The sequence below is a fragment of the Crocodylus siamensis genome, chromosome 5 (genome assembly GCF_052110815.1).
Source record: "Crocodylus siamensis isolate JL-2025a chromosome 5, ASM5211081v1, whole genome shotgun sequence".
NCBI lineage: Eukaryota > Metazoa > Chordata > Crocodylia > Crocodylidae > Crocodylus > Crocodylus siamensis.
In genome coordinates, this window is record NC_143399.1 from 149,366,082 (window position 1) to 149,503,001 (window position 136,920).

At 44.1% G+C, this 136,920-nt stretch overlaps 3 protein-coding genes and 1 pseudogene across 3 annotated transcripts in view; all 4 read left to right on the forward strand.

Annotated features, from left to right (window-relative positions):
• The first annotated feature begins 3,551 nt into the window (after nucleotides 1-3,551).
• On the forward strand, nucleotides 3,552-108,993 carry CPVL (carboxypeptidase vitellogenic like). Its single transcript, XM_090049800.1, is given in 14 exon segments — nucleotides 3,552-3,741; nucleotides 9,852-9,970; nucleotides 14,379-14,493; nucleotides 16,018-16,076; nucleotides 16,765-16,841; nucleotides 19,492-19,558; nucleotides 34,348-34,470; nucleotides 34,779-34,914; nucleotides 36,994-37,001; nucleotides 38,302-38,337; nucleotides 42,002-42,056; nucleotides 43,835-44,007; nucleotides 85,289-85,471; nucleotides 108,883-108,993. Coding segments are annotated over 14 exon segments (1,452 nt in total).
• LOC149864733 (mortality factor 4-like protein 1 pseudogene) lies at nucleotides 57,086-58,231 on the forward strand (annotated as a pseudogene).
• On the forward strand, nucleotides 58,441-62,087 carry LOC149864734 (uncharacterized). Its single transcript, XM_090049309.1, has one exon. The coding sequence runs from the start codon at nucleotides 59,479-59,481 to the stop codon at nucleotides 61,060-61,062; it is 1,584 nt and encodes a 527-aa protein (XP_089905435.1). The 5' UTR covers nucleotides 58,441-59,478; the 3' UTR covers nucleotides 61,063-62,087.
• A 27,679-nt stretch (nucleotides 108,994-136,672) lies between the features above and the next one.
• TRIL (TLR4 interactor with leucine rich repeats) overlaps nucleotides 136,673-136,920 on the forward strand; it is a 2,574-nt gene continuing 2,326 nt past the window's right edge. The window contains exon 1 of the mRNA XM_090046652.1: nucleotides 136,673-136,920. This exon is cut by the window's right edge and continues 2,326 nt beyond it. Within this exon, the coding sequence (XP_089902778.1) occupies nucleotides 136,716-136,920 (205 nt within the window). The 5' untranslated portion in view covers nucleotides 136,673-136,715.

Here is a 136,920-nt window from a genome sequence, read left to right on the forward strand (position 1 = left end):
AAGGGAGTTCCCCAGCCTGTAGGTCTGCTGCTGGTTCTTCTTCCCTAGGTGCAGCATCTTGCATTTGTCAGTATTGAAACCCATCCTATTCTCATCCACCCACCCTTGTAACCTGTCCGGGTCTAGTTGTAGTCTGTCCCTCCTTTCTAACGTGCCCACTTCTCCCCACATCTTAGTGTCATCCAACTACTTGAACAAGGTGCTTTTAACCCCTTGTCCAAGCCACTGATGAAGATGTTGAACAGTGCCGGCCCGAGGACCAAGCTCTGGGGAACCCCACTGCCCACATCCCCCTGGGTCGAAAACGACCCATCCACCACCACTCTCTGGGTATGGCCCAGTCAATTTGCAACCCATTTGACTGTGTAGGCATTGATGCCACAGTTGCCTAAATTTTTGATGGGAATGGGGTGTGAGACAGTGTTGAAGGCCTTCCTAAAGTCCAGAAAGACTACATCCACCGCGACACCTCTGTCTACGGATTTTGTGACTTGGTTGAAGAAGGCCACCAGGTTGGTCTGACAGGATCTGCCTCTAATGAACCCATGTTGGTTGCCCCTAAGCATAATTTCCCCTGCTGGTCCCTCACAGAAGTGCTCCTGGATAATTTTCTCAAAGAGCTTCCCCAGGACCCAGGTAAGACTAATGGGCCTATAGTTTCCTGGGTCCCCCTTCCTCCCTTTTTTGAAAATGGGGACCACATTGGCCCTTTCCCAATCCTCTGGCACCTTGCCAGAGCACCACAAGTGCTCATAGAGCTGTGCCAGGGGTCCCGCAATGTCCTCTGCCAATTCCCTCAGCACCCTTGGGTGGAGATCACCTGGACCTGCCGATTTGAAGACTTCCAGTCCCACCAGAAGTTTCCTGACCAGAGCCTAACTGTGCCTCTCCTGAGTTCATCCTGGATTCTGGTGGGGGGGATGTCCCGGTCCCTGCTCAAAAATATGGAGGCCAATCATTTGTTAATGAGGTCAGCTTTATCACCTGGTGCAACCACCAGATTGCCAAGCGTGTCCTGCAGGGGCCCCACATTACTCCCTATGTATTTAAAAAAGGACTTCTTGTTATATTTGATCTGGGTCACTAATCCTAGTTCTGTCTCCATCTTAGCCTACCTTACAGCCCCCTGCAGTCTCGAGCAATGGAGGTATAATCCTCCTTGGTGATCATCCCTCCCTTCCATTGGGTGTACACCTCCTTTTTAGCTTTCAGATGATCCTGAATGCCTTTGGTGAGCCATGGGGCTTTTGAGCACTCTTTCTCCCTTTGACTCGCATTGGGGTTGTTGCCCTTTGGGTTCAGAGGATTATCTCCTTATGGAACGACCACTCATCTTGGACTCCCATCCGGGACCTCAGTACCTCACCAATTAATCTCCTTAATTCATTGAAATCAGCCTCCTGAAGTCCAGGGCAGCTGCCTTGCTGCAGGCCTTTGACACCTTGCGCTGGATGGTGAATTCCACTATTGCCCAGGTGGTCAAGAACCTGCAGCCCCCTCACCAGGTCATCATCTGTGGCCAGGTCCTGGTCCAGCAAGGCATTCCCCCTGGTGGGACTGTGCATCTCCTGCATTAGGTGAAGGTCCTGTATCTTAGCTAGGAACCTACATGAGTGGTCAGACCTAGCTGACTGCTCCTCCCAGCAGATGTCTGGGTAGTTTAGGTCACTTATGATGACTGTGTCCCTTGACTTAACTGCCTCTGCGAGCTGACCTGAGAATTCCCAGTCCAGCTCTTCCCCCTGGTTGGGTGGCCTGTAGTAGACCCCCACCGTTAAGTCTCTTTCACCCCGAGCCGCTTGTATTCTGACCCAGAGCACTTCAGTTTGCCCCTCCTCTGACCCAGTGCTGTTTGTTGAGGATGTGTATTGCTCTTTGACATAGAGTGCCACACCCTCATCTTTCCTCCCTGTTCTGTCCCACCTGTATAGTCTATAGCCCTTGATGTTTACCGCCCAGTCATGGATTGAATCCCACTACATTTCAGTGAGCCCCACTATGTCCGGGTTTGTGTTAGCTAGCAGAAGGGCAAGTTCCTCCTGCTTGTTCCTGATACTATGTGCGTTAATGTAGAGGCATTTAAGGCATTCCTCCTGTGGGTGTATGCTCCACCCCCCTAAACCCAGGACTGTCTGGACCCCTGCCACTTACCTGGGTACTTTTTGTGCTTGTCACCTGTTGTGGCTGGGAAGCATCATCATTTCCCCCTGTGGTCCCATCCCTGGGGTGGGTGGGCCGAAGTTGAGACCCTGCTCCAGGCATGCCCTTGTCACACCATGACTGGAGTAAGGGTTCCTCCTGCCCTGAGTAGCCAGTAGCCTGATGCCTAGAGCATCAGGAGATGTTCTTAAGGTTGGCTTGAATCTGCTTGGACAGAGGAAGGAATTGAGCTGAGTTCTCAGTCCACTGGGTTACTTCATAAAAGGGCACCACTTCTAGTGCCAACAATCTTATGACTATAGCAGCTTTTCATTTTGTTTCTGTCATTTTGGGCTTTTCCCCCCCCTTTTTTTAGAGTAACCAGGTATCGTATACAAAATAAAATATAATTTAAAAAACTTTTCATTTTTTATTGTATCAAGAAAAATAAAGTTCACTCGGAGTCTATTACCATTTTTTTTATTTTGTTCAGTAACCAGATTGGTTTGCTAGCAGTTATGAAAAGTTGCAAAAATATTACAGGCTGGAACAAGACACTTTGTTAAGACTTAGAATATTTTTTAGCATTAGAAAATGTCAAAACAAGTTTGCTGTTTAAGGTGAACAATTTGGTGAAACTAGTGTGAATTTGCAAAGTGTTTTGGTGTTACCAAATTAGCATGTTTTGCTTAGGAGAAAACATGTGTTGCCTAAAAATAAAATTGCTCTGAATTCATCTGGAGGCCCCATTTTGGACTTTTCTAGGCATTGTATAAGCATAAGAAAAATATTCTATTTCTACAAAACAGCTTGCAGTCTAAGTACTCTTTCTTGTATGAAAATACTCTTTTCTGTATTTTAAAAAAATACGCTTATTTATCTTTGAAAGGGAGAGTACATATTGAAACATAGCAAACACATTTAAGATATGTTTTTTGAATGAAAAATTAATTTTTAAATGTAATATGAATGTGACCTTGAACCGTGTGAGGTGTTTAAGATCTGGATTTGAACTGTTTGGCTTTGGGCCCCCTGAAGTTTAATGTACTGTTATTCATCTTGTGTTTTAAAAAACGTGTTTAAAGAAACATTCTATTTCTCCTTCATTAATACCAATAGAATAGACTGTCCACCTCCTGATGTTAAATAGTAGGAATTTTCTTTGCCTCTACTATATTGTTGTGGAAGCAAGAACAACTTAGGAGAGTAAAACTGATTTGTTCTGAAGTAAGTACAAGATAATGGGTGCCAGGATAATTTGTTGCCTGGAAGATTCTTCTGTCATGTTAAGATGGCAATAAAACAGAATAACTTGATAAATGATTAAGAAAACAAAGCAACTGTGGCAGATGATTCCTTTTTGTTTCAGACTTTTGGTATCTTTTCCTTTTCTAGCGGTATTAAATACCAGAATGTCTAAGGCAACTGTTTTGCTGGCTTTGCTGAGCCTGAGCATAACCTTAGAACTGGGTAGTGCCCATAAACAAAGGAGTGCTGTCCGTGGGATGGTTGAAAGGATCAAGTATGCTACACCATCAAAAGGAGACCCAGGGCAGCCACTTTTCCTTACTCCTTATATTGAAAGTGGAAGAACTGAGGAAGGTAGGAACAACTTTATAAACTACCTGCCTAGAAATATTACATCTTTCTAAGTTTTTAGTATCACTTCTTAACTTGTACCGATGACTAAGTGTCCACTACCAGTTATGGAAATGTCAAGCTATAAAGAAAGAGATTAGAGAATAAGGCAACAATACAAGTGTAATGAATTGGTCATTTGACAAGTGTAGGTATCATTAGCTGTGATGCTACATAAAACGCTAGTAAAATACTGTAGAATAGTTTTCTTGAAAGTAATGAATTCTCAGAAAATTAAGGGTCTACTATAGTCTCTGTTATTAAAGTGTTCTGTAAAGTAGCAAAACGGAAGAATAAGACTTAAGGCATACATTTAGCAAGAAAGCTTTTATCCTCTCTCATTTTAGCAATTCAAAAACTGTTTACCCTGTTTACACTAGTGCACAGATGTTTAATCTTACTAAACTGCTTCACCTTACAAGAAGAGGTACCACTCTGAGAGAAGGCCAACTTTATAAAACAAACTTCTATATTTTTAACCTTTTCCTATCTCTCTTTATTGCTTTTTAAGTATGGAATGAGCCTTCTTTTCCCTAAAAGCTGTGATTGCTCTACATATGATCTGGTAGGCTTACAGTAAATTCAGAGATGAGGTGAGAACTTGAGCAGAAGTTTTATAATTTTCTTATGGCTAGAGATGGTCCAGAATATGAAATGTCCTTGAAGCTTTTCACAAAGCTTCAGTGCGAAACCCTAAGAGCCTAAAATTTAGGGAGAGCACTTTTCACTTCTCACACCTTGAATCAAGAATCAAAAGAGCTCATGATGCTTGCTCTCATTTTCCATGGTATCTTCCATGTCCACATAGACACGTTTGGGGTGGATACAGGATTTGTTCCACTGGTGTGGACAGACTGCATTGTGGAAGACTCTGGGGACTTCTTAAAGTCCCCAGAATAGGTAAGAATCTCCTCTCCCTTCCCCTTCCTGCTCAGAGTCATGTCCTCTCCTCTCCCCTTTCCCTTGTTCGCAACTGTTCTCTGCTGTCCTTGGGGTGGAGGTGAAACTTCAGAGTCTCTCCTACCCACTCCAGCCAAGCTAAATAGGGGCTGGGCTCAGCTGGGGCAGAAGTGCTGGGGGGGGGGGGGGTTCCCTACCCTGCCTGTTCCCTGCAGGAGGAGGGGGAGGGAACTCCTCACCATGCATTGCTGCTGCCACTATCCCAGCAGAGCCTGGCTGCTATGCTGCCTGGCTGGAGTGGGAAGGAGCAGCTCCAAAGCTGCCCATGCCCTGGGACAGCAGGGAGAGCAGTTGTGTCAGGTGGGAGGGGTGGGGGGAAGGGAGAGTACATATAGGTATGGTCCCAAGGTATGGTCCAGCCCAAAAAGGAGGTGCAGCTGTGTCACTGCATCCCCTCTGGATCCATCTCTGGTTTTCACCACACTTCCATTCAGGGCCAGTTCTGGGAGGTTTGGGGGGCTATTGCCACCCCAAAATTCACCTTAGCCCCCTTGTAGCCACCCGTTCCAGAGCTGCACCTGTCTAAGCCCCCTGCCTCTGCCTTGGACCACCACCATCTGCCCAGCGCACCCCGTTCTGGCCCACAGCCCACAGCCTGTGGGGCCTGTGTCCTGCCTTTGCTCAGCCCCCCGAATTTTCTGTCTAGCCCTCCTTAGTCCCTGCACTGGGAAGAGGCTGGTGCCACGCATTTCCATTCTAGAGGGCTGGAGAAAGAGTGGGCTTCATCATAATTTCATAGTTTCTGGGGTCGGAAGGGACCGGAGCAGATCATCGAGTCTGACCCCCTGCCATGGCAGGAAAGGGTACTGAGGCCAAACGACCCCAGCAAGGTGTACATCTAGCTTCCTCTTAAAGACCCCCAGGGTAGGAGCCAGCACCACTTCTCTTGGAAGTTGGTTTCAGATCTGAGCCACCCTGACTGTGAAGTAGTGCCTCCTGATATCTAGCCTAAATCTACCCTGTGCCAGCTTGTGACCGTTATTCCTGCTCACTCCTGGTAGTGCTCGGGGGAACAGGGACTCCCCCAGTGCCTGCTGGTCCCCTCTGACTAGTTTGTAACAGGCCACTAGATCCCCTCTCAGCCTTCTCTTGTGGAGGCTGAACAGGTTCAGGTCCTGTAGCCTCTCCTCATAAGGCCTGCCCTGCTGCCCCCGATCATGCAAGTGGCCCTCTTCTGGACCCTCTCCATGTTGTCCACATCCCTCTTGAAGTGCGGCACCCAGAACTGGAAGCAGTACTCCAGCTCTGACCTGACCAGTGCCACATAGAGGGGGAGTATCACCTCCTTGGACCTGCTTGAGATGCATCTGTGGATGCATGACCAGGTAAGGTTGGCCTTCCTGACTGCCTCCCCACACTGCCGGCCCATGTTCATCTTGGAGTCAATGATGACTCCAAGATCCTCTTCTGCCTCTGTACTGACAAGAAGGGAGATCCCCAACCTGTAGGTATGGTGCCGGTTGTTCCTTCCCAGGTGCATCACTTTGCACTTGTCGGTGTTGAATCCCATCCTATTCTCATCCGCCCACCCCTGTAACCTGTCTAGGTCCGATTGCAGCCTATTCCTCCCTTCTAGCGTGCCCACATCTCCCCACATCTTACTGTCATCAGCAAATTTGAACAGGGTGCTTTTTACCCCCTCATCCAAGTCACCGATGAAGATGTTGAACAGTGCAGGCCTGAGGACCGAGCCCTGCGGAACCCCGCTGCCCACATCCCTCCAAGTCGAAAATGGCCCTTCCACCACCACAGTCTGGGTGCGGCCCTCCAGCCAGTTGGCTGCCTAATTGACTGTGTGGGTGTTGACACCACAGTCCCCCAGTTTCTTAATGAGAACGGGGTGAGAGACAGTGTTGAAGACCTTCTGAAAGTCCAGGAAGACTAAGTCCACTGGTACCCCTGCATCTAAGGATTTGGTGATCTGGTCATGGAAGGCCACCAGGTTGGTCTGACAGGACCTGCCACTAATGAACCTGTGTTGGTTGCCCCTAAGCATAATCCCCCCTGCTGGCCCCTCATGGATATGCACCAGAATAATTTTCTCAAAAAGCTTGCCTAGGACCGAGGTAAGACTAACTGGCCTATAGTTTCCCAGGTCCTCCTTCCTCCCCTTTTTGAAGATGGGAACCACATTGGCCCTCTTCCAGTCCTCTGTCACTACACCAGAGCACCACGAGTGCTCGTAAAGCCGTGCCTGGGGTCCCGCAATGATCTCAGCCAAGTCCTTCAGTACTCTAGGGTGGTGATTGTCTGAACCAGCTGATATGAATACATCCAGTCCTTCCAGCAGTTCTCTAACTAGTTCCTCACTAACCCTTGGCTTAGATGTGCCTCCCCTGGGATCTAAGGGGGGCCCAGAGTGGGGAGTGACTATTCTGGTCCCTGCTTAGGAAAATGGAGAAAAAGAAATCGTTAAATATGTTGGCTTTATCATCTGGTGTGATGACCAGATTTCCTAGTGTGTCCTGCAGGTGCCCCACATTAACTGGAACCTTCTTTTTGCCCCCTATGTATTTAAGAAAGGACTTCTTGTTGTCCTTGATCTGGGAAGCTAGTCCCAGTTCCATCTTCGCCTTGGCCTTCCTGACTGCCCCCCTGCACTTCCTGAGCAACTGCAGTATAGTCCTCCCTGGTGATGGCCCCTCCCTTCCATTGGGTGTACACCTCCCTTTTAGCTATAAGACGTTCCTGGATGCTTTTGGTGAGCCATGGGGGCTTATGTGCCCTCCTTCTCCCTTTGATCCTTGTTGGGATTACCTCCCTTTGGGCTTGGAGGATCATCTCCTTAAGAAGCAACCACTCTTCATGGACACCTGGCTCTCCTCCCCTCCCCTCTGGGACCTCAGTGCTTACCCAACTATTTTCCTTAGCTCACTGAAGTCTGCCCTCCTGAAATCTAGGGCTGCTGCCTTGCTGTAGGCCTTTGCCACCTTGCGCTGGATGGTGAATTCCAGCAGGCGATGATCACTGTCGCCCAGGTGGTCGAGCACCCGCAGCCCCCTCACCAGGTCATCACCCATGGCCAGCACCAGGTCCAACAAGACCTCTCCCCTGGTGGGGCTGTGCACCTCCTGGGTTAGATGGAGGTTCTGCATTCTGGCTAGGAACTTATGTGCGCAGTCAGACCTGGCTGACTGTTCTTCCCAGCAGATGTCTGGAAAGTTCAGGTCCCCCACGACGACCACATCCTTTGAATTCACTACCTCCGTGAGCTGACTTAAGAATTCCTGGTCTAGCTCTTCCCCTTGGTTGGGAGGTCTGTAGTAGACCCCCACCGTTAAGTCTCTTTCCCCTCGACCCCCTTGTATTCTAACCCAAAGCACTTCAGATTGCCCCTCCTCTGATTCTTTGCTAATTGATGAGGATGTGTATTCCTCCTTAATATAGAGTGCCATGCCCCCACCTTTCCTTCCTATCCTGTCCCTCCTGTACAGCCTATAGCCCTTGACATTCACTGCCCAGTCATGCGTTGGGTCCCACCACATTTCAGTGATCCCCACAATGTCCGGGTTGGTGTCAGCTAGCAGGAGGGTAAGTTCCTCTTGCTTGTTTCCCATACTACGCATGTTTGTGTAGAGGCATTTGAGGCTTCCTGTGGATGTGTGCACTGGCCCCCTACTTTCAGCATTACCCTGGCCCCTGTTGCTTACCTGTGTATATGTTCTGCTTATCTGTGTATATGTTCTGCTAGGCTGGGCTGTACTTGTGGGTGTTGCTTAGTCTGGCAGTCTGATGATTCCTCCACCCTCGTCTTCCCCTTCCCCAATGAGCCTAGTTTAAGGCCCACCAGAGGAGATCTGCCAACCTAGAAAACACACGCTTACCTTTAGGGGAAAGGTGAAGCCCATCCCATCCGAGTATGTCTCCTGTTGTGATGTGCCAGTCATTGTTGAAGAAGCCAAAGCCTGCCTTGAGACTGCCTTGAAAGGGTCCAGAGGAGGGCCACCTGCATGATCCGGGGACTACAGGGTAGACCCTATATTGAATGACTGAGGGACCTAAACCTGTTCAGCCTTCACAAGAGAAGGCTGAGGGGGGACCTGGTGACTGTCTATAAACTCACTAGGGGGGACCAGAAGGGTTTAGGGGAGACACTGTTTCCCCTAGCGCCCCCAGGCATGACAAGGAACAATGGACATAAATTATTAGAGAGTAGATTTAGATTAGACATCTGCAAGAACTATTTCACAGTTAGGCTGGCTAGGAGCTGGAACCAACTTCCTAGGGAAGTGGTGCTGGCTCCTACCCTGGGAATCTTTAAGAAGAGGCTTGATGACTACCTGGCTGGACTCATTTGAGTCCAGTCTTTTCTCCCGCCCAGGCGGGGGGTTGGACTTGAAGATCTACAAGGTCCCTTCCGACCCTACTTCTATGATTCTATGATTCTATGAGACACCATTCCTGAAGCCACCAGTTGGTCTCCGCGATGCACGTTGCATGCCATCTTCCAGGTCTGCTCACTGGTAGGATAGAAGAGAAAACCACCTATGCACCTATCTCCTTTAGCACGCACCCCAGAGCATGGTAGTCCGCCATCAGGCAATCAGGGCTTCTCCTGGCCACATCATTAGTACCCACATGGATTAGGACCATGGGGTAGTAATTGGTGGGCTGGATCATGGCTTGGATCATCCCCTTCATGTCCTGAATCTTTGCTCCAGGTAGGCAGTAGTCCTCGCATGTTGAGGGGTCCTGGTGACAGATGTGGCTCTCTGTACCTCTCAGGATGGAGATCCTGATGATCAGTCAATGCTTTTTCCTCCTGGCCTGCTTATCTCCTTCAGCCTGCTCAGAATGTGGAGAGCGTGGAGTTGTCTCCTCTCCAGTTTCTTCCTCTCCTTCCTTCTCCTCCAGAGTTGCCAGGGCCTCGTACCTGTTCTCCAGCTGGACTGGAGGAACTGGTACTGCTATGTTACAAGCAGCCTTGGTTCTGGAGGTGACCATCATCAAACAAAGAAGCTTGCTGGTGGTGTTTGCTGTAGGAGGGAGGGTTCTGAACTTACCTTCCTTGATCACCTCTTTTGTGAGGAAAGGACCAGCAAGTTCCAGTGACTTATGAAACTGGATAGTATATATCTTTCTTAATGCTTATTTGAATTCTGTATCATTCTTAGGAAGGCAGTTAAGTTTGATAGGTCCTCTTCCAGGAGCAAGTATGAAGAGTTACTTTAGCAATCTCACAGTGAACAAGACTCTTAACAGCAATCTCTTCTTCTGGTTCTTCCCTGCTCAGGTAAAGTTACTCTGTGATATGCCATGAGAGATGTTCCTTCCTGTACAGCCTAAAAAAACACCAGACAAATAACTCCCTCCTTGATGGCTTTGCTCTTTGCTTTCATAAAAGAAAGCTGACATTTTAGAATAACACCACTGTACATTAGATATTAGGCATAGTGCAAGCTACACCAACGGTACTGAGGGTTAGTGTCTATTCAACTGTGTCCAAACTACACAATATCTTCCTCTTTAGAGGTTTGCTTCCCCGCACATTCAAACTGGTTGTGGGTTGGCTTGAAATTTCTGCAGGTTGGCTTATAAAGTTGAAAAAGATCCCAGATCAGCTTGTGCATGTATATCAAACTTGTGCAATGTGGAGAAACTATGCCCTACGGGCTTTTTCTAATTTAAGCAGCTTTCTAGAAAACAGGTGATTGCAGGAATGAAAAGGTTATCAGGACTTCACTTTCCTTGTTCCAAATTTCCCTTGGCTAATTATGTATTCTCAGTGTTATTCTCTTCTTTACCATTGGTCTCACTAATGTCCTTTATAATTTGTCATCTTCTGTCTCATACTCTTTCTGTCCTCTTCTGAGCCTTGTTGAGAATTGTCCTACTAGGGTTTAATTATAACTATTAGGTCATATATAAAATGAAAAGCTTGTCATTATTTTCCAAAAACTGACAGACCATTTTTTAAAGGAAAAGTCCTCTTCTAACTTTTAACCTGAGTATTTATTCACACCTTGCTTTGTTCTGCTCCAAGTGTTTATTAGGGTGCAGAATCATTTAATGTTTTGAGATTGCAGCTTCTCCCTATATCCTGAGGACGGAAGTACCATGGAGAGCCAATTATCAAAACTAATTGGGACTAATTGATAAACTAAAATCAAATGCTTTACACTTTTTCAGTTTGTTGATCATTTCAAGTCATTCTTCAATTGTTAAAGCACTGCTCTTTGTTTTAGTCATCTTGTACTTTTGTATCACACAGTTTGGCAGCACATTCTGTGTTCATATAACTATCGGATAGTTTGGATAATTGGCAATCTACTGTATGTTGTTTAACCACTGGCATTTTTCAGACTATTAGCAAGACAAGTCTCTTGTGAGGATGTAAAATGTGCGGCATCCAAAGTGTGTAAAAAAACCCCAACAAAACAAAATGGAAAAAACCTCAAAAACAAACAACCCCCCCAAACTTTAGCCATCTTTAGCACTCTTTTTCTTTTTGTCTGAAAGCATAGGCAACAAGTAGAAGCACGGGGGGGGGGGGGGGGGGGCGTGTGCCCCCCCCCGTGAAATTGGCTGCTGCCAGTTTCTGTGGGTAGTTGTCACTTGCCCCCTGCCCCCCACCTCACCACTGCCACCAGTGTCTGTGGCCAGTCCCTCTTCGCCACCCCCTCCCCCCGCTAGCACTGCCGCCGCCGTCTGCAGGTGGTTCCGCTTGCTGCCAATGCTGCTGCCTACAAATGGTCCCACCGCAGTGTCGGGAGGCACCAGTCATTCATGTCTGAAAGGCTATTATTGTGCTGCACTAGTTTAATTCAGGATTACATCTTCATGTGGAAATGCAAAGTCATGTTACCAGGATTAGAATTGCTCAGTTTCCCAGAGCAAAAGCCTTTGCAATATAGTTAATAGAATGATATTAAGTAGTGAATTGGACTAATGTCAGGAGACTTGCTTATCCAGACCTGAACAACTACCGACAAAAGGTTAACATGTCTGCAAACACTTGATGTTTTACATTTTACAACTATTTACTAAACTAATTATGAAGCTATTGGAACTGGGGTAGCTACTTACTTTCATTTATATACTATAAACTTGTCAAGGCTGACTCATGTTTGGCCTTACGTATTACTTTGCTGTTTGGCTCTAGCTGTCCTTGTTGTGCTGTATAGTTAGGTTACCACAAAATAATCTAGAACAGTTTTGATTGTTTTAATCCAGACTGTTTTGAAATGGTTGGCTATATGTTTTCTTGTTTATATATTTTCTTGAGGAAAACCATTTAAAATAGGCTATGATTCTTAATAGTATAGATATTGCAAGTGTTTTAGCTAAAGATTATTTCCTCTCTTCCAAGAAAGCATTGCTAGCAGGCAGGGCCAGATTAACACACAGTGGGTTAGTCTGTGGGGAAGGGAAGAGGTGGGGGGGCAGATCAAGGCCTCCATGGTGTGAAGCAGAGGCAGAGGCAGGGGCAGGTGTGAGTGGGGCCCCAGTTGGGCTAGGTGGTGGAAGGATCCGAGCCTGGGTGGCTCATCCAGGTGTATGGTGGGGCTGCTGCTGCTGCACACACCCTGGTGGAGGCCCAGGGGGCATGTGCCCCCCCAATCTGTGCATGGGGTGGAGGTGGCTGCCACTGGGCACTGGGGGCTTCACACCCCAAGCCCTGCTGCAGCTGCCTCTGCCTCATGATGGCATGATCATGGCCCAATGCCATGTGCATCCTGCTGCCGGGCAGAGCTGCGCCCCTACCCAGGGGTGGGATGCATGTGGTGTCACATTGGTCCAAGGGCAGCTGCAGCAAGGCTCAGGGTGCAGAGCCCAGCACACAGTGGCAACTGCCTCCACCCTGTGCACAGATTGGGAGGGTGCATATGCCCCACAAGCCTCCACCAGGCTGTGTGCACCTGTGGGGGGTCCCCCCCACCCACACACACCTGGACGAGCCTCCCAGGCTCCAATCCTCCCACCACCCAGCCTGGATGGGGCCCCATTCACCTGGCAACAGAGGGCATGGCAGGGCATGAACGGGGATCATCCCACTCACCTGACCTGGCTGCAGTGGCAGAGGGCATGGCTTACCCCAGTGGTGGGATGCACATGGCATTGCGCCGCTTTTGAAGCAGCTGCTGCTCTGTATCTCTGTCTCGGGGCCTAAGTGTGTGCACATATGTGTGTGTGTTCAGCCCCGCCAGACTGCAATCGACTATGAGAGGCGCTGCAATCAACCAGTTAATTGCGATCAACTGGTTGGTGACTACTGATATAGACCATCTTTCCATTAAATATTTTGGGAACTCATAGGATTATTTATTTAGCAGTATTTATTGGCCAGGATTACTTACACAAAATGGCCTGCAGAAGAAACCAGCTAACCAGAAAGAGCTTTTGCTCTGGGCAATGGTGGTGAACAGGGCAGTGCTGGCTGTTATGCTGATGGCAGTGTGAGCACAGCCAGCTGCCAGCCAGGGTCAGTGGCTATTTTTGAACCCTCTCTTGCCTCTAAGGTGGTTTATGGGGCTGCTGCCCTGGTCACCCCCTTCAGTTATGCTACTGTCCTAACACAGTGTCACTATTTAAAGTTGATGAGAGTCAAATTTTGTTGCGAAATACCTAATTAACAGCTCTTACTATGTATTTTCAAAAAATATTTTTTTTATTAGACAGCAAAAGTCAAATATAGTAAGATATATTTTTCTTTACTCTCTTAGTTTTAACTGCTTTAACTTAAAAAAAATTAAATTGCTATGCAAATTGGCCTGCAGGTGGCACCAGAAGAACTCAGTGGATAGAACATGAACCCTTGAATGTAGACCTATACATGCAGTTGCCCTTAAATAATTTTTTTAGGGTAGAAGGCACTTTATTGAAAGACCAGTAATCTATTAAGTAAAAAGAGGAAAAGCATGTGACTCTGTGAAGTACTTTTTATTTTGCAAGATTTATTTTTTCCTTTCCATAAAGGAATTTTTTTTTAATAAATATCAATGAAAATAGCTTAAAAATGTACCTGTGGTTCTTAGAACCCAGTGTGCTTCCATAAATAAAATGGAATTGGCTAGAAACTATTATATGAAATAGTACATCAAATGTAATTGGCTAGAAACAGCCAGGAAATTTCACATTCCCTCCTCTGCTTTTTTCAGTTATTGCAGCATTTTCTTAATGTACTTCCCACATCAGTCTGTATTCACCTGTAGTGTCTCATCTCATACTGAGATTTTAGGCTGTTTGTGGCATAGTCTGTTTTCTCTGTGTTCAGTATAGTATCTAGTAGAATGGGGCCTGATCTATGACTGAAGTCATTAGGAGGGGGGGTCTCATGTGAATCATAAGTAAATATAATGCTTCTCAATTCTTTCCCTGAACTTTTCTGGAGTCAATTATGTAGGAGCTGCCACCAACATAAATCACAATTATTCTTTGCACCTGGAGTGGGAATCCTTATTCCATAGTCTTCCTTTGCCATCCGCCTATTCTGAATCCCATGTAGATAGAAGTTATCTGGCCTGTTTTAGCAGCAACAGTTTTTTTGGATAAGCATCGCATTATAAGTGAATTAGACATACCACGTGTGAATTTCATAAGGATTTATAAGACACTTAGCTTATTCAGATAAATTGAGGTAGTAATGAACACCACTTCTTTTCACATACTATAACAGTGTGCTCCATTATCTTTCCATATAGATGCAGCCAGAGAATGCTCCTGTTTTACTTTGGCTCCAAGAAGGACCAGGAGGTACCTCCATGTTTGGAATTTTTGTTGAACACGGACCATATGTTGTTGACCAGAATCTCAGATGTAAGCATTGCTTGTATCTGTGAATTCTGAAAGAGTTTATTTTTCTGTAACAATGCTCTTTATTGCATACTGCTGGTCATGGAATTGTTTCTCTCTCTTCTGCACTTTCAGTGTCACACATGTAATTTGGTGTATAGCATGTACACATGCAGTCTGGTCAGCATTAGGTGCTAAGAAAAGTTAGAGCATTCTTGGCAAGAATAGAAACTTCAGAGAGATTTATTTGCTGTATTATATGAAGTTTCTGCTGCCCATATGCAAACTTTGGATTTTTCAAAGGGTTATAATTGTGGCCAGACTGGAGGAGGTTTCTACATCTACATATTCATTAATGCACCATAAATAAAGCACATTAAGTTTAGTACCTGTAATAACAGATACTAAACTTATTGCTATGTAATCAGTGCTATTGTGCATTAGCACAGATTAATACTTTTTAAGTGATGTTAATGCACATTAGATTACTGTGCATTAGCCCGGTTTTCACCAGCTGTCCTAACCTGTAGTAGAAATACTCTTCTGGGCTTGGGACAAAAATTACGCATAAAGCCACTTAAGTAATCAGAAACTGGTTTAAACCTGTAGCAAAACAGCAGTTCAGTGCACATAAACCAGTTTTAAAATGGTTGAAACTGGTTTAAGATAAACCTAATTGGATGTAGTATCAGACTTAACTAATTTAGGTCAAACCAGTGTATGAAACTTCTGTTACAGACCCCTTCCTGCTTCAAGTTAAATCACAGCCCCATTGCATGCCAGCATGCTTTCCAGCCCTGGGCTGGGCTGTACTGTGTTGTCTGCTCTAGCAGAGAAGGCAAACCCTAGCTGGGGTCAGGGAGGGGGGTTAAACCCACCTTCCCCTAAGTACAGAGCTGCCCGGCTGCTAAACTTATTGAAACTTACTGCTGGCTGCAACTGTGGACTACAAATCCCAGAGGCACCTGGAAGCAGGAGGAGGAAGTGATGAGTGACTCTGCAGAGTTCTGATGCTGTGATTCTGGACTACAAATCCTAGAGGCCTCAGGCACAGCAGGAAGAGGAATTGAACACACAGCCCATACTGGCTACATGCCAGAGCGCCGTGCTCTAGTGTACCCCAGCTTCTGGCCTGAACCACTGCAGGTATGTGGCTGAATTTCCTGAATCAAAAGTAAATGTTTGTCCAGTTGTTTCTCAGTTTAATTTCTGCAGTTTAGATTAACCTGCGAAGACTGAATTGATTCAGCCTCGGGCTTTTTGTCTGTACTTAGTCCTATGCATTAAGTATCTCATATTGATATGTCCACTGGCCAGGTTTGGTAGCTGCCACATTTCTTTTTTAACTTCTTTTCATAAACAGATTGATGGTATTAATGTTACTTTCAACACATTGTCCAAATGAGTTATGGACATATTTAACTTTTGATTTAGGATGGAGATAAGTGGTAGAAACTTTTACTAGTGGGTTTTTTCATAGTGAAACTTGTTGATTAAAATATTTTAAAAAGCAGTAATGGCTAACTGTAATACTTTATCTGTTAACAGTGTCTGAACGAAAGTTTCCTTGGACATCCAAGTTTTCCATGCTTTATATTGACAATCCAGTAAGTACAAAAAATAAATATTGATTTCTTGTTTTGTATGTTTAAGTAATTATGTTTATACAACACTGCTTCTTTCAATATCTTTTTAAAAACACTTTTGTGGTAATCAGTTCTTTAGACATAAGTGAGTTTCTGAATCATATGTATTGTGTATTTGCATGTGCATATAAAACTGCATATGTATGCCTTATTCCAATTTCAGATACTAATTAGACATACATTTTGCATTCACAGATTCATGCCTCTAGTTCTAAAAATCTGGCTTTTTTCTGACTCTTTACTTCTGTGGCTTAATAGAGTAGCTTTGTTTTAACTCATGTTTTTTTTCCTGGGTAGTGAAAGGGAGAAAGGACTACATGTGACAAATGCAAGTCGCATCGCTTTGGTTCTGAAAGATTTTCTTCACGCTGTCTTGTGATGAATGTAGTATAATCCTTTAATTCATTGTCTAAAATTCACAAATTATTTTACAAGATATGCTTTAAAAACTGTATTATTGTAAAAGGATTGAAATTATTTCACTCTTATTTAAATTCCTTTGACTCTTTCTAGTTTAAAGGCTTGTACTAGTTTTAGAGAAAACACATGCTTGGCAGAACCTTATTTTGCTATGTGATAACAAGTGCGTTATAGAACTAGAACCAGACATTTACCTCTTCAATTTCATGCATTTTTGTGTCTTTATTAGCTTGGGACTGGCTTTAGTTTTACTGATGGTACAGGATATGCAGTTAACCAAGATGATGTAGGAAGAGATTTTAAGTTGTGCTCCATGAGTTCATGTTTTCCCTGCTCCTCTAAAATTCCTAAGAGTTAGGACTGTTGATATCTCCTAGACAATGCTGAAATCTTTAGTTGCCAGCAGCTTTCTCCTGTAAAATGCTCTTCCTCTTATTACAAAAATCTTCACTTGATTTTTTTTAATCATGACTTGTGAGTACACTTTAAAGTTTATTTAGTTTACCAGGGTTATCAGTTTAAGCAAATAGTATGAATATTGCAGTATTCAGGAATGTTTGTAGAGAACCTAACTTTTTGTTATATCTATTGGTTACTGCAATGGTCAGCAGCCTTTCAAGCCTGTGAGCCAGATTGCCCCAGTTTGGTGCAGAGGTGGAAGGACACTAAGACCCAGCCATCACTGATGCTTTTCTCTGCTGTGGCATGAGGAAGTGATTGCTGCTGAAGTCCCATGTCTGTGGACCAGACCAAATGTTCTGCAGCCTGGATCTGGCCTGTGGGCCATAGGTTGCTGAATCATGGGTTACTGAAACAAAATAAAACAGAAATCAAAACTGAAAACTTGTGGTCAAAGGGGATGGTGGTCTTACAAGCTGTGAAAAAATGAAGGGTGGGTATATTTCTATTTCTAATTCTGATCTTGTAATTGGTACCAGAAATACGGTCTATAACAGAATTTCTTTAGCATGTTTTGAAGCTTTCCATAAGGTCTGCCTGATGTTTAAATCTCTGCCCCTGCCCATTCTACTGCTATTTTTGGTTAAGTGCTTATTTCTATTCATGCTCTTTAATCAAAATGACCATTTCTCTTACCATTTTTCAGTTGTTTATCTCCAAACATTGCCTTTTTTCCTTCTTAAAATGGTTGCTAGGGATTACCAGAGTAAGTAGGATTTTAGGTCTTGATTCTGCACAGTGAAGTTTGGGATCTTCAATAGGACACTGTGTCAGCTTGAATGCTTTTAATTTCAAGACAGGATTTTATCGGATGGGTAACTTGTTCAAAATAGATACCCTGCTCCTATACAGAAGGATATAGTGATTTTGTTGTATTTCCTGAGTAGAGCAGAAATTGAAGCATTCCCTTCCAGTGGTGCTTTTGCAGAATGGGATCAGTAGCAGGGGGATCTAAATTACTTACATTAGGAATATTTGCTTTTCATCAAAATGAATTGTCTCAGTAAGTGAGATTTGACCCTACAGGCTACTGAGCAGTCAGGTTGCTATATTCTGTTGGGTTAGGCCACAGTGCTTTTCTCCTGGCATGATGGAGCCCCAGCTCACACCCTTCACCATATGTTCAAACATGCTTAGACATTGGCGACCACCTGAGTGCGGCAGTGCACCTCCTGTGAAAAGGTGCCACTGCCACTCACCACCCCCTTGCTGCCAACACTGCTGGCAGCATCTGCAGGTGGTCCACCATCACTGCTGGCTGCTGCTGATGCTGCCAGCGGTGTCTGCGGGTGGTTGCCGACCATTGGTCGGCACCTGCCACTCCTCCCCCTACCCTGCCAACAGCACTGTGGCTACCTATGGAAGCTCTCCACTTGCCTCTGCCATGCTCCTGCCACCGCCGGCACCACCACTGCCTGCAGAAGCTCGCTGTGCCCCTCCCAACCTCTGGGGGCATGTGGCATTCATGTGCTTAGATACTTTTTTTGCTCAATTAGCAGATATCTTGACTTTAATATGGAATTCAAGATGTAATTTCCTGACAGTTTTGGAGCTGTTTTTAGTTACTAGCTTTCTTTCTAGGAAAGAATTACAAATTCCAGCTGACCCTCTATGTGGCTAGTTACTGCTGACATGTGACACATCTCTTTTTGCATGACACATAAAGAGAAGCTAATTCAAAGCGTCCATTGTTTATGGCTGGTTTTTAGTTCTTTATAGCTTCAGGCTGTCAGAGCTGGGGAACAGCTAATCAAAGGGTAGTGCAGAAAACTGATTTCAGCTGTCCCTTTATAAGTTTTACATTTTTCATGCATCCCACTCCCCTTCCATACAATCTAGAGGGAGGGCAAAGAAGGAAAGACAAGTTTAAAATGTTCAGATATTTGGGTCTAGCTACAGGAAACTGAGAAATAGTAGTAGTTTTTAGCCTCCTGTGCTCACCCTCTGCTTATTTTTTGTAGTTGCTGCTGATTTCTCTCTTATGCTAACAAACTTTACTGCTGCTAGGATCTTAGGAGTGGATCCTTGAACTTTCAAGACATTTGATGCTTGCTTCAGAGAGAGAGAACAGCCTCCTTCCCAGCATGGGCATAAGTCAAACACTTGCAGTTTCCCCTCTCTGCCTTTTTTGAAAGGACAAATCTGTTTTCTTTGACAGTATCACTTAGAGCTTTCCTGGATGAAACTGTCAAAATCCATTTCCACTGAGATCAAATGATACCTACTGGTTGGATACAGAATTAAGAAAACAGAACACTGAAAATTTCCCTTAAATGATTTGCTGTTCTCTGATATTGGCTACATTTCCCAGAAAATATGTGAACACTGGGAAAGAAGTCTGCACTATATACAGCCTAGGTCTATGTATTTGACAGTAAATAGAAGGAAGAGTATGGGATCCTGCTATATTTTTTGAGTAAATCAACTTTAAAATGCATTTCTTTCTTGGAGTGAGAGATATTTCTGTGCACCTTTTATACTTTTACTTATATTTTAGTGCACTCATCCAGTTTTTCCAGCTATTTCCTGATTATCAGAAAAATGACTTCTATGCTACAGGAGAAGTAAGTTCACATAATACTTTTTCACTCAAAAAGAACCGTTTCCCTTTATAATTATTTGTGAGCATGAAGAATAGGTCTACATTGTTCTATGCTTAGTGACAGCACAGCATTTAGAGACTGGTAAAAGAATGATGAAAAAGAAGATTCTGATTTTTCTTAGGAGAGGAGTGAAGTGAAAGAAGTTATTGTCTACTTTCTTATGTGAACCCTGTTTTCTCTTTTATGATGAGAGTATGAACTATAAAAAGTAATTCTTTATATAGGCCACTCTCTGCCTCTTGAAATTTCTATTGGCACATTTAATTCCTAAATATACACTGTTCATGTTCTGTCCTTTATGATGCAGGATGCGTGAATGATCAACTAGATAACTTTAAAAAGATTGGGTTACACATTTTAATCACATCCTGGGAACATCCATTAGTCCTGTGTATTTTTTTTCTTATTTAAGTCTCTTTTGTAGGCATTGTTCTGAAATGCAGTTGTTAAGTGAGACTCAAGAATGAGTCTCTCAAATGTAGATGGCAACACACTGAAACTTCTGGATGGAGAAAGTTTTGGTGTATTGTTTGGATGCATCTTGAATTAAGTTGTAGATTAGAGCCCTGGCAGCATCTGATTTTTTTTGTATTTCAGCTCTTTCGCAAAACACATTTTTGTAATAATTCAGAAACCTTCACTGTCAACTTTCATTTTGCCAACCCAGTAAAAGCCAACTGTTGTTTCCTTGTTTTGTGCATAATCCATAAAACTAAGAATTGCTGCATTTACTTGAATATAAAATGAGCCCCCCCATTCAACACGTGGAATATCAAGCCTTATCTTATGATTGCATACAGTTTATCTGAAACCAGAAAATGCATGTGGCCAGCCACCAGAAGGTGCCCAAGCTCCCCTCAGTGTGAAGGGTTCCTGGCCAGCTGCTGCCTGCCAACATGTGCTGAGTTGCTTTGGCACCCTGTGGTTGGAAACCCCATGAATGCAGCTCAAAATCAGCTGGCAGGTGCTGGCCAGGCACTTTCCCCACAGCGTGTGGGGTTTGACTAGCACGTGCTGAGTTGCTCTGAGCTGCTGCCCCAGCAGCAGGTGCTAGAGCAACCTGTTGCATGCTGGAAGCCTAGCCAAGTCCCTTTCTGTGTGCTGGGTTGGTCCAGCATCTGCTGCTTGAGGAGCAGCTTGGAGTAACTTGGCACGTGCTGTCTAGAAACCCTGCATGCTGAAGGGGATGGTACCTGGTCTTGGCCTGCTGGGTCATTTTGAGCTGTGTGCAAGTAGCTTGGCCAATGTATGCTGAGTTGCCTCAGTACCTGTCAGGCAGGCAGCAGCTGGAAGCAACCTGATCATCTGCCTGTCAGGCACCCAGCATGCCGTGGGGAGAGGCTGGCCAGCCCTGCCCCCCGCAGGGGCCAGCCAACACATAGTAAGGAGGGAGCCCACAAGGGCTTGGCAGTAGGGCTGTGCGAAGCTTTGGTAGCCAATTTGATTCAAAGGAGATTTGGCCCAATTCAGCGGCCAAATCTCCAAATTCGAATTGGGAGACCCATTAAAAGATCTGAATCAATTTGGAAGCCTCCAAATCAATTTGGAGAGATTCAGCACTGATTTGGCCATAAACTAAGCAGGCAGCAATGCTCAACCATACTGGACACAGCTGCCTCTAGCTGGTAAGTATGTTGTGGAGGGGGGAGGGAAGGGACATGGAGGGGGCAGATCAGTGCCCCCACAGCAAGGGAGGGATTGGGGCTGGGACAAGTTGTCCAGCCAGGGTGGGGGGGTGCAGGATTTGAGGAGCAGGGCTCCCACCACTGTGTGCATCCGGTCTGGGAGCTGCTCTTTCAGGGGCTCCTCCAGTGGCTCTCGCCACCAGTCCAGGAGGGCATGGGAGTGGGCATGTGCCCCTGGATCTGTGCAGGCTGAGCTGGGCTGGACTGCACTCTGGGAGTTTAGACCCAGCCACCTGCTGCCGGGCTGCACTCCATGGGGTGAGTGGAGCCAGGGCTGCACTCCGGGTAGCTAGCCTCAGCCTGGAGTACAGCCCTGGCTACACCCGCCCCACAGAGCGCAGTGAAGCAGGGGCTATGGGGGGTGCTACAGACACCCTAAAATTTCCCATAGCCCCTGCCACAGGCACTGCCCCGATCCAGGTGCATGCACCTGCCCCCATGCCCTGCCACTGCTTGTCCAGCCAGGGTGGGTGGAGTGCATGCACTGGACTGGTGGCAAGAGCGGTTGGAGGAGCCACCAGAAGAGCAGCTCCCGGACCAGCAGCGCACAATGCCAGAAGTCCCCCTCCCTAAGTCCCGTGTCCCCCGTGCCCCGGCTGGGCAGCTTGCCCCAGCCCCAGCCCCAGCCCCAATCCCTCTCTTGTTGTGTGGGCATTGATTTGCCCCCCCCACCACGCCTCTTTCCTTCCCTGTCCACCCACCGCAATAGACTTACCAGCTGGAGACAGCTTTGTCCAGTGTGGTCAAGGACTGCTGCCTGTTTAGTCTATGGCTGAATCTCTGAATTGGCACCAAATCTCCAGATCAAAATCATCTGAATAGAATCAGGACAGTGATTCAAATCACTGAATTAAATCACTGTCCCTCTAAATCAGCCAAATCTGAATCTGAAGCAAATAATTGCTGCTTCGCACAGGCCTATTGGCCAGCACTCTGGGGGGAAAGACCCCCAGGGGTCAGCCAGGTACCCTGCATGCTGCAGGGAGAGACCTGACTGTAGTGACAAGGGACCCAGCATGCAGTGAGGGACCCAATGCATAAAGAGGCTCTTGGCAGCAATAAGGAGGGATCCAGCATGCAGTGAAACTCCTAGCAGTGGCAGAAAGGGATCCAGTACATGGCAAGGCACACAGCATGCAGTGGCAAGGGACCTGGCAGCAGTGAGAAGTAACCCGAAATGAGAATGCTGATGAGGGATCCAGCACGTTACAAGCCGGAAACAGTGATGAGGGACCCAGCATGAGAATGCAGTGTGCTAGATCCCTCACTGGCCAGGCTCCAGTCAGCAGTACCTGACAGCAGTGAAGCAAGTGGCAGCAAGGACCTTGGCGGAGGCACAGGTGGCAGGGAGGAGCACCTGGTACCAGGGAAAGCAAATGATTACAGGTCCTGATCACCACTAACTGGCCAAAATTTAAAACCAGAGAAACCCATGGCAAATTCTGCGGGGTAAGGGGTGGCAGGGAAACCACCCCCCCCATGTAAAAAAAAAAAAAAAGAGGAAGTATCTGTACAAATGTAAAGTTAACAAAAGGAATGGAGGTGCAGCTATGATACAAACTTTAAAATGAAGTTTATAAATTATGCTGAAAAAACAAATAATTATGAGGCAGGAAGGAAGTATAATGTTACTAAAACAAATGTGTATTGATGGAGACAATTACAAGGAAAACTCAAGAATGCTAAGTCCACATGGAAAACATTTGGGAGTCCAAAAAAAGGTCAATTTCCTGAAACTGATAAGCAAGTTCTTATGTATGTTCAAGAAAAGAAAAGATGGGAATGCCAGTTACCCATGAAGTGCTTCGACTCAAGGCATTAGAAATAATGAAGGAATTGAACATTCCCTTTCAAAAATTCAAAGCAAGTAGTGGGCGATATATCTAAATGATGTGACATAGTGGCTTTGCCCTGGGAATAAGAACTTGGACAAAAGTTACTGTCAGACTGCAGTGAATTTCAGCAGTACATTATTTGGCTATGCAAAACTCATGATTACTTGCTGGGCCAGATAGGCAATGCTGACGAGACTCCACTCTATTTTGGTGTGCCAAGCAATGTTATTATCCATAAGAAAGGCACAAAAGACATAATTATAAGAAATACAGGAAATGAAAAGTCATGAATTACAGTGATGTTAGCAGTATTGGCAGATGGGAGAAAATTGCCACCCTAAGTGATTTTTAAATGCAAAACTCTGCAACAATAAAAGTTACCACCAAGATTAGTAGTTAGATGCCAGGAACAAGGGTGAATGCCAAGTGAACTGATGAATGGCTGGTTAGATGTTATGTGGAAACGGAGACCTGGGGCATTGCTAAAGAAAAGAGGAATGTTAGTGTTAGATTGATTCAGAGGGCATTTAGGAACAGATGTGAAAGCAAAAATTTGGTTAATGAATCATGATCTTATAGTCATACCTGCTGGTTTGACATTTCAGTTCCAAGTACTGGATGTCATAGTGAATAAGCCCTTTAAAGACCATTTACAACATCAGTACTCAGACTGGTTTTTGGCAGGGATCCTTGCACTTACACCTGGTTGGAAGATCAAGAAGCCAACCATAGCACTGCTTTGCCATATCGATTCCAACACTTTGGGGGAGGATCTTCAAAATCGATTATTAAAGGCTTCAGGAACTGCTGTTTATCCAGTGCCATGGATGAAACTGAAGATGATGTTTTGTGGGAAGATGAGGGAGAAGACGAGAACAGTGAAGAGTGTGAGTGTGAGGATGCATGTGTAAGTGACCAATCCTAAGTTGTAGGGTCTAAGAAAGGAGTTGCACTCACTAGGTTCTAGAGAGAGCCTAATATGGATGAAATTAAGTTAATGTTTGAATTGAATTGAAGCTAATGTGAAATTTATGGCTTACTGATATTACTATAGTTTTTGTCAGTAGGGCTGTTTATAAAAAATAATCCCACTGACTCATCCTCAATATGGCTAGGTGCCGTAGAATTTAGTAGAGGTAACTTTGTCATTTTAATCAGTGAAATGTGCATGATGAATGCTTAGCCTGAATGCTTTTACACTTCACTCTGACACAATTATGTGCCAAAAGAAGGCATGTCTATACTGCAGAACTACTGTGGGGCAGCAGCACCCTTAAAAATGCAGCACTACTGGATGACTGTTGCATAGGTGGTGGAAGGGAGAGGCTAACCAGGCTCAGCCCATGGAAATGCAGGGTAGCAGGTAGGATTGTAGGGCACCCTGGCTGCAGGCTGCTGCAGTGGGGCGGGGGGAAGGGTATACTGAGATACCCTGCACACTTGTAGCCAGTGCAGCTACAGACAGGTAAGTTTTTTTTCAATTATTTTTATGACTGCCTGGGCTTGTGGGGAGCAGATGGAGACCTCCACAGTGCAGGAGAGAGTTGGGTAGGGGCAGGGAGAATCATTCACCCTTGCCCTGCCCTGCTCCCTCCTGCACTGTGGGGATTGTCCCATGACCTGGCCGGGCCAGGACTCCATTCACAGTGAATGGGGCCCTGGCCAGGCCAGGTCATGGGACAATCAGACATCGGCAGCTCATGCAGACCCAGCACAGTGCTGGGAAGCCAAGGGGGAGGGACACGTGGCCCCCCTGATCTTTGCACGGGGCAAGGGCGAGCTGCAGCTGTGAGCTGGGCTCAGCCTCTGCTCCCTGCCTCTGTGTCTCACTGCTGCCGCTGCTTTGAAAGCGGCATGGTGCAGCGTCATGTGCCTTGCTGCCTAGGCCACCCAGGCAGGAGACACCAGGTGACCACGTTCACTGTGAATGGGGCCCTGGCCAGGCCAGGTCGTGGGACAATCAAAGCCCAGCGGCTTGTCCAGGGGTGTGGCACATGGGAGCCAAGGAGGGAAACTTCCAGTTTGCGGGGCCTGTCAGCACCAAGCAATGACCCTGGGTGCGGGGGAAGGGGCAGCTACATGGGCGCAGCAGGCCCTGGCTCTGCTCCCTCCTGATCCCAGCCCCATTTCCCCCCACCAGCCCTTTCCCCTCCCTCTGCAGACTTTCCTGCGGAGACGGGGGGCATGCACACACATGCTCAGTCCACCCAAATTTTCTTTTCTTGCTCTGCCTATGCTTTGTTGAATAGCCTTCCTGCAGCACCAAATGAATATGGTTGCACCCCTTCTAAATCAGGAAGTAGCCTGTGTGGATCAGCACGATTGTAAAGAAGGTCCCACTGCCTAGTGTGGTAAGTTTTCAGCAGTGCCAGATTTAGGCTTAAGCTACTTAAACTACAGTTTAGGGCCTCATAAAATGAGGGGTCTCTAAATAAGAAAAAAAAACAACTGACTTAATATCAAGTTTTATAACAGTCAGTTGGTAAATAAAAGAGATAAAGGAGATACAGGAAAATGACTCTTTAAATATGGACATTTTTCGTTTTAATATGACAAAAATATACACACATTGGATTATTTTTATCTTATGGGTCCTCTTAAACTGGACGTAGTTTAGGGCCTTAGCATGTCATAAACCAGCATTGGTTTTCAGTGTAGACATATTCCAATTTGTCCAAAGCACACCTAGAGGACCAGATAGTTAGAGGACCAGATGGCACCCTTTTTACTGTGGTATTTCAAAAGGAGACAAAAAATTATCAACTGCAGGTTTCATTGCTATTCAGCTCAGATAGCTCCATCAAATAGCTGTGGAGCTCCATTAGTCTGTTAAGGACAGTTTTGTAAGGACACAAAATGTGTGTGCTTTGTGAAAGGTCAGACCTGTGCATATTAGACATGGTACTGGGGAAGTTGCCATCAGAGCTCCCATTGTGACTCAGTTTATTTGCCCTTAAGTTATTTTAAATAAACTTTATTTTTGTCTTTACCGTGGTTTAAATTATGGCTAGTTTAGTTTAGAAGAGAATGGTGTGTATGTAACAGAGGTTTTTTTGGTAGTTGGGGGTATATTTGCTGTTACTCATTTAAACTAAAACTATGTTGTGTTTCAATTTTTTCTACATTTCATGTATGATCCATGAAAATACATGTACCAGAACTTTAATGAGTGTGTGCTTCTAATAAGTATGAGTAAATCTATTTTTTACTGATTTTTTTTTTTCTATTTCTGTGCCTTCAGAACACCGGCTAGTTTTAATATCACTAAAGTAGCTGTCTAAATTGAATTAAAAAAATCTACTTAGAAAAAGATCAATATGCATTTAATAACAACATTCAGTAATTGTTACTTTTATGTATGGTTGCAATTACTGTCTCCTCATGACTGAGACTCTTGGAGGCATTGTATATGGAATACAATAAAATGCCTACTGGAGAACAGAAAATCACATGTATAACATTTAAATTTACTAAGATCTGACAGGCAGGTGACCTGTTGCAAGAAAAAAGGGCAGGAAAGGCAATAATATGGTTGTGAAATATTCATCATAGTGGAAAAAAGGTCCAAACCTTTTATTTGTAAAAACCTGAAAAGTTGATGCATGCGCCTAGTGTCAAGAGCCAAACACAAATGAATCAGGGTATCCTTTAGTGAAAGGTGAAGACAAAACTGTAAGCAAATCCAAAACATAGCTCATTTGTGCCAGTTCCTAGACTGAAGGAGTCAACTAGTCAACCTTGTTTCCTTACCCTGATAATTTTAGCCCAAGCCATTTTCTGGCAGAGCCTTTCTGATTCTTGCTGCCAGATCCTATGCTGAGCTCTTTACAACACATCTTTGTTTGACATGTTGATAGACACTCAGTTTGTTTATTCTCTTGACTCTGTAGGCCCCTACAATTTAGAATAAGGAACTGGTCTGCCATGCTGATTTGTTCACAGTACAGAACCCATGTGATGTTAAACTGAAAAGTACTGTAAGAAAACTATGAAGGCCTCACTTAAAAGCAGAAGAAAATTGCCTTCAGGTACAGTCCAAACTGCTTATACTTTTCAAAATTGTAATTAAAATACAGTGATCCACTGGCAGAAGAAACTTTCAGAAGCCAGTAAGCAGGTATTCTCCCCTGTCTGACCTGATGGACGCTCTGCTTGGGAACAAAGTTCAGATATGCCTCAGTACGTGGGGAATCCCTTGAACCAGTATATTTTTTCTTGTAATTTTTGTTCTTCTGCAGTACATACTCTACCATTTTGTTAACTTCATGTTTAGATACAATTACTGGTGGGTATTCAATGGGTTGGTTAGGCTTCTGTTCAGTTTTGACATTGGTAGTGGTGGACATGGAGTACAGCAGGCGTCAGCAACTTTTTAAGGCCATGAGCTGGATTGATCCAATCAGAGGAAGGCAGGTGCTAAGACCCAGCCATCACCACTACTTTTCCTAGTGGCAGCCCACCACCATGCCTTCTCCCCGCAGCAGCACAGGGAGAGTACCCACAGCTGGTGCTTCCCCCAAGTGGCAAGGGATAGCACCTGCTGCCAAAACTCCCTGCTGCTGAATGCCACAAAAGCCCCACGACTGCAGGATGGATCAAATGGCTCCAGGGGCCAGATTTGTCCCATGGGATGTAATTTGCTGATTGCTGGTATATGGAGATGGAATTGTAGTTCAGTGGCTTGTGACCGTCTACCAGATATTTGAATTGAAATGTATTATTTGTCTGCTTTTCAGAAACTTTCAAATTTGTGTTCTGAACTTTAGAAGTGTTTGATACCAGTCTATTAACTGATAACTGACTGAGCCACTGATGTTCCCATTAACCTTAAGAGGAGTTGCAGGTGTTCAGTTCCTCTGGACATGATACTAGTCTATTATTTTTCTCCCAGTTATGGGTTTTTAGGTGCTTGTAATTATCTCGGCATTTCCCTGGCACAGGAAGATCCAATAGACTTTGAGTGTTCTCTTTTTCTCTCTTTCCTGGTTAAAGAAGCTCTGTGGTATATCCATGGGTGTTGTTTTCCAGGTAACCACACTTTACATTTTTGAAAATTTCAGTCTTGTTACTCTTGGTCCAGTTACATGCCTAAGGGCTGTGGACTAGCCTTTGTGAAATGAGCAATTTGCCTCTGTCCTGCTTATTAGTTAGACATCACAAAAAGATGAGCACAGTTTGCACTCCTTCTGACAGCTTTGACTAGAATTAAAAAATCTAGATGGACAGCTAATGACAGCCAACACCTCTTGCCCTTGACATTCCTAGATTAGAGCTGAGCCAAGGTAATGTGGAGTCCTGTGCTTCCATTGCCTCTGCAGTTCTTGTGAGCAGAACACATGCTCCTGTCTTCCATGCTGCGATGCTGACATTTTTATCAACAATTGCTCAGTTCACTTCTAATATTGTATTGTTCCTCTATACTGATTGTCCTTGGCCTTTGTTCTCTTTAGTCATAAAGCTTGAGGCATGTAGGGAGTATCTAAAACTACTTAGGAACGCTGAATTTTTTCAACAGTTTCTTTATCCAGCTACTTAAAGACCTAACTTTTGAAATAAATAAAATCAGAAAGCTGTCGACTCATCAGCCTATGACAAATTGCCGCGTTCTGTTAAATTTGGTTGCACTTGTCAACTTTTGTTAACTATTAGTAAGCTCTGAATTTAAAATTCTGTGCCAAGCTAGCTTTTAATCTCAAAACTAAACAATTCTTTTTTATATTATGAATTATGTCTCTGCATTAGATATGAAATAGATTTAAACTGAGTGAAGAAAGTGTGTTGGTAGTAGATTAGTCTTTTTTTGACAAAATGCTTGGGCCAGTTTTTCAGACTGCCGAGGATAATCTTACCTATCAAATTATTGTATAATTTATCATGCTTTGTTTACAATTTTATTTTTACACTACTGTTCTTTAAAATCTACTTGTAAAACTGCTATATAGGCTACCAATAACTTCTAAACGTCCATTCCTGACATGTTATATCATATTAAAAATAAAAATGCTGAAGTTGCACTCTAATTTCACAAGAAACTGATAGAAGAGAGTACATTTATTACACTGTACTTAATCTTTCTTAAAAAAAATAAGAGGGGAGAGTGACTTAATACTAACAGCTAGAGGAAATACTTAAATAAAATGAAGATGCTTCCCTGTTGTTTTCCTGAGTGGGATGGGAAAGAGATATAAGAAACTAAACCAAGTCAAATATTTTGCTCTAACAAGAAAATCTTGAAATGAACCACAGCCAGATGGAGGAGGAGCATTCTGCTGCTTGCCTCGTATCTACTTGTAAATTTACACAGGACTCATCAAGCTATTAGATATTTCTGCAAATCTGTGAGCATGTTCTTAGTCACGCACCTTTTTTACTGAAAAGGAAATGTTTAGAGAGATTCTGTAGGGGGAAAACACTTAAATGAACACTTATATTTTCCTCTTAGCTTTAAGACCTACTGATGAAAAGCACTCTGTTAACAGCTAGGTAGTGTTTCCTGTATGTCTATTGTAAGTTCTTTAGGTAGAGACAGTTTTAATGTGTGTATATCTGCCTAGGGATAGGACTACAAAATCTTCTGGTGACTTGTGGTATTGCTGTACTGACAGAAGTTGATTAATATACTATATATTCTATACAAATATAACATACATATACACGCACACACATACTACTGTCAATATCTATCTAGTTATCTAAAAGATACAGATATTCTTTGTCATGTCTACAATCCAACCTTTCTATGTGGTCTGTTCCCAATATTCTGCACAGGCCACTGCTTCTGGTATTGGTGCTGCCAGATTGTGGTGCTACAGGAAGTCTCAGCAGATGATCCATGGTTGGCTTCTCCTGACAAACACACTGGTCGGTTGCATAGAGGCCCCATGATTTCATGAGAAAGTTGTGTGGATATAGATGTATAATAGAAAATCCATTGGCTATTTTGTTCAGTGCTACTCTTTTTTGACTTGTATTGCTCATACAGATACATTGGCATATTGTACTACACAGTATTTACATTTCAACTTTAGCAAAGCCCTGGGAAGTATTTATTAGTTGACCAGCAGAGGGAGCATACACCATGGAGCTTTTCCGGACTAGGCACAATGGTGTCTTTCTGGAAGTAAGCAATATGGTATCTATTATATGTGGCTCACTAAACTTTTCAGGTCAGGGGCCTATCACAGCACACGGCCTGGGCCAAAACTCGTGTGATGGTGTGGCTTATATATCCTTATATTTATCATTTTCTCTGTCTAGAATGTAACTATTTTTAATTGCAGCTTTTTTCTCTCTTCCTTTCCATATCTCTTCATTGTTTGTTGGGTCCTGAACATCCAGTGTGATATTTTGAAGTTAATGGCAAAACACCCATTTACTCAAGCAGAGGCAGGCTTTCACCCTTGGCTTAAATGCAAAGCTGTACCAATATGATTAAACCATTTTAAAATAACAATTTTACTTTGCAACTTTGTAAGTAGATCAGCGTGTCTTTGTTATAGGGGCAGTCTAAAGAGATATAATTTGATGAGTGTCTGCACTAGGATCTGCACTGGTTTAATTAAATCAGTTCAAGTTTAAGTGTAGAAAATCCCTTGGGGGTGGCTTTTAAAGAACACCATTATGTAAATAGGGAATGCTGAGACAGAGACAGTTCTTTTTGTCTGGTAAATATAAATAGAAAGCACAGCCCCTAACTGTACCTAAGAACTGAGACACAGTAAATCATCTAGCAAGAGTAACTGCTAACATATGTGAAATACTGGTCAAAAGACATAGTTTTGTTCTCAGGAACCACTTTGTCTCTGAAGGGGCAGATTCCAGCTTCAGTTCTTAGTTGGGAAAGCCATTTCTTTACTAATAATGTTTGGCAGGGGCACAATAAATCTGCAGTAGTTTTTGCAAAAAAAAGTAAAGGATACTGTGGGTGAGACAGTATCTGGTATCCTCAGGAAAGCTACTTTCATCATGCTTTGTACTTCTGGAAAACAGCCCAACCTGTTTTCACCAGATAGGTTCATGGATACAGCCTAAGCCACTGAAGACACTTAAAACAAGGGTATTTTTCATTTTAAAAAAAATAAATATAATTTGCAGTTGCTCTTCTGCAGAAACTAAGATTCCACTTTATCTCACTGCCCATTATAGTCGGTATCTTTTTGGGATTTAAAATTAATTAATTTCCATTACTCAAGGAGTAGACATTTTCCCCCCCTCCCAGCACCCTTAAAACACTAAACAATAGCTTCTATCATAACTTCTATTTGTATTTATTATCCACAATGAATTATCTACATTATAAGCTACCTGAAATTATTTCTGAAAAATATGCTTATAGAATTAAGTTTTACATAATCTTATTTTGGGTTCATGTGAGTAAGCAAACCTCAAACTTCCTTTCCTTCCTCAGAATGTAAGGTGAAACTTACATTTTTCTTTGCACTTCATAACAGCTGTGCTCTGTTCCTTCCCTGGTTAAATCATTGTGGTATAAAGTATATCCAGATAATATTGGACAGGGAAATCTTTACTCAAGAAGAGGTCATAAAGCCTTCCTTAAATATTGCTAGATTCCATTTTAGCTTCTCCTTAGAAGCTTTTTCCACAGCTAAATTCCCCTGACAAAGAGAATATTTTATATGGATTTTGCATGCTTGATTCTGGGAGTCTGTAGGTTTTGACACTTCAAGAAGAGGAAGTTATGAGACGGTGTGTGTGTCTACATGTGTACTTTAATGTGCAGTAGCCTATTGTATTGCTCATTAACGCGTCATGCCAAAAACGGTGCTAATACGCAGTAGAATTAGTCTACTGTGTATTAAATGTCACTAAAAAGGGCATTCATTTTGCTACTGCGTGTTAGGGCAGCTTAATGAGCCTTTATGTAGTACCTCATATTAGAGGTACAAAACTTAATGCTTAGTAGCAAAAGCACATTAATGAATGTGTAGATGCACCCAAAGAAACCTAGGAATGGGATGTTTGCATTGGCCTGAAGAGGCAGAATCTGGTATTGTAGAGGCTCTAGCCTTCATTGTTTCTAATTTCTGGTCCAGGTACAGTGAACTGTAGTTTGCTCTCAGACTGTTGTCAGAAAGATGGGGTAAATTTTCCTAGCAAGCTGAAGGCAGAAAGTGTTTTTGTCACTGGTTCTAATGGTTGTCTAAGCTTAATGATGAGCATCACATGATTTAGAGTCTCCATACTAATTTGAAAAGTAGATATAGAAAACTGGGAGAAGGTAAGGGGGAGGACAGGGACAAGATTGGCCAACATACCAGATAATTTTTCTGAAGCCTCTCCTTCTCCCTCTCCCTCCTCTCTTTCTGGGTATCAGTTCATTCTTGCAAGGGCTAGTCTGAGCTGTCTTCTTTTTGTTCAGCTTTTGGTTTCCTGAAAGTATTGTGATTTTGAGTTGCTGGATGGAAAAAGAAAATTTGTAATAGAGCATGGGAAACTGGTGCCACCTCAGTCAGGGGGGGCATGTGCCCCCCCACACAGTGACCACTTAGCAACTTGGGGGAGGGTCCCCCCATGGCCAATCTCACCAAAGGAGGGGGGCAGTCCCTCCTGCAGCCAGTTGTGCTGAGCAGGAAGCAGCCACGGTGCTCCTGGAAGTGGCTGTGGTGCTTCCCACTCCCAGGCTGGTGCTCACAGGGAGGAGTACCAGTGCTCCTGCCTGCCCCCACTACCCATCACCTGAGCAGGGAGCATGGTCTGTCTGGGGGTGCACCAGCGCTCTCAGGGAGTGCATGTGCACCCCTGTGCACCCCATATGCGTCACCACTGTAATAGAGACAAATCTCACTACAGTAAAATCCCTGTCATCTGGCATGAGTGGGGAACGGGGGGTGCTGGGTATCTAAAAATCCCAGTTACCTGAGGCTGGTGGTTTCTGGCTGGACATGGAGTAGGGGAGAGGTGAGGGTGGTGGCGGCCTCTTGCAGAGCAGCGGGTGGCAGCAGCCACATGTGAAGCAGCTGCAGCACAAGGTGGTGGGTGGCAGTGGCGGTGGCCATGTGCGAACTCCCCCCCCGGCTGGCCAGAAATTCTGGTTAATAGAGTCTTCCGGTCACTCAAATGCTGGATAACAGGCATTTTACTGTATATTGTTTTCTGTCTGCCTGAATTTCACTATGAATAAGCCTGTTGGCAAAGCTTTCCTGCCATGGTAAAAGTTGGAGGAGGGATTTGCCCATGTAAGCCTCCAAAATGACATGCACTCACAGTAGATTGTGCACACACTGAGCATGAGAGCTCCAAAAGCTTGGCTCTTCCCTCAGTGGGGCTTGCTTTAATACCATGGGTTTTCTTTACCTTGTTCCAGAGGAAGAGTCAGTCTCCTAAATGTCACCTGTTTGTACCACCAAATGAGACATCTCTCATAGTAAACTGATAATCCATGATAGCGTGGATGCAGTCATTTTGGTATAAAATGCTTTAGCCAGCATAGTTTATATGGGTTAAAGTTTAGTTATAGTCTTACAATGGGACTTTCACTAGGTTCATTACCTACATACAGAGTGAATTTGTTTGTTTTTAAAACCACTCTGCCTATGTGATGCAGCTATGTCTGTACAACTTTTAAGGATAGACTGGATTTACCTGAGCACGGTATTTAAATAGATGTCAACACTGTCATTACTGGCCTTCTGAGTTAACATCTCCCTGATTATAGAGGGAGCAGGGCTCATCACTTAGTGCTGTTCTGTGCATCTATTACTCTAATCAAATTGTTGAGATTTTCTTTGCAGCCATAACAGCTAGGACCATATTTACAAAACTATAGTGTCTCAAGGACACCATGCAAGTTTAAGAGAAGTTCTGGTGCACTTTACACTGTGTACCTGCCTAATCCAACCTCAGGAAAAACCTGAATGGTGGTTGATATTAAATCATTAACCAGGAATGAAGTTAGAGTTGGATTTCTATGGGATGGGGATGCTCAATTTCTATGATAATTAAAGAGAAATGCTTATTCCCTCGAATCTTGGTGACTCTAACAATGTCACTTTTAATATTTTAAAGTGCTTTGATAATGAATTTACTTAAAGGTTTTGTTCCTCAGGAATTGGTTAGCTGCATAATTTTCAGTGGTAGAAAATAAAAGATGGAAAGCTACAGTAATTACATTAAAGCAAAACATTACTTATCTGATGCAGAAATCCTCAAGGTGTAATACACGGTAAATCAATGTAATTTCAAATTATGCTTACCATTTCATTCTCTCTAGTCTTATGCAGGGAAATATGTGCCTGCTATTCGGTACTATATTCATATCCACAATCCCACAGCCAAGGTTAAGATCAGCTTCAAGGGAGTTGCTATTGGAGATGGTTTCTGTGACCCTGAAATGGTAGGTTCTTTACATATTTTTTTCCGTTGTCTTCATACTTAATTAAGTGGAGTGCTTTTCTCAGATTACAGTCCTATCTTGATAAAAGGTGGTATTTTCCCTCAATTACTTCCTAATGGCTTTAAAACTTTAATTTTTGCCAAATGTTTCCAAACTTCAAGTTACCAGATCATTTATTTTTAAAATGAAAAAGGGTTTTGCTCAGTTGAGTTCAGTGACAGATTTAAAATTTTAAAAAAGGTTATCTCCAAAAAGCAAAATATACTTTCCCCACATGTCAGCTTCATTTTTGTGTGCCTGTTTGGCAGATGTTGGGTGGCTATGTGCAATTCCTGTACCAAATTGGCTTGGTGGATGAGAAGCAGAGAGACTATGTCCAGCAGCAAACCGATCTGGGAGTAATCTATATCCAGCAGAAGAAATGGACTGAAGCCTTTGAAGTACGTATCAGAGGCCCGCACACTGGCCTTTAGCAATTAAAACCATCTGTACTGAGTAAGGGGTCAGAAAGAAGCATAATGAAGGTCAGAAGTTTGCTGGAGAAGTTGCCCATTATAATGTGGCAGAGGGGGAGGAGGAGAAAGGAACCAAAGAAAAGAAAAGAACTGTCCATAGAATTTGTTTTGGCCTCATTTCAAACAGAGTGCCTTTAGAATATGTTTATACAGTCCTGTCTTTCATGAACTGTTTTAGTTTCTTTAACTAAATGCTTGTATGCCCTGAAGGTTTAACTTATCCCATGGAAATCAGAAGAAATGCAGTCTAGGGAGCTGATGCATATACTCGAATATGCACTTTAAAAACCTTTATATAAAAGTAAAGAGTGGCTGCATTTCAAACATACTCAGTTAATTAGTATCTGCAATAAAATATTACTCTTTCTGATAGATATCCATGTTGCAGCATCCAGCAAGGCTATGCAACACACAATTTCTGTGCGGAAAGTAATACACTTCCAGTAATTTATAATCTATTGTACATTTATAATTTCAACATTGTATCTTTGCTACATAGCTTTTCTTTGCTACAACTTAACTATCATCATGGGAGAATATACATCATAGTTAATGTGGGGCTATTAGTTTTCCTGCTTCATTGGGCTAGAGTTTTAATATGCAGATGGCAAACATTTTATAGAAAATGCTAAGTAGGATTAAAATTGGAGGATGATTTCAATATTAGGGGAAAGCTGAGCTTTATAGAAGACTCCCTAGGGTATAGGGAAAGGGGTTGGTTGATAGAGCATTACTCTCTTTGGGACTGGCATTTGTTAATCTGGTACCACTGGGAGTCTGAAATTAATTCATTGTTGTGATAAAATGAATGTGACCCTGTGACTAGGGCTGTTACTGTATGAGTACAAAGTACAGATTTGCCAATATAGCTGTCCACACTAGAAGCACTTTGCCTGCATAATATACTTTGTATTCCAATACCAGTAAAGAACTCCTAGCAGAGTCAGAATCTTAGTCTCTCTGTTACTTATTTCCCCATATGTAGGCAACTACCTAAATCATGGTGGAAGTTTGTGATGCAGTGATGCCTTTAATCTTGGTTTTGTTGCTGCACATGCCCCCTGCCACTGACTGGCCAAGTAATGAATGCTGTGGGGTTTTTGCCTCTCAACTACTCAGCAGCAGGGGGGAGAAAAAAAAGCAAGATTAAAGGCACCACTGCGCCATGAACTTCCACCACAATTTAGGTAGGTCCTTATTCATATGCTGAATAGGGTTAAGAATACTGAATTATTTCATGGAGGTATTAGGAAGATAAATACATTTATCTGAAAGGTCTATCAATATATTGAGGGTGCAGAGGAGGGCTACTCATAGAGTTAGGGGCCTGCAAGTAAGGCCCTATGAGGAGAGACTGAGGGACCTGGATCTCTTCAGCCTCCAAGAGAAGGCTGAGCAGAGATCTTGTGGCAGTCTACAAATTCAGTGGGGGCCGGGGGCGGGGGCAGCAAGGACTAGGAGATACTCTGTTTACCAGGCCACCCCTTGAGGTAACTAGAAATAATCATAGAATCATAGAAGTCGGGTCGGAAGGGACCTTGTAGATCTTCAAGTCCGAACCCCTGCCTGGGCAGGAGAAAAAACTGGGCTCAAATGACTCCAGCCAGGTAGGCATCAAGCCTCCTCTTAAAGACCCCCAGGGTAGGAGCCAGCACCACTTCCCTTGGAAGTTGGTTCCAGATCCTAGCCGCCCTGACTGTGAAGTAGTTCTTACGGATGTCTAATCTAAACCTACTCTCCAACAACTTGTGGCCGTTATTCCTTGTTATGCCAGGGGGCGCTAGGGGAAACACCGTCTCTCCCAAACCCTTCTGGTCCCCCCTAGTGAGTTTGAGAGACGGTCACCAGGTCCCCCCTCAGCCTTCGCTTGTGAAGGCTGAACAGGTTCAGGTCCCGCAGTCTCTCATTGTATGGTCTGCCCTGTTGTCCCCGGATCATGCGGGTGGCCATTTGTAATGGCCACAAACTGACAGAGAGCAGATTTATATTGGGCATCATAGTTTCATAGTTGATAGGGTCGGAAGGGACCTGAGTATATCATCAAGTCCAACCCCCTGCCATTGCAGGAAAGAGTACTGGGGTCAAATGACCCCAGCAAGGTGTTTATCTAGCCTCCTCTTAAAGACCCCCAGGGTAGGAGCCTGCACCACTTCACTTGGAAGTTGGTTCCAGATCCTAGCTTCCCTGACAGTGAAGTAGCGCCTCCTATATCTAGTCTGAATCTACCCTCTGCCAGCTTGTGACCGTTATTTCTAGTCACTCCTGGTAGTGCTTGGGGGAACAGGGACTCCCACAATGCCTGCTGGTCCCCTCTGACTAGTTTGTAACAGGCCACTAGATCCCCCCCCAGCCTTCTCTTGTGAAGGCTGAACAGATTCAGGTCCCTTGGCCTGTCCTCATAGGGCCTACCCTGCTGCCCCCGATCATGCGAGTGGCCCTCCTCTGGACCCTCTCCATGTTGGCCACATCCCTCCTGGAAGTGCGTTGCCCAGAACTGGACACAGTACTCCAACTGTGGCCTGACCAGTGTCACATAGAGGGGAGTACTGCCTCCTTGGACCTGGTTGAGATGCATCTGTGGATGCATGACAAGGTATGGTTGGCCTTCCTGACTGTATCCCCACACTGCCTGCCCATGTTCATTTTGGCATGAATAGTGACTCCAAGATCCTTTTCTGCCTCTGCACTGATGAGAAGGGAGTTCCCCAGCCTGTAGGTATGCTGCTGGTTCTTCCCCCCCAGGTGCATTAACTTGCACTTGTCAGTGTTGAACCCCATCCTGTTCTCATCTGCCCACCCCTGTAACCTGTTTAGGTCCAATTGCAGCCTATTCCCCCCTTCTAGTGTGCCCACTTCCTCCAACGTCTTAGTGTCATCTGCGAATTTGAACAGAGTGATTTTTACCCCCTCGTCCAAGTCACTGATGAAGGTGTTGGACAGTGCAGGCCCGAGGACCAAGCCCTGGGGGACCCCACTGCCTACATCCCTTCAGGTCGAAAATGACCTGTCCACCACCACTCTCTGGGTGCAACCCTGCAGCCAGTTAGTGACCCATTTGACTGTGTAGGTGTTGATGCCAGTCCCCTAGTTTTTTAATGAGAATAGGGTGAGAGACAGTGCCGAAAGCCTTCTGAAAGTCCAGAAAGACTACGTCCACTGCTACACCTGCATCTAAGGATTTTGTGACCTGGTCATAGAAGGCCACCAGGTTTGTCTGACAGGACCTGCCTCTAATGAACCTGTGTTGGTTGCCCCTAAGCATAATCTCCCCTGCTGGCCCCTCGTGGACATGCGCCAGGATAATTCTCTCAAAAAGCTTGCCCAAGATGGAGATAAGACTAACTGGCCTATCGTTTCCTGGGTCCTCCTTCCTCCCTTTTTTGAAAATGGGAACATTGGCCCTTTTCCAGTCCTCTGCCACCACACCAGACCACTACGAGTGCTCGTAAAGTCATGCCAGAGGTCCTGCAACGACCTCTGCTCATTCCCTCAGCACTCTGGGGTGGAGATCGTCTGGAAGAACTTTATGGTAAGGTTACCAGAATCTGAAATGGGCTTCCAAGGGAAGTGGACCTCCCTACCGTGAAGGTCTTTAGGAGGAGACTGGACAAGCACCTGGCTGGGGTCATCTGACCCCAGTGCTCTTTCCTGCCCAGGGCAGGGGGTCAGACTCAATGATCTCCCAAGGTCCCTTATGACCCTAAAAATCTAAGCAATCTATACTGTAGTAATTGGGGAATGTTTTGGGGGTGGGGAGGGGAAGGGGATGGTAAGTTCTTAAGAGAGTTAAGCACATAACATCTGTATTTAAGCATATAACTGCCCTGGCATTTTCAAAGGTGATGGACACTTGTAGTTTCTATTTACTTTAGTAGGAAGGGTTGCTATATGCTTCTGAAACAAGGTCACTTCTATTTAAATATTAAGTAACCTTAGGTACCTAATTGGGTATTTACTAGAGGTTTACATTTTTACCCTCCTTTGTTTGGAAGATGCCAATTCCAAACACTAAAGGAAGTTTCCTGTACTGCTATGCAGAATCTTTCATAATTGACTACCTTTACTTAATATATGTAACAGATCATGAAAGAAGATCAGTTTAGGGCAGTGATTCTCAACCAGGGTGGTTTGAGATCCTTTTAAGGCTGCTGTGTCATATTAACACTGTTAGGCATGCAAACAACTAAATGTTTTATAAGATACTCTCAGAGACTTAAAACAGGAATGCGTAGGGTCAACAACACTTTGGCTGGAAGAATCTTTCTGAGTATTTTGCAACAGAAGAATTCTATTATTTTTCTGTAGTCTAAAATGAATTAAATCAGTTTTTGAAATGAGATGCTTCTAAGTTCAGAAAAGTAATGAGGGGTACCTTAAGTCTAAAAAAGGCTGAGAACCACTGGTTGAAGGGAAATATGCGCAGTGTAATCCAATTGTGCCTGCTTTTGCTGTCAACATCGCTGAAAATGTACTCAATGTAAAATTGTTCAATCCTCACAAAGAAAAAGTATTTGAATAACATGAGAAGATGTGGAGGATAAGGTTGCCTCACAACTTGTAAGGTCTGGATGTACCCTTCAACCCAATCAACTAGTATCTTTGCAGGGATTAGTTCAAGGGTAAAATCATTTTCCCACTGAAGTCAATGGGTGTTCTGCCACTGATTTTCATGGGGCCAGGATTATATTACCTGGCTATAAAGACTGGGTCATGTGAGGTCCTTAATGCCAATTAGGATCACAATCCATAAGCATTTTATTCTAATAAAATAATATGTTGACACTAACAAGGTGTCAAGTAAATAAATAAATAAATCTTTAAAGATAACTTTTGTAACCCTGTAATAAAATGTCATTGGGCCATGAAGCTGATTTACACAAGCTGAGTGTCTGGTTCATAAATCTGTCTCCATGGAAATAAAGTAATGGAAGATTTTTGGCTTCTCTATCGTTCTACGTTCTACCTGCTGAATTTGTACAAGAAGATGCTATAATCACATTAGGAGTAGCAATATGTTTGTTTATACCAGAAATTTGATAGTCGTTAATATAGTCTTATTAATGTATTTTTGAGCCTATTGCCATCTGAAGTGACCTAGTTTATCATCTTAGTATGGGTGAGTGACCCAGATATTGTAAATCAGTTCTGAACCTGTCCTTATGACTGCCAAAAAAAAAAAAAATCAACTTGGATTTTTAAAAATTAGTAAGCATTAAAACGGCTGAGGGAGCCAAAATGAAGATATGAACAATTTCATAACAGATTGAATGTGCCTAACAGATCTATGGTATATTTCTCCTTACTAAGCCTCCTGACCAAAAATATAAACATTAAATGACAAAGTAGTAGACTTCAAAGAATATATTTCATATCGTTTCATAAGTCAAGTTCAAAGTTGAAAATCATTCTGCTTCTGTAGTAAGGTCTTAGGTAGGTCAAAAAAATCAGAAATTACTGGTGAACTGTTCTGTAATTGAATAAATTACATTAGAATGACTTTGAATGAGACGCTTCTAATGATTTACCATTATAGGATACAGCTGAGCTAATATGAGGATACCAATGTAGCTTTTAAAATATAGCCCAAGAGACTCTGGTTTTGCCATGTTAGTACCATGTCTAGCTCCATGGCTAGCGCTCTTGGGAGTAAAATAATAAATAATTATTTTCTGTTGAAGTGGGGCCAGAGCTCTTTATCCTTATGGTTCTTTACAGTCTCTATGAACCTTTTCAGTAACTTTTTGCATTGATATTTCCATTGCTGAGGTAGGTGGTAAAATCTAAGGTTTGAGAAAGGTGTCTATTTTTAACTGGTTTCAGTTTCAGCAGACTTTGATTTCACAGGCTATAGTGCACTGTAGAGGCACCCAAAGTAGCTCAACTATAGGAAACTGTATAGCCACAGCAGGCTATACTGTTTTTCCTCACTACTTGGCTGTGGCACAGTGTGGGTGAAGTATCCTACTACTGAACACCACCAAAGCCCTCTGGTTCTGAGTCAGATCCAGTGGCTCTGTGGATCTTAGGTTGATGACCTCTCCATTAGCCCATAAAGTTCTCCATGTTCTGGTATGCAGAAAGCAGGCTCAGGTATTTTTTTACTGCGTTGCAATGTGCAGTTGTAGACATACCTGAAAATCCGTCCCCATTAAACTACCACCTCAGGAAAAGTAATAGACCAGATTTTAAAGGCATTTTGAAATGAATGGGATTTCATTTAGATGCTTTTTAAAAATCTGTTAGTGACTGGAAGGGTTTTGCTACATTTATGCTAAAGAGCATCACATTCAATCTGTGGAACCATGGTGGGAGGCAAATTTCAAATCAGAAGGCTGGTTTAAGAACATCCTGACTTCAGGCATACAAATCAAGGACTGTTGGTTTGTGGGTTCTAACTGACAGAGGTGGTTAAGGAGTAATTAGCTTTACATTACAAAGAAAAAGCTTTGAATTGTATGCAGAGTCCATCTGGAAGGCAGTGCAGTCTGTTGAGGACAAAAAACTGACTTATAAAACCACACTGAGAGAGGGCAGAATATACTTATCCATACTGATTTCTGAATGGTCTTCAGGTGTAGCCTATATTCCAGTCTGAAAAGTCCATACACTACAATAAAAATGCATTAGTATTTATTGTAGCTAATCTTCGATTCCTCCTTACAGTACACATAAGCAAAAGGATAGAGTGTAAAGCTATTTAGTTTAATTTTATTTCATAATGAAGCATGGGAGAATACTTTCGGAAAATGATTAAAAAGAACTCTGTTCTCTTATTGTGATTTTTGGAATAAGAAATGTAAATGGATTTTATACTAATATGTGGAACAAGAGATGACTTTAAACTTTTTAAAGAAACTGGTATGAAAATCAAGCTTAAAGGACACACAATTTTTGTTTTCCGTTTTGTACTTCAAATGTATGTGTTAATCTTGCTTTCCATGGTTCTCCCTTCAAATATCTGAAATTCTAATTAATGGTGATGCAAAAGGTGTTCTGTCCTACAGTCAGAACTACAGTTCCGTCCTACAGTTACAGGTTGTAGTAACTTCTTTAACATGCTACAATGCCAGCTAAGCTTTCATTATAATTCTGAAAACAGTATTAAAAAATGCACAGTTTAACTTAAGCAGATGTTTGGGTCTTTATGTCAGGAGTAGGAAATTGTCTGAATGTAGGAAAGGTATGAAGCTTAAATTTACCCAAGCAGGTAAGTGCATGCTTAACTATGCCTATACACATTGGCAACATGCATAGAGCACATGCAGGTGCACGTACACCCCCTGAGACTGGCCATGCACCCCCTGGAAGTGCCAGTCACGAAACCGGAAGTGCCAACAGAAGTGCATTTCTGGTTTTACTGCTGGTGGTTCTGGGCTCGGCGATCAGCTGCTGGGGGACCCCTGTCAGCAATCTGGTTCCCCTCAAGACTCGGGAGGAACCAGTTGCCCATGCCTATACATGTTGTACTATAGGTATACACTAGGCCTGTGCGAATAGGGAAGTATTCGATTAAGATTTGGCTGATTCAGAGGACAGTGATTCTATCCAGAGATTCGGATCACTGTCCTGAATTGATTCGGCTGAATTGGCTTTGGAAAATTTGGTGCTGATTTGGAGAGATTTGATGATGTGGACTGGCTAGAGAGAAGCAGGCACAGCTGGGCAGCTGCAGTTCTCCCATGGCCCCTCTGGCTGTACCTGTCTCTCCCTCAGTGGGATGAGCCACTGGAGGGGCTCACCAACAAACTTACCATCTGGAGCAGCTGTGTCACCTGCTTGTTTAATCTATGGCCGAATCTCTGAAGTGGCCAATTATTTTCCGAAGCTTTTCCAAATTGATTTGGATGTTTCAAATCTGTTCAGTGTTTAATTGATCTCCCAATTTGATTCAGGTTTGGAGATTCGGTCCCCAAACTGGGCTGAATCTCCTTGAGATTAAATCAGCTACTGAAGCTTCACAGCCTTACTATACACGTGCTCCAGCATTTTACTTAGAGCAGCTCTCAGGAGATGGCAGGGAGCAATTGGTACTCTGACTGGAGCTTTCAAAAAGGAGAAAACTACAACCTAAACAATTCTTTCTTGTATATACTATTTGTGGTACAGTATCAGATGCTTGTATGTGAAAGCTTTTTTTATATGGAAATAATGAATTTGGGGCATAATAGGCACTTTTATATGAGCTCCAGGAGTGGATGAGGGACGCTTTAATTGAAGAACTGCTCTAACTAAACTGCTGCTGAGTCTTATGTATCAGTGTGCTCCCACTTCAAAATGGTAGCAGGGGCACTTGACAAACTTTAATTCAAGCACCTCCACCACCATTTTGAAGCACAGGGATGGCAATACATGAGACACAGGAGGTTGCTGGAGCATGGTAATTATCACCCTCCAGCACACTTGATTAATCTGTAATTACAGACATTGTAATTACAGCACATTGGAGCAGCCTCCTAGCATGTCTTCAGGCACTGAGTTTTGGATTATGTATGTTTTATCATGTATGTGTATTGTGTTTAATAGCTTTTCATTGAAGCCCATGAAAAAGAGGTTTGGTTTTCTTTTTTTTTAAAATTAAGTTACTTCTATCTTTCAGATAGTTTGGAATATTTCAAAACTTATTATCACAGTATGTAGGCTTGCATATACAACAGCACAAGATGAAGACTTGACATTTTAAATCAGAGATCTAAAGCTAATACTGAGTTTAGACTCTCCTAACTGCTTGCTAATTCTCCATTCCATAATCACACCACCATCTCATAACTTAATTGTGACTTAAGAAATGGATGCATAACATTTTCTTTTGTTCAGTACAATTTTTCCTACCTAAACTTCTTTGCTACAGTGGCCTGATGACCAGGAATATTTTGGAGAGTCTTTATTGCTCCCAGAAGTAAGGAAATCTATCCATGTGGGTAATCTTACCTTCCATGATGGGTCTACAGTTGAGAAGCATTTGCTTGAAGATGTAATGAAAACAATAAAGCCATGGTTAGCTATATTAATGGATAATTATAGGGTAAGAAGATTTCAGCTGGCTACTCTAGGCACCTTGCTTTAGTGCAAAATTAACCTGTGCTCTTATTTAAATGTTGTGTCTAAGTCAACTAATATCTACACAGAAACCTCTGACCCAAATGGTGTGGTGTTTTCAACCCACATTTTCCAGCTATTCATTGTATTGACTCCTATCCTCTAGTCCAATAACAGAAAATAAACTTGAAAGCTACTCTGAATGATGCACTGGCTGCCAGCAGCATCCACTAAGGATCACTGTAGAATGGGATGGTAGATACACTTCCTATGGTGGAAGCAAGCATATACGATCACTGAAAAGCAAAGGCAATACATGGCATCTCAGGCTCTGAGCCAAAATTCTTAAATGAAATTATGTCATTGGATTTCCCTGATTTTTTTTTTTTAAGTGCAGATTTCTTACAATGAAAACACTATATCCTTTATGCTACTTGGGTGCTGGGAGGTAGGAAGCTCTCATGAAGACTAAAATGACAAAGACATGGATTCAGTAAAAACATTTTTTAATTGAATTGAGCATTCTTCAGATAGCTCCTGGAGTTCGCCATCCCTCTTTTTCTTTTTTTTTACTGCTTGTCTGCATTGAGTGCCCTGCAGAGTCTCCGACTTATTTTAATTGAACACAAGAAACTAATTTTAATTTTTTTTAAACATAATTAGTTTGACTTCCTCTAGTGGGAGTCTTGTAATTGATACCATGAATAAATTATGGAAAGCAATTTTAAGGGTTCTTAATTACAAAGCTGCTTAGCTTCAGAACTTTTACGCTGACAAGTAAAATGGTTTTGTACTGTACCATTAAATATAAACTATGTCTAAAAATATACCCAGGTCCCAAGATCTAAGAAGAAAGGACTGGGGTATGCTGGTACATGGAAATAGTGCACAAATACCAAACATTTTCAAGGGAAGTATTATTTGGCTTAAGGGTGTAGAAATGCAAATACTGGGTGAATTAACTGAAACTAGTTCAGTGTCCAGTGGCCAGTGCCAGATGCTTTAGAGAAAGATGAAAGAGAACAGCCACAAAATTGTGTAATACTTTTGAAATTTTGTAAAGCTCTTGTTTCACTGAGTTGTGTGTGTGGTTCAGGCTCTATGTGAAGTATTTTTCTGTTACTCTTAAGTTTGTTGCCTTTGCTGTTTGATAGTGTTGGTTATCCCCTTTGTTCCTGGTTTATGAGAAGGGACAATTGCTTTCTCTATACGAGTTACAATTTTGTGGAACTTGGTCATAACTTCTCTCTGTCTCTCATCTGAAAGTCTTTGGTGCTTGATATATACTTTGCTTGGGTCTAGCTCTAGTTTTTCTGTCTCTTAAGAATTTAACACAGTATTCCAGTTGCATGATTGATAATATAATGTTTAAAATATCTTCTTATTCTATACACATCCTAAAACATTTTATATGTTTGATAATTGCTGTACATATAGAAAATATTTTCACTGACTGTATCTATGACAACCAGAAATGTAAACTTAGAGGTATGGTTAATTTAAGATCTAGCACAAAATGCTTTATTTCCCTTTTGTCAAAACAGAATCTCATTTGTTGCCATGTTGTGTGTATTTTCTATGATCTTCCTCTATTTTTCTCTAGCGTTGACTAAAAAATAATTTTGTCTTTTAAGCAGATATTGCCACCTCATTCTTCATCTCCCTTCCAAATAATTAATCAGTGCATTCAGCAATTGTTAGTTTATCTCTGGGGCATTTCTGTATGATCTTTTTCAAAATGAACATTCATTATTCATCCTTGTTCTTTTCTTTGGCCTCAGCCTGTTTTAATACATTCTGCATGCATCTACATGTGCAATTAATGAGACACAAACTCCAGTGCATACTGCCCTGGAGTTTATTGTCCCGAGTGCTGCGTTTATACATGCACCTGGGACCACAACACATTAAACCAGGTCAGAGTAGCCACGGCTGGCAGCGGGCTTGCGGGGGTCAGCATGCCAGTCCAGGGTTGCTTTGACCCAGGTCAACATGGTGCAGAAGGGCTGGCTGGGGCGCAAGAGTGCTCTAGTTCAGGGCTAGCCGGCAGGAAGTCCCTGCACTGGAGCACTCTCATGCCCCAGTTAGCCCCATCAGCATCTACATGTGTGTTGCTGGACACTAGAGAACACTGCCATAGAATAGTACTTCTGTTTACAAGTACTAACCTATGTAGAGTTAATTAGTTTACTGTGGACTAATAGGGCTGCACATGCACATGCTGAGACTTGACTGTGGAGCTAATTAGTCAACTCCACAGTAAACATCTTGTGTAGATGCACCCTTTTATCTTACAGCTGAATGGTATATTGTGACTAATATTTGTCAGAATTTTTATGAAAGTCTTAATAAACTATATTGGCCATTTTTCCATTATCAACTATTTGTTGCTTGGAGAAGCAGATGTCATTGAAAGATGCTTTATTGGCTTGCACTTTTCACATCATGATAATCTGAGTTGTCTTAGATTTGTTTTTTCAATAATTTCACCCAGTACTGTAGAAAGGCTTTATTGGAATCTTTTAAGTAAATATTTGCTGATTTTTTTTCATGAGATTTCTTTTGTTTTTTGGCTAGCAACTCAATCATTAAACTCTTAAGTTCCTTCAGAAACTCTTATCAGCACATGCTTTTATTACTGGTGACTACTGCTATTTAATCAGTTTGTTCCAGAAACTCTACTTTTGACAGCACCTTTTTGATGGTACCTCACTTTTATTATCCCTCAACATTCTCTATAGCGGTGATGGAAGCAACAAAAGAAAAGAATTACTTTCTGTGGTGTCCTTATTCTCAATTGATCACTTATTTTTTCTGGAGGGCCAGTGAACCAAGTGATTTTTCTTGCAGGATTCCCATTGGATATACTTCTATTTCTATATATTTGGTACTTGGATTTCCATGTTATTTTTCATATCTATCTTATAGTTTGTTGCTTTCAGGTGGGTCGAATCTTTGTTTTCTGAAGGATATTTATATGTCTCAACAAATCTCCTGCTATCTCATTATTAAACTAAACTGAATTTTCCTGTTTCCATTTTTATTATGCGCTTCCATTCTGCAATTTTATGTAAGTCGTATCTATGACTATCTAAAGGTGAGTTGAGAGTTGCACTTAAGGTATGGATTCAAACACTTTTATATAAGGAGGACATAACAACCTCTTTGAATGTATGCAGGGCGCAAGCCAGGTTGCGACGCCCCGGTGGGTTCTATCCCCTGATGTTAGTTTGCGAGAGGGAGAGGTAGACTCGTAATGGTTCCAGAACAATTTTTATTTAATCTCTTACTTACGCACCACTGGTGTAGATGTGGCTGTGCAGGCAGTTACACTTGGATCCGTCCTGGTTCGAATAAGGGACAGATGAACAAAAAAACAAAACGATGGATCTGAGAACGACAACTTATGCACCACCAGTGTTGATGTGGCTGCGCGTTCTGTCCCGGTTGGGATAAGGGACGAACGAATGAAAAACAACAAAATGATGGATCCGAGATAACAAAAAACAAAACGAGATTGAGAACGAGAATGAACAAACTGGTACGATTGAGTGCACAAATGATTGCTTATGGCTCCGGAGGCAGGAGAAGCCGTGGGAAGCTGGCCAGGCCTACCCACTGAGCGGTGGAAGCTCTGGCTTCTCTCCACTGAGTGGTGTTTGCTCTGGGTTCTCGGTGCTTCTTCTTGGGCGGAAGCTCAACCCTAACTTTTATAGGCCAGATGACAAGCCCAATTTCAAGTCCCCGATTGGTCACATTTTCCCTCCAAAATGTTCGCGGGGTTTTTTTCCACAGGGGACGGGGTTTCCATAGCACATGGCCAGGGCCATGTAGCAAGCCAAATAGGGGCTTTCCAGATTATGAGGAGAGTGCTTGGCGGCATCTGTTGCTGGGCAGAGCTGGCAGAGTCCAGCTTGAGCATGACAAAATGATAGGAGCACATTTTAAAATACAAATTTTCAGAAAATTTGCTAATTAATTTGAGATGAAACAAATCTTTGAATACATTGAGTACTGTACATAGGAGGTTTTGCCTGTTTGTTTGCCCAAATAACAATGCAAGCCCTGCAAACTTACTACTAATAAATACTGAACTTTCATCTGTTGGCTACATATAAATAATTGGAATGATCAATTTTACCATTATTTATCAAAACTAAAAGTGTTTCCTTCAACAGGTAAAGAGGGGTTGTCCTTAAATATTTCTTGATGCAGAACAGAGCATAACCCACTGCATAAGATCTGTTCAACAGGAGCAGCAAGAGTGAGGGAAAAAGACTGTGTGGATGGAGAAGCTAAAAAAACCTGGCTAGTATTTGTCTTGGCAGAGGGGGCTTCCCCCAGGCACACAGTGGTGTGACTGGCACTGCAGAGGTGGCCATACTCTGCTGCTCTTAGCATCCCCACTCCCACCACAGCATGCAGACCATACACGGGAACAGTAGCCAGGGAGTTTTTTGTCCCTGCCTCAAGTAAGAAACCCCGCCCCACCTTCTGCTTTTGGCACAACCAACTTTCCTCACCATGCTCAATGGCACCGCCATTCCCCTTCCCTCCCATTCCTCCCCTCACCCTCTCTACTTATGACTCTGGGTGCAGGAAGGGGAGACCCATCCATTGCCATTGCTGTGGCACTGCTGCAACCAAGGCTGCTGAGAGCTGGGCTTAATCAGGAACAGTGGAAGTTTCACCTACTTCCAGATTTGGCAGGGAACACATGGGTGGACCAAGCAGGGAGGGGAATTGTGCCTGTCGCTGCTGCTACAAACCCCAGCTGAGTGTGGCTGACTAGACTGGGGTCTGCCAGTGCTCCTGCTACGATGCAAAGCTTGAGGTTCCTGGCTAGATTGATCACTATATTTGTGGAAAGAGTTTTACCCCATAGTCAGATTTGTACGAAATGTGTAGGTTTCCGCCTTCCTCTGTAATGGGGGGCATGGTCCTCTACCTTGGGATCTCTGGAGCATATATTAATCTTTACAGAAGCAGAAAGTTGGCTGTGATTCCCCTTCTTTACCTGTGGCAGGTTAGGGTGTTGTGTCTTGTGTTTTGTCAGGATTAATTATAGTTTTGCTATGAGGTAAGATTATGGATTTGTAAAGGAAGGTTTGGATAGGGATGAATCTGCCTTAGGCAGGGTGTTAGACTAGATGGCTTATAGAGGTCACCTCCAACCCTACTTCTCCATGATTCTATGAGTGTTACCTGCAAACGGAGGGATAATTCCCTATTTTGGGGACTTAAAAAAATGAAGTCCCTAATTGCTGTTTCTGCACTGTGGTCTGAAAGGTGGGGGAGCATGCCACTGAACCCCTACTCTGGCATGACTGGATTTTAATGAGAAGGATGAAATTTCTAGCATCTTCATGAGATTGCTTCCAGCTCAAGTCAAATTTGCAACACATGTCACAAGTCTTGACAATGCTGTAAATATTCTGGCTATTTTCTGCTGTCAGGAGTGGGTAGAGTAGTTCCGGCTATAACTCTAAATATTATATTTTATGGGAGAAAGGTTTTAAGGTTGATGCTTTAACCAGGGGTTGGCAACCTTCTCATAGTGGCAGGTCAAATTAGTGTAGTTCGCTTTGAAGATCAATGGCTATTCCCCATGCTTCCTACCCAGCAGGCTCTCTATTTCAGCAGCCACTCTCCTATTCATGGGGACTTGATGCCTCTTGACTGGGGGGGTGGGGTGGGGGCACATGCCCCTCCCAACACCAGTCAGTGACAGGGAGGGGGGTCCCCCATAGCCGATCACACTGACTGGGGAGGTAGGTCCCCCCATGGCCAATCTCACTCACCGAAGAGTGGCCAATGCTCTTGGGGGGCAGGGGGAGAGCACTGCTGCATTGCTACTTTTGCTAGTGGCCCCACTCCCCAGCTGCTGGCCAGGGGGGGCACTGGCGCTTCTACCTGCCCCCCCACCTGTCACCTACACAGGGAGCATGGCTTGACAGGGCTTGCACCAGCATTCTCAGGGGGTGCATGTGCATCCCTATGCACCCCCTACACATCGCCACTGCTCCTATTGCCTAATTGCCACCAGCTTTGCAGGCCAGATGTCATTGCTTACAGCCCACAGATCTGGCTTGCTAAGTTGCTGACCCCTACTATATATTTATAGTATGGGAAAGAAGCAGTAGTATGGGAAAGAACTTACCCTCCGGCTAGCTGACACTAATCCAGACATAGTGGGGCTCACTGAAACATGGTGGAACCCAATGCATGACTGGGTGGAGAATATCAAGGGTTATAGGCTATACAGGAGGGACAGGACAGGGAGAAAAGGTGGGGGGTGTGGCGCTCTACATTAAGGAGGAATACACATCGTCATCAGGTAGCACAGAGTCAGAGGAGGGGCATACGGAAGTGCTCTGGTTTAGAATACAAGGCAGTCGAGGGGAAAGAGACTTAACGGTGGGGTTCTACTGCAGACCACCCAACCAAGGGAAGAGCTAGACCAGGAATTCTTAAGTCAGCCCACAAAGGTAGTTAGGTCAAAGGATGTGGTCATCATGAGTGACCTGAACTTTCCAGACATCTGCTAGGAAGAATAGTCAGCCAGGTCTGACCGCTCACATAGGTTCCTAGCCCAAATGCAGGACCTGCATCTAACCCAGGAGGTGCACAGCCTCACCAAGGGAGACGCCTTGTTGGACCTGGTGCTGGCCACGGGTGATGACCTGGTGAGGGGGCTGCGGGTGCTCAACCACCTGGGTGACAGTGATCATCGCCTGCTGGAATTCACCATCCAGCGCAAGGTGGCAAAGGCCTACAGCAAGGTAGCAGCCCTAGATTTCAGGAGGGTGGACTTCAGTGAGCTACAGAGAATAGTCGGGGAAGCACTGAGGTCCTGGAGGGGAGGGGAGCCAGGTGTCCAAGAAGAAACTATAGGCCAGTAGTCTTACCTTGATCCTGGGTAAGCTTTTTGAGAGAATTATTCTGGCACATGTCCACGAGGGACCAGCAGGGGAGATTATGCCTAGGGGCAACCAACACGGGTTCATTAGAGGTAAGTCCTGTCAGACCAACCTGGTGGCCTTCTACGACCAGGTCACCAAATCCTTAGATGCAGGGGTAGCCATGGACATAATCTTTCTGGACTTTTGGAAGGCCTTCGACACTGCCTCTCACCCTGTTCCCATTAAGAAACTGGGGGGCTGTGGTGTCAACACCTACACAGTCAAATGGGTCACCAACTGGATGGAGGGCTGCACCCAGAGAGTGGTAGTGGATGGGTCATTTTTGACCTGTAGGGATGTGGGCAGTGGGGTTCTGCAGGGCTCGGTCCTCAGGCCCGCACTGTTCAACGTCTTCATCAGTGACTTGGGCGAGGGGGTAAAAAGCACCCTGTTCAAATGTACTGATGACACTAAGATGTGGGGGGATGTGGGCATGTTAGAAGGAAGGATGCAACAGGCTACAATCAGACCTGGACAGGTTACAGGGGTGGGTGGACGAGAATAGGATGGGATTCAACACTGACAAGTGCAAGGTGATGCATGGAGAGGAAGAACCAGCACCATACTTACAGGCTGGGGAACTCCCTTCTAGTCAGTGCAGAGGCAGAAAAGGATCTTGGAGTCATCATTGATGCCAAGATGAATATGGGCAGGCAGTGTGGGGATGTAGTCAGGAAGGCCATCCATACCTTGTCATGCATCCACAGATGCATCTCAAACAGGTCCAGGGAGGTGATCCTCCCCCTCTATGCAGCACTGGTCAGGCCGCAGCTGGAGTACTGTGTCTAGTTCTGGGCACCACACTTCAAGAGGGATGTGGACAACATGGAGAGGGGCCAGAGGAGGGCCACTCACATGATCAGGGGGCAGCAGGGCAGGCCCTACAAGGACAGGCCAAGGGACCTGAACCTGTTCAGCCTCCACGAGAAGGCTGAGAGGGGATGTAGTGGCCTGTTACAAACTAGTCACAGGGGACCAGCAGGTATTGTGGGAGTCCCTGTTTCTCCGAGCACTACCAGGAGTGACTAGAAATAATGGTCACAAGCTGGCAGAGGGTAAATTCAAACTAGACATCAGGAGGCGCTACTTTACTGACAGGGCGGCTAGGGTCTGGAACCAACTTCCAAGTGAAGTGGTGCTGGCTCCTACCCTGGGAGTCTTTAAGACAAGGCTTGACAATCACCTTGCTGGGGTCGTTTGACCCCAGTACTCTTTCCTACCATGGCAGGAGGTCGGACTTGATGATCTGCTCAAGTCCCTTCCGACCCTACTAACTATGAAACTATACCTTCAAATACTGTATACACTGACATTTTCTTTCAGTCTCTTGTTTAGCATACTTTTATGAAAGACTACATTCAACTGAAATTAAGATTTTGTATATCTCAGTCATTTAAAGGTATTTTTTACAGTGATTGAAATATTACAGGAATAAAGTTATCCCCAAAATAAACATTACAACCTCTGGAAATGTTAAACTAAGAAATTTGAACATGTTTAGATATGAAAAATAGCTAAAACATCCAAATGGCCATAATGATACCTGAAGTGACACTGGGCATGTCTACACATGAATTTAAGTGCACTTAAATTTAATGTGCATTAAACTGATGTGTATTAAGCATTTTTGGCAGGTGTCTACATGTGTTGAGACTTGGGACTAACTTTAGTCTCAAGTCTCTCCAGCCCTGCCATGCGTCTCTGTGGTCACTGCGGGGGAGCTCCAGCCTCCAGACACATGACTGCCAGCAGTTGGCAGTAATGCTGAAGGCAGAGCCAGCTGCCAGCACTTGACACACACCTTAAAAGCATACCCTCTGTACTGTGACCTTTGGGCTGATGCTTCCTGTGTCAGAGCAGCAGTGGCATGGAAACAGGCAGCACATGTCTGCCCTGCTCCTGCCCCAGCTCCTTGCCCTGGCCACCAGGAAAAGCGTCCTCCTGGTCTGCAAGGTTGCCACCTGGATGTCCTCACTGACACCAACCTGCACCGCTGCCCACACACTCCCTACCCCCTGCCCACCCTGCCGTACCCCCCAGTAGCACTCCAGGACATGCATGTTTACTATGAACACCTTTATTCACCTCATAACTGTCATGGAAATTTTTGAGTATGTGCTGCCAGCACAGAAGAGGTTAAACTGACATGCGCGGTTTGAAGCTGTGAGTGGAAATTTCCAAGGCTCACCCAGTCCTTGCCCCCTGGGTGACCTGCGGAGCTGTCAATCATTGTTGACCTACTTTCCCCACAGACGCATGCTCAGATTGTGTCAGCTCCTGACTGAGAGCATGCTCAGTCAGAACCTGACATGAGGTAATCGGACTAGAAATTTCTCTGCGGAGAGCACGTTGATTGGCTACTAAATTGATATAAAAGTTCTGTGAGCCCCTCCCTCGGGGGGAGATCGCGCGGACCAGAGACAGAGGCTGCTGCTGCAGGGACTGTTCTCTGAGTCAGGCTTCAGGGCCTATTGATCTCCTCCTTCGGTGGCTTATTGCTTATTGTATTACGGTTTTGACTACGTTCATCTGGCTTCCTGACTTACCTTTCGAACTGATTAACGGCTTACGATTTCGGATCACCCTCTGGACTTTGTTTAACCCGGTTCTGAATCATCGACCTCGGCTTTCCTCACCAACTACGACTCTGCTCATCCCTCCAACTGACGTCTCCGCTGCTTCATCTTCTGGCTCCTGACCTCGGCTTTCTCATACGACCACCCGATTCGTCCATTGCTGTGGACTGGCGTCACGCGGTTCATCATCACCGTGTTACAGTTCGTTTTATTGTTTGTTTCGTTGTTTGTAATCCCCATTTATGAGCTGTTGACCAGCCCTGGGACTAGGTCTTCGGACTGAACCTCGTGGGCCAACAGACCCCTTTGTTGTTAATTGTTTGTTTGTGTTCCAACTGTAACTGAAGACCTTTCTGCCTACGCCTGAAGCGTAAGTCAAATAAATTCACCTGTTTTCCTCAATCCGCTCCGAGTCCCTAACTCCAGACTCTACGCCGCTAATCCCACCTGTCCGTATCTAATTGCCACCCCGGCCCACCGTGACCTTGGGGCCCGATCCTTCGGTTTTCCCCGACATGGCGTCACGAACAGGATCAATGGGAGGCGTATTGGAGTCGGAGATTATAAGGAGTTGCCCATGGAGCAACCGAGTCCGGCAGACCATCGGTGCCGAGGACTTATGGGACCACATAGCATTCCATCAGGCCGCACCGGCTGAAGGAACTGTGAGCGGGTACCTGTCCCTCCGGGGAGAAAGTGGGGAAGAATGGGCCGTTCGGCTCACCCCAAGTGCGCTGGGTTGCATTATCCAGGATCCTCGGGCCGTTTACCGCCCAAGGGGGGAGACCGGGACCGTAGCCCTGGCCCGTAAGAAACCTTCGGGCATGGCAACCTCAGGCCCGGATCGAGAATTTGCCCGGTGCATAAAGTATGTGAAGGAGGGTGGTGAGGATACCCCTCCTGACGGGTTTAACTGCCCGACCCTTGCCATCAGGTCTAGGGGGCATGAGCTCTTGGTCCAGCTACGAGAGTGCCTGGAGAAGGACGGCAGAAAAATAAAATGGTCGGGACCCCGTTGGAAGAAAGGCCGTATAATAAATGTGCTTTTCCGGGAGTATGTTGTCTTACTGAGGGAGCTAACTGACACTAGGGCCCAGCTCATGGCAGCAACCAGAGCTGTGACACAAAAATTGGCCGAGCGGCCATTACAAGATGGCGCTGACCAAACTGTCAGCGCGCCAAAACCGATGCTGACGTCACGACGCCCAGCTCCACCCATCCCGAGCCTGCCTTCCGGGAAAACCCCGTCTATGATTCCGCCCACCGAGAGCCGGCCTCCCGCAACAGCGCCACCTGCTGTACGCAAGCCACCGCCTCCGTACGTCAGCCAGCGCCACCAGGAGGACGTACGCGAGAATTGCACCCAAACGGATAACGAAAACTGCAACAAAGTAATTAAGCACAGCATAGGAACGGAAACAACTGAAACAACAAGCGAAGATAAGACTAACAACGTAACCATAAGGAAATCAAGAGTAAGCACGAATACTATTGGAACCGACACGAATGATGTAACAAGAAGCCTAACGATTAAAACGAGTACCATCGGAACAAACACAAGCAACGGATTAATAGAAATGACTAAACCAGTAACCAAGATGAATTATACAAATGAAATCATAAGTGCTGATGAAACTGAGAACGACTTCATAAGAGTAACATGAAATAAACCAAGCCAACAACACAACGATTACACCGAAGAATTAGTATCTGCTTTTCCCATTGCAGTTCAAAAATGGGTAACTGATCCTCAGGGTCAGACAAGACAGACCATCACGACACGAACCAGAACACGCTCTGAGATGAATGAATTGAGGAAGGAAACTGGCATCAGAAATGATGAAACACCGATTGCCTGGTTGGGGCGTCTAGTAGCTGAAGCAGGGAGTGAGACCATCAATCAAGATGAAGCCTTGCAGCTCGTGCGCAATTCAGCTTGGAGCCGAGCTAAAGTAGTGGACCCGGTGCCAGTGCTGGCCAATTATTATTGGCCAATACCCATTCCAGCTCTGGTTACCGAGGCACTTCAGAGGAAGATCCACACCTGGCACGAGGGACATGCGGGTCGTGCGAGTGCTACCTCACTGGTGTATACAGTGATCGGAGCCTCATACGCCATGTGGAACCCAGCCCACCAAGCTCTAAATTTGACACCTGCTCAGGTGCAGGGGGCATGGCCACACAGATATGTACTATCATCTGGGGATGTACCTTGTTTACAAGAAGCGGTTGATGCCGCCACTGAAATCTACGGTGGGAACCAAAGTATTACCGCGAGGTTATTACTAAGCACATCAGTAAATGGACCGGTGATACACACTCTGGGACAGCTTGACCAGTTAAGAGGAGCCATGGAGAAGCAACGACATCAAAAGAGTGTAAGCTTCGACAGGGATGAGAAATGGGAATCAAGATATGTACACATGATTGAGCACAATCAAAAAACTACTGATAAAAACCAACGGAAACCACCTCGAGTGTCACCACAGGAAACAAGAAAATATTACTCTCGATCTTCTCCGACGCCAGCCCGTACAAGTTACTCACCGCCCCAGAGGACCCCTCTAGAAAGAGCAATGTTTGGGTTCCTTCTGGAAAAATCTGGCCTAAATAAAGAACAACTAAGGGCTCTAAGAGATGAAGGACAGCGAGCTCTCGCCAGAGCTCTAGGGTTTGTTGAGAAGACCAAGCCAAAAAACGAGTAATCGCCATCGGCGTAAGTCCGGCGATCGATGGCTTGACCAGCTCAGAAAAGCGACAAACGGACTCAGCAATCGAAGTAACACAAAGCGAACGTAAGCGAGACGAACCTAAACTGAACTCAAACGAGGAAACGATTAACGAATTGAAACGAAGCAAACTTAAACGTGATGAAGCAAAACTAAGCGGACAAACCGAACTGAAACGGCGTAACCCAGAACGAAACGAACCAAAGCGTAACGAATCTACACGAAGCGAAACTCAACGAAGCGAATCCAAACGACGAAATGAAAAAACCGAAGTAAAGCGAAGAAAACAAACCGAACTTGACGAAACCGTGATAACTGAACCGAAACGTACCAAAACGAAACTAAACCTGAAGCGTAATGAAACCACACAAAACGAATCGAAACAAAACCAAGAAAAACCAAGCGTAACGGAAACTATTTTGTCTGAAGGAGTACAGGAGGGGGTTGGAGAAAAAGACATGGAAGCCCGAACCGGAAAACAAAAGATATTGGTAGCGACGAACCACATGAAACTCTTTGATAGCGATCCTCGACCGTACGCCTCAATAGAGATACAGAACCCCGATGATCCACATGACATCACTACGGCAAGATTCCTACTAGATACAGGAGCCCAGGAAGAAATGAAGGAGGAGCTTCGAAGTAAGAAGCTACAGTCACGACTAGCAGAAGTCCAGAATATTATAAAGAACCTAAAGGAGAAAAACGAAATCCTGGAAGAAGAAATTAAGGAGCTGAGGGAATTTAAAAAGAACTGTAGATTGCAAAGACTTAAGAATAAGAGCTGTGTGTGTATTGTTTGTTTTTCAGGTCACAACAGCCCTAAGTGTGTGATAATCAAACAGACCCGAGAGGAGGCTGAGATGGCACCAACCAAGCCTCGGTATTATATGAAAACGGAAAAGAAAAAATGGAGGACTCCTAAGAAGAGAAGAGCTCAAGTAGACTCCACAGTTAAAAGGGAAGAAACATTTATGAACAGGGTTAACGTAAAGGTTAAAATTCCAGAAAAGCTGAAACCGTGGCTTGTTGATGACTGCGATTTGATCACAAGGCAAAGACAACTCTTTTGTCTTCATGCCAAAAAGAATGTTGATTCCATTCTAGAAGATTATACGAACTACAAAAAATCACAAGAAAACACTGATAACCGAGAATATGTTGTTGATGAAGTTGTTGCTGGGATTAAGGAATACTTCAATGTAATGCTGGGAACTCAACTGCTGTACAAATTTGAGAGGCCCCAGTATGCTAAAATCTTAGCAAATCATCCAGATGCTCCCATGTCCCAGGTCTACGGTGCACCTCATCTGCTACGACTCTTTGTGAATATTGGGGCTATGCTTGCTTATACACCCCTGGATGAGAAGAGCTTGACTTCACTACTGAAGTACCTGCATGATTTCTTAAACTATTTAGCGAAGACTCCATCAACGCTGTTTAGCGCCAGTGACTATGAAGTAACCTCGCCTAAATACCATCGAAATCACCAAAAGCAATGAAATCGCAAAGTCCATCCAAATCTGGGCTTACCTCGATGACATCGCCATCATGGGCAGGAACACAATCGAAGTAACCCAAGCCACGAACGATCTCATCCAACATTTAACTGCTGAAGGATGGATCGTAAATAAAGAAAAATCTCAACTGCACCCGCTTGCTGACCACATTCATTTTCTAGGTTCCACGCATAAAACAAGCACCAGTCAACCGGACTGCAAGGCTATTTCCTTTCTTTCTTTTTCTCTTTTCTTTTTTGCATGGAACTATTTCTTCCATAGACTTGGAACAATCAACTGGCCAAGTTATTAATTATGATACATCTAAAAAATGAAGTACTCCCCCTAGACGATACGAGCGAATCCATGCCACGACCAGTACCTAATGATGAAGTACTCCCCCTAGACGATACGAGCGAACCCTCGCCACGACTAGTACCTAATGATGAAGTGTTCCCCTTAGACGATACGAGCGAACCAAGGCCACGACTAGTAACTAATGATGAAGTATTCACCCTAGACGAAACGAGCGAACCCATTTGTATTGACCCCTACCTCACTTGGTTGCACGAACGATGGAGTCATCCAGGCCCCAAGGCATGCTACTCCCGATGGCGTAAGACCATAGTAGAAAAGCCACAGTATGGCTTACATCGTGACTGGAGGCGCGTAGTCCAAGCCTGCGCAGCCTGTGCAAAGGAGAAAGTACATCCAACGAGGAGCACACAAGGAGCCCTCGCAAAAGAAAATTTCAACCCAGGTCAAACCTGGCAAGTCGACCTTTTTGGGCCATTACCCGGAGCCTCGATCCCAAATAAGGGGCTACTCGTTATTGATCTCGGCTCTTGGCTAATGACCGTCGTACCCCTTCGGAAGTCCCACGCTGCAGCAGTTACTACAGCCTTAACCGCCGTCTTCGCGATGTGGCAAGTTCCCACCACAATACAATCGGATGGTGGGCCGCCTTTTACATCGAACACTGTCGAAAAATTCGCTAGGTCATATAACATCACATGGCATCATCATCTTCCTTACCATCCCCAGTCCAATGGGGTTGTGGAACGGGCCATAGGACTTTATAAAGAAGCGCTCCGAGTAACGGGAAATGGGAGTTATCGAAATTGGACAGTCCGTAATCATGAGATCCTAATTAATCTGAATGCGACCAAACCCTTGTGGGAACAATCTACGGAAAAACCAGTCGAACCATGGGAGAAGAAATTTGCAGACAACGAGTTAGTGTGGGTCTCCCTTCCAGACCATAACCATCGCCATCCTAAAGTTTTGCAAGGCGTAATACAATCTGCAGAGAGCTATCCGAACACCTACTTGGTCACCCTTACAGATAGCGGACGGACCATACTCACCCACCACAACTGGCTATCGAGACGCTCTAATACAGAAACGATTCTACCACAAGACGTTAACCATACCAATGATACTACTTAAAGTCACAGCTCCTGTCCTCCCAGCAAGGGGGCAACTGTTTGTCCCTTATTAAGTGCTGGAAGGTACAGGAGAAAGAGGTCTATAGGAAAAAAGGACACGTTCTGTTGTTTTGTTTATGTTTGTCGTTTCAGGTTATCGGATCATTCCTCAGAGGATTTGAGAGGAGCCTGGAAATTAGAGTGACAACTTAAATCAGACAAGGCTACAAAGATGCCAAGAAGACAAAAGGACTCTGGGTTTTGATGTGTTGTAAATATGTTACTTTTGTATCTACGGTATCGATCTCAGATTCTGAGCGGTCTCAAAATTCGGTTCTGTACTTGTTGTCAATGTGGGCTAATGCCACGGGAGACGACGAGAATGGTAAGGGATTGACCGCGTGTCTTAAAATCCCTCTGTCCGTAGAGGATTCGGTCCTCATCCCATATTCAGTACCGTTTGACATCGAAACATGGTTTACCAAGGTCTCAGAAAGTGGGGAGAATGTTATCAATATCTCTGTCCCCTTGATGGGAGGAGGCTATATTCTGACTAGTTACACTTGGCCCCGTGGATTTAATCTCACCACTCTCTCGCTAATCACTCGACCACCTCGTGAGGAGTGCTGGGAAAGGGAAGCTCCGTGCGCTTGTTCCACTATCCCATGGGGGATACACCCCGAAGGTGAGGATTGGTCTCGACCAGACATGTCGCTAAAGTGGGACCCCCGCTCAATTATCCCACCTTGGCACCTCACCCTCGTTCCCAGGGGAAGGAAAACTTCCGACCCTGAGGTCGTCCTCTCACCCCTCGTAAAGCCTACTCCCTTGGTGGTGTGGAACGAATCATTAACAATCGATCTAACTCAGCCAGGACCCAGGGGGAACAATTCATTGTTTAGTTTTTATTACCCCATATTACGAGCAGTGTTAGTAAGTGCTCTCTGCCATGGTGTGGAACAACCCATTAGACAATCCGACCCCCCGGAAAGGACTAGGCATGCTTTTCCTGCCCCAGGTCGATGCTCTGAATTGAGTACACCAGCACCTTTGGGAATGGTATGGGCATGCTCGGACGGGCGATTGTACACCACCCTACCAGCTACATTATCAGGTGTACAGTGTTTCTTGAGTTCGATTTTATTTTGTCCACCTCTACAGGCTTCCACGGCACACCCGCCGAGTCCCCTTGTGTCACACCGAGATAAAAGATCTCGTACTCCGGTGTGGAGTTCTTTAACGAGTGGGGAAAAAGTTGCCCAGGGACTCAGTTGGGGTTTTGAGGGTCTCTTTTTCTGGGGACTCGCGATCGCCAAAGCCCGGATAGCATTAGCACAACTTTCTGAGCAGGTTGAGTTACTCGCAAATCATACGGCCACGGGTTTTGACCTCGTAGACCAACAGCTACAAGCAGTGTCGCGCATGACTATGCAGAACCGATTGGCGCTAGATGCACTCCTCATCCAGCAGGGAGGACTGTGCCAGTATTTGAATCTGTCCCACGATATGTGCTGCATAGCCATCCCTAATGTCAGCGTCCCACTACAAGGTCAAATCATCAACATCCGAAAAATTGCAGAGGAGGTCAATTCCATTGCGGGAATAGGAAAAGGATGGCTGTCTAGAATATTCAATTGGTTGGGCTTTAATGTGTCGTCATGGCTAACGAATTTGTTAACACCCTTGTTATCGTTTTTATTCGTGTTCTTAGTTATCGTTCTTATTGTTAGTTGTATTTCTAAGATTCTGACACGGAAGGTTTCAGCTTTGTCTGTACACGTGTATTCCATCGTTCCCTCTCCCGATAAGTTTCGGAACGACGACAACACCGAGGGGGAGGAGGTATAATTCGGCCTTCTAGCTTCTGTGCTGACAGCAAGGGGGCATGTCATGGAAATTTTTGAGTATGTGCTGCCAGCACAGAAGAGGTTAAACTGACATGCGCGGTTTGAAGCTGTGAGTGGAAATTTCCAAGGCTCACCCAGTCCTTGCCCCCTGGGTGACCTGCGGAGCTGTCAATCATTGTTGACCTACTTTCCCCACAGACGCATGCTCAGATTGTGTCAGCTCCTGACTGAGAGCATGCTCAGTCAGAACCTGACATGAGGTAATCGGACTAGAAATTTCTCTGCGGAGAGCACGTTGATTGGCTACTAAATTGATATAAAAGTTCTGTGAGCCCCTCCCTCGGGGGGAGATCGCGCGGACCAGAGACAGAGGCTGCTGCTGCAGGGACTGTTCTCTGAGTCAGGCTTCAGGGCCTATTGATCTCCTCCTTCGGTGGCTTATTGCTTATTGTATTACGGTTTTGACTACGTTCATCTGGCTTCCTGACTTACCTTTCGAACTGATTAACGGCTTACGATTTCGGATCACCCTCTGGACTTTGTTTAACCCGGTTCTGAATCATCGACCTCGGCTTTCCTCACCAACTACGACTCTGCTCATCCCTCCAACTGACGTCTCCGCTGCTTCATCTTCTGGCTCCTGACCTCGGCTTTCTCATACGACCACCCGATTCGTCCATTGCTGTGGACTGGCGTCACGCGGTTCATCATCACCGTGTTACAGTTCGTTTTATTGTTTGTTTCGTTGTTTGTAATCCCCATTTATGAGCTGTTGACCAGCCCTGGGACTAGGTCTTCGGACTGAACCTCGTGGGCCAACAGACCCCTTTGTTGTTAATTGTTTGTTTGTGTTCCAACTGTAACTGAAGACCTTTCTGCCTACGCCTGAAGCGTAAGTCAAATAAATTCACCTGTTTTCCTCAATCCGCTCCGAGTCCCTAACTCCAGACTCTACGCCGCTAATCCCACCTGTCCGTATCTAATTGCCACCCCGGCCCACCGTGACCTTGGGGCCCGATCCTTCGGTTTTCCCCGACAATAACCCCCACTCCCATCCCCCCACGACCCCTTTAACCAAATGATCCCCATCTCTCCTCCCTCCCCAAAACACAGAGTCTCTCCATGATCCTCCTCACCCAACAATAAAAAACTGCCCCCCCCAAACTGAAAACTATATACAAAAGTTTCAATCTGAGTGGGGGGGGCTGTGAAGTGGGGGCACCCAGGGAACAGAGTCTGGTGGCAGGCAGCCAACACCCTGGCCATGGAGTCTCCCACAGGTCCAGGGGCTGCGGTGAATGCTAGGGGCTCCTGTGGGTGGGAGGTGGCAGAGGCCTTCCTCTGAGGCCCAGGTGGGGACCTGCTGCAGGGTGGCAGGTGGGACTAGGGATCCTGCAGGGCCAGGTGTGGGAGTGCATGGATGTGGCATCCACTGGCTGTCCCTGTCTGGATAGTTGCTGCTGGAGCAGCTCCATACAATGTTGCTCCAGGGCCTCCAGCTGGGCCCTGTGTGCCCACTGCACCTAGCCCTGTCCTTCCTTCTGGGTGGTGTCATGGGCAACATATTCCTTCCACCAGGCCAGTTCCCACACCTCCCATGCCTGCTGCCAGGGCCTTCTCTCACACTACCCAGTTCACCACTACCCCCAGCTGCTGGAGCAGAAGGGATGTCCAGGAGCTCCAGCAGCAGGTGGCAGCAACCCTGATGTGGCACTCCTGCAGGGCCCCGAAGCCTTTTCCCTGTGTCCAGATGTTGGCCCTACAGAGGCAAGAGACAGAAGACTTTTGTATGAATTTGCAACATTGCAGAGATAAGAGCTCTGCACAAGGGGCCCTGCTCTGTCTGGCCTTAGATCAGAGGTTGGTCATGCACAGGTGCCCAGGGACCATGGTAAACTGTCCAGGCAGGGCTCAGCCTAGGTGGCCATTGGCCATGTCCCTCAGCTCTGCTTGCTTCCTTGGGGCCAGTGGGCTGCTGGGTGGTGGCTGCAGCCAGCCTGCCTCCTCTGCCTCCTGCCTAGGGCAGGGCAGGCCAGACTGCATATAGCACCTGCTGCCACAGCTCCAGACCTCCCCACCTCCCTGCAGGCCAGCCACTCTGCTGTGCTGCTGCCCAGCCCATGGCACCCAGGCTTGGGCCATGCAGGGCTCCTGGACAACTGAGACAAGGGGCTAGCCATGCCACTGTCCTCCCTGCTGGGGGCCTCTCTGGGGAGTCACCCTGGGGTTGGGCCGGTCTGTGCCGGTGCTGTGCCCCATGTGTGCCTCTGCTGTGTGTGCTCATGTTGAAATGTTTGTGGAGACAGAGGGCTGCCTGAGCCACTACACCCTGCTGCTGCTAATCCTGCTGGTGCCCCAGGCACACCTGCACTTCTGGCTCATGTATTGACACCACAATCTCCTAATTTTTTAATGAGAATGAAGTGAGAGACAGTGTCAAAGGCCTTCCTAAAATCCAGAAAGACTACATCCAATGCACAGCTTGATTGTATCAAGCTGCTTTTTGCTGCTTTAATTTTGGTAACCTTTTCCTCTTGCAGCTGTTTAAGAATTTTGCTAAACTGTTTACAGATTTTTATCAAGCTTTTGCCAGAAGATGTTTTATAGTGTCACTTTTAAGGAAATATTATACCAGCAGGTTCAGACAGTGAGTAAAACATGGCACATGTGCAAATTGGCCATCATTCAGTACTCTCTACAACATTGGCTCTATTGTTCATAATAAAACCAGGGAAAGATCTCAGGAAGTAACCCGTGCATATTTAATCTTTAAGCATTAGAAGTTTGGCTGCAATCTTAATAAGAGCTGCACAGTACATCATATTTTTCAAATCCCTGTTACTGAATGAAATGGAGGTTGCTAAAATAATTAAAAATATAGTGAGCTGTCAACAAATTGATGATTACACTATCGTCAACATATTGATGATTACACTGTTATCAGCTACTGGTAAAAACACATGTATAGAATAAAGTAGTGATAGTGTTATGCTGTATAGAAAATAACGCTTTGTTTTATAGTGTCAGCATGGTGGTGGATCATCTGATCCTTCTGGGTTGTGCCTTATGTCAAAGCTTTATGGTAGGCTACTTCTGTCTCAAGTCACCTGGCAAGCAGTGATTTGCCTTTTGCAACAGTTAAACTTTGGAAAGATCAAATATAATGGCTACTGGTACTTTGTTCTATGGTCTTCACTTGTCATCTTGATTTATCCATTTGAGGACTGGAACAGTAGAGGACCTAGATGAAGCTTTGGTCATATTGGGATCATTGGTCATATTTGGATATTGTGCACTTTTCTCCTAGAAACATTCTGCAAAACATGTATGTGCATCACAGTGAAGATGTGCAAAGATGAGCAAGTGAATACAAAAATAAGGCTTATCAGTATATAGTTAGTACTTATTGGCTCCAAGAAGCTATTGTAACCCAACATATCACAACAGTGCACAATAAGATGGATATAAATCAGCAGTGTTCCCTTGTTGCCAAGAAGACTGACAGCATACTGGGCTGCATTAATAGGAGCCTTGCCAGCAGATCAAAGGAAGTAATTATTCTGCCCTATTCTGCACTGGTAAGGCCACATCTGAAGTAGTGTGTCCAGTTTTGCCCCCCACCCCCTCACTACAGAAAGGATGTGGACAAGTTAGAGAGAGTCCAGCAGAGGACAATGAAAATGGTTAGGGGGCTGGGGCACATGACTTTGAGGGAAAGGCTGAGGGAAATGGGTTTATTTAGTCTGAAGAAAAGATGATTGAGAGGATTTGATAGCAGCCTTTAAATTACCCGAAGGATGGTTCCAAGTAGCTAGAGGATGGAGCTAGACTGTTCTCAGTTGTGACAGATTACAGAACAAAGAGCAATGGTCTCAAGTTGCAGCAAGGGAGGTTTAGATTGGATATTAGGAAAAACTCTTTCATTAGGAGGGTGCTGAAGCACTAGAACAGATTACATAGAGAGGTGGTGGAATCTCCATCTTTGGAGGTTTTTAAGGCCTGGCTCAACAAAGCCCTGGTTAGAATGATCTAGTTGGGGGTGGTCCTGCTTTGAGTAGGAGGTTGGACTAGATGACCTTCTGAGGTCCCTTCCAACCCTAGTTTTCTATGATTCTATGAAGGAAAATGTGAATAAGCCTACATGTCCTTCCCCTCCCCCACCACCCCATCTCACCTACATTAAGAATAAATTTTTCTGTTTCCTATCCAGGAAACCACTGGTTTCTGAAAGCATTTGCAAGTTGGTAAGCAGAAGTATCCCCATTTCTGTAATCAGGAAATGGAAGCAGAGAGATTTTATTATACCTAAGATCTGGTATTAAGTTAGTAGTAGAATCAAGAAAGAATGTGGTTCTACCTAGTTTTAATGTGATAATTACCCATATTTCTCTGTATGAAAAATTATATTGAGAGAATCCAACTGTTGCAAAACAAAGCACAGGAGATGCTATCATTAAAGCTGCTCTGCACAAAGTTTGTCCATCTCCCCATGTGCGTACATCACTGGAAGCATCTACATGAAATGCTGACTGCACAGTAGCTAAAAAATACTTGCAGTAGTGCGTCACAGCATGGTCACAGTATTAGGTTACTGCACAATATCATAACCTAAAAGAAGTTCACCAGTGCCTCTGCGCAGTAACTATGGTTACTCAACTAATGACTGCATTAGCATCTCATGGAGATGCACCTACGGTGTTTTAATTTCATGATCTAACTATTTACACAGTCTGTTTGAAAGTTTGCATGCAGTCAATTTAAGAGAAGTGTAAAAACTTCAGTTACCAGAAAATAAAACTGAAATTTAATATAGTCAGCATTAAGGTACAGATCTACAGGATCCCTGTCTCATTTTAACAAATGCTTGCCATGCACTGAAAAAGAGAAGGAAACTGCAGGAAGAAATTCTGTGACCAAGCAAGTATTGACTGTATCAGAGTTCATATAAGCAAGGAGGAAAGATTAAGGTTCTATTACAGCATTGATGTTATTGATTTTTGACAGCTTTAATAATCTGGCAGTTCTTCTTGCCCCAGAATCTCATTGTACCTTATAAAAAACATTAAATAATACTTATCTTGGGGCAGTTTTCTGTAACTTTTTCCCCATTTTAAGACTGGTAATGGAGTTATGCAGAGAGATTGTTTCTTGCCCAAAGTCACACGGAAGTCTGTGAAAGGACTGACTGAAGATCCCAGATCTCTTGAATCCCAGTCGTATACTTTAACCAGGCTTTCTTTTTGAAGTCTGAAGGAATGCCACATAAACCATTTTTTGACTGTTAGGGTTTACTTTCCTTCAGGTTTCATGTTTCTCAACTTATTGTTTATTATATTCAGTATTCTTTGTGCACATTGTTCAGCACCCAAACTTTATTTGCTGAGTCAGGTGAAATAAGCTACACTTGATATTATACCCTTCTGCAGCTACTTCAGAAGATTCTCTTCTTGGCACACATACTCATCTATGCACGTATTTTATGTTGTAATGATATAGTATGATAATTAAATTTGTAGAGGTTAGTGTTAAAAATGATGCTTGCTTTAATTAAAAGCAACAGACTGTCTTGCAAATATAAGGGTGTCCTGTTGCCAAAAGATTGTATATAGCCAGGAAACTTTGTAGGCCAGCATTTGAATGCTGTTGTTCATTTCTGAATAGTTATGTTAGAAAAGTTAACTTGCCTTAGAGTAGGACTTTTGCAGTGTTTAAGAGTTCATCTAGTCAGGAAATTGAGGCTGTAAAGTTAACATAGCCCTGTCACTTATCATTACACAGCTCATTAAATCCCAGCTAATTGCATCTTTACCCTTATATTCAGGTTTTAAAGTTTCTCTGCCTAATTAGCACAATGAAATCTTAAAATCCAGATCAGTTTGTTTATTTTGTTTATTTTAAAACAAACAAACCATGAAGTTCTGATGTCAAAGTTGGTTTGATTAAAGGAAGACTCTGCCCAGCTTAATCAGTCCAGTAGCCCAGTAGATCATGAGGGATGTAGCCACTGTATGCTACTTTTATATGTTAAACATTTGTCTGTATCATTTATAGCTTGTTGCATCTCTGTCTCTGTAGACCCCACTGGTGCATTGTCTACTTGGATTATAAATTCTCTGTAGCAATAACATTATCTATAAACTATATGTCATATTTTGGCACCATATAAATATACTGGGAAGAGTCGTACTTTGTGTCCCTTCTGACTACAGAAGAAACCTTTCATATGCAGAACCTAAAGAAAAACTATTCTTCTGGGAATCTGCTGCACGTATTTCATCCATACGGTTCATTAGACTTCCCAAAGGAATCTTCTGTGTCCAAAAATGTATTTTGCCAATTCCCAAATAAAATCAAATACACTGTAATATAGTGTCTCCAGCTGAAAAGAACAGCATCTAATACTTGGCCACTTTCAATAAAGCTGTGTATTTTAGGTTATAAAGTAAAGCAAAGTGCTAAAGTAGCAGTCTATAAACCATGACCTATCACTTCTTTTCCTCAATACAAGTTTTTAAAGAGGTGTATTACCTACCTTACTTTTTGTCTTAGAAGTCTCAGTCTCCCTTGGCTACTACATTCCACTTAGGGAGCTTACACAAGTGACATTTTTTGCATGACCAGGCCCCTGAAAGTGCTCTACAGCCATGACTTAACACTCATGCATGGCTGCACTTTTAAAATGGTGAATTGCACAAAAAATTAACCCTGGTAGAATGAAGTAGTAGATTAAGATGCCCTAAGGCAGAACACCTTAGGGAACATGTGTTTCCTCCAGAATTAATTTTTTGTGTAGGGATGGACCTGGGCTGGTGTTCACATTGGGAGTGCCAGACCTGCGCTGTCCCCAAGACTCAACATGGGAGGGAGGGTAAAGAGGAAGGAGCAGCCAGGACAGCTGCCAGCTGCTTTTGAATGGCCAGAGCTTGCTGGGGGGGGGAGGGGGAGGAGGGTTGCGGTGGAATGGAACCCCCTTGCCTCATGCCTCCCCTGCCAGCTACCCCAGGTGGGGTATTGGGTTAGGCCCATGGCGTGGGTCAGGCCCATAGTGTCAGGGGGCTCTGTTCCACCTCCCACCCCCTCCCCTCCCAGCTCCAGCCATTCAAAAGTAGCTGGCAGCTGTGTGCTGGCTGCGCCCTCCCTTTCCCCCTTCCTGTCCTGCTGACAGCTCCCGAGCTGGGGGGAGGTGCAGGGCTGGGGAGAGGGGCAGTTCGGCAGTCTCCTTGGAGGCTGAATGCCTGTAGATACCCTTAAGGGAATGGACCTCTTTCAGTCATGAATGAATGAGAATAAAGCAGATATAAGTCTTTTTTTTCTTTACTCTTAAATTGACACTATTTTAAATATAAAAAAAGTAGATTAGTAAAACAGATGTAAGCATCGCTGTTTTAAAATTGTTAATTCCCCTAGCTTGGACACATAATTACAGTCTGCACTCAAATTACAAAACTTCTGCCTTTTGGCACTACAAGGTACTTCTGATTTTATAACTATTTTTCAAATTTGACCTGCAAATTTAAAAAGCTTCTTTATTAAACAGCTTTCCTCTTGGTAGTTTCAAACTTCATTTGCTAGATTTCATCTTCATCGTGAAATTTTCTGTAAAAGTGCAAAGTGTGGATGTTCAGGCTACCGCATTCTTTTTATTAAATTTTGCTATTTGCTAAATTAGGTAAATTGTGTTCATAATATTCTGCACACCCAATGGATATCTTCTAAACTATTTATTATGTTCTTAAAAGTATTATAAATCAATGTTGAGGATTAAAAAAACCCTAAACCTAAATTTACATATCAAGCTAAATAAGTAGTACACAGATGAAAAGGATTAGAATTACAGAGGGCACATATAAGGCAGTTCAAAACTGATGAACAAAATCCTTGGTAAGAATTCTATTTGGTAAGGTTTAGAATAATTCCTGTGTAGTAAAATAATCTGGTGCATTTTGAAGTCTGTGTGAGCCATATAACTTTAGATGATCATTTAGTACTCCAGAATTTAAGTAAAGAATTTAAGTACATTGAAAAGCTACCATGTTGCTAAAGGAAAATAGAGAAATTAGACTTACAAGATTGAGAACTGAGTCTTCTCTCTCTAGCAGAATTCCACTTTGAAACATAAGATGGAGGAATGTTTTAGGATTTTAAATATTTCATAGTTGAGATCCTTGGTGAGGCTGCAGCTGGAGTACTGCATCCAGTTGTGGACACCACACTTCAGGAAGGATGTGGAGAGGCTTGAGAGATGCCTGTGGTTAGAGGTATGGAGAGTAGGTCATACAATGAGAGGCTGAGAGACTTGGGTCTGTGCAGCCTAGAGAAGAGAAGACTCAGAGGGGACTTGGTGGCAGCCTATAAGTATATAAGGGGCCCACATGAGGAATTAGGAGAAAGTCTGTTCACCAGGGATGCCCAGGGGAAGACTACGACTAACTGTCATAAATTGCCAGAAGACTGCTTTAGATTAGACATAAGGAGAAACTTCTTTACAACTCGAGTGTCCAGGGTCTGGAATAGACTCCTCCCAAAGGTGGTACAATCACCTACTTGGATATCTTCAAAAAACATCAGAACATTCACCTTGCTGGGATCATCTGACCCCAGCAGTCTTTCCTGCCCATGCATAGGGGGACTGGACCTGATGATTTTGAAAGGTCCCTTCCAGCCCCTAACATCTATGAATCTATTTTTCTATTCTTGGCAATGTAAAAGAATGGCATATATGGGCAGGAGCAGGGCTAATGTTAAAGACAAAACTCAACAGAATTTGGGTACAGTATAAAAATCTGGTAGAAGCAAGGGACTGATTTCTATGCTAGAACAAAAGCATGTATTTATTTTAACTTACCTTAAATTACCTACAGGCTAATTTACATGCAGGATGAGGAAAGTACAGGTTTTCAAGATCCTTATCCCTAGGAAGTTATAATGCAAAATTATTCATGGTTGGGTAGGAATTGTTAATTGTCCCAAGATGAACTTGGTGCAGCTTTTTTTGTTGAGGTCTTGAAACCCTGGAACTCTCTTCCCATGACACATATCACAGTACATTTTTGGCAGTTTTCGAGGCAGAAATGAAGACATTTTTTTAAAGTTAGCTGTGATGTTACCCAAATTTGTATTGTTTGTTTTGGTTTTTATTTTGCACATGGGATTTATTTAAATGGATTGCTTTGTCTGGCAAACTTCCATAACTTCATAAAGTATTTCAAGAATTTAAATATATAATTATTCCCTGTGGAATTATGCCTTGTATATTGGAGATGTTTATGCTTATTGTTTCTGGCTGGCTAAAAGCCTGTACTGATAGTTACCTTATAGCTCAGAAGATTATATACTATTGCTGATTGGCCAGCAAGGTGGCTATTGAACTAGCAAAGACAAATATATACTATTTCAAGTATCTTACAAATGCTAATACTCATAGCAACTAGTGAGAATGAATATTAATTACATTTTATAGAATGAAAAACCGAGGTTCAGAAAAATTAATCTTGAGCAGGGTCATGAAGGAAGTCCGAGGAGAGCTGGGACTACCTTCCCGATCTACATATAGCTTGCCTGCTCTAAATCAAATACTACCATTCTCATCGTATTCTGAGCCTTTATTGGCCTTGTAAAGTTTGATCTCAGATCTCCTGCTTATTAATGTGAATAGGACTTAACATGACAGTTTTATTTTTAAAGCTAGTCTCTTATTATTTGAAAGACACATGCATGAAGTATCATTATCTAGCTATCATCAAAAAAAATGTGACTTGTAGATTACATCTGGAATAAATGAGGCTGCATTCCAAACTCCCAGGGAAAGTCTAAGAGGCCTTCATTTGGCTGTTTGTGTTGTAGCCCTGTTGGAGTTCTTTCCTTTTCGCTGTTGACTGATGCTGAGAAACTGCATCCCTGCAGATCTCTGCACAATACAGATGTTCTGCTCTACTGATTAACTGTTAATTTGAATTAATTTATCAAGCACTTGACTTCAAAAATAATATTCAGACCTGTTTGTTTTGTTGTTTGTTATAATCCACAGAAGGAGGGAGAGGTGATATGAGGAAAAGGTTTATTATAATGAGGAAGATTCCATTTAAGTCCCATTGCTTTTAATATTTTAAAGTGATACCTCTACTCTTTTTATGTTAGTAGGGCCTAGATCGTCATTTACTTATTAAGCACTCTGCAGCTCATTGCTATTAAGGCTTGATTTGTGAATGGAAAATCTGAATATGTTGGCACTTTCTTGCACTAATTATTTTCTCTGAAAACCCAATTTAACCCTCTGACAGATTGGGGATAGTCTTATCAAATTTGGAACTTCATATTGTTTTAGGAACTCCACTTTGTAGAGTAATCTCTACAACCCTTGTGAAACAGGGCATACATTTTGTAACAAGGCCTCTCTCAGTTAATGCCTGAGAAATTCTGACCATCAATGACCACCAAAATTGAAGGACCTTTCTCTTAATGTAAAAATAGATTTTTCTTTCATGAAGACATCTCACTTTGTATGACACAGAAGCAATAGGGGAGGGGAAGATACAGAGTCCAGAGCCATATATATATCCCCGCCTCTTCACATCAGAAGCACATGAGCAAAAAGGGAAACAGATTATTTTAGAAGACAGCTGTTTCTCTGAGCAAAGTGGCCAGTCCGACCCACATCCTAAACAAAAGCAGAAAGAGATGCCTTGACTGAGGATGATGATCAAACTAAACCTGAAGGAAGGCTTCCTGATAGGTGTACCCTACAAAACAAAGATCCTGTAAGTTGACTGTGGGGAAAAGTATCAAAGCAGTTTGAGGCTCATGGGGACTGAAGAGAGATTCCAAGTCTAGGGTGACTTGCTTAAGTTGTTATTCAAGAAGGGTGTCAGCTATGAGACTGTATCTGGACATGAGCCTCAGAGAGTCTGAGCTAAAAACAATGATCAACTTCTGCTCAGAAACTGGAGATTTTAAAAGTACACTGGTTGTCTCCACTTGAGCAGACTAGTGAGTGTCTGAAGAATGGACCAGGCCAGGTGATAACTCCCAATTAACTTTTCCTTTGTAACGACAGGGGAAAAAAAATATTCTTCAAGCAACATATCCTTCCTTCCACCCCTCCATTATCATACTCCTTCCAGTCACTCTGTGTTAGTTATGGAGGAGTAGGAGTTAGTATGAAGAAACAGTTTGGTAGTTTCCAATGATTTGTTTGGATCGCAGTATCAGAGCAGTCTTTAAGCCATGGCTGTCCAACGTCCAAGTAGCGAGAGACCTGGAGCTCCATGGACCACACCAGTTGGGGCTGTATGTTCTGTGAGCTGTACCAAGTGAGCCATGGCCTTCCTAAGCCCCACACCACACAAATGTACCATCACTATACCATATGCCCACAACCCTGAAGTGCATGCCTGTGACATTGATGCTCACAACCCTCTCCCAACTGCTTACCCACAACTAGAGATATGAAGTCCCAGAAAAAAAACAACAAAAACATTTGGGGGGAAAAGTTTATTTCCGAGAACTTTTTTTTTTGAAAAATTGAAAATTTTTTTAAAAATTAAAAAAATCTCTTCTGAAATATTTTCTTTTAGAATGATAGATAAAATATTTAAGACAAAGTGTTCATTGTGGCAGGGCACCAGTAAGGCCAGGTAAGCTCACTGAAGCACCCAAGTCTGCTGGGGGGAGTGACCCCGCGGAGACAGGAATGCTTTGTGAAGCACCTGAACCAGGAATGGGGGACCCCAAACCCCGAGTGCAGGCAGGCGGCTTAGACCTAATCCAAGGGACCTGACTGGTCAATGCTGGGGCCAGGTCCCAGACAGGGGTCAAAAGGGCCAGGGGCCTACCATGAGGGACGCCCATATAGACCAAAAAAGCTTGGGGTCCTGACTGGCCTGAGACAGAGCCAGGGCTTCAAGGGAAGCCAAAGTTCCCAGGGATGGGGCCACAGCTAATGGGCGAAGGGGACAGTTGAGTTGGCTGCCTGAGATGCCATCTGAGAGGCTTGGGCAGTGGTATAGGGGTGGAATGGAGCCACAGATAGCCCCTCAATATCGGGGTGTGTAATGGGCAGTCTCCTGCCTAATTATCACATCACTATTATTACATCAAGGCATGGCAGGAAAATGAGGAGGGTGGCTCACCGGTGGCTAGACAGGGGTGGGCACCGGGCATGAAAGCTTGCCCCTGTCACATTCATATATTATTACCCTTTACTTCCCAAAAATGTTTTGTAATAACTATGTAATAGGAAGACTTATGTAAGACTATCTGCAATATCAGATCATTATAATTCCTATACACCAAGGACAAGCAGTACAGTACAACTCAAATGCAAGAGTAAGATGCATTTCTGCCCCCAGGTGGCACTGCCATTTTCACAAGAGAAGGAAGAAGGATTCAGTGCCACCTTTGCTTCCTTCTACTGTTGACTTTTGATTAGTGGCAACACGTAGGGGGGAAAGATCTGTAAAAGACTTAGAGAGCACATGCACCCCCTGATAGCACTGGTACACCTCTGATAATGCTGATGCCCCCCCCCCCGAGAGCACCAGCTGGGGAGTGGGGGTGCCAGGAGAAGCAATCCCTGCAGTCCCCCTGCAGCTGACTGCACCAACTGAGGGCGAGGGGATGTCCCCCTGTGGCTGATTGCACTGACCCAGCAGTACTTGTCCTGTCTTCCTGACTTTGATGAGTCGTGCAGTTCCCCGGTGGCTGCAGTGGGGAGCTGGACCTGGACTTGGAGCTGGTAAGTACTAGGGGCAGGGGAAAGGGGGCTAGGGGAGGGGAACATGGGGGGACCCCTACCAGCCCCCATCCCCTGCCTGCTCCCCCACCCCCCACAGGTGGCCTACCCACCACAGCTCTCAAACACCTGTCCTCCTCCCAGACACTGCTCCCTGCCTACCCAGGGGTCCATCACATCCACCCAGCCAAGTGCACCCTGCCCACATGGGTCCTGGGCTATTCTCTATAGAGACCCTGCCCACCAACTCCCACCAGCACCTCCAGTATTAGGTGTAGGGCAGATGGGCTGGGGTGCCCAAGAAGCTGGACCAGTTCCAGTGGTAGTGGTGGAGATTGGCAGTGGGAGCCAGAGGGAGCTACTTCCTAGGACTGCTGGGAAGTGAGTTGGGCTGCTGTACTGGCCCAGCCATGCTGCACACCCTGGGGGTGGGAGGCCCAGCTGCACATGCCACAGCCCAGGCTGTCCCCTGCACCTGGACTGGGCAGGGCCGAGGCAACCGTTCTGGGCTGGACAAAATCCCTTGGTGGGTGGGATCTAGCCTGTGGGCTATATTTTGCCCACTCCTGCTCAAGGACAGTGGTTCTCAACCTTCTTAGACTTAAACCAGCCTATGTTAGATTCAAAACACCCCTCATTAGACTCACTGTGAGAAAATGCCAGCTTCGAGCTTTCACTCATTTTGCTACGGAAAAATAATAGAGCCCGTCAATTGTTGCAGAAAACTCAGAAAGACCACAGCAGGTCAGAATATTTTTAACACTATGGATTCCTATTTGAAATTTCTGGGTTTATCGTGGCTTTATCCTGTGAATCATGTCTACACACCTAATAGTGCTAGGTGTGCACTTTTTGTGGGATGCTCGATGTCAAGGCACCTCAGGGTGCCACAGCACTGTGGTTGAGAATTACTGCTCTAGAAAAGCTGAGGCTTAGGTTTGTAATGCATGCAATAGGATGCATGTGCCCAGTTGCTATCTGGAATTTTACCCTTCTTTGTCACCATCATTTACAAATGAAGTTCAAAACATTAATGGTATTTCGCAGCAATGTTGTGATGAATTTTAGGAAGGTAAAAACCTATAATGCATAACAGACTAATTGTACACTGCCCCTCAATGTTGTCACTCTCATGGTTAATTTTATTTCATAGTCTGTCTTCAGGAAACAATCAGAAGGGTGCCTTCAAATTAGCTCATCCCTATGACTAGGGACCTACCCAAATTGAGGTGACAGATAGGTGATTTTGCAGGCCAATTGCAGCACTGGTTGCCATTTTTACAGGTTTATTGCAGTGGACACCCTGCTACATCTCCGATTAGTCAAGGGGACCCAGCTTCTCACTGCTGATTGGCTGAGTCGGCTGTCCATTGTGCAGACCTGCTCCTCACTACTGATTGGTAGAGAGATGCATGGTGGGCAGCCATCCCAGCTAATCAGTGGCGAGGGGCACGTGGGGTGAGGGGGCACAGCTGCCATCTTGGGTGCTCTTCTTCATGCTGGTGGCTTCCCCTACCCCCTCCTATAAAGGGTTGGGAGGCCAGGTGTCAGTGGTCACGAGGACTACTGGCTCCCATTAGGGATCCAGCATTTTATTTTTAATTTGGGGGGGGGGGGCGTGGTTCAGGACATAATGCAGGCCTGCCTTGGACCCAAGCCGAGTCATCTGAGCCTGCTACTAGAAAATGTTGCCAACCATTGTTGTAAAGAATAGGCACAAATCAAAATGCTCAAGTAATGTTGACATTTTATTTTTTGAAGTACTAGGGAAATATATTTTGACTTACAGTGAAGTTCAGGCTACAAGTGTAAAGTCTGCCAGCAGCAGTCCCACAGCCTCCTTTTCTTGTTGTCTAGCCTTTCTGCTCACCACTTCCTGTCCCTACCAGTTGGACCCTAAGGTGGGCATAGGAAAGAGGTAATTTGCCAATTGGTTGCAACCAGGGCTCTGATCAGAGAATGGAAAACATGGTATGGATGGCTTTGCTTCAAGATAAGATATAGATGGAAGCTTCAAGATACGATATAGATGGAGAGGGATAGCTCCTGTGGCTGAATCTAGTTAAATCTAAGTCTAAGTAGATACATGCCCTCTGTGACCCATCTTTCCAGCTTAAGAAATGCTCCAATAGCAAAAAGTGACTTAAGAAGCAAGAAAGAAAAAAAATTCTGTGAGAGGTGGAAAGATCTGGGAAATTATAAACAGAATTAATGTCATCTCCTGTACTGACTTCCTCTGGCCTTGTCCTTATTATTAAAAAGGGACAATGAGTTGAAGGATTTTGTATCTATCACTGTAAAGTGCTTTGACATCATCTGAACAGTGAAGAATGCTATGGAAAAACATTCTTAACTCAAAAATGTTATGACTGATTTTACATTTGCATGGCTGGAGCTGTTAAAAGTTGCTTTAGTCTTTGGCTAACTGCAGGCTTGCTATTAATCTAGGCAACACTTGTATAATGAATTATATTGTCTGCCTGGAAATGGCAAAATTATTCTCAATTGGCACCTAAAAAGTGTCAGAGAAAGATGCTAAATTTTAGGGAACTGGGGAAGACAGTTAACTTAATTGAATCCTTAATTTATCCTAATTAAATCCAAATCATATTTCATGTGGAAAATTATTTCCATATTGTCTCCAATAATTTTACAAGGGTAGAACATTCCTCAAACCAGTATCTTTCATGATTTAAAGTACTGCTTTCTCTCAAACTCTAGTATACAAGAGGTGGACTTTTTTTAGCAATTAAAATGTAAGGAAAATGAACATTAACAGATACCAAGAAGCTTACATGGATGAGAAGATATCCCACATCAGGAGTGAGAGAAACTCCATTTTGACTTGTGCTTTCTGAGAAATCAGAGAAAACTGTAGGAACTATTGAGTATTTCAGAGTTGAAATTTCTGAAATTTCAAACGTTTTAATATGTCTTTCTTTGCTAATATAAGAAAGCTGATTGTAAGACTTCACCAGACCTCTCTGGGAAGTTGAGTGCTACAGTTACATTTTTGTTTTCTCAGTCTGCTAATTGTTGAAAGCCTTTCCTGTCATAAAACCAGAAATTACATTCTAACAGAATTGAGTCAATATTTTTATTCAAATTTTGGCTTCTTTCCATGAGTCATTTACAAATAGATCATGTATTTTTGACAGTTCTGTAACTTTCTTAATTCTTGTCCTGTAACTTGTTTCAGTATTTAATTACAAATATCCAAAATTTGAAATCAAAGCTATTATTAATAATGCGTGGTCTTGCTCTGCTCTTAACGTAGTTCATGAATATTATCCAAACCTGCCTTGTATCTGGAGTTGGCCTTGATTGTAATATTTCTTCTGTTCTCTTCTTGTGGCATACTATTGTTTTTTAAGACCATTTTATTTTGTTGTAAAGATCCTAAGCAGGGCTTTGTGTTTTAAGGTATAGGGGGCAGAATGGGCTGTTTTTGTGGGCTGTTTTGGATTTAACACCTGGTCTATGCTTGTCCCTTCCAGTCCTAAATAACTGTTCCTAGACAATAATTTTGGGGCTGAATCCTGAAAATACTCAAGTCCTATCCAATTATATACTAACTGTGCAACTTCTTGTATGATAAAGGATTCTTTTTATGTGAAGGTGTGTGCTACTTAGCCTTTGTACTTGGCTCTTTCTAGGAATGCTTATTTTATCTAGTTCTTTGCCATCTCACAGTAGAGTAGGTGCTCAGTGAGCAACCAGAGCAGGGGCGGGGGAACATCATTCTACTTATATCATTTGACCCTAAATTTGGTGTGGCACTGCATTGCCCAGCTCCTGTATCCAGGCAGAGGCTGCCAGCCTCCCCCCACCATATCCTTCCCCTGATACAAAGGCTTCAAGAGGGGAAGAGGGTAGGGATGGGAGCATCATTCTGTTTGCTCCACTTGGCCACCCCTTCCTGACTCCCAGGTGTATCAATTGATGCAGCACTACTCTGCCTAGTTCCTGTGGCCAGGCAGAGCCAGTACAGAGCTTCCTCTGCCACAGTAAAGACTCCCAGTAGAGGAGATCCTGGTGCTCCCTCATAGTTGGTGGCTGGGGTGGGTGCCCCTTTGCCCCACCTTTAGTTATGTTATTGCTCATCTGTCTGCTTCTGGCTGGGATGTCATGGGACCTACTCGGTCCAACTGCCAAAGCATGTTAGAGAATATTATATGATACCCTTCGCAATCACAATGCATATACATACTAGAGTTGTGAGAAGCTTCAGTAGCCGATTTGATTTGAAGGAGATTCGGCCTGATTTGGGGATGGAATCTAAAAATCCAAATTGAATGGGGAGACCAATTAAAACCTCCGAATCGACTCAGAGCTTCCAAATCTATTCAGAAAAGATTCAGCTGCTTCAGAGATTCAGCCATAGATTAAACAAGAAGATGATACAGCTGCCTCCAGCTGGTCTGTCAGGGTTGGGGGAGGGGAGAGGGAAGGGACAAGCTGCCCTGCCAGGGCTGGGGGGCATGTTACTCAGGGAGGGGGGGTGGGGGTGCGTGGGATGTGGGGGCACTTCCCTGCTGCTGCTTGCCCAGGTTGGGGGGTCCAGGATAGGGGCACATGGCAGCAGGGCATATCCCCCACTCTCAGTGCTGCTGCGCCCGAAACATGCAGCCCCCCACACCAGCTGGGCAAGTGACAGCAGGGCAGAGCCCCCACTCCCAGCTTTGAGGCAGGTGCAGTAGTGCTGGGAAAAGTGGCTATGCCCTGCTGCCGCTCAGAGCGAGCCATGCCTGCATAGCACCACCTCTGCCCCCCTGAGTCTGGGCAGGGGTGGGGCTGGGCAGGGCAGTTATGGGGGCTTCTCCCTTGGCTCCCCACCCTGGGACAGAGGCAGGCACAGTCGAAGTAGCTGTGGGAGAACTTGCAGCTGCCTAGCTGTGCCTGCCTCTCCCCAGCTGATCTGAATCAGCGCCAAATTTCTAATTCTGATTTGGCCAAATCAAATGGGGACAGCAATTCAAATCACCGAATTGAATCACTGTCCTCTGAATCAGCCAATTTGAATTGAATACTTCCCTATTCGCACAGACCTAATCCATACCCTCACTTAAAACAAGCATCTAAAAATTGCAGTAAGGTCATTCATAATTAAACACTGGCTGCACTCCCTTCCATGAATATTCTGAAATAGTCATATCAATTTTAGAGTTTCAGAAAATATTCCTACCTTTATACTTTCTTGACAGAATAATTTGGTAAAAATTAGCACAAAAGTATGAACACAAAGTACATTTCTGAACCCAAAGGTAGATAATTTCTGCAGTATTCCTTCAGTGGTATCTTAATGTAACTTCAGAATAACGTACTGTCTGAGAATTAAGTAAATAGTATCACTTCTATCTTCCTTGTTCTTGGTAATGAAAGGGACCAAAATCTGCAAGGGATTAAAATAAAGAGATTCTTTTCAGAGGAAGGAGGAGGTATCCCCGAAAGTACTGGGTAGTATCTGTGCTATGTGTCATACAGAGCTTGTTCTGAAAGCACTGTGAAACATAGCGGATGTCTCAAAACATATTACATCAGTTCTCCTATTGCAACATTACTGTTTAAGAACCTAAAGAAAGCATTTACAATTCTGTACTTTAAATGACATGCACGTACAGAAAAGTCTTGAATCTACGCGACTGCTCACCTCTTTGGGCTCTTCTTACTATTTTTAATATATCACAAAACAAAACACAGTACTCCTGTAAGCAGAAAGCATTGCAAGTGACTAAGTGAATTTAGCAGTAATTTCCTACAGCAACATAGTTAGTATATATTATAATGAGTGAGGTCTCCCGGATATCATAACTTAGCGCACTGTGCATCTGCTTCAGCTTCAGCACAGCTACTGAATGCCTGAGCAAATAAAAGGTATAGTAAATGGCATTGTTTTTGTATTTCTGTCTAATCAGCCAAAACACTAGATTTAAAATCCAACTCCCCTAAACACATTTTGTCTTTATTGCACTTCACATTAACTTTCAAGATGCGAATCATACTCTTGGTATCTAGTTTGGCTTTAATAAACTAAGAGAAGATTTCTGGAAAGCCTGTTTGCACTATGAATTGCATGAAGGCAAAAAACCATAATGCAGCAAACTGCACAGGGCCAAAACGACTGTTTTAGAATGGCCATAAGCTTTTTCCAAATTATCTATAAACTCAGGCAGGAAAATGAAGAAATATCCAGCACTTCCTTACTGATGTTTCATTATCTTACCAGCTTTTGGGGTGTTTTAGTCAGTGAATCAGTGTGTCAGATTTAGTCAGTGTTCAAAATGGAGATAGAGAGCAGCCAACTGTGGTTACTCTGCAGCCTTAAACAGCTTAGGCTGCTGTTCAATCACTTCCTCAAACAGGAAACCACAAAATATTAGAGATTAAGGTCACTAGATCTTTGGGAAAGGAGCATTAGTTTGTCTGCAAAGTACTATGTCCTGTAAGCGGACACAGTTACAGTAATGTAACTAATTAAAAATGCAGAAGAAATAAGATTGCAAAATACAACTTTCTCTCCCTTTTAAAACACAGGGGTCTGAAACAACTGCCAGCTGTTTGCATAATTATGTAAGCAGGAATATTTAGGAAGATGTGACTTATTTTCATGGTATTCCAATTTACCTGTTTTCTCAGGTCAAAAATTATATCTGGGAGAAAGTAACAATTTTCTATTGTTAACCACATTTAGAACGGAGACAAAACATGACTTGTGGTCAGTCTCCAGAGTTGTTTGTATATTTTAGTAAGTCTCAACTTTAAACTTTCTGCTGCATGTTTGTTTCATATACAGATTGATCTCCTGTAAAGTACAGGTTACATTTTCTGCAATTTTTCTGTGACCCCAAAGGTCTACTTTTTATTATAGGTAAATAATTTAATAAATTCAAATGGAAAACTTAACTGTTTACCCAATATTGTAGTTAGAGAACTGTCTGAAATGCTAAGATAACAAATCTTTTAAACCACAAATTTTATTTTCCCATGAAGCTTATATTAAAAGTACATAAATAATGTCCTGGCAAAGTTCTCCTTCTCCCCAGCCCCATTATGGAGAACATTGTGTAAAGTTAATAGAGAGCTTGATAGTTCTAGCCTTCTTTGTCTCCCTGAGGCCATCTCACACGTTTCATAGTTAGTAGGGTCGGAAGGGACCTGAGGAGATCATTAGGTCCGACCCCCTGCCATGGCAGGAAAGAGTACTGGGGTCAAACGACCCCAGCAAGGTATTCGTCTAGCCTTGTCTTAAACACCCCCAGGGTAGGAGCCTGCACCACTTCTCTTGGAAGTTGGTTCCAGATCCTAGCCGCCCTGACCGTGAAGTAGCGCCTCCTGATGTCTAGTCTGAATCTCCCCTCTGCCAGCTTGAGGGGCGCTCGTTATTCCTGGTCACTCCTGGTAGTGCCCAGGGTAACAGGGACTCCCCCAGTGCCTGCCGGTCCCCTCTGACTAGTTTGTAATAGGCCACTAGATCCCCCCTCAGCCTTCTCTTGTGGAGGCTGAACAGGTTCAGGTCCCGTAGCCTCTCCTCGTAGCGCCTGCCCTGCTGCCCCCTGATCATGCAAGTGGCCCTCCTCTGGACCCTCTCCATGTTGTCCACATCCCTCCTGAAGTGCGGCGCCCAGCACTGGACGCAGTACTTCAACTGCGGCCTGACCAGTGCTGCATAGAGGGGGAGGATCACCTTGGACCTGGTTGAGATGCATCTGTGGATGCATGACAAGGTATGGTTGGTCTTCCTAACCATGTCCTCACACTGTCAGCACACATTCATTTTGGCATCAATAATGACTCTAAGATCCTTTTCTGCCTCTGCACTGACGAGAAGGGAGTTCCCCAGCCTGTAGGTCTGGTGCTGGTTCTTCCTCCCCAGGTGCATCACCTTGCACTTGTCAGTATTGAAACCCATTCTGTTCTCATCTGCCCACCCCTGTAACCTGACTAGGTCCAATTGCAGCCTATTCCCCCCTTCTAGTGTGCCCACATCCCCCACATCTTAGTGTCGTCTGCAAATTTGAACAGGGCACTTTTTACCCCCTCATCCAAGCTGCTGATGAAGATGTTGAGCAGTGCGGGCCTGAGGACCAAGCCCTGGGGAGCCACACTGCCCACATCTCTCCTGGTTGAAAATGACCCATCCACCACCACGCACTGGGTGCGGCCCTCCAACCAGTTAGTGACCCATTTGACTGTGTAGGTGATGACACCAGTCCCCTAGTTTTTTTAATAAGAATAGGGTAAGAGACAGTGTTGAAGGCCTTCCTAAAGTCCAAAAAGACTACGTCCACTGCTACACCTGAATCTAAGGATTTTGTGACCTGGTTGTAGAAGGCCACCAGGTTGGTCTGCCAGGACTTGCCTCTAATTAACCCATGTTGGTTGCCCCTAAGCATAATCTCCCTGCTGGCCCCTCATGGACATGCACCAGGATAATTCTCTCAAAAAGCTTACCTAGGATGGAGGTAAGACTAACTGGCCTATGGTTTCCTGGGTCCTCCTTCCTCCCTTTTTTGAAAATAGGAACCACGTTGGCCCTTTTCCAGTCCTCTGGCACCACACCAGACCACCACGAGTGCTCGTAAAGCCGTGCCTGGGGTCCTGCAATAACCTCTGCTAATTCCCTCAGCACTCTGGGGTGGAGATGGTCAGGACCAGCTGAATGTGCCATTGATCATTTGGAAATCATGAGGTAGATCCCAAATATAAGGAAATTTAGCTCGGAAATTAGGAGACTTTTTTAAAACAAACAAAAACAGAAAAACAATTTGCTCTCTTGTTGTTTGCCTCTTGAAGTTTGTGCCTTTAGTTTTGCATAAACATTACTCTGCAAGCCTGGAGGCTAGGGAACTTCTTCTTCTTTTTTTTTTTTTTTTTTTTTTTTTTTTTTTTTTTTTTTTTTTAGCGGAGGAGGAAGAAAACCCCACACAAATCTTGTGACACTAGATCCTCAGCAGTTCGGAGGCCATGTTACTGCCCTGGGATAGGGACAAATGCTAGCTCCCCCCCTCACAACATTTTTGGGAGAAACTCCCCAGTTGCAAGTCCTAACATTTTTCCTTTGTAAAGAAAGGATAACTCTCTTTTCTGGTTTCTACCATGAAAGTCTGGAATAAATCTCTCTTGCTTCAGTTAGCCAACTCTTAAATTTATTTAAAATTAAATACCTGGCATCAGTCAGAGTGCATTTATATATGTATTCAATCAAACTTTATTTCTGCTAAGTGTGGAAGACAGAATATCTTTAATACAAGCATGATTAGAATCTGACTTGTTGCCAACCTGCCTCAGAGCTGGTCTGCACATGAATTGCACTAATGGACTCTCTATGAAGAGGCAAGCTGACTTCCTCAATAGGGGCTGTTTGCCATAGATGGTTGTGGATATAAGAAGCATTGCATGGCTGACATGGGGCCTGGCCATAATACTGGATCTGGCATATCTCAAGACATTCAGAAGACATTTTAATGGTTGTTACTTGGGAAGCTGATGGAGTTTCTGAGGTTCAGTACTATACCTGAATATATGTAGCCTAAGGCATGTTTGTATAATAGGGACCAAAATACTGGCAGAAATAATAATCAATGACACACATTCCTATAAATAAGGGAAAAACAGAAGAAAGAAAATGACTTTCTGGAAATGTAAAGCATGGTAAACTGATGATACAGCAATTAAAATATAAGCTTTGACTGCCTATTATTAAAATAGCATTTATGATAGAGAAGAGTGCTTATTCTTTGCTGAATCTAACTTGTCCATCATATACTGTATTACTTTATAACCTAGGAGGCATGTCCACAGCTCTGTTTTCCACAAGGATATTGAAGATGCACTGTGCATTTTCTAGGAAAAAATATTATATGTAATGTTCCTTTCTGAGAATATAGGAGTGACAATTCTGGTGTCTCCGATTATTTCTTATGAACAGTAATTCTTGTCCAGGGTGATGATATATTGATTGAGACATGTCATTCTAGAGAGTGATTTGTAGTTAGTTTTTGGATTACATTGGAATCTATTTGCTGGATGGTAAAAATTTTGTGAGTTGTAATAAATGCATCTGACCCAGTAACTGACTTTATAGTAACAAGCAACAGCAATGCTTAATGATAGTTTAGACTTACGTAACTTAAGCGTTTAAAAAAAATTCCAGGAAAAGTCTTAAGAGTTACAAAAGCACAATCATGACTGTATAATACTGTCCTGTGTTCTAGCCTGTACACTACAGCATAACACTGATATAATTGTTCCCATACTGTTGACTATAACAGCTGCAGATTTCTTTTCTGAGGCTTTTTAGCATAGCTCCTTCATTTAAACAATGCAATTATTTAACTGAACTAGCTTGGATGAGTCTTTTAGGAGGTTTTTAGTCTCCTTTGGATTTTTAATAACTAGCATTTTAAAATAGTATAAAGGACATGTGTTCATATTCTAGACATACTTAAGTCTCTATCCTGACTTTTATCTTTATCAGACTTTTTATGGATCTTTATTTTGATACAAAATATGAGTACTTCTTAAGTATGGGATTTGTATATAACCTTTGACGGGAGTGGAGAACTTTTTTAATGTGATAAGATATTTCCTTATGTTTCTAAAGTAACTTGCATGCTTAATTTGAAGATTCAATCATTTCTTTACTCCGGCCCATTCACAAGTTAAAAATAAACAACTCACCCTCTCTCCTATACTTCCTTACATGACAGAGCGTGTGGGAGGAAACCCAGCAGCCTACATCATATGTTTCTTTGTGGATATTGGTGCTCCCACCTTTATCCTGTATCTTTTTTGCCTATATACATCTAAGTCAAAGTTATCCGTGCTACTTTGTCGTTTCCACAGACACAAGTAATGATGGTTGGCATGATTTTTACTGGAGTCCTGGCTCAGTTACACTTCTGCAACTATTGAGTGAGAATAGCTTAATATTTTGTTTAACCTGTGGCTGCATTTGAAAGACTGCTTTACTTACACCCGAATATTTGCACTGAGAATTAGTCATAAAAATAATAAAAAGAACTTATCGCTTACATAAGTCATAACGAACCCTCGCCCCCAAGAAAACATGCTAGTATCATGATTTCTTAAGGAACTGAGCTTTTGTTTTTGATCTTCTCATGGAAGCTAATGGGAGTTTACAGGGAAAGTAATGGTAAACTTGCAATAGCTGGATTTCTTATGTCTTTTGAAGCTAGTTTGGCTACAGAATGAAAAATAAAATGTTGGCATTGGTTGTTGATCTTACAAAATAGAAAAACTGAAAGTCTGCACTGTACCTCTAGGATGCACAACCCTGGTATTGGTCCTGGGAGCAAAGATGCTTTAAATATTCTTTGCATGTTTGAGATTCTGGGCTGATAGACCCTCTTGTGTAAATCACCAAGCTCTGTTACTTACAAATACACAGAATCGGGAATACTGAAGATCTATACTTTGTTACTTGAACTTTAAAGCTTCTCAAATATTCTGTGCTGTCTCCTTTGTCTTTTCCCACGTATTGTTATACAGTGGACAGCTGGACATTATAGTAGCAGCTCCATTAACACAGCGCTTTCTGCCTACTGTGCCATAGAGGAAAGTGGAAGACTACAAAAATGCTGAAAGACTTGTACAAAAGATCCATCCCCAAGATAAGGAGGTAGCTGGATATGTGCATCAAGCTGGTGATATCTATCAGGTAGGAAAAGACAGTCTTTTGGACATACTCAGGATCTTATCCTATGTACTTAGCTTCCTAATTCTAAAAGAGAAAGTACACTGTATAAGCATTTTTTACATATAAATTGCATATATGCAAGGAAAGGTAGAACTGCTAAGAAAAATATTAATAAAAAATAGCATATATTTGTTTTCTAGTGTTGTCATCGACACTTTAGTGATTCTGCATGATATGAATGTACTGTTATGTTGCTGGAGGGGGGTTATACCTAGTTATGAAAATTTAAATTTTCAGAGTTAAGTAATACTATGGACAAATAATGGGGGGAAGACTCTGCTTAGATGGCTCTTGAGGTCCTTCATAACCCCATGATTCTATGACAATGAAACTAAAAATCTCTCTAATCACAGAATGGCACCACAGACTACCTGGGGATCTAATAAAGGGCAAGAGCACAGTAATGGCCCTACATAATGTAAAGGATCAAGCCAACAGATTTCTAGTGAGAGAACTGAGTTTCAAAAGAAAATGCAATCTCTTCTTCATAGATTTCATAGATGTTAGGGCTGGAAGGGACCTCGAAGATCATCAAGTCCAGCCCCCTGCCCCAGGGGCAGGATGTCAGCTGGGATCAAAGGATCTCAGCAAGATAAGTATCCAAACGCTTCTTGAATGAGTCCAGAGTAGGTGTCTGCACCACCTCTGGAGGGAGTCTACTCCAGGTGCGGCCTCACCAGAATTGGATGCAGTACGCCAGCTGTGTCCAGAATTGGATGCATACTCCAGCTGCAGCCTCACCAAGGCTGAGTACAGCCCCAACCCAGCTGATAAACTGTAAAGCAAGGGTCAACAACAAATAGCCTGTGAGCTGAATCTAGCCTATAGAGCTTTTAGATCAGGCCTGTGAAGTTTCTGACCACCGCTGCCATTTGTCCCTCTTGCCCAGCCATCAGTGTGGACAACAGCCACACTGCCCTTCTCTCCCATTGTACAATGTGGAAGGAGGGGGAGAGGCTTTACCCATGCCACGTGATCGTGTAGCCAGTTGGTGGCTGGGAGAAGTGGTGGAAGCAGCAGAGACCAGGTCAGAAGCTCCAGCCCATCTCAGACCCAAGTCCAGTTTATCTGGCCTGACACTGCAAACCTTACTCTAAATCCACTGCTCTAAAGCTCCAATTCAAAAAGACATCTAATTGTTGGGACTGTTATCAACCTTAAAGCTTTAGCATGCATTTAGGCTCCAATTCAAAAGAATATTTAATGTGTAGAACTATATTAAATAAGGAAAGTTTCTCTGAGTCCTATATAACATCTCCAGTGTGAGTGCCCTCTTTCTTTTGTTTGGCGAGGCCACTAACATGGACAAACATATCCTTGATGACAGAGATGGGTATGGGTTTGAGATTTCTGAATGAAGAACATGTTTATTTTCTTAAATAATGTTTGAAGCAGGATTTTGTAAAGCCTCTTGTATGTTTTTTCTGTTGCAACAGCTCTTTACATTATTTTAGTTATTTCCTCAATTCTGCCTGGACACAAAACAATGAAAAAGAGAACAGTCAAATCATGCACACCCCCAGTGCTGTTAGCACACGGAATAATTTAATATGCGACTTCCAGGATGCAATTCTGAGGGCTATAAAAATGGTCATCCCAAAGAGCATAGACATCATTGTCATGGCGTGTGGTCCCCAGGGATGGTTGTGATGACCCTAGGGCTCCATGACCATGCATGCTGTGCCCTGAGGGCACCTTCTAATCTCACCTGCCAAGTCTTGTTGGTTGAAATAATAAGCTGGGAGGCTGCCCATGAGTTTGTGTGGTCACAGTCCTGTTGAAGCCCACTAGATCCTGCTGATCTTGGACCCCTTGCTGGGTCTCACTCAAAGTCGGTGCCTCTCGAGACACTAAGCCTTATAGGCTAGATGCATGGCTCCAAAACCACCCCTTTACCCACCCCATGACTCACAGGTAGTATTCAAACATTGTACCTCTAAGGCCTTGATCTGGCTCGGCCTCCTGTCATCACTGGGCCTTTGGCCCCTGTCTGCACACCCTCTCTGGCATGCTGGGCTGTCCACACTGTAGTGTGCCCCACAATGAGGTCTCCTCTCCCCAAACAGCCTCAGTCTGGCCCAGAGGATCCAAATAACAACATGAATACAAGCCCCTGGGTTATTACATAACAACAATCACCTTGGAGGTCACACCCTGCCCCTTTAAGCAGCTTCTCTCTCAACAATGTGTGCCTCCTAGCTCCAGATACTTTAGGAGCTCCTAGAGCCCTTTAGTCTTACCAGCAGCCAAATAGGTAACCAAGCAGCTCTGAGTTGTGTTTCTGCAACAGCTCCTTCCCCCTGGCTGCTGACTGAGAACTAACCTCCTGCCAGCCCCAGACCTGGGGCTTATATATGCCCAGGGTCCTGCTTCCTTCCGGTCAGCTCACCAGGTGCAGGTAACAGCTAATACTGTGATTAGCTTACTACCAAGGCAACCTGCAGCTATGGAGCCCTGCATAGTTCTCAGGGCTCCCGAGCTAAGCTGACTCTGCTCTTGAAGAAGTAGGCACACCTTAGTGCCTTGCGACAATCATCTATATTTATAAACTACTCTGTGTGAATTTCATCACTCCTTACATTTTTTTCCTCTTAAATAATTTCTTCACAGAATAGTATGGCATGAGCAGCAACATTGCCTGTAATCAAAAGTTTTGGGCAAACTGCAATATACAACTCATTTTTCCTTAAGCATAAAAGATGCAATAATACATAGCTTTTATAGAGCATATTTCATTTGTATGTTTCAAAGCACTTTACAAAGGAGGGGTCATCACCCAATTTTACCAATGAGAAAACTGGGGCATGGGGAAATGTAATGACTTACCTAAGATCACACAGCAAACCAGTAGGTGTGTCAAAAGTAGAACTCTAAGTGCCCAGCCTAGCGTTTTTATCCTGTTGACTGCAGTACCACCCTGTGTACGAAATTTTATTTAAGTTCTCTTGTTCTTAACTTAAACAAACTACAGTATGTTAGGGGCATCCTTTATATTAAAGAGAAGGGAAAAATGCTACCTTTAAACAAAAGGTTAGAAAATTAAGAATAAACAAATCAGAGTCCACGTTCTTGCAGCCGGCTTGCATTTTGGTCTTAAAAGCAGTGCAGGACTTAGAAGGAAGGTCTTTGCCTATACTAAAAATGAACCTCTTCACTTAAGTATGATTTTAAAACCAATCGGATTTTAACCCAGACAAGCCCCTAATTAAGATATACCAAAGTTAGGGTGCTATCAACTCAAATAAGGCAATGCAATTTAAGTGTATACTACTTTTGGTTTCATACCAATTTAAGTAAATCTATTTAAAGAAGTAAATCCACTTGAAATATTTAAATTGGCACATTTTTCTAGTATAGACTGGGTCAAAGAAAGGAGAAAGAAACCTAAGTACAGTACACTTTGTAAATTAATTTTATTTTGCAGTTCTCAAAGAAAGATATGCAATTTTTTAAAAACAGTAACTGAAGTCAGTGAAAATATCAGGTCAACGTATAGCATAGGGAGAAGCAAATAACTTATATAGGAAAGTATATGGATCTTATCACAACTGATTAGTCTATATAGCACTTCAAGTTGTCAATTTTTTATAGTACTTTAAAGACTGACTACAGGAATTGAAGCTTCAAGGGCGCAGACAGAAGTGACAATTTTTGCCTGATCTGGCCAGAAGCTGATCCACAGCCAGACCAAACAAGTGCATGGCTGCAGACAGTTTAAAAAATGGCCAGCCAGATGAAAATCTGAACCCTCATTGCTTGAGGGGTCAGATGAAAACATTTCAAAACAGCATTTTCTGTAACTTCTGTCTGCCTGCCTCCCAGCCTATTGCTTCCCCTGGTGCCACATGAGTAAAAGAGCTGTACATGCCCAATCAGGCAGTGCTCCTTGCCCCCATGCGCAGTGCCTGCTGAAACTGCATATCACTGGAAGCCAGCACCTGTGTGGGGCACAAGCGCCTGCTGCCTGCTGGTACTGCAGGACTCATGTCACTGGCAAGGACTCATGAGAAGAACACCTGGTTCCAGTCATGAGTGGGGACTAATTAGCACCTGGATCCTTTGTGGAAGGTATATGGAGCACATACGCAGGCATGGAGTCCCCATGGCCTGAAATGCTGCTGACTCTTCTGGGGGACAGCCCAATGAACTATATGATAAATCATGAACTTTTTGGCTTTGGACTAATATACCTAGCAGAGAAGATTGCATGATCATGAAGGTGGTTTTCTCAAGGTGAGACCTGTCCCTTACACTTTGGGCAGGATGACCCCTATGAGTTTCCCCAAATGTGGGAAACTAAACTGGACAATTCTGTGGCAATGGGGGACTGCATTTACACTCCTCAGCCTTCTGGCAAAGAGCAAAACTAAAGGACATCTGAACCCCAAAGCCTCCAGGCTTGGGGCTTGCATGTAGGATAGCCCCCAAATCCATGGAAGGTATTTGAAGCCTGAGCCTAATGGGTCTGGGAGGGAGGATACTTGCCCAGTGGTAGAGCCATACAAACTTGAATGACTGAACTCTACTCAGTTGAAATTTGGAACTAGACTATTGAGCTTTACCCAACAGAGTTCAGAATTGATTTAGCCCTTGACATGAAGTTAAAAAAACCCAACTTATTACTATATATAAGAAGGTGTAAAAGTGCTGCTTAAATGTGTGTTAATGGAGTACTTGTCCTAAAATGTGTAGTGGTTTTTTTAAAAAAAAGGCAGTATTCATCAATTCTGGATGAATTAAGTCTATGGGTACTAAATGCAAATTAATACAGGTGCGTACAAGTGTGAGTAAGGATGGGAGAAAGGGGCTAGAGGGAGAAGTTGGAGGACGAGGGGGCAGAGGGCTACCTGATCCCCTAAATTTATTTTCCCTGCTGAGGCACAGTGGGAAGGGAACAAATGCAAGGCAAATAATAATTAGATTCTATACCTGGAAAACTGTAACAAATTTATACATTTTGCATAGAATATAATTACTGGGGTCTCATCTTATATTTGAGTAAATATGGTACTTATGCTCATTCTCACACTGTTTTATAAAGTCAGTGATTCTCAGTCAGCCATAGTACCCTGGGGTGTCTTGGGATCCTTTCAAGGATGGTGCAAGGTGCTATTCAATGTTAGCACTGTTTGTTGTTCAAATATGATTCCCAAGACAAACCCAGAGGTTTTAAATGGGAATTCACAGTGCTAAAAACATTCTGAATTGTCATGGATTTTCTGAGTTCCTTGCAAAAGAATTACTCTTATTATTTTTTCTGTAGTAAAAAAAGAGTAAAAATTAAGAGCTGGTATTTTCCAAGGGGTGTTTGTGCATCTAAAAAGGTTGAAAATCACTGGTCTAGGTAGAACTACATCAGTCCTTATACATTCTAATATCTAAATAACATTTTTTAACAGATGTACTCTTGTGCAGAACTTGGATAATACTCAAGCCAACAGTCTTGATTTTAACTGAGACCAGTAAGTCTATACTTAAGTACCTTGTTAAATACAAGACCCTTATGAGTATTTATGCATCACTGTTGCTGTTTTGCAAGAACAGACATCAATAGTTATAGAAAGCAACAGAGGTTGTTTTTAATGGAAAAAAGAAACTGCTAAATAGATTTGGGAAAATTACTGTCAAGGGCAGCTAGTTCTCAGGAAGAAAAACCTGGCTTTATTGTAGTAATTGCTAAACTTAAAATGCAGGCACTTGCTTCCCACTAAGAGGAGGAACTGGATCCCTCAAGTTGGACTTGATACTAATGTTGTGCAGTCTGCGTATTTTAAATTGATTTTGTGCATATACAACAGGCTGCCAGACACTAATTTTTCACAAAGGTTATTTCCCTTTCAGCTATAAAGCACACCATACATCTACAGTATGTACATCTTTACAAATCCACTACTGAAAAACTTACCTACATGAACTAAAACTTAAGATCAGACTGAACCTACCTGTGCAACTAGGATTCTTGTTTAGGTAGCTGAACATTGCAGTGATTCAGGAGTCCTTTGGTATTCAGAAATTCTAGGAAAAAAACCCTTAATTGAAACCACAAAGCAGTTCCCTAAATAGAACAGTATCCCAAGGTTTGTTTCTTTTCAATTCAGTTTTTAAAGTATCACTAGTGACTAGGGGTGCACCGATAGAGACTTCGGGGGCTGATACCAATAGCCGATTTTTAAGGAGGCATATCGCCTGATACCGATCTGATTTCCAAAACAGCTGCAGGCAGCTGGTAAGTCTGGGGTGGTGGAAGGGGAGGAGAGAGGGAAGGGACGTGGGGGGACAGATCAAGGCCCGCCCAGTGAGGGAGGGAGTGGGGCAGCAGTTGGCGCTGCTCAGCTGGGTGGGGCGGGGCTCATCCAGGAAGCGCAGGGCAGGAGGGCAGTTCCCATCATCGCACACACCCCAGGACACAGGGGTGGGGCATGTGCCCCTGGATCTGCATGGGTGGGGCAGGGTGGGCTGCAGCTGTGGACTGGGGCCAGGGCTGTTCCTGGCGCATGGGGGCTGCGCTTGGGGCTGTGCCAGCACTGGGAGAGAGCCTCGTAGCCCCTCCCAGCACTACCACCACCCATCCCTAACGCAGCCCCCACATGCCAGAATTACAGCCCCAAGCGAGGCCCCACAGCCCTGAGCGCAGCCCCCATGCACCAGGAAGACCCCAGTGCAGCCCCAGCCCCAGCCCCAAGCCCCAGCCTACACCTGCAGTCTCCCTCCTCAATGCAGATGCAAGGGCACTCCCCCATGCCCTCCCAGGGTGTGCACAGTAGTGGGAGCCAACCCCCCTGCCAAGCTGTGGCTCCTGCACCCCACCCCAGCTGGGCTGTGCCTGGCTCAGCCCCTGCCCCACTCCCTTACTCACTGCAGGGGGAGAGTGTTGATCAACCCCTGTCATGCCACCTTTTTCCCCCCTCACCTTCCATAACAGACTTTCCAGCTGCACAGTTCTACAAGCTGCCAGGCTGTGCTCCTCACTGCCTACATGAAGTGCTGCAGCTGCACAGATGCACGGGCACTTATCAGCTAAATTATTGGCCACATCAGGCTGATTTCCAATACAATCAATTTTCTTTACATCAGTGCCGATCCAATATTGGACCAATGTATCAGTGCACCTCTACTAGTGACCAATTCCAACCCACCAAAACTGTAGTTTTTGGTGTGTGCCTCTGTCGTTTGTCCCACTAGCTTCCAGGTGATCAGTTAAAAGATTCTTTGCTGCCTAATACAGTAAACATTGCTTATGCAATGTTTTAAAGAGGCAAATGGTTTGTGGCATTTTCTCTAATCTGCTTTTGGGTCAAATTTTGCTTATATGGGGTTGTAGGTGTAGAGTTCTGCGAGGCTACGCACACATCTTTAGGCAAGAATGGAATCTTGCCTTTTATTATGTATTGAGCAGCCACTAAAATAATAATCAAAGTTTATGAGGACATCCAACTGCTGAATGTCACAACATTTTGCTTTTTTAGTATTCTCCTAATTGCAACTTGGCCTTGATTAATCCAAGCTTCCTATATATGGAAAACATATATGTTAATATTTCTTTACTTGATCTTTGTTCTCCCCCAATTTTAATTTTATGAGCCAATTGTGACACTGTATTTCAGCTATGTTCTAGCTGTGATTTTGTCAGTAATGTATTGGATGGGCATGGAAGGATGTTTGCAGCAAATACTGAAATTAGCTTCAGAATTTAGTTTCATAAACAGTTGAGCCACTGTCAGGATTCATGGAAAGAATGCACAAAAAGGTATGCAGATTGCATACATGTATGCACTAAAACACACACGAGTGAAACTATTCCCCTCAAGCCCTAGTCAGTTATAGAGTTTAAGTAATGGCTACATCACTTTTATGTTTGTAGAGCTTTTTCCACAGCTGAAAGCAGCAGCAAGAGTCGAAGAGGAAGCATCTTTATATAAGTAGCTAGTGTTCATTATGAGTTCCAGAGAAAAAGATTCATAGATATTAGAGCTGGAAAGAACCTCAGAAGATCATCGAGTTCAGGCCCCCGCCCGAAGGGCAGGAAGTGAGCTGGAGTCATAGGATCCCAGCAAGATAAGCATCCAATTTTTTCTTGAAGGTGTTCAATGTAGGTGCTTGAACCACCTCCGATGGCAGGCTATTCCAGACCTTGGGGGCTCGGAGAGTAAAGAAATTCTTCCTTATGTCCAGCCTGAAATGGTCTTGCAGGAATTTATAACCATTCAGCCTCATCATCCCTTGGGGCACTCTGGTGAACAAACGTTCCCCCAGATATTGGTGTTCACCTCTGATAAACTTATAGGTGGCCATCAGATCACCCCTGAGCCTGCACTTTTCCAGGCTAAAGAGCCCCATAGCTCTCAGCTTGTCATTGTAAGGTATGTCTTCCTGACCTCTGATCATGCACATGGCTCTTCTCTGGACTCTGTCAAGCTTCTCCACATCCTTTTTGAATTGTGGGGCCCAAAACTGGATGCAGTACTCTAGCTGCGGCCTCACCAAAGCCGAGTACAAGGGGAGAATGACGTTCCAGGATTTGCTTGAGAAGCATTTATGGATGCAAGCCAGTGGTTTGGTCACTTTACTAGCCACAGCATTGCATGTTCATCTTGTGGTCAATGATGACCCCCAAGTCCCTTTCTTCTACTAGCCAGCATAGCACTGCCGAGCCTATAAGGATGCTGCAGGTTTTTCTTCCCAAGGTGGAGAACCTTGCATTTTTCAGTGTTAAACACCATCAGGTTCTCGTCAGCCCATTTGCTGAGCCTGTCCAGGTCAGCCTGGATCACCCGCTGTCTTCTGGTGTGGACGCTTTGCCCCAAAGTTTGGTGTCATCGGCGAACTTGGCCAGTCCACTCCTGACTCCAATGTCCACATCATTAATGAAGATGTTGAACAATATGGGTCCAAGGACAGAGCCTTGGGGGAACCCCACTGGTCACAGGGCACCATGATGATTGACTTCCATCAATTACCACCCTCTGGGTCTGACCACAGAGCCAATTTTCCAGCCAGTGGATCGTGGTGGACCCAAGGCCAAAACTGGCCAGTTTCACCAAGAGGTGATCATGGGATACCAGATCGAAGGCTTTTTTGAAGTCAAGATATATGATATCAATTTCTTCTCCTTTGTCCAGGTGATAGGTCACCTGATCATAAAAGGAAACTAGATTGGTCAAGCAAGATCTACCTACAACAAACCCATACTGGCTATCCCTCAGGATGTTGGTGTTGGCCACTCCATTAAGGATGGCCTCTTTAATAAACTTTTCTAAGACCTTCCCCTGGGAAGGTCAGGCTGATGGGCCTATAGTTTGCTGGATCCACTTTCCTCCCTTTCTTGAAGATAGGCACCACGTTGGCCTTCTTCCAGTCTTCAGGCACTACACCAGAGCACCAGAAGTTCTCAAAGATTTGTGCCAGAGGCTGGGCTATGATGCTCGCCAGCTCCTTCACTACCCTGGGGTGTAGCTTGTCAGAGCCAGCTGACTTGAAGGTATCCAGCCTCTCAAGGTGTTCCTTCACGAGGTCAGCATTGATGGAGGGCAGGGAATCTCTATCACCCAGACCTCCCTGTCCCATAGTGGGCATGGGCATCCCATGGGACTGATGAAAGACCGATGCAAAGCACCCGTTTAGTAGGCTTTTTCCTGGGCGTCAGTTGCCCCATCAGGTTCAGCAGGGGTCTAATGTTGCCCTTGCTTTTTCTCCAGCTCCCCACATATCTGAAAAAGGACTTTTTATTGTCCTTGATTCTCGAAACTAATTGGAGTTCAGTTGCAGCCTGGCTTTCCTGGTTTGCTCCCTGCAGGACCAGACCAGTGCAGAATATTCCTCCTTGGAGGTGAATCCCATCCTCTGTCCTTTGTAGGCCTTTCTTTTTAGCCCCTGGAGAGCCAGGGGGCTGCTGTACCCTCTTGCTGCCTTTCCTCTGAGATGGAACAGAATTAGCTTGTGCATTGAGGATCATTCCCTTGAGAAGCAACCACTCTTCCTGAATTTCCTGAACAGTAGCAAAATACTGCCTGTGATACTATGTGGTAGTGGTAAAATATCTTATATAGTCTTGGCTAAAATACAGCTACTCCTTGCTTAATGTTCTTGAAAAATGGGACGTTAAGTGAAACAATGGTAAGCGAATCCAATTATGTCACAGTAGTTACCTACTAGCAGGCGGAGGCCAAACAACGTTATAACCAAATGCATGAGACTTTAAACAAATATGTTCTCTAATAGATTGGCAACCTAATAACAAAACAACATTAACTGGGATGATGTTATGTAAGGAGTGCCTGCGTGCAGCTTCCAATGCTTCAGCAATCAACTGACAGTAAATAGGGCCATGCAGCAAGTCAGATGTGAATTTTGGATTGCAAATAGAATAAAATATAAGGAACAGAAGAAAAAACAAACACTTAGCCACCAGATGAAATTTTGGAATCTAAAACAAGTGTCAATATTCATTTACTTTATGATTGATTCTATTTTTGTGACAACTGGGAGTCAGGGAGGAGACCCTCTTATGCCATAGTTTTTTCCAGTTGGTCCAGGCACAACCTTGTGGATTCCCTTTTATAATACTATTCCCTGTTCACACACACTTTTACTCTTAACTTCTCCTTTTCCCTCTAACTGCCTTGTATTTACCAGCTTTTCATCTGACAACTGAAGAAGTCTCTTTAAAGCTTAGTTTAGATAGCCCTTGACAAATATGACAGGTTGTATCTTAACTTCCTAATACTGTTTCTACATTCTACACCAGTGAGGGAATAATAATTTCACATCAGGACTCCAGCTGGCTTGTCTGATACTAGATACAAAGCCTCAGGGCTGCTCAAGAAACCAGCCATTTGGCATCTGTGCTGCTTTGTCAAAGATTTAAAAGCAAGAAAATATTTTCCTTTCTCTGCTGGATTTTTCTTGCAGACTGCCTAGCCAATGGTGATGTGGGCCGTCCACGTCTGTTTTGCAGTACCACTCTGACTGGCTTAACCGTACATGCTTATTGGTATCCTACACAAGCCACAAATAAATGTTCATCTGAAGGTAGCTAATTGCTGCCTAATATAAAAGGAACAAAAGAGAAGTAATAATATTTGAAGCATTTTAATTGTGAGGCCTGTATGGATTAGAATTTTATTTCTATGTTACAGCAATAACTGAAGTACTGATTTTGTCAAAGCAGATGCTTATAAAAAAATCCCCTTCTCTTCTATTCTTCAATTTTCACACTCCTGTGCCTTATGATCAGCTTAGTGGTGACTAGAAAGAAGACTTTGGGGATGGCTCTATGGACCTGGCAGAGTCCCAAACAAAGGGGACTCAATCAATGGTTCCTTGACTGCTACAAGCTCCAAAATTATCTATAATTATCAACAAGTTTTAATTTTATATTTCTAGAAACTGAAATGAGCATAACTTGGGTGTACCTAGTGATGTACCCCGCCCCTCCACTTGAAGGGATCAGAGCAGGTGTGGAGCCCTGTGGGAAGAGTAGCTGCCTGAGGAGCACAGCTCTCCTCCTATTCCCTATAGAGCCAGAACACTGATTAGAGCTTAACCATATACCCTTTAGTTTGAGAGGGGACAAGGATGGGACATAACATAGATATCAAGGGGGTATAGAATATACTCAGGTATTCAGGGCGAGGAGAACTCAGCAATGGTTAAGTATACCCATTCAAATCAACAAGAGGTAGGTTAACAGAATACGAAGTGCAGGTTAACAAAGAGAAAGGGTTAACAAAATACAAAATGCAAGTACTCTGAAGGAGCGGGGGGGAGGAGAAAAACGAGGAGCCTGCCCCCCCAGTGGATATCCCTTCTTTCTGACAACCCACCCCACAGTTGCTCTGACCAGGCCTTGACCCTAAGTCTCCAGTGTGGCAGGCAAGTATTCCACCACTAAGCTATCAAAGGCTGAGCTGCTTGCTGCCACTCAGGCTTTTGTCCTTCTGGGAGCCTCCTCTGGCCAGCTGCACGGCCTGATGATAGTCATACATTAGTAAGCCACACCCTGCAGCCCTGAGGCTGGGGGATTCCCTGTGTGCTACCTGCACCCCGAAGGGAGCTGCCCCTGGGTGGTTTGTCATGCACTGCTCTGCACACTGGGGCTCCTTCAGGGGTAACCGCTCCGGCCCTGCTGGTCAGCTCTCACCAGCTCTTCTGTGCCCTTCTCGTCCCTCACCGATCTCTCTCCCTGAGCCAGGTGCGTTGCCCCTTTTATCCCCCTCCAGGACGGCCAATCAGGGGACATGAGGTGAGTCTTCACTCAGGTCCGGTTTCTCTACTTGGCCCCTGGGTGAGGGCACAAGCCTTCCCCTTTTCCAGGGTCTGATTAGCAGGGAAAAATAAATCCTCCCACCACTCATTGTTGAACTTTACAAAACCTCCAGGCCAAGGTGCCACCTGCAAGTCCATCACATGAGCATTCAAAAACAGGGCCTATGTTTGCCATGTAGTTTAACATACCCATTTAAGAATCTTAAATGTTAGTATCTCCTTGGAGATACAGATTTCAGAAGTTCTCAATTACAGAAGATTTTCACGTTTGTTTTGCTTTTTAACACACAGGACAAATCCTGCTCTATACTGGGCAGCTGTGGCAGGGGGAAAACAGTCTTCAATGGCTCCCTGCAGCTGATCCTTTTGGGCTAAGTACAGACAGTCAAAAAGCCCAAGGCTAAATTGACTCAATCTTTGCATCTTAGACTAAGCTGCACAGATTGAACTGATAAGCAACTAAATGGATATTCACTTTTGAGTCCAGAAATGCAGCCACATACCTGCAGTGGGGCTCCAGTCAGAAGTTGGGAGGTGCTAGACACGCCTCCCTGCTCAGCTAGAGCAAACAGCTTGACCCAAGGCTAACCCACCTACCCCACAACAGTGGGTTTACTGGGGAGGTACAAAGCATGCTGGGATGCTGGGGGACTGAGAGTTAACTTGAATCTGGAGGGGATCTGAGACAGAAGTTCAATAAACCAATTTAACCCAAATTAGTTAAGTCAGACACTACATACATTGAGGCTTATTTTAAACAGGTTTCATCCATTCTAAAATCACTTTATGTACACTAAATTTCTGTTGCGTTACAGATTTGAACCAGTTTCTGATCGCTTATACCAGCTCGTGTAATTTTTGTCCCTAGCCTTTAAGTACCACATAAGCAATAAAGCAGTGTGATGTAAAAGTCTGGCTACTGTAACAAGTGCTCATCCTAGAGGTGGTCACGATGCTCCCTGGTGGCCACTCAGTCCTTGCCAACTCATGACTCTCCTTGGGTAGGCTCCTCTTCAGTCACTTTCCACACCATGATGCTAATCTTCTAGAAAAAGGGAGGCTGCCCCAGGGGTTCTCAAGGCTGGTCTTGCTCTCTGGCCCCTGGGACTAATTATGTGGGCTCCATCCTCCCCACTATCCACTCCCATGCCTTGCAGATGATCTGCTAACACATGTCCTTCCTGGGTTACAGGCCTCAGTCCTCATCTCCCCTGAGTTCCAGCCCTCTGGGCTCTTTAGCCCTGCTGACACACTGCCCTCCACACTGTCCCCAGGCACCAGAGCTTCTCCTGACGTTCCCTAGTTCCTCCTGGGCACTGGACTCTCTTGGTCCTCACCAGGCACCAGATCTTTTCTCAAGTATGTAGTCCTTCCTAGGCTCAAGCTGTCTCTCTGGGCCCCAGGCTCACTGTTCCTACTAGCTTTTCTCACTCTGGCTCCACCCTCCCCTGTCAGTGGGCTCAGGCTCTCTTCTGCTGGGCCATAGGCCCTCTGATCCCTCTTTTTCTCTCTCTCTTGGTCAGTTGCAACCTCCATACATCTCCTTCAGTCCCTTCCACAACCACCGGTTGTTATTCAGCACCAGCCTTCCCAGGCTACTGCCTCTCTCCGCAGACCTACCTGTTCCAAGGCCTGCCTTGCCCCTCTTGGGTGCTGGGCCCCAGGGCCCTTGGCCCATTCCCTAGGCCTATGCTGCTTACCAGCTCAGGTGCTTTTAGGAGCCCTGCTACCAGGAGTTCCTTTCCCAATGGTACTCAGGGATAGACTACCTGATCTGTGCAGGCTCTGGGCTTATATAGCTCAAACCCAATCCCCTTCCAATCATGTGACACTAATTAGATCCCATCACCACATGCAGTCTTCTTCTGTCCTCTTAAAGTGATAGGTGCTCCAAGCACCCTGTCACAACTACAAAAGCAAGTTACTACACGTAAAGTAGGCTCTTTAGTTCCAATGGCTGCAGGTCTACAGCAGCTCTTACATGCATTCTCTCTTATCTTGTGGTAAATGAGAGACACCTTACTCTGCTTCCATTGAGGGTACTATAGAGTAGCCAACATGCTGATTTACCTTGCAGTAACTTGCTTGCAGAGCCATACCCTAACCCAAGCCATCCTGAGCAACACCCACAACAGAACGTGCATCTCTCTCCTCTCCTACCTGTTTTCACCTTATGCCACTCTAGTTTTATTCCCCCCCGAAGCTTCTTCTGTAATATCAACCAGTCAAATCAGTCAACCCAGACTAGAACTAGGTTTGACTGGATATAGAAAACATCCAGACAGACAGATCCAGGTTGTCAAAACACATAGTGAGACACTGACAGAATGGCTGTACAAGTAAGGGTATTTAATGTAGATGGAGTAAACAGGTTTATTTTACTCAATCAAAAAGGGTTTTGCACATAATGTAGCCAGCCTGTGGAGTTCACTGTAGCAGATGGTCAGTAAAACACCAGAGCCATAGTTGTAGAGGCTGAATAATTTTACAACCAATGTCTATCTGTATGTCTGCTAAGAGGCACATGTATGGTAGGGGTAAGTGTTTGCACCTATGCCTACCGATACCTACACCAGACTGAAGATATCTGATGACTGCCTCAGGGATTACCTACTTCTTCGCTCAAGCTATTATTTAGTGCAGATTTTTTTAAACTATTATTTTTAACCAATTAAAATCAAACAAATCAATCACAACAATATCATTTAGCAAAATTCAGTTCAGCCTGATATGATAATCCTCTTGCTTAAGAGGTCAGTTTCACTGACTGCCAGAAAGTCTCCAAGCAGATAACCAAGCAGCATCCTACGGCCATTGGCCTTCTTACTAATACCAACGAGGTCAAAAAAGAAGTTTGGGTCACTGTGAATCTAAGCAGAGACCTAGTACCCTGTTACTTCTGTTCCTTGCTAGCTTTCATTAAAGTTGAAACATCTGAACTTTGCTGGCTTACTTTACCTAACACTGTTTATATCTTTCAAGCAGAGTAGAAGGGTAGGAGATGCAGCTGTTTACTCACTTTACTGAGCCAGCTCTTGTTTTGTAACTTAAGTTCCTGTAGTTCTCCAACTAAAACACAAATCTGGAAATGCACTGCTTGCTCCTCTGGAATTGTTAGCAACTTCTGGTCATGCCAGTGATTGGATTAGAGAGCAGAGGTTGTCAGGAAGACTGGAGCATTTGCAGCTTTTAGGATCTAAACTGATCAGAGTAAAAAGAATGTGGTGGCTGTGGTTTTAGCTCAGTTAACATTATCTTGTAGCATATGTCCTAAATTAATTGGCATAGTGGTAGTCCTTACTTGGGGTAAAACCCAAAATTGATTTAGTACAAAAGCTGAACTTGCTCTCACCCTTGAAAAAGCTGGGCTTTTCCTGTGAGGATTGAGGTGCAGTGACAGAATAATATGCCCATGTTTGTATTCCTGCATTTTCTCCTCTAGCAAAAATGTCAGAATTCCTGGAAACTGGAAGTTTTCCAATACTTGTACAATTATTTCACATAAGTAAAAATTAAGATCTATTTACATATAGTATATAATCTACTAAAAAAACAAACAAAAAACGCCCAAAAAAATCAAATATGAGAAAATGATTAAACTAATTTAACTGAAGGGATAAATAAGTCGATGTTATTTTCTCTCTCATTTTTTTTAATGACTGAACTACTAAGAGGTAAAATTGAAACCTCAGATTAATAGTTTTAAAACCTGCCCTTTGTGAAATAGTGTAGAGCATATGGTATCATATGGCGCAAAACATACACAGTTCTGAGATGCAGCACCCCAGGGAAGGGATGCTATTAGTCCAAGCTTTAAGCCAGACATTTGATGTTGTTTTAACCTAGTGGGTTTTACTTTCTTCTTTACAGTAAAACAGTAAAGGTGAGAGATCATAAGACAACTGCAGAATTCTTCAGTTCTCATTTGATATTTTGGGGCATCTAATTTTGCTGAAATTCCATGCAATCTTGTGTGTATTGAGTGAAACCAACTTGACGGCTCCTAGTAGCTGCTCTGCCATATTAGCAATTGTATGTTATAAAATATATCATGAAATTGCATTCAGACTAGTTAATGGTCTAACTTGTAAATACCTATTTACAAAAAACATGAAGATGTTTGGTATTTACTTTAATAATATAGGGCAGAACTTCTAAAAGTTCATACCTATTCTCAAAAGTGATTTGTTGCTTACCAGCCAAAGTCACTTCTGCAAATGGACTTGGGTACATTTTTCAAAACCACCTATAGCAGCTACTTCAGAAACATCTAGGCTCAATCACTAACACTCAGAATGTCCAAGAAATTCCAGCTGGCTCAGTCAAATGAAGCTGACCCTGGCTGTATTTTAATAAGTCTCAACAGGTTCATTTTGGGATTGGAAGGACTACAACATCTTTAATCAACGGCATTTCTGTCGCCCAATTAATACTGAACCAATGTTTCTACATAACGCTAGAAAGCACTGAAGTACCAAAAGATGTGAAAATGCATATTAAGACCACATCTAGTCACTAAGAAGCATGTGAATCTTATCCTATTAAAAGTGGCTGTACAGGCCAAATACCAATTCTGAGTATATGAATCTCCCTTCTGCCTATATTAAAGCTACACATGGGTGTTTAATTGGATAGTATTGTTCTACTCATCAAACAGGTGTGTACAGTAGCTAAATGTTATTAGATTATCTCTGTATTTCAACAGTAGATATAATGATTGCTTGTGTAACTGATGTATTGGTTTCTAAAATGTGCTGAGAATCCTCTCATTAGAATCACAAGGTACCAATACACAGACTTGATTAACTGTGTGGCAGGGATTAATCAAGTCTGCTCTGCATTCTAATTAGAATGCTCTAGCATTACTGCAGCATCGTGTGCATAAGCCCCCACAAGTGCAAAAATGGCCACTGGGACAGTTTAACTAAAGCTCATCAAATGAGCTTTAAAGCATCCTGAAACCATTTTTAAATGTGCAAGGGCTTAATACATGTGACACTGTAGTATTTTAATTAGAGCAGCTCTCTGGGAAAATGCACCCAGCCCCACCAGGTGCATGCATAGGCAACCATGGGGCAACCATGGAAAAAAACCTCAAGAATCATCTAGTTCAGCAGTTCACAATCTGTGGTATGGGTACCACCAGTGATGCGCAGACAACCTGTCAGTTGTATGCGTTAACAGATTTATTATAATTACTTCATATAAGAAAATTTTGCTGGTGGTACTTAAGGTTGTATCATTTTAAATTAACGGTACACAATCTGTCAGAGTTTGAGAAGCACTGATCTAGTTCAAACCCTTAAGCTATCCTAGATAGATACGTCTGGTCTCTTCTTGAAAACCTACAACAAAGATTTCACAGCTTTCTAGGCTTATTTCTCAATTGCCCTACCATTTTTACATTTAGGAAGTTTTTTTTTTTTTAAGATTTGAATCTAAATCTGTTTTGTCACCTATTATCATATGCCCTGCACTCTTTGCCAAGGGAGAAGTTTTTTCTCTACCTTGATGAGAGCTGATCATATATTTGAAAACTACTATCATGTCCTTAGTTTCTCCACATCCTTCTTAAAATGCAATTTCCAAAGCTGGACACAGTTTAAGGCCTAATTAGGTCTGAATGCAGTTGCAAGACACAGGATACAACAGTACATAAGTTTCTGGCAATGAATCCCAAAATTGCATCTGATTTTTTTTGCAACAGTACCACATTGCTGAACCATGTTAAAATCTTGATTCACTAGGACTCCCAGATCCTTTTCACTCTCTAGCCAGTTATTTCCCTTTTGAAATATTTGTGAATTTAGTTCCCTATGCTCCCAATGTGGGCATGCGCATCCCCATACCGCCCTTTGTCATGATCACTGGGACCTCTGCCTCATCTTTCCTCCTTCTCACCTGCCACATCTTGATATTATAATGATCTCTGGGAGGATGGGTGTTATCATGAGAGTTGATCTACCTGACAAGAGGCTGGTCTTCTGCAGGGCTCCGCTACCCATAAACCCTGCCCCTTTCCTCTCAGGTGACAAGTAGTATTATGTTAATGGTGCGTGGGAGTCACTCTATCTCGATTCCTCCACGACTCAGTTCAGTTACTTGCCCCACAACTGGCTGGTGTCCTTCTCCTCTAGACAGGGGGAAAGAAAGATGATCGCAGACTAGAACAAAACATCTAAACCTGAAGAGAGACCTTTCTCTCACTCCCCTTGTTACAGTCTCTGACTTCTCTATCGTCAGGATCTCCATTCGACGCTTCCTGGATTGTCGGGTGTTGCGTAGTGAAATCTCTCCCTGCCGGTTCCCAAGACCCTTAATTAAAGGGCTTATAGGGTCCAGGCATACTGATTAGGACCCAATACACTGTAGCTCAAATGCCCGGGGGAATCTCCTTTTTCCTGCTGTCTCTCCTTCACCTGGGAGTACTAAACAAAATAGCAAACCAAAACAGGCTCTCCCCCACCTTGCTTGTCACATGTACTCTGGAAGGCTAAGGAAAACTTGAGTTTCTGGATTCAAAGGTTCAGCTCAGCTCCCTGCAGCTAGTTCAGACCTGGTGACAATTTACTCAGTCCATCCAGACAAATCCCTCCTTGATCTGGATTAATTCAAGGCTAACACTGACTTGGTGGCCTATTCTCACCCTCTTCCCTCCTGGGCTTGGATATCCCTCTCCTGGGGAACTCCCTCTGTGTATTGCCTGCCCCCTGGCTTGTGGGGCCACCCACCACTACCCCTCCATCCAGTGCCACTTATCACACTAGACGAGTTGAGTGAGTCAGTCACTTGTGGTTGCTGGATCCTGGCATCCCATGAGGGTTCAACTGGCTGGGTCTGTGGGATTCCCTCCTGGCCCTGTTGCACCGTCTTGGTTCCTGCCTCCCTCAGCATCTCCCTTTAAACAGCCCGAGCCAGTCAGCATTGGCTCCCAGGCATGTGTTCCCCCAAAACCTGGAGCCGATGTGCCACTCCAGTTTTCCCAGGGGTCTATTCTCTGGCATGCCAGGGAAGTGCAGGTCATCCAGCCCCTGCCAGGTGAGTTTTCCCAACCTCTTCTCTGGCATACTGGGGAAGCATGGCTCACCCTGACCCCGACAGGCTCATTTTGCCCTGGAGCTCTCTCTGGTGCACAAGGAAAATGCAGCTCATCCAGACCCTACCAAGTGACTTTCCTGCCAGTCCCACAGGGGGCTAGCAGGGGCTGCATTCCACCTCATGCTACAAGTACCTTTTATCCATCTTCACTGAATTTTAATTTTGTTGTCTGGAGCTCAGTTGTCCAACTCAAGTTCCTTTTGAATTTTTTAATCCCAACAATCAATGTGCTTACATTTCTCCCTCACACTGCCATCTACAAATGTGATCAGTATACCCTCTAAATTATTGGCAAGCATCTTAAACAGCAGGGGACCCAGAACAAGCCCTAGGGAAGCCCACTTGAGAAACTGATCCATTCATTCCTTACTTTTCAACCAATTATGTATCCACCTAATGGTAATTCTATTTAGCTCACATTTCTCTAGCTTATTTATAACAATGTTACATTGGACACAATGCTTTTATACAAACAGTATAAATATGGATTGTAAGCATGTGCACATTTAACATGTGTAATCAACATTTTATATATTTTAGTGGTCATGGAAAAACATGGTTCAGATTCCTATCACTAAGTGATTAAGTTCTTAAAAGGGAGTGGGTATGGATTTCTGCCAGATGTTTTTAACTTTAGCAAAACCGGTAGTGTGGAACATATGTTTGAATACAGAAGACATATATAAGGTGAAAGGTCATACTGTCTCATGTAGTCATGACCACTGCCACACATCCACAAACTAATTTGGGAGTCCTTAAGTCATGCTGTGTGCTAGCATGGAAGTTACTTTGTAAGATAATTGCTAAGATTGGAACCTAATTACTTCGGATCATAGAAAATAGGGACCTCAGAAAGTCATCTAGTCCAACCCCCTTCTCAAAGCAGGACCATCCCCAACTAAATCATTCCAGCCAGAGCTTTGTCAAGCCAGTCCTTAAAAACCTCCAAGGATGGAGATTCCAACACCTCTCTAGATAACCCATTCCAGTGCTTCACCACCGTCCTAGTGAGAGAGTTTTTCCTAATAGCCAACTTAAACCTCCCTTGCTGCTACTTGAGTCCATTGCTCCTTGTTTTGTCATCTGTCACCACTGAGAACAGTCTAGTTCCATCCATTTTGGAACTATCCTTCAGGTAATTAAAGGCTGCTATCAAATCCCCGCTCCGTCTCCTCTTCTGTAGACTAAACAAACCCACCTCCCTTGGCCTCTCCTCGTAAGTCATGTGACCCAGCCTATGAACCACTTTCACTGCTCTCTGCTGGACTCTCCCCAACATCTTTATTAACAATGTAGACATTGGTGTCAAAAGTGGACTGGCTAAGTTTGCCGATGACACCAAACTTTGAGGTAAAGCGTCCACACCCAAGGATAGGCTGGTGATCCAGGCTGACCTTGACAAGCTTAGAAAGTGGGCAGATAAAAACCTGATGACATTCGTTACCAATAAATGCAAGGTATTCCACCTTGGTGGGTGGGGGGAAACCCGCATCAAGCTTATAGGCTCGGCAGCGCTGCACTCCCTAGCACCACGGCCGAGAGGGACTTAGGGGTCACGATTGACCACAAGATGAATATGAGCCACCAATGAGATGTTGCAGGTGGTAAAGCAAGCAAAACTCTGGCTTACATCCACAGATTCTTCTCAAGCAAATCTCAGGATGTCATCCTCCCACTGTACTCTGCCTTGGTGAGGCCACAGCTGGAGTACTGCATCCAATTCTGGGCTCCACAATTTAAAAAGGATGTGGAAAAGCTTGAGAGAGTTCAACGGAGAGTCATGCACATGATCACAAGGCAAGAGAACAGGCCTTATGAGAGGCTGAGAGCCATGGGACTCTTCAGCCTGGTAAAGAGCAGGGTCACGGGTGACCTGGTGGCTGCCTATAAGTATATAGAGGGTGTACATCGGGATCTGGGGGAATGCCTGTTCACCAGAGCACCTCAAGGGATGACAAAAATCAAACAGTCACAATGTCTTTCAAGACCGTTTTAGGCTGGACATAAGGAAAACTTCTTTACCATCTGAGCCCCCAACGCCTGGAATAGGCTTCCTCCAGAGGTGGTGCAAGCACCTACTCTGGACTCTTTTAAGAAACATTTGGATACCTATCTTGCTGGGATCCTTTGACCCTAAGCCAACTTTCTGCTTCTTGGGCAGGGGGCTGGATTTGATGATCTTCCAAGGTCCCTTCTAGACTTAACGTTTATGAAATCTATGACATCTATGAGATGTGGCCTCACCAGTGCAGAACAGAGCAGAATAATTCCTTCCCTCGATCTACTGGCAGTGCTCCTACTAATGCAGCCCAGTATGCTGTTAGCCTTCTTGGCAACAAAGACACACTGCTGACTCATATCCATCTCATTGTCCACTGAACCCCTTTTCTGGAGAGCTGCTGTTTAGCTAGTCAGTCCCGAGGCTGTAGCAATGCATGGGATTCTTCCAAGTGCAGGACTTTGGACTTGTCCTTGTTAAACCCCATGAGATTTATTTTGGCCCAATCCTTCCAGTTTGTCTAGGTCACCCTGAAACCTAGCCCTACCCTCCAACATCTACTACACCCCCTCCCCCAGCTTGGTGACATCCATGAACTTGCTGAGGGTACAATCCATCTCATTTTCCAGATTGGTAATGAAGATATTGAACAAAATCAGCCTCAGGACTAACCCTGGGGAACTCCACTTGATAATGGCTGCCAGCTAGACATGGAGTCATTGATTACTACCTGCTGAGCCCAACAATCCAGCCAGCTTTCTATCCACCTTACAGTCCATTCATTCAACCCATACTTCCTCAGCTTGCTTGCAAAAGTGCTGTGAGAAACTGTTTCAAAAGCCTTGCTAAAGTCAAGGTACATTACATCTAGTGCTTTCCCCACTTCCACAGAGACAGATATCTCATCAGAGAAGGCAATCAGGTTGGTCAGGCAGGACTGGCCTTTGGTGAATACTTCCTACCTGATGACCAACTGAGATATTGTAAATGCCGGTAAAGAATCCCTTTTGAGTAAATGGAAGACCTTGTTAAATAGTGGTTTGCTGTTAGCTTTTCAACAGAGGAGTTGAGGAGGGGGAACAACTATCCAATGAATATAATCAAGCTGCATATGTTGAAGTGAATGTCTTAAAACTCAAATATGGGAGAAGCAAGGTTATATCCTGCACAAAAAGCACATTTCTTCAATTATACAAGGAAAAGTATAATTAGAATAAGTGTGTTCTCTTCTGAACTTAAATTCATATTAGAATATACCACAAAGGAACAATACCAAATGCAAAAGAAAGTATCATCATAAGTAAACCAACACTGAATTAACTTAACTGCATCTGATGGTTAAAATGGAATTCTAGAATGTCAAAGTAGAGTTGAAGTGTTGTTGTAGCCATAGTGGTCCAGGAAATGTCTGAGGGAAAAGGGTTTTCGGTGGTAACTTTTATTAGACCAGCTATATTAAACTAATCTGAGGAAGGGCACTTACTTAATACCTGAAAAACTGTCCATCCAACAGCTTTCCCAACTATATGCTTGGCCCAATAAAAGATAAAACTGAAAATTCTTACATTTAATACTATATTTCTTTTGAATATGAATGAAAAATCATTCTAACTATAGAATGCAGTACAGACCTGTATATTTTTTTATGCCAGATAGAGAAAATATCTGTCAAGTTAAACAGGTAAAACATAAAATGACTATATTGTGAATTTCCTAACATACCAAAGTAACTATGAGGAAGCTATATTCATGCCACCTCCATCCTAAATATCAATGGCTATTAATTAGACTTCAGTTGTTTGATCCTATTATTAACTGGTGTAATAACATGCAACTTTAGTTAAGACTGGCTTTGGTTTTTTACTGACAAAAGTGAAAGTTTACTGTTCATCCTCAAATTACCATGCATACTAATATCTGTGTACATAAAATATCCAATTTAATTAAATTCTCCGAGAAGTCTCTTTTGCTCAAGATTTATTTTGTTTGTTTGTTTTTTTTAATCCTGAAGGTAATTGTTCGAAGTGGGGGACATATCCTACCTTATGACCAGCCTGAAAGATCATGGGACATGACTGACAGATTTACCTCTGGGAAAGGATGGAAGAAAAATGAACACTAAGATGTACTTATAAAGTAATATAAACAAGCTCTCTTTCAAGTGGCTCACAAAAGGCCTGAATGTTCCACAGTGAGAATTCTGTCATATGGAATGTTCACAGAAGTGAAGATATAATAAAGTGGGTAAAAAATGTTCCTTGAGCTTTTGTTTATCCTGTATTCCTAAAATTGAGTGTTGGTAAAATGTTAAGAGAATACAAAGCATAGACCCAGCTTCCTAAATTTGCCTACATTTTCCTTTTTTTTTTTTTTTTTTTAAGAAGAATACGTAAAATTGGGAAAAATCATCACCAATTGAAGTCTTCTGAAATGAGGCAATTAAAATATAGTCTATTAAAGCCAAAAGATAATAGAATATTTCATAAAACCTCAAGAGTGTGTACACACAGGTAGCCATAGATACTAGAGTTACATGCTTTCAGTACGTAACCGATTCATCTACCTTCCTGACATGTAAATCTGCTACCAAGTCTAACCTTTTAAATTTTAATTCATGGCTTGCTTTATCATTAGTGACCTACCTGCTACTTCTGTTCATGTCAAGAAAAGCTTTCTGATAATTTTCTTGTTCTGCATGGAAAGAAGCAAACATTCACACTGCTATTTGTATATTTGAGATATGAGAGAAGTTCACAAGTCAAGGCTCAACTAATTCATGTGATAAGACTATCAGCCTAGCTCAGCAAATCTAGTTTTACTTGATTCTCCAGGTGTGAAATGGCTTGCACTTTTATATTTCTTAGGCTAACAGCGGATGTTGCATGTCCTGGGAATAGTTGTGCCCTATTGTTCTGGAATGGAAAAAAATCATGGGTTTGACAGATAAACATATTGCCCTTTCAGCTGGGGAGAGTGCCTGAATGCACGGCCACTTTTCTGCCATTGATCCAATGATGCAATCCTGGGACAACCATTCAGATGCAATTCATGATGACCTGGGACAAACTGTTATCACTTCTTATCCCATAAATCTTTTCAGAGTTTGTCCCAGGAAAGTGGACAATCTGAATGATTGTGCATGGTTTTAGGAAAAAAATGGTTCCTACTGGGAGAAATGTAATGTCTGTTTGCAACCAAAGATGGAAAGCAGACTGATATGGCCAAGTGCAAATTTCTCTGGGCAATGAAGTTTTCAGCTGACGCAGACCTGGTATACTAGACCTATATGCCACCTTCTCCATTTGACCTTGTGTAAAGGACAAAAAAATAGGGATAAGTCGAAGCATGCAACTAGTCTACAGCAACACAGGACCCTTGGCCAGATTATGGATGTGAACAGTTACATTTCAGAGATGGTAAACAGTTACATTTCAGACCTTGCATGATCATCTTGTTCAGCCCCCCTGCACTAGGTGGGAAAGACAACTGGTGTCAAGTGACCCCAGCAAGGTGACTGTCCAGTTTCCTCTTGAAGATTTCCAGGGTAGGCGATTGTACCACCTCTGGAGTGAATTTATTCCAGTCTGGACACCCTGTGAATAAGTTTTTCCTAGTGTTAAGCCTAAAACAGTCTTCCAGGAGTCTGTGACCATTACTCCTGGTTTTTCCCCAAGGGTGCCCTGGTGAACAGTTGTTCACCAAGCCCTTGATGTATTCCCCTGATATAGCGGTAAGCTGCTACCCAGTCCCCTCTCAGCCTTCTCTTTTTAGGCTGAAGAGACCCAAGTCCCTTAGCCTTTCCTCATATGGCTTGCCTTGCAAATCTCTGATCATACAGGTGGCTCTTCTCTGGATTCTCTCACGCTTTACCACGTCCTTGTTGAAGTGTGGCACCCAGAACTGGATGCAGTACTCCAGCGGCGGTCCCTTCAATACTGAGTAAAGCGAAAGAATCACTTCCTTGGTTTTGCTTGAGATGCATCCATTGATGCATGCTAGAGTACGGTTTGCCTTGCTGGCTACAGCATCACACTTATGGCTCATGTTCATACTACGGTCTATTAAGGTCCCTTTAAGTTGTGGTGCTAATCAGTTTGGTGCCCCCAAGCCTGTAAGTATGTTGGGGATTGTTTGTCTCCAGATGGAGCACTTTACCCTTCTCAATGTTGAACTTCATCTAATTCTGATCTGCCCAACTTGCCAGCCTGTCTAGGTCTGCCTGTATCTGCAGCCTGTCTTCAAGTGTGACTACACTCCCCCATAACTTGGTGTCATCGGCGAACTTGGCCAGTGAGCTCTTCACCCCCACATCCAAATAACTGATTAGGATATTGAAAAGCACTGGACCAAGCATGGACCCCTGAGGGATACCACTGGCACTTCTTGCCAGGATGACACAGATCCTTCCATTAGAACTGTGTGTCCTACCCCACAACCACCTTCCTACCCACCTGTCAAGCAGTTAAGCCTGCAATCTTCCAATTTTCCCATGAGAATATCATGGGATACCAGATCAAAGGCCTTTTGGAAGTCTAGGTATACAATGTCAATCTCCTCTCTCTTATCTAGGTGGCAAGTTTCATAGATTTCATAGACATTAGGGCTGGAAGGGACCTCGGGAGATCATCGAGTCCAGCCCCCTGCCCAAAGGGCAGGAAGTCAGCTGGGGTCATAGGATCCCAGTAGATAAGCATCCAATTTACTCAATTTACAGTTACCTGGTCACAGAAGGAAATGAGATTGCTAAGACAAGACGCGACCGCGATGAAGCTATGCTGGCTGTCATTCAGAATCCTACCTTCTGCAAGTGTATCATACATAGACTCTGATGAATTTTTCCAGGATTTTCCCTGGGATAGAAGTTAAGCTAATTGGCCTGTAGTTGTGTGGATCCTCTCTCCTCCCCTTCTTGAAGATGGGCACAACACTGGCCCTCTTCCAGTCTTCAAGAACCTCCCCCAAGCACCACAAGTTTTGGAAAAGTTTTGCCAGAGGTCCAGCAATGACTTTGGCTGGCCCCTTCAGCACTGTTGGACAAAATTCATCTGGTCCTACTGACTAATAAATGTCTAACATTTCTAACTGATCACGCACCAGCTCAACGTCAACAGTAAGAAGACGGTCATTCCCACCATGCCCATTCTGAATCTTATCTAGTATGATTTTGCCCTTTGTCTGGTGAAATACCAAAGCAAAATAGTTATTCAGGAGTTCAGTTTTCTCCTGAGTGTCAGTAACCAGCTGTCCTGAGTTGTTAAGCAATGGCCCCACACTTCCATTTGTTTTCCTCCTGTTCCCTACATATCTAAAGAAGGACTTCTTATTGTCCTTGATTTCTGTTGCTAGTTTAAATTCAGTTGTCACCTTAGCCTTTCTAATCTGCTCCCTACAAGCGTGGGCCGATGTTGTATAGTCTCCCCAGGGACTTTCCCAAGCTTCCATTGTTTGTATGCCTCTTTCTTCTTTCTCAAGAGGACCATGATATCCCTATTAAGCCAAGATTTCTTACCAGCCCTTCTGCTACCTTTCCTCCACATGGGAATGGACTTCTTTTGTGCTTCAAGGATAGTATCCTTGAAGAACAACTACTTTTCATGCACCCCTTTCACCTTTGGTCCCCAGTCCTACAGCACTTCCCCTACTATAGCCCCAAGCCTGTTGAAATTCGCTTTTCTGAAGTCCAAAAGTTCAAACCTGCTAGCTGATTTGCCTGCCTTGTGATGGACAATAAGCGCGATGGTTTTGTGGTTGCTGTCACCCAGGCTACCCTCTATACTCAAGTCATTCACCAGATTGTCTCCTTTGGCCAAGACCAAGTCTAGAAGAGTGTTACTTCTGGTTGGCCCATGCACATCCCAAGTCAGGTAGAGCTATTTGATACAGGTCAGAAAGCAATGCAACCAATCCAACTTTGCCAAGTGTTCCTCCCAAGAGATGTCTGGGTAATTGAAGTCACCCATGACCACCATGTTCCATGCGCACGCGGGCTCTGTCAGTTCGAGAGAATTCCAGATTGAGGTCCTCCCCCTCATTTGGTGGCATATAGTATACACCTACAGTACAGTTAGGTCTCTCTCACCATGCCCCCCTCCCCCACTACTCCATAATCTGACCCAGATGGTTTGGAACTGATGTTGAACTCCAAGGTGTACTGCTCCCTCAGAGAGCTACACCTCCACCTTTCTTCCCTACTTGGTCCCTTCTGTGCAGGGTGCCCTCTATGGATATGTTCCAATCATGTGATGAGTCCCACCAGGTCTCCATAATCCCCACTAGACTGTAATGCCCACTGGAGAGCAGGAGGGCTAGCTCCTCCTGCTTGTTCCCCATGCTTCTGGCATTAGTGTACAGGCACTTGAGTCCTCCAGTTGAGACCTTCAATTTCCTGTCAAGTTGAGGGAGAACCATTTCCTCAGCTCTTACAAGAGTGGCTCCAACTTCAGAGCTTTCTTGTGTGCCAGTCCCTGGGCATGCTCCAGTCAGTGTTTCCCCATCCCCCAGCAATCTTAGTTTAAAGCCCTATCTAGAAGATTGGCCATCCTGGCTAAGAACAAGGACTTACCCCTCCATGTGAGGGGGATGCCATCCCTTCCCAGGAGTCCTCTCTTCGTGAAGCGTGGGCCGTGGTTGAAGAAACCAAAGCTCTCTTGGCAGCACCACTGCTGCCAGAGTCATCAGTTCACTTCTTCAATGCATCCTTCCCTCCTAGTCTATGGCCCGCAACCAGGATCACAGAGAAAAAGACTACCTGCACTCCCAGCCCCTTGAGCCCAGCCCCCAGAACCTGTAGTCACTCATGACCTGATCCAGATCAGCTCTGGCTGTGTCATTTATGCCCACATGAATGAGGAGCATAAGGTAGTGGTCAGAAGGCCAGATGAGCCTAAGGATCCTCTCTGCAATATCCGGGATGTAAGCCCCAAGGAGCAGCCCCCTGGTCACCATCTTGGGACCAGTGTCCCAGGGCCAGCACCAGTAGGGCCCAGAGTGGGGTACAGGCGTGAGAGCAGCATACCTGTTGTGCAATGATGGCAGGGGAGGGGCTGTCCTAGCCCTGCATGTCCTGGAAAACAGTAGTCTCAGGCTCCAGATAACTCCAGGTTGGTTTTTCGGCCAGTCTTCTTGTTGGCCACCTTCTCTATCTTTTCTTCTTCATTCTTCAGGAGAAGAGCCTGACTGTACTAGTCATCAACCTCCTGCTCATGGGCCCTGATGGCAGGAAGTCTGCCTGCCTGGACCTGGAGCTCACTCACCTGAGATTCCAGGGACCTCACCAGGAAGCATACACCACAGGTGGGGAGTGACCTTGCCCCCATTTCCAGTTGCTGGCAGCCATGCCAGGAAGCCCCTGCAGCCGGCCAGGGGCTCCATCTGGGTGGAGGCCTCAGCAGTGCAAGGGAAGGGAACACCAGTTGGTGCTGAGGCAGGAAGCCGCGTGGTATGATGCGTCTCTACCATTATATGGTAATAAGCTATGCTACTACCCATGAACTGGCCTAGAGATGGGCCTGTGAACTGCCTGCAAACTACTTCCCATTTCCAGTCCCTGTTTCCTGGCTCCCTGGTCACAGACTGATTAATGATAAATGACTAATCATTTAAATCAATAAGCCCAGTGATTACCTATTATAACTAGGGGTCTACCAAATTCTAGGAGGCAGTCAGCCAGTTTCTCAGGCAGATCCCAGGGCCAGCTGCCATTTTCATGGACTAAGTGTGGTGAGGCCCCACCACACCTCTGATTAGCTGAGGGGCCCCAGCTGTCCTACCCTCCCCACAGAGTGCCAGATGGCCTGAAATCATGACTTAAGTACACTGATTAAACCCTGGAAAGCCATTAATCTACATGTTATTAAGCCTCTGCACCTCCTGCTGCAAGCAGCCCTGCCCCACCCTCCTCCCTTCCCCCAATATCCTCTGCACCCCAAGATTCTGTTTGCCAGTAAATCCTCTCACCTCTGCAGTAAGCCTGCCAAATTCATCGATTCCATCACTTGGGGATGGCCCAAAACTGCATCTTAAGTACCCTGATTAAGCCCTGGGAATTCATTAATCTACATTTAATAACACATGTATTAATGGCTTCTTGTGCTTAATTAGGGTAATTAAGACAGTTTCAGGCCATGTGGCAATCTGTGGGGAGGGATGGGAATGTGAGAGGTCCTCAGCCAGAGACATAGGGGGTGTCCCCACTGTGCTCTGCCCACAAAAATCGTGGCCAGCCCTGCGATCTGTCTGTGAAATCAGACTGCTGCCTCCCTGAATTCAGTAGACCCTACCAATAACAGATTTGACTGAATCAAAAAGCATGTCTAGTAGTAGAAAGGGAAATTAAGAATTCCTCTGCATCAAATAGAACTGAAAAACAGGGTTTTATACAGCAGAATTTAGTGCAAATTCTGTTTGCATATTTGATTCAAATAATCACATTAATCCTACTGAAAATTCATAAGGAATGGCATGAGAAGACTGAAGTGTTTTGTTTCCAATTTTGCTCCTCATGCCTAAACAAATTTCTCCTAATAGACATTTTTTAACTGATCTAATCTGCAGTAATCACTTTGCCATATTCCAAATAGGTAGGCTTATGAATCATTCAGCCAATGTAAGGCTTTAAGGTTAAATGAACTAGACACAACCAATGAAGTACAGAAAGTTACACTGCGCATTTTCTCTTACCCTTCCATGATGAACTGACTAAGTAGTAGTTCTTATTGCTGAAAATAGAGAGGGTATGCAAAACTTTGGACAGGATGCACCTAAAAATAAGGCCTGACCAACATTGAAAATCCATGTTTAGCTCTTAAAAGTTAAATCAATGAAGGTTCTCAGACATCCAGTCTGATGCACAGTACTAGAGTTGAAGTCCTTTAACTTGGATCAACAAGCACCAAAATGCTATACATTTTATCCTCTATAAGTAAAAGACATAGATTTCTGAATGAGCGATTTTAAGGCGATATTTGTGACCAAGCCTGGAGTTCAGACTAGTACTGAGGCTTCTTGGGATAGTGTGTGTTAAAATAACATCCATTGTATATGTTTTTCATCTGGTTATGCATACTCACATATACGAGGGGCTTTATAGCCAAAAAAAATTAGTTTTCCTCCTCTTAGCTAAAATGTATTTTTCATAGAATAGCACTGATGAGGAAGATCTGCTGAACTGTTGATGAATGGCTTGTGTTGGCTTCCACTAGAAGGACATTTCATTGAATTAGAAACAGTAAGGTTTCTACCAACACAAAATTACATGCGACTCCTGGGAAGTTGTTCACCTGTTGGATTGGATGGACCAGAACTATAATGCACAACAGCTATCTATTGGATGAAACCTTTTCCTGGACATTGTAAAGTTATTTTGTCTTTTGGATTCTGAAATGAATTCAATTTTTAAAAAAGTTTTCAAGTCTGGTATGAGGCTTGCATTTCAGAGTGGGCTCTTTTAGCTCAGGAAGGCTAGCCTGATATATGAGACAAACAGAAAATTCCCAATAACCCACAATAAAAAGCTGAAACTGTTTACTTTATTCTCCAATCCTTTTCACTCAAAAGAATATGACCCCATAAAAGGAAAAGCACTATTTCAAGTCTGAAGTATAATGTGTTGCTTTAAAATTCTGTATAGGATATAGTCATTATGATGAAACTAAATCAATTTTCTAAGCTCTGTGCTCGAAATACTGTTAAATACGTATCTTGTATTTTTCAAATCAAACAGGTGGTTCATATGAAATCCAGAACACACACACTCACCTACAGAAATCTCCAAAGACCTGTAGAGAGAGTCTGAGATGAAATTTCCATGTTTCCTCCTCCTAACAGTTTTAAACCAATTTCCTTTAAAAAGTCTCATGCTCCATTATGAGACTCACCTGCAAACAGGGTTGTCTGTTATATTAGAGCTATTTAAAATATTATTTATCTTGGATATGGGCTGCTTCATAGAACCTCTGGTACATACAACTTTATTATATATATTTTAAGTAACAGGGCATAATTGTTACATGTGCCCTTAATATAAAAAAAATTAAAGTTACATTTTTAATTTCCTGTACTACTTGTGACTTTTTCACTTGTGTATTTAGAAAGTTGATACATGCACATCTTGAATGACTCGGCATAAAATATGAATCCAACTTTCTGAAGCAGTAACCTAGAGATTTTTTGAAATCACTTCCACATAGGTCATTTGAAGTGTCTGGTTAATAGTTTTGTTTGAATCAGGAAAATACACCAGTGACTAATCAGTAGATATTTTCTTTATTTGGTTGCATTCTGGTTTGCATGTTTTCAGTAATATGGAGAGGGGAGGGGAAAGGCAGGGACAAGGGTGAGGAAGAAAAGGAGTCGTTGTGAAACAGGATGGGATACTTGGAAATTCAAGTGTCAAGTCCATACTGATTTGCCAATGCTCATGTATTCTGCTCACGCACCTTGGAAACTGTGAAGAGCATGCTTGAAAAAGGAAATCCACTCAAGTTGATATTCTAGGCTTCAGTGTTGGCATGACAACTGTAAGCAAATAGTCAAAGCAGGCAGCAACTTGGAGAGTTGGAAAACATGCACCAGAAAAAATGTGAAAACTGTGAATCTCAGTGAAATGGCAAGGAATCGTGATAAGAGAAACGAAATGATAAAATGTGGACATCTGGGCTCCCTGAAGTGCAGGGGTGTGGAGTTAGCAAGACTGGTGAAAGACTATGTGCCTATATACAAGAAGAGAGAGTATCAGATGACCGATGTGGTGACTAACTCTGTCTCCAGTGGATAAGATTTGTGCTACTTTGGGCAAAACTCCAGAATTGCTTTATGCCAACAGAAATAGCTGAGCAGGCTGAACAAGAGCAGTTTTGCAGCAAACTGCAATGGACTGGGATGCAGAAAGAGCTTTATTAATCTTCCTTAGCTTTAGGAGCCAATTTAATTTCTACGAAGTAGCAATTTTTACCGTGGGGAAACATTTTGGGTAAAAAGCATCAGTGGGGGAAAAAGCTGATGGAAAACGTGTAATTTAATGTATAGTGCTAAAAAAGACTGAACAATATGCATCTTATATGCAGAAGTCTTACCCTCTCCAGGTATTTATTGGCAGAATGGTGTTAAAATATCAAATGTACATCTCCAAATGGAAGTACAGAAGTAGTAATATTCTTTTACGTATCTTAATGGAGAAGAGGAATATCCAGCTGACACAGTCCAGAGGTGGACTAAATCTTGCATTCAGTATCTTAAACTCAGCTCTTAAGTTGGCTGATGCTCTTTTTTCCAAAAATACCTGATAAAGAATGTGTTAGATTCTAGTTAGGTTCTAGTTTGTATCCAAAAAATGTATATATTGTGCACACGCATACCTTTTTTTTGGTCAAAAGATATGCTATTTCATTTTTACTTTTACAATTATAGATCAAGTTGCAGAGAGATTGCTAGTTGTGTTAGTCTGAAGTCAGGCAGTAGGCAGGGACTGAACAAATCAGTCTCCAAAATAAAATGAAGGAAGAGCTGAAGTGCCCTGTTTTCCCATATACAAACACACAACTTTCCTCCAAAACAAAAAAAAACCCAACCACAATGATTGCTGGAAATTGGAGTGTACTTTGCATGTAAGAAATATGGTAAAAGCAGCTTTTACCTCAAACCAGGTAAACCAAATGTAAACTCAGCAAATTATTCTGTTCCCTGTGGATCCCTGCAGACTCAGCTCTCCAGCCGCTACTATTCAGTTACTTTCTGCAACGAAAGATCCCCCCCCCCGCATTATATTCTGGGTTGTATATATGTGAGAAAACATGGTATTATTGATGTCAGGTGGATTTCAGTGTTCCTTCTTCAACTTCCAAGGAAACAGACCAGAAGAGCAATTTACCTTTCTCCTACTTTTTTGATTAACAGCAAAATTTCACTTAGCTTATTTTGCTTATAGACTTTATAACCTCATGTATTTTCATTTAATCTGGAAGCTATCCTCCACTTCAATGGACAAGTTCCAAAGGTTCTAAAACATGCATTCTTGGGTACTAAAATACCATAGGACTAAAATAAGGCATACTTAATTATTTTCTCTTGAACCTGAGATACATCTCAACAGCTTAAACTCTGCTCAAGTTTATAAAAATCCAAAGAAACCCTGGAAAGAAATCAATGCTCTGGATTTATATGGTTCAGCAACATTTCAAAAAAATGGTCCTTTCACTTGCAACATGACTGCTGATTTAGTCTACTCTTTTCCAGATTTGGGGCAACTGGTATTCCCAAGCTAACAACATTGTTACTAAAAATCACATGTACTTTATTGAACATGAAATCTTCTGTTTCACTTTTATGTCATATGACCCAAGCTGATATGCAACATACAGAACAAATCTCCTTAGTTTGTGGAAGCTTTGATAGGATTAGTGATCTGAAAATTCAGACCCTTAATGGACATGCTTCTCAGCTGGTGTAAACCAACAGAAATATCTCCACCAAAATGAATAAGGCTACACTGAATTACATCAGATGACCTGTCCATATATACCTATCATTTATACCTATTTTACACAGAAGTTGGAATGAAATAGAAAAATCAATGCAGTAGGACATTATGTGCATAAAAACCAGTCATTTTAAGAAAAAAAAAGTTCCAAAGCTGGCATACTTTTTAAGAAATGCAGACTGAAAGTGGCTTTAAAAAAAATGTAAGAGAGAATACCAGTATTTTCAGACTAAATGGCACTGATTTCTGTTAAGATAATGTCTCCTGTGACAATAGTAGTTGTTTTCATTTAGTGCTTACATGACTTCATGCTTGTTTCACTACTGGTGTAATAATAAAAATGACTTTTATTTAAATTCAGGAATGCATAGCTTGTGTGGTATGCATTACTAATAAGAACAAGCATTTTATCTGCAGCCCACCCTTTTCTCACAGGGATTCTACTATCAGAACTAGGTCAGTCAGCTCTTATGAATGCAAAATTAATTGTTCAGTCTAGGAGCAATTAATCAAGCCAATTAAACAGTAACAAGGTGGTATATTAATAACCAGAGCAAAATTCTATTTAATTTTTCAATAAACTTCCTCAAAATTGAGACAAAATCCAAACCAATCCAAAAGTTATTTTCTTCTACCAACTTTCCAAAGTCCACATGATTGAGAATAAAACAGCTGTTGACAATAGTGAAGAGGACAAATCTGCACAAGTAGGGTTCTCTATTCCGGTAAGTATGTCTACACAATATTAATGCAAAGCAGTAAACTCCGGTGCAGTTTGCATTGGAGTCCATTGCTCCTGACCACAGCATTTACATGTGTGGCCAGGACAGCAGCATTCTGAGCCATGGCAAAGCAACCCCAGCTGGCAGGGGGCCACAGGGATCAGCCTACTAGCCCAGGGCTGCTCTGACCTGGGTCAGCGTGCTTCAGAGAGCCTGGCCGGGGCAAGAGGGTGCTCTAGTGTGGTGCTAGCTGGCAGACAGCCCCACAATGGAGCACCCAGGCGGGCCTAGTCACCGTCTACGCGGGTGTTATGACAAACTAAATAATGTCACTGTAGGCTAGTACTTGTGTTGGGCAGTACTACCCTATAGCAACGTTAATTAGCTTACTGTGGCCAAATAACGCAGCGCGTGTAGATGATGTTTTACTGTGGAGCTAATTAGTCCGCTCCACAGTAAACATCTCGTATAAATGTGCCCAGTAAGCGGTAATTCGTATCATTCAGATATCTAGGGTGGGATACCAAAACCCTGTCAGAGTCCTGGTGTAAGCCGGTATGTACCCTCTTCACATATAATTAGTCAGTATCAATCCAAAAGTTTCAGTTTTCCCAAAAGGCACTATTATAATTCATTAAAACAAGTTCTGGAGAAAAACACCTTTCAGAGTACTGCTGCATGTTATCCTACTTACATTTTAAATGACAATAAACATAACATACTGAGAACAATGTACTATGCAAAAATATTCTGGATAAAATCCTTGGCCTCTGAAAACACCTTGTTTTAAAGTGCCCTGACTTAGGATTTTCTTGTCAAATAACTTCAGATTTTCTAGGAAAATGTTACCCTTGAACTGGCTTACTAGTTTCTTTTTCCTTTACTTTGAGGATGGAAATGGAAGAAAACCCAATTTGTCTCAGCATATCCATATATAAAATGAAAATTATCAAATTAATATTAAAATATATCAAATTATCATATAAAGAGTTGTAATCTTAATATTAAGGCTCATTATTGAAGCCAAGCACTCAAATGTTAAAGACACAAGAGTTTAGGTTGGCCATAAAACCTTAATTCAACCCTCTTGTGTATATGCTTCAAGTTAGTCTTTAATTACATGAAGATTTGCAATCATCTTCCTCAAAGTTCCTGTTTTATTCAGTGCACAGGGAATAACCTATGCCCAAGTAGTGGCTGAGACGGTTTCTATAAACCATGCTTTATTTATTGCAGAAGGTACAATCTGGATGAGGCATGGATGGTGCTAAAGTAGGGGTGTCAAACTCATCTGGCCAGCACAGCTGGATGAGCGTCGCTGTGCTTGTTCATGAGCCGGGCTGGATGGGCCCCCCTGTGCACCCCCATGGTGTCAGGTTCAGTCCATGCACTGCATGAAGTACATGCTGGCTCCTGGCACTGGCATGGGGTACATGCTGCCCACAGGGTGGACCCAGTGCTGCATGTGGCACGGGGGTTTGGGGCACGGGCTACCCTGTGCTGCGTGAAGTGCACGTGGCTCCAGGTCCAGCCCACACAGTGCATGAGTCAGGGGCCAGAGCATAGGCCATGTCTGACACCCCGTACACAAGTAAGAGAAAGATGGTCTCAATTCATACAGCTCAATGGTATTATGGAAAATTGGATTCTAATGCTGTTTCTGCTGTGGGATCTTAAAAAACAAAAAACCAAGCCGAGCTTTCCATAAGTGGCCAGTTTGTGTGTTTATTATTTTATCAGCACCCAAAGTTAAAATAGCTTGGGACCTAATTTGCAAAAGTACTGAACTCTTAACAGCTGCAACTCTAGTCAATGAAGCCGATGCACTGAAAACCTAATATTCTTTAAAACATCCTAAACATGGCAAAAAGACAGGTGGCAGGGATCTCAAGTTGGGCACTCAATGTCAGTTTTAGCAATTCGGACTTCATCTTTTTATTCACATTTTACAATGGTATGTACTACTTCTGTACCCTCATAAAGGTATATTGAAAGTGAAGTGTATCTGCTTTTCTTATTTTTATCTACCTTCTGGATATGGTGATAGTACCTTTAAAGTTAGAAAAGCATAGATACTTTTGCAGAAAGCAGAAATGAGAGTAACTGAACATTCAGCATTTTGGCTGAATGTATGAATGTATTATGGTAGATCCTTGCCTGATGTACATATAAAGCAGGACCTGTTTTTATGGCAACACATTCTGGAAGTTAAGCATGCATTAGGCTGCTTTACTGAACCAGGGCTGTGTTATACTGTGGGCCAGACCAAAGCAGCGTGCAGGGGTGGGACCAATTTGGGAATGGACCAAAGCAGTGTGTTTACAGATTGCTACACCTTAGAGGAAACATTGCCCCACAAGCCATGCTGGTGCCCCTCACTCGCAACCCACAGCCCCCATAGCCCTGGCAGTGCCCCTCACTTCCAACCAGCAGCCCCCTGCTCCTCCGGGCCATGCTGGTCCCCCTCACTCCAAACACACAGCCCCCCGGCCCCTCACTTCTGACCTGCAGCCTCCCCTCCCCCCCATCTGCTGGTGCCCTGCTGGTAGTCCCCCAGCCCAATGCCTCTCACTCCCAAACCACAGGCCCCCAACCCTGCTAGTGCCTTTCACTCTGCAAGCCAGTCACCTGCCCGTCAGTCCTGCCAGAGGCGGCCTCCCAACTGACCCATCCCCGTTGAGCTGGAGTACAGTGGCTCTGACTCATGTGGGTAGCGGCAGAGTGAGCCCAGCTCCAGCACAGGCAACAAGAAGGGGAGGTCTGTGGCACCCCGCCTCTCACTCCAGGCTGGGGCTCCGGCACCATGCCAAGATGTCTGGCCATGCCGCTCTCCTCCCCAAGCAGCATCTCCCAGCCACCCCACCTCTGAGAGCGTGAGCACTGGCCCATGTTGCTGGCCTGGCCACACTGCTCCCCGCCACCCCCAAAGAGGCCCCCTCCTTCCCTGCCAGAGGGCCAGGTGCTTCCCCCTTTCCCCCCTGCCCTGCCACAGCCCCAGTGCCTGTATAATTTGCCCCAGCACCAGTAGGCGCCTGCCCCCATTCACACACCCATCCTCCCTCCACACACCCCTTCCACAGACTCACATGCCCCTCCTCACCCCTCCCCAAGCCCTGGCTCTCCATCCCCTGCCCCCCACAGACTTGTCTAAATGCAGCTGTCAGGGCTGCTCCCACCACCCTGCCTGGTTGTATGCTGGCCACATGTGCACATCTAGATGCATGTAGTGCCACCCCCCACCCCAAGCAGCTCCTTGCAGGCTGGAAGGCTACCAGCCTGCAAAGGGAAAATCCTCATTTCTCTCCTTCGAAGAGGAAAACCTGGATCCCTGCTAATTAGATTATTTTCTATAACAGCTATATAAAAGGCCTCTAGTGGCGTATGTACATGAAATGAGAGGCATGTGTGCACAACACTTTGAAGCGGGCTAAATGTTTTTGCACCACTTTAATGGTGTCAATGTTTGCATATCTCAGCAGTGTATTGTATACTAATTCCAACCGCTGTAGGAAATTCGGTGGCGTAATGCGCCTTAAATTACTTGGGGTGCAGCAAACTAAAACTTCTTTGGGAAGTTTTAATTTGCTGCCACCTACAGCCACAGAGCAAAGCACTAGGCTTCATGCAGCTCCATGGCTCTGCAGGAAGCCCTCCAGGCAGCCTGGCAGCAGCCCGGGAAAGCAGGCTCTGTCCGAGAAAAGTGGTGACCCTGATCTCCACCCCCCCCCGGAGCCTGCCTGAGCTAGGCAAGGGCCCAGTGCTTCCCTCCGTGACTACAGTGCCCCTCGGGACCACCTGAGCCAGGTGCCTGTGGGTAAGCGCCACCGGCGAGGCAAGGCGCCGCTACCAGGGAGTGCCCCCCAGGAGTGCCCCCCGGGACTAACCTAGGGGAGCAGGCTCCAGTCTCACTGGATCCCCCCAGTGGGGGTGCACAGGGGCGGGATCATCGACAGGCACTTCCGGTGACACCGGAGCGCCTAATTGGTGGGTAAAGCAGCGGCGGGTAATTCAAACCGCCTCCTTTATAAACGGCGGTTTGACGTAGCTTCCGGCACTTGGAGGCCAGGAGCAGTGGAGAGAGGAGGGACACAGGTGCACGTGTGCCCTTCCCACACGTGTGCCTCCTTTCTGGACCCGGAGCGGAGGAGAGCGGAAGAGAGTGCAGCAGCAGCAGCGGCGAGCGGAGCAGCTGAGGGGGCAGCAGCAGCTGATCCCCCTAAGGTAAGTGGGGCTGAGGGACTGAGGGGCCGGCGCAGCTGAGCCGGATCCGGAGGGGAAGCCCCCTGGGTCCCTCTTAGCCGAGCCGGTAGGGAGCCACACTCCCGAGCCGCGCAAACAGGCGCGGTCTGTAAGAGCGCGCTGGCGTTTGCGGCGGCGTTCGCGCCGGCAGGTGAGCAGGCGGGGCCCAGAGACTGACCCCTGCTCTGCTAGTAAGGGCAGTAACTCCTGCGATGGTGTCGACACGGAGTTCTGCCAGGGCCCCTGCCTGGGGGGGCGCAGCCTTCCCGGGGCTTGTCCGAGGCCTCCACCCAGACGGAGTCCTCGGGGGGGCTACCGTCCTCCAACCCCCTGGCCTGCGGGAACTGCCCGGCAAGGTCTGGAGGGGCAGGGACTGGGGACTCCTGCACCTGTCCTGTAGGTATCCGCCTTAGGACCCTGGAGGAACGGGTGTGGGGGCTCCTGGAGGAGGTTAGCAGGCTGAGGGGAATCCGTGAGGCAGAGGAGGAAATTGATAGGTATTTTCTTTCTCTGCAGGGTGGTACGACCGAGGAGAGGGCAGCCCGGGATGAGCCCTCCACTGCTGAGTGGCAGACGGTCTCCTGTGCCAGGTCTATAAACCATGTTGCGGCACCAGTTCCTCCTGTCCATCTGGAGAACAGGTACGAGGCCCTGGCAGCCCTGGAGGAGGAGGGAGCAGTGGAAGATACCAGGGAGGAGACTCTGCGCACACAATGTCCTGTGCGGGCGGCGGGAGTCAAGAGGCCTAAGAGGAGGAAGCGTTGCTTCATCGTGATTGGTGACTCCATCCTGAGAGGTACGGAAGGCCCCATCTCTCGCCAGGATCCCTCAGCACGTGAGGTCTACTGCCTGCCCGGAGCGAAGATTCAGGATGTGAAGGGGATGCTCCAGTCCATCATCCAGCCTACCGATTATTACCCCATGGTCCTTGTCCATGTGGGTACTAACGATGCGGCCAGGAGAGCCCCTGATCGCCTGATGGAGGACTACCATGCTCTGGGAGGCGTGCTGAGGGAGATGGGCGCACAGGCGGTCTTCTCTTCCATCCTGCCAGTGAGCGGTCGAGGCAGACGCCACGAGATGTGCATAGCGGAGACCAACTGGAGGCTACGGGAATGGTGCTTCGAGGCGGGCTTTGGCTTCCTCAGCCATGACCGGCACATCGTGATGAGAGACATGCTGGGATGGGATGGGCTCCACCTTTCCCCTAAAGGTAAGCGTGTGTTCTCTTCCAGGTTGGTGAACCTCCTTCGGCGGGCTTTAAACTAGGCTCGTCGGGGGAGGGGGAAGATGAGGGCGGAGGAGACGATGAACTACCAGGCCCAGCAACAGCCAGCGAGCCCAGACCAATGGTCAAAAGGGAGAAACAGGTAAGTGATGGGGGACGGGGCATTGCTGAGACTAGGGGGTCAGTGGGCACAACTGTTGGAGGCCTCAAATGCCTCTACACGAATGCTCGAAGTATGGGGAAGAAGCAGGAGGAACTTGCCCTCCTCCTAGTTGTCACCAGCCCTGACTTAGTGGGGATCACAGAAACGTGGTGGGACTCATCGCATGACTGAGCGGTGAGTGTCAAGGGCTATAGGCTATACAGGAGGGACAGGATAGGAAGGAAAGGTGGAGGAGTAGTACTCTACATCAAGGAGGAATATACTTCCTCATCAATTAGCAAGGGGGTAGAGGGGGGGCACTCTGAGGTGCTCTGGGTTAGAGTAAAAGGCAGTCCAGGGGATAGAGGCTTAACGGTGGGAGTCTACTATAGACCTCCCAACCAGGGAGAAGAGCTCGACCAGGAATTCTTAGGTCAGCTCACAGAGGCAGTGAGGGCTAAGGATGTGGTCATCATGGGGGACCTGAACTTCCCAGACATCTGCTGGGAAGAGCAGTCAGCCAAGTCTGACCGCTCACGTCAGTTCTTAGCCAGAGTGCAGGACCTCCATCTAACCCAGGAGGTGCACAGCCCCACCAGGGGAGACGCCTTGTTGGACCTGGTGCTGGCCACGGGTGACAACCTGGTGAGGGGGCTGCGGGTGATGGGCCACCTGGGAGACAGTGATCATCGCTTGCTGGAATTCACCATCCAGCGTAAGGTGGCAAAGGGCTGCAGCAAGGCAACAGCCCTAGACTTTAGGAGGGCTGACTTCAACAAGCTAAGGAGGATCGTTGGGGAAGCGCTGAGGACCCAGAGGGGAAGGGAGCCAGATGTCCAAGGTGAGTGGTTGCTCCTTAAGGAGACGATCCTCCATGCCCAAAGGGAGGTAATCCCAACAAGGGTCAAAGGGAGCAGGAGGGCACATAAACCCCCATGGCTCACTAGGAGCATCCGGGAATGTCTCCTTGCTAAAAGGGAGGCATACACCCAATGGAGGGATGGGGTCATCACCAAGAAGGACTATGTTACAGTCACCCGAGGATGTAGGGGGGCAGTCAGGAAGGCCAAGGCAGAGATGGAGATAGGACTAGCTTCCCGGATTAAGGACAATAAGAAGCCTTCTTCAAATACATAGGGGGTAAAAAGAGGGTCCCGGGTAATGTGGGGCCCCTGCAGGACACGATGGGCAATTTAGTCGTCATGCCGGATGACAAAGCTAACATATTTAACGATTTCTTTGCCTCTGTCTTCCTAAGTAGGGACCAGTTCAGCCACCTCCCTGCTGGGCCCCCCTCGGGCCCCGGGAGAGACACGCCTGGGCCAGGGGTTAGCGAGGAGTTAGTTAGGGTACTTCTGGAGAGGCTGGACGTGTTCAAGTCCGCTGGTCCGGACAATCTTCACCCTAGGGTTCTACAGGAACTGGCCGAGGTCATTGCGGGACCCCTGGCACGGCTCTATGAGCACTCGTGGTGCTCTGGTGAGGTGCCGGAGGACTGGAAGAGGGCCAATGTGGTCCCTATCTTCAAAAAGGGAAAAAAAGAGGACCTGGGAAATTACAGGCCAGTTAGTCTTACCTCAATCCCGGGTAAGCTCTTTGAAAAAATTATCCTGGCACACATCCAGGAGGGCCTTGCGGGGGAATGCATGCTCAGGGGCAACCAACATGGGTTCATCAGTGGCAGGTCTTGTCAAACCAACCTGGTGGCCTTTTACAATCAGGTCACCAAATCATTAGACGCAGGGGTTGCTGTGGATGTAGTCTTTCTGGACTTCCGGAAGGCTTTCAACACTGTCTCTCACCCTGTCCTCATCAAAAAGCTGGGAGACTGTAGTGTCGATGCCCACACAGTCAAATGGGTCGCTAACTGGTTGGAGGGCCGCACCCAGAGGGTGGTAGTGGATGGGTTCTTCTCGACCTGGAAGGACGTGGGCAGTGGGGTTCCGCAGGGCTCGGTCCTCGGGCCCGCACTGTTCAACATCTTCATCAGTGACTTGGATGAGGGGGTAGAAAGCACCCTGTTCAAGTTTGCTGATGACACTAAGATGTGGGGGGATGTGGGTGCACTAGAAGGGTGCAATAGGCTACAAGCTGACCTTGACAGGTTGCAACGGTGGGCGGATGAGAATAGGATGGGGTTTAACACTGATAAGTGCAAGGTGTTGCACATGGGGAGGAAGAACCAGCACCACACTTACAGGTTGGGGAACTCCCCTCTTGCCAGCACGGAGACGGAAAAGGATCTTGGAGTCGTCATTGACTCCATGATGAACATGGGCCAGCAGTGTGGGGAGGCAGTCAAGAAGGCCAACCGTACCCTGTCATGCATCCACAGATGCATCTCGAGCAGGTCCAGGGAGGTGATCCTCCCCCTCTATGCGGCACTGGTCAGGCCGCAGCTGGAGTACTGCGTCCAGTTCTGGGCGCCACGCTTCAAGAGGGACGTGGACGATATGGAAAGAGTCCAGAGGAGGGCCACTCGTATGATCAGGGGTCAGCAGGGCAGGCCTTATGAGGAGAGGCTACGGGACCTGAACCTGTTTAGCCTCCACAAGAGAAGGTTAAGGGGGGACCTTGTGGCCTGCTACAAACTGGTCAGGGGGGATCAGCAGGTATTGGGGGAGTCCCTGTTCCCCCGTGTGCTGCCAGGAGTGACCAGGAATAACGGTCACAAGCTGGCGGAGGGTAGGTTTAGATTAGATATTAGGAGGCGCTACTTCACAGTCAGGGTGGCTAGGGCCTGGAACCGGCTTCCAGGGGAAGTGGTGCAGGCTCCTAGCCTGGGGATTTTTAAAAGGAAGTTAGATGAGCACCTTGCCGGGGTCATTTGACCCCGGTGCTCTTTCCTGCCAAGGCAGGGGGTCGGACTAGATGATCTACCTAGGTCCCTTCCGACTCTAGCTACTATGAAACTATGAAACTACCATGGAGTGCCAGCCCCTCCACAGCTCAGGAGCTGCTCCATCTGCCCACGGCTCACCCCTCCCTCCCTGCCAGAGAGGCAGGTAAGTCAATGGGGTGTGTGCATGACATGGCAGTTTAATCAGCCCTAAATTGAAGTGGTGTTTTTTAAAACCCACTGCTTCAATTTAGGGCCCCCGTTTTATCTATACACACCCAAGGTTCCCAGGTAACCTAGAATCTATTGTTTCTCACTTGCAGATGCTTGACTCAACAACTTTGGTGTTCTTAAGGCTGTTTTGTTCCTAACTTCTATTACAATAGGAATTATAGAGTAAACAGCACGCTGGTACTTTTGCTTGGGTTTGGGAAACGAGTTGAAAGACTAGTTTCTCATCTTTTAACTCACTGCAATGTCCTTCTAAGGAAATCTGTAACCTATTATAATTAGAAATTCGGTAACAGTATATAATGGTAGTAAAAAAATAACAGCCATTTTAAATAAAACTCCCCTAGTGTGGGTAGCACATTTGATTCAATTTCACTATGTGCTACTATAATCAAATCAAAGTACACTATAATCAATATGCAAGTACTTATGTTTTGTTGGGTTTTTTTTTTTTTATAAATGCTGCTTTCATTTAATTTTTAAGGCTTTTTGGTTTTAATTAGCAAACGTTTTGATGTAGTCTATAAAATACTATCAGAAAGTATAAAATTGGATGCACTGTATAAAACTATTTCCGTTAGAGGATTTTTAAAGCATTTCTCTGCTTTAAAAGACTCACTGTCCACAGTAATAAAAAAAAACAAGTGGATGTTTATGCTTGCTGCTCTATAAACATGCACAGGTTTATAAGTCAGTTAATATAAAATGTTACGTACTAGAACAGCGATTAAGACAGCTTTATAATCCCATGTGCTAGTCCCTTTTCACTGAAAACTATGGCACTTAACTATACCTAACTTTAGCATGTACACAGGAAAAATGGTAACACATTCCAGAACCAAATTAGGTTTAATTCAGAAGAGCCTTTCTTTGCCTCCTATATCTTTGCACCTTCTCTTTTATAGACTTTTCTGCCAGGTGAAATAAGCAGCTGATCTTGTTATCTAGATGGTTACTATGGTATACATTACAGCACACCTCCTTCACTACAAGCCTACCTTTAAGCATTTGATGAGACGTCAACTGGATGGTTGCATTGAAAAAAAATGAACTGATACTTGAACAGAAAGGCTACTGGAAAGACCAGGAGAACAGTGGGACTGTCTTAAGGAGAGGATAAAACAATTTGGTTTGTTTAGCTTAACAAAACAAAGGTTGAGAGGGAATAAGTATTTTCTGTTTAAGTCATCAGGTAGTTAACTTGGAAGGAAGGAGCAATTTAATCTAAAAGGACAGCATAGGAACAAGGAATAAAGGAAACAGAACTGTTCATAAATACATTTAGGCCAGGAATTAGAAAAAGGTTGTGAAACAGCCTTCAAGTAGGAAACGTGAGGACAAAAACGTGGGGTCGTTTGACCCCAGTACTCTTTCCTGCCATGGCAGGGAGTCGGACTAGATGATCTACTCAGGTCCCTTCTGACCCTAGAAACTATGAAAAACCTAACCTTTTTTAAAAGCAAACAAAACAAAACAAAAAAGTCTGGAAAATATTTTAAGGGATGATATGACACCTACCAATGACAGCAGGAGACTAGTCTCTATACCCTGGATCTTTTTCAGTTTTTGACTGATATGCTGAAATGTTTCTATATCAGAGCAATAGGGCTAGATCTTCAGTTGGTGTCTTTGCAGCTCTATAAACTGCAACAAAGCCACGCAAAGAAGAATTTGGCCTATAGTCTGTAATCATTTAAGACCGTCATGCACCAGGAACAAGGCAGTTTACATTGGTCTAGCTTGGACACATTTTGTTAAAATAATGGTTTTACACCAAAAGTCTACTAATAAGTTAATAGTTCTGTTAGTACTGCCAAGTGAACAAATTAAATTAGTCATCTGAAGGCATCAAACACTGTAAATGCATAAACCATGTTGTTTCACAGATCACATTTAGCAACTTACTTGCAGTTTGCCATGAAATGAGGCATTCTGGTCCAATCACAGTGTGTGTTTCATGGGCTTTCTTCTCTGAATCTTTTCAGCATTACAGCCACCCAGATATTACAGGGCGATAAAAGTAGTGAAGATTACACAGAATACCAAAAAGAAGGCTAAGTTTCTTTTTAAAAACACAATGTTTCCATTGCTATGAGTCCAAATATCCTTATATGGAAAAAGGGACTCCAATTCAGCTACATGATTATGGAAAGATCTATCTAACACTAATGCAAAGATTAAACACATAAATAAATAATTATACAAGAGGATTGCAGCAACCATTACAATTTTGTCCTGACTAAATAAGGAAATTTTACATACGTTATTCCTTACTCTTTTCTGACATGAGTGGCATTCTCCACTTACTTGTTGCACAGATGTCAGACAACAAAGCAAGCGCCTATGAAGTTCAGCATTTAGTTCTCCGGAAGCAAGTGTCTAATACTACAAATACTTTAGTTAAGTAACTGGCTAAATCCTTGCCAGCATGTTCCAGTCAGTCCAACAAAGCTATTTCATCACTGATCAGTGAGAGTTCCCTTACACAATGATCTACGATACAATTTCCTTTCTTCCTGACACTCCTTTTTATGAATAATGCTGTCATCATCCACAGTTTTATTTTGTAGTTAACTGTATATTTTGCTGTAGTCAAGTTTAAATTTATTGACAGCTATTTGGGCTAGCACAGAGTATGCCATTAACAGATTTTAATTATTATTCCTTATGTATAGCTTACATACGGAACTAAAACAGGCTGGGGAATTTTTTTGAACATCATACATAGTCACTGATTTTCAACCCTGGTGCCCTGAGATCCCTTTGAGGTTGCCACAGGGGGCCATGCAATATTAGCATTGTTAGGCCCCTCCTTAAGGCAATGTTAAAATAATGGCATGAATAGGATCTAAGGAGTTTTATGCCTGGTCCCAAACATGCCACATATGCGTAGCGGGACCCAAAGTTTGGAATGGGGCATAAAATTCGTCAGATCCCCAATTACATCCATTCTGGAGCCACACCAGGACCAGGACTGCCCCCAGCCAAATCCCATGAAACGGATATCTTGCCGCTCTGTCCTGACTCCAAGGTTGTGGCCATGACCAATCCTGATGCTTAGCTGAGCATGAGGGTCAGTATCAGGGCAGTCTTAGGGACCAGGACACACCCATCTTCTGCCTGATCCTTGGCATCAAGTTGGGGGCCACAGGATCAGCCACAAAGTAGCTCCAGATCTAGAAGCCATGCATGCAGCCCAGCTGGGGTGTACAGGAGACCCTTGCTATTCGGGGGAATAAGTTCTTATATCCCCCGTGAATGACGAAATCCACAAATAAGGCACTGCATTCATGAACACAGTGCCCCGGCAACTTCGGGGTGGGGACAGCTGCACTGGCAATGGCAGGAGTGCGGCAGCAGTGACGGGAACTTGGCAGCAGCAAGCACAGAGCTCCCGAGGAGCTCCTTTAAGCATATTTAAGATGTGGGTTCATGAATATCTGAAACTGCGAATGCCAAACCTGCAAATACCAAGGGTTCCCATATTTAGATTCATTCATATTTGCAGCATTTAAAAACTTGGGGGAAACCTGGAGCAGGGAAACTCAAAAATCAGAGCGCTTCAATATGGAATTCTGAGCACCTCAGGACTGCGCTACATATGCAGTCCAGCTGAGATGCATACATTGGGTTTTAGAGCTGGAGCTACCCAAATTGGGATCAGTCATGGGGCAGCCACAGGGCAGAGTTTGGGACTGGGCCTGCCCCAGCCCCAAGCCTCATCCTAGGCTTCTGGTAGTGGGGCTGCCTCATAAATCTAAGCGTATGCTATAGCTAGTGCCACATCAAATAATCCTTACACAGCCTTTACACTCAAATACTTAACTTTTACACTTAAAAAAAAAAAAAGATCAACAGACCAAGTGTTAGTCTGAGATCCCTTTGGAAAGTATCAAGCTATCTATTAAACATCTGGTAGCTTCTCTTTCTGTAAGCAAACAAAGCATACAATGGTAACTGTGGACGTGGGAATCATACTTTCTTCCTAAAGAGGAGCTGGAAGTCTCAAGTGACATTTTATCTTAAATGCAAGCAAGTGATCACATCAGAGAAACAAGTTTACCCTTATCTGAAATGTTGTGCACTGCACTAATTTTAACCAACATAAACTACATATTGCAGATGGATTACTTGTGGAAGCAAACCATAAATAAACTTGAGAGAAAAAAAATAAGTTATTCTTTCACATTTGGCCTCAGACTGTTTATGTTATCCTGCTTCATTGTATCTGCATTACTGGCACTGATGTTGAACACTGACACGCAAAATAGTAAAGAAAACAATGACCACTCAGAGAGATGCTTTAATTGGAGAGCTTTGGGAGCATCTAACCAAGACGTTCACATTGTACAGATTAGTCTGTCAGATACGTTTATGCTTTTAGCACTCCACATATTTTTAAATGTCAACCCCAAGGATCTCTTTATAACCCACAGATGCATGTAATTATCTAAACCATAATGCTACATGTGTGATGGTGATAGCTTATTAATCAGTTAAGAACATGTAAGAGATAGTTAAAGGTCTTTGGCGGGGGGGGGGTTCTTAATTACCAGGAGTTTAAGAGGATAGCACTATAAAAGAGCAAGGCATAACAACAACTTTCAATGAGGAAGTTCAATGAGTTAGTGTAAAACCTTTGTAGTTTAGTCTTACTATGCATTCCATATATGCCATTTTACAGAAATATGCTCTTGGTTTTAAAGAATGTGTTGGATTTCTCCAGTGCAAACATCAAATACTTTAGTTACCATTAGTCCAACTGTACAAAGCAGAGGGGGAAAGGTTGCAAGATCAACCATTCTAAAATTTACCTAAAATAGCTCTTTGATGCGTAAAAATGTAATTAAGTTTTACTCCAATTGGCATTCTTCAGGGACAGAACAACTATGAATCGTGTAACAGCATTACATTTCTGATTCATTACATGTATTCCGCAAACCCCCAGAACCTTCTTGTGTCACTGCCTAGCCAGTTCCCCCCAATTCTATATATTTGTGCATTTGATTTTTCTTTTCTACATGTATTACTTTATGCTTGTCTTTTTTTAAATGAATTTAGTCTATAAACCATTTATTAAGATCCTTCTGAATTTTAAACTATCCTCTAATGTATTTGCCACTTCCCGAGTTTTGTATTTCTGCAAATTTGATCAGTATACTACCCATATCAATGCTATTAATAAAGTGTTTGGCAACAACATACTAAAATAGACATATATGAAAGACCAGGTGACACCTCCTACCAGCTGACATTGATCCTCCAGTAGTTCTTCAGTACTTGCCATTATTCAACTTGTTTTTTCTAAAAAGATTGTTGGCCTAAGGTGCAAAGTTGACAGCATTCAGCTCGGACACATGGACTGGTTTAAGGGCAGGTACCTCATTAAGGAACCAAGCTAAATATGAATCATTAGAAAAATTATTCATTTTCCGTGTTTCCATTTATTTAAAAAAAGCATCATCCATTTATTTAAAAAAAAAAGCACCATAATACTGCACAGTTTAAGCTAACTTTCAGAATCCCCTTATGTATTAGTTTATATAACCACATTTCTATAGAAGCCTGTCCACTTAAAATTCTTAGGTTCAAGGATAAGAAAAATGTATTCAAGGAAAGCCGTGTCTTTTAATTTACATGAAGAAACAAGAAAAGAACAAGTTGACAGCTCCAAGTGGCATCTCAATATGCATGTTCCTATTGGGCAGTTAAAAACTTGCCTGCTTGTTTTAGTCTCAGCTTTTGAATGCTTTGTTGCATTAAAAAGGCCCATGAATTCTCTTCCTTCAAATTAGTAAAACTGTTGACTAAAATTTCAGTCAGTTGTACTCCTGCAAATGCACTGAAAAGAAGAGTTGGCCAAGTGTCAGAAAGCATAAATTAAAAACAACAGCCCTGCACAGAATGTAACCTGACATACAGAACATCTATTGCTTGTGATGATGTGTGAAAAAAGAAAGGATCCACAGTGGGTCTGCAGGAATGGCAATTAGTGAAATGTCCTTTTTCCTTGTAAACTGGGCACATTTGAGATAGAAATCCCAGAGGAAGAGACAATAAATACATTACCTTAGATAGTCACTTCAAGAGTTTAAAAGTGAAAAAGATTTGAGTTAAAACAAGGTTACCACCAGCTGGTTGGGTTCTGCCCCAAGCAAACAAAAAATACTTTAGAGTGAGATGAACTAGTAGTAGCTATAATAATTAGGAAAGGTGACCCAAACTGTTACGATCTTGGTAGCTTATGTTCAAAAACATATACCAGGAACAAGGGAAAAAAGCTAGAAAATGAAAACCTGTTAGATGAAAGGACAAGACAAAATTAGAAAGCTTCAAACTTTATTTACAGACATCAAGGTTCAAGAGTATGCTAAACAGGGAACCAAGAACATACCTCCAACATTTGTTATGAACTGACACAACAGATTCACTGTGGAAACATTTATTCCTCAAACAGAAAAAAGTAAACATTACTCAAAATGAAGAAACTAGCAATTCTTTAAGTAAGATGATTAAATTAAATTTCGTACCACACACATTAGGCAGATACCCCTCCTGCATTGAACTGTAAGAGTCTATGTTCACCATCTCTCTACTAACAACCAAGTCAATTCAACACATTAAATCAGGGCTGTCCACCTTTTGGGCAGGCATCCTCCTTGTGAGCTTCCGAGGGCCCACTCTGCCACCTGCACAGCCCAACTCTCCCTTTCTTCCAGCTGTATGTACCATGTGGGCCACCAGCATCCCCTTCACACCATGCTCCTACATTGTAGGAGGCCCAACTCCCCCATCACCCCATGCACACATACTGTACCATCTGTCCAAAAGCACGGGTAACCTGGCTCTCTCCTTCACCCCACACACAGCTTTGGCACTCCAGCCCACTCCTGGCCTCCAGGGCAAGAGCAACTGGGGGAGGGATGGAGGGAGGGAAGAGGAATGATGGCCAGACAGGAGCCTGTGGACAGTCTGTCAGCCACCAGCTGGACAATTTCGTACCAAATAAAGCATGCTTGTTTAGTGCTAAGATTGGTAGATATGAGCATATATTAAAAGTTAAAGTTCAAGATCCAACCTGACCTCTAATGTTTACCTTCAGAATTTTCAGCTTTTTCAGCAATGTGTTTTAACCACTTTGTCTGCAAACAGGTCTAACAACAGCTGGTCTAATGAAAGATATCACATCTACCCAAAGAACCCTGTCATTTGCAGACAGATTTCTGAGCATTTTCCTAATGCTTTGAAATGGACCTGGAAAAGAACCCTTTATTTTCTATCCTATCAGCTATATTCTTCCTCTGTCCTTTACAATTTTAAGCCTGGAATGGCTGATACTCACTGAGTAAGGGAAGAGGTCCAGAACTTCCCCCCAGTGACCTCTGAGTAAGTTTCCTTCCAAAACTTTTAAAAACTGTGAAATTAACCCGATCTGTCTGGTTTGATGCTGAGTTTCTATCACCTTCTTACCTCTCCTTAATGATTTCCCTGCCCCCTCAGTTCTTACAGAGATCCTCAACCCTGTGCTGCAGGAATTGGGCCCTATTTCAAATAAATAAAAGCTTGCCCACTAGTGTCGTGCTCACTATTCCACTGTGGGGTTTGTTTGTTTTCTGGTTAGAGAAGGACTGAACAGGACCAGTAGAAGGAAAAAAGGCTCAGAGCTCATTTTCTAGGGGCAGGACAGGGGGTTTAGTCTTCTAACAGGCATTGATTTAAAAGGAAGGAGTCTGCGGTTAAACCTGGATTACTGCCTGTGGCAGGTTTCTAAACACAATGATAAGGAACCAGTTTACCCTTCCCCCTCCCCCAGCCCTTAGGTGAAGGGCAGGGCTTCCTCTGCACCCGGGCGGGCTGTGAGTGCCCTCGCCTCGCCTCCCCTCCCCCAAGCACAGACGTTTCTAATTCCTCCTTCCCACTTCGCGCCCCTGCTCTCTGGCTAAGTTGAGCAGAGCCAGAGCCGGCTGCATGTTTCCTCCTCCCCCCGCCTTCCCCGAGGTCTGTCCTGCCTCTCTCCCTCCATCCTATCCTCCAGTCCCCGGGGGCAAAGTGTGGGAAGTACGAGTTTCCGCTGAGTTTTCTCGGCGACTTTCGGAGCTTGTCTTTCTCCGCGTCTCCCCCAACCCATCACCCGCCCGCCTCTGTGCACGGGGAGCGAGCCTGCAGACCAGCA

Bases quoted from the DNA above. Each gene is read 5' to 3' on its own strand.
- LOC149864734 (XM_090049309.1), top strand. From the start codon at position 59,479: ATGTGTTGTAAATATGTTACTTTTGTATCTACGGTATCGATCTCAGAT.